The 144,179-nt window shown below is 46.3% G+C and overlaps 1 protein-coding gene and 1 long non-coding RNA gene across 4 annotated transcripts; one reads left to right on the top strand and one right to left on the bottom strand.

Annotated features, from left to right (window-relative positions):
* The first annotated feature begins 32,607 nt into the window (after nt 1-32,607).
* On the top strand, nt 32,608-110,169 carry LOC125516767 (putative protein transport Sec1a). 3 transcript variants are annotated; one of them, XM_087527796.1, is made up of 22 exons: nt 32,610-32,918; nt 34,531-35,306; nt 37,721-37,776; nt 38,636-38,717; nt 51,727-51,805; nt 55,105-55,155; nt 55,249-55,345; nt 55,450-55,482; nt 62,818-62,946; nt 64,803-64,994; nt 65,083-65,166; nt 65,261-65,359; nt 65,437-65,510; nt 66,013-66,109; nt 82,221-82,346; nt 82,431-82,526; nt 93,255-93,368; nt 93,453-93,530; nt 108,684-108,880; nt 109,512-109,602; nt 109,685-109,774; nt 109,854-110,169. In XM_087527796.1, exons 3-22 carry the CDS (start codon nt 37,735-37,737, stop codon nt 109,905-109,907), a joined length of 1,905 nt encoding a protein of 634 aa, XP_087383922.1. In that variant the 5' UTR covers nt 32,610-32,918; nt 34,531-35,306; nt 37,721-37,734; the 3' UTR covers nt 109,908-110,169. The 3 variants fall into 3 exon arrangements, with proteins under 3 accessions (XP_087383920.1, XP_087383921.1, XP_087383922.1); XM_087527794.1 differs by lacking the exon at nt 34,531-35,306 and having other exon boundaries at nt 32,608-32,918; XM_087527795.1 differs by lacking the exons at nt 34,531-35,306; nt 55,105-55,155 and having other exon boundaries at nt 32,608-32,918.
* A 9,554-nt stretch (nt 110,170-119,723) lies between these two features.
* Nucleotides 119,724-121,011, bottom strand: LOC125517437 (uncharacterized). The gene is made up of 2 exons (XR_007287602.2): nt 120,511-121,011; nt 119,724-120,164 (listed from the first exon to the last, which is right to left on the bottom strand). It is a non-coding gene; the product is annotated as an uncharacterized LOC125517437 (long non-coding RNA).
* Between the last annotated feature and the right edge of the window lie 23,168 nt (nt 121,012-144,179).

Genomic DNA, 144,179 nt, shown 5'->3' with positions numbered 1-144,179 from the left:
ATTTTGAAGGATGTTGAATCTTATTGTGATAATTATGAAAGTGGACTTGGAGAGGTCATGACTTTATTTAGTAATGATTCCACTATCTTGGAAGAGGTTTCAATTGATTATGATGAGAACAAAGTTGCTACCTATGATGATTATTGTGATGATACTTATGCTATAAAGAGTAGTGATGATTATATTTACAAAACTTGTCATGATTATGATTACCCTTTTCCTAACATTACTCTTTTAATGTGGAAACAATTTATAGTATTCGAGTCTCTTATGATACTCTGTAACGCCCCGAGACCGTTGTGCCAGGTGTCGTTCAGTTATTCGCTGTTGTTGCCTTGTCATTTGCTTGCGTGTTGCATCTTTCCACGTCATCATGTGCATTGCATCATCATATTTTCAAAACTTGCATTAGTTCGGGTCTCCCAGTTCCGTCCATTGTCCGTTCTCAGCCCAGACACACTTGCACGCGTCCGCGACATGTCCGTAATATTATTTTATAAGTGGCCGGAAAATGTTCTCGGTTTGGGTTGAAAGTTGGCGTGCGGTCTTATTATAGTGTGGATATACCGCCTGTCAAGTTTCATCGCATTCGGAGTTCGTTTGATAGCCCAACCGTTAAACTATAGCGGCATTATAGCCGGTCTAACGTCGGACATTTTTGGTCTCCGGAAACAGTCGTCGGGGCTCTCTCTCTTCTCTTCTCTCATCTCGAGACCGTCTATACAGTCCACTACTCACTGCCAGACCCTACCTAACCTCTCTCCTCAGCCCGCGACCCTCCTCACGCGCACGCCCGAAAGCTGTCCCGGACCCGACTCAGGCTGTCGCTACCATTGTGTGCGGATCATCCCCGAACATCTACAAAACGTCTCCGTTTTCCTATTTGAACTCCCTACCTTTTTTCGGAACATCCGATTACGATCGGAGGGACCTAACCGCCCTAAACTGGTATGTTTTGCTATATATAGCTCCCCCTAGTCCATTTCTAGACAAACCCTAATTTCTAGGCAGTTTGTCCCATCCCGCCACCGCTAGCATCTCCCACCTCGGGATCCTTCTCCACCCAATCCCACCACCGCCTCCATTTTCCGTGCCCGACCAACCTCCTTTGGTTGCAGCCCCGCGTCTCCACGCTCGTGCCCGAGCAGGAGCCCCTCAAGACGGAGCTCAATCGCAGCAGGACCCTTGCCTCCCTCGATCCACCTCGTCCCCGTGCGCGAGATCCACTCCTCCCGATCCATCCACCATGGTCGTCGCCCCGCTTCTTCGAGACCAGCCGCTGGTGATCTGCATCCATGCCGCCTCCCACCGCCGACTGCAAGCCAAGGAGCCTCCCCGTGCTACTCCACCTTGCCTCATCGTCCGGCAACCGGCGCTGCCGCCGGCGACCCCGAGATAAGCACCGCTGGCCTTCTCCTACTCCTGTTGTGTCCCTGCTTTCCTCGCCTCACCTCCCTGTCTCTCTGTATCTGTTCAAACAGGAGCACCATGGCTATCGGTCCCCATCAAGCTCCGCGCCCGGACCTCCTCGTTGAACCTCGCCGGAGTTCCTCCATGATGCCAGTAGGAGACCCCTATCTCGTCGTCTCTCTCTTCTTCCTTCCCCTATTCCCTCTCTGAATCTCTCTCTCCTTTATTCAGGCAACAGCAGCAGCCACTGCAGCCTCTCGCCGGCGAGCCGCCGCCTTCCTCCACGCCTCCTCGTCGGCCTCCTCCACCTTCCCATCGCGCCAGCAGCTCCAGCCGCTCAAGTCCCAACCTCGAGTTGCGCCCCTGCCTCGCCATGGTCGCCGGCCTCGTTGTTTCCTTACTGTGAGAAACTTCCATCTTAACCGAATCTTCTTTATTTTCCTAGATCCGTTCTGGCATGTATAGTTTATTTACAATTGCCACTCTGTTTCTCCACGAGCTCAGTAGTAGCCCGACTGGTAAAAGTTCCTTTGTCCCTCCAAGAGGTGTTCGGATCGAGTCCCAGGCGCCTTAGGTTTTTCTTCTATTTTGTTTTTGTCAACGCTGTCACACGCGCTTGGGCCTAATCCGCTGGTGGTCTGCTCTGACCTTCTCAATCCGGCCCAGTTTTGTTATTTTCTCTCCTCAAGGGTTTTTCCATTTGTCCAGGAAAACTATTTTACAGATTAGTCCCTAAAGTCATGCATCTAATAACTTTTCACCCATGCATCGGAATTAAACAAACTATATATGTAAAATGCTTAGAATTTCATCTAGTTTAATAATATGCAACTTTCATCCATGTTAAAAATGTTTAAACTGTTGTTTGTGCCTATGTCATGTTAAAATGCTTTATTTCATAACTAAATAATCGTAGCTCCAAACCTAACAAACTTTATATGTAAATGGGGTAGAAAAATGCCTAGTTTAACATGATGCACTCATCTAGCATGTTTAACAACTCTAAAATTATGTTTAGGGCAGAACAGTACCAAACCTAATATATGCATATGAGGAGTTTTCGGACTTGTTGTTTTGTTGTTCCGGCCTCATTTAAACTTGCCTATATTAGATAGTTTCATCATGCTTCACCTCTTGCCATTCTAACAACACTTAATATTGTTAGGTACATAAACAAGATCGACCTAAATAAGTCATGTGGTGTTTTGTCAATATGCAACGGAGTTGCATATTGAGCTCCACTTAATTTGTAGGGTTGTTTGTGCATTTTGCCATGCCATGCCTCATTAAACCGGACATGCATCATACTTGGTTGTGCATCATGCCATGTTTATGTGGTGGTTGTTTACTATGTTGTTTGCTTCTTTCCGGTGTTGCTTCTTCGGGTTGGTTCCGATAACGTCGTGTGTGTGAGGATCTGTTCGACTACGTTCATTTGTCTTCTTCATGGACTCGTTCTTCTTCCTTGCGGGATCTCAGGCAAGATGACCATACCCTCGAAATCACTTCTATCTTTGCTTGCTAGTTGCTCACTCTATTGCTATGCCTATGCTGCGATACCTACCACTTGCTTATCATGCCTCCCATATTGCCATGTCAAGCCTCTAACCCACCTTGTCCTAGCAAACCGTTGTCTGGCTATGTTACCGCTTTGCTCAGCCCCTCTTATAGCGTTGTTAGTTGCAGGTGAAGATTGGAGCTTGTTCCATGTTTGGAACATGGATATTTGTTGGGATATCATAATATCTCTTATTTAATTAATGCATCTATATACTTGGCAAAGGGTGGAAGGCTCGGCCTTATGCCTAGTGTTTTGTTCCACTCTTGCCGCCCTAGTTTCCATCATATCGGTGTTATGTTCCCGGATTTTGTGTTCCTTACATGGTTGGGTTATAATGGGAACCCCTTGACAGTTCGCTTTGAATAAAACTCCTCCAGCAAGGCCCAACCTTGGTTCTACCATTCGCCACCTAGCCTTTTTCCTTGGGAGTCGCGCATCCCGAGGGTCATCTTTATTTTAACCCCCCCCCCGGGCCAGTGCTTGTCTAAGTGTTGGTCCGAACTAGAGCCACTTGTGGCGCCACCTCGGGGAAACTTGAGGGCTGGTTTTAGCTGTACGTAGTGTTCATCCGGTGTTGCCCTGAGAACGAGATATGTGCAGCTCCTATCAGGATGTCGGCGCATCAGGCGGTCTTGCTGGATTTGTTTTACCATTGTCGAGGATGTCTTGTAACCGGGATGCCGAGTCTGATCGGATTGTCTTGGAAGAAGGAATATCCTTTGTTGACCGTGAGAGCTTGTGATGGGCTAAGTTGGGACACCCCTGCAGGGTTTTGAACTTTCGAAGCCGTGCCTGCGGTTATGGGCAGATGGGAATTTGTTAATGTCCGGTTGTAGAAAACCTGAAACTTAACTTAATTAAAATGCATCAACCACGTGTGTTACCATGACGGTCTCTTCTTGGCGGGGTCCGGGAAGTGAACACGGTGTTGGAGTTATGTTTGGACGTAGGTTGTTTTAGGATCACTTCTTGATCATAGTTTGACGACCGTGCTTTTGCCTTCTCTTCTCGCTCTCATTTGCGTATGTTAGCCACCATATAAGCTAGTCGCTTGCTGCAGCTCCACCTCATACCTTTTACCCTACCTATAAGCTTAAATAGTCTTGATCGCGAGGGTGTGAGATTGCTGAGTCCCCGTGACTCACATATACTTCCAAAACTAGTTTGCGGGTGCCGATGATATCGTGCAGGTGACGCAATCGAGCTCAAGGAGGAGCTCGATGAAGATCTCGTTCATTTTGTTGTTTCGTTTCAGTTGATCAGTAGTGGAGCCCAGTTGGGACGATCGGGGATCTGTGTAGCATTTGGGGTAGTCTTCTTTTATTTTGGTTCCGTAGTCGAACCTTGATTGTATCTGGATGATGTAATGCTTTATTCATGTTTTGTGTGAAGTGGCGAATGTAAGCCAACTATGTATCTCTTACCCTTTATGTATTACATGGGTTGTTTGCGAAGATTACCTCACTTGCGACATTGCTTTCAATGCGGTTATGCCTCTAAGTCGTGTTTCGACACGTGGGAGATATAGCCGCATGGAGGGCGTTACAAGTTGGTAATCAGAGCCTTCCCCGACTTTAGGAGCCCCCTGCTTGATCGAATCGCTGGCGTTGTTGAGTCCAGAAAAATGTTTTGAGTCATTTAGGAATTATATATATCGGAGAGTAGGACTTCTTTTTACTCCTCAGTCCCTTCGTCGCTCTGGTGAGGCATCCTGACGTAGAGTTTTGACTTTTCTCTTCTTGAATTTCACTAAAAAAATGTAGGATCACGCGGGTATCTTGGAATCGTTCCGATGGTTTTGTGACGAGAACATTGTTCTTGGTGCCTCCTGACATTTAGGGGTTGTGGCAGTGTCCCGGGGAGTTGAGCTCCGAGGTGTTGTCGTCACAATTTTATCGTTGTAGTTCTGGAATACCTGAGTTTCGCAGACATCGAAAATATCTTTTATGTAGTTGTTGGTGAGATAACCTCGACGCCACCCAGTACTGGGGCGGGAGTTCGGGAGTATTACCATAACTCGTATAACCGATGCTCTTCGAAGGTTGAGGTAAATGATTTCCGTAGGTTTCTTGGTTATGTGTTGAAGGATGGATACAGCTCCATGTAGGATTTGCTAGTTTTGGGTGAGATATTATGCTTCCCCTGTATCCCCAACACCTGATTGCATAACCGGAAAGTTTCGGGAGTTTATAAGTGGGAATTCAAGTAGCTCTTAGGATATCTTCCCGACAAATGTATGATATGAAATTGGGGTTCGACGTCTAGTGGTCCGCCTATTCATGGTTGGTTTTACAGTGGTCTCGTTGTGTCTTAAAGAGTCCTTGGCTATGCCGACTCGGGGACGCTTCAGATGTCATGTGCACTGCCTTGTACATGATGGTGTTGTACAATCGAGCCCGTGTAGGCCCCACCACAAAAACTTCGGAGAAATCTCTATCATATGTTTGTTCCGGCTTATTCTGCAAGCCAATCCTTTGTTTTGTTTTGAGTTGTGGTATTCGAGTTGCTTCGAAGTCAAATGTTGATTCCATATTTTCCCTAAGCGGTGTTCTCATACTCCGATGTGAACACTAATCCTTCATGATAATCAAGATTGCCATGTCAATCCTTTTTCAACCGACGTGTCTCTCTTCAAGTGGATCCGATCATTTCAACATTCACAAGATCCAATCTCAGTTTTTCATCAATGTTGTTCGTTTCATCCGTCTTCAAGTTGACTTTGTTTTCCCTCCCACCCTTTTTCTTCAAGGACTCATATATCTTAATAAAGTATCCATTTTATTCATGTGAAGACTCTTCATTCATGTCTTTGAATGTTCTTATTCGGTGATTCTCATGAAGATTCTAACAGAGCCTCAAGTTCATCTTTCTTCATTCTTTTCATCTCTGGTGGTTTCAAGTCAAGCTTTGTTGATCATATCCTTTTTCCTCGTTTCAAATACCTTCTCATGCTGGTGCACCTCTTAATCATCCACTTCTCACTATTCAATTGTTCCGGAGTGCTCAAGATATCTCAAGATTCGTGTTTCCACTCTACATTCGTTCAAGCTACTTCGAGATTGTTATCGCATTCAAGCCATTTAATTCAACCGGTGCAACCTCTATTTTAAATAATTGTAACGGTGTATCTTTTGAGTGGGCCCTAACCCACAGGTCTTTTCCCAGGATCTTACCTGACTCTTCTTATTTTCCCGGAGCTGTCCTCAAATTTCTTTTCGAAGTTTGACGTAAGAGCGATTTATCATCAGTCAAATGCCTTTCTCCAAGATCTTTCAATTCTTTTCATCGTTGGTTCAACTTTTCCATTCTTCTTTATTCCGGAGTGTCTCAACAATTTGGTGGTGTGTCTCATCGTCATTCTCGACATTTGAAGACCGAAGAAGAATTTTCCTCCATATCTTGCTCCATTCTCTTCAAAATTCGTGATTCTAGCTGGATGCCATCCTCTCATAGTTATTTTCGATTGTGGGAATTCTTTTCACCTATCCGGAGCAATTCAAGATTCTGTTCAGTTTGATTATCCGGAGCCCATCATCTAAGATTTATTCATTCTTAGCTTTCAGCTATGGTTCTCCAAATCTTACCGGTGCTTCGTTCAAGTGATCTCTAATCAGTTCGTGATCCCTTCGTTCTCGTGTATCTAGATTGTCTCAAGTATCTTCGTTCATTTCACAATTCTTACCTGGTGATTCATCCCTTTACTTCGTTCATTTTCAATTCTACCGGTGGTTCGTTCAAGATTTCTCTTCCTTTGTTATCGTATCAATTCATTCGTTGTTCACAAATCCTAAGGGTGGTTCGTTGAAGACCTTCCCAAGTTTGCGCTATATCTATCTAAATCATTTCTACGAGAATAAGTAGTGTGCCAAATCCATTGCTTGTCATCAATTTAATTGGTGAAGGATACGCATAACATAATTCTTATTCTTGTTCATCCAAGTAAATTCAATTCCTGCTTTCCGGAGTGGTTCATCATATCACATTCTCGGTTCGAGGTGCTTTATCTTTTCCTTCCCGGAGTTCCAAGATCACAAAATTATATAATCACGAAGATCCATCTAATCATTGCAAGTCTCCACCTTGTGTTTTCAACTTCTCTTTCTTTTCGTTATCCTTTTGTTTACCGGAGTTCTTCATGGAGGCTCTACATGATGGTTCATCAAGAATTTAATTCCTTCTCCAAGTTTTCATCGAGATTCTTTTCAGAGGGGATCAAATATTCTTCATCTTGCTATCCAGAGTGCAATTCTTTTTACCTTATATTTTGAGGTGGTGTTATGTCATGGTTGACAATTTCCCTTCATGTTTCATGATTCAAAAGTTGCCAGGAATGAGATATTTAAACCCATCAATCTCTTCTTTGGAATTATCTTGGGTTATTTTTCACCTAAAGCTTTCCCTAAGGATTGTTGCTAATTATGGTGCTTATTAACGACCCTAGTTCTTCATTTATCCTCCCGGTGAAATAAGTTTCTCGTCTTCTTGTTGATATCAATCCAATCTATTGTTTCCGTTAGTGGCAGAATTTCACCTCAAGTTCTTGAGATGTTTTCCATAAGCCCTCAACAAGCCTGTTCTTTTCGTTGTTGATTTCCCAACAACTCCGTTAAATCCTTCTTTTTAAGGATGCTCTCTCAAATTCATTTGAGGTAGAACATGTCGTTTTCTTCTCCGTTCTTTTCATTGCATTATTTCATTTGTTCCGGAGGCATTGTGATGCTGCTCTCTTCGACCCATCATCTTGTTTTGTCAAGATCATGTCCAATTCCTTCCATTTACAGGCGGAGTGTTGTCCAAATTATATCATTCTTATTCCTTCCCTATCTTGTTTTAACCGTAGTATTGTGCCCCTTTGCTCAAGTTCTTTTCGCCTTATCAAGCTTTGCATCTCTTTTCAACCGGAGTGTTGTCCGAATTTGTTTCTTCCTTATTACTCTTCCCTACCGGAGTGCTTTCAACTTTGTTCTTCCTCGTTCCTCTTTCCTAACGGAGTGCTTTCAACTTCGCTCATCTCCGTTGTATTTTTTTCTCAAAATGGCTTAACCTTTTCAAGGTTCTTTGGTTTCACTCATTTGTCAAAGAAGCAACTTAGTTTTACCTCTTCTCGTTCTCTTCCGTTTTTCCCTCCGGTGTCATTCTAGATCTCAGGACGAGATCCTCTCATAGTGGTGGAGTGTTGTAACGCCCCGAGACCGTTGCGCCAGGTGTCGTCCAGTTATTCGCTGTTGTTGCCTTGTCATTTGCTTGCGTGTTGCATCTTGCCACGTCATCATGTGCATTGCATCATCATATTTTCAAAACTTGCATTAGTCCGGGTCTCCCAGTTCCGTCCATTGTCCGTTCTCAGCTCAAACACACTTGCACGCGCCCGCGACATGTCCGTAATATTATTTTATAAGTGGCCGGAAAATGTTCTCGGTTTGGGTTGAAAGTTGGCGTGCGGTCTTATTATAGTGTAGATAGACCGCCTGTCAAGTTTCATCGTATTCGGGTTCGTTTGATAGCCCAACCGTTAAACTATAGCGGCATTATAGCCGGTCTAACGTCGGACGTTTTCGGTCTCCGGAAACAGTCGACGGGGCGCTCTCTCTTCTCTTCTCTCAGCTCAAGACCGTCTATACAGTCCACTACTCACTGCCAAACCCTACCTAACCTCTCTCGTCAGCCCGCGACCCTCCTCGCGCGCGCGCCCGGAAGCTGTCCCGGACCCGACTTGGGCTGTCACTACCGTTGTGTCCGGATCATCCCCGAACATCTACAAAACGTCTCCGTTTTCCTATTTGAACTCCCTACCTTTTTTCGGAACGTCCGATTATGATCGGAGGGACCTAACCGCCCTAAACTGGTATGTTTTGCTATATATAGCTCCCCTAGTCCATTTCTAGATAAACCCTAATTTCTAGGCAGTTTGTCCCATCCCGCTGCCGCCAGCATCTCCCACCTCGGGATCTGTCTCCACCCAATCCCACCGCCGCCTCCATTTTCCGTGCCCGACCAACCTCCTTTGGTCGCAGCCCCGCGTCTCCACGCTCGTGCCCGAGCAGGAGCCCCTCAAGACGGAACTCAATCGCAGCAGGACCCTTGCCTCCCTCGATCCACCTCGTCCCCGTGCGCGAGATCCACTCCTCCCGATCCATCCACCATGGTCGTCGCCCCGCTTCTTCGAGACCAGCCGCTGGTGATCTGCATCCATGCCGCCTCCCAACGTCGACTGCAAGCCAAGGATCCTCCCCGTGCTCCTCCACCTCGCCTCATCGTCCGGGAACCGGCACTGCCGCTGGCGACCCCAAGATAAGCACCGGTGGCCTTCTCCTGCTCCTGTTGTGTCCCTGCTTTCCTCGCCTCACCTCCATGTCTCTCTTTCTCTGTTCAAACAGGAGCACCATGGCTATCGGTCCCCATCAAGCTCCACGCCCGGACCTCCTCGTTGAACCTCGTCGGAGTTCCTCCATGATGCCAGAAGGAGACCCCTATCCCGTCGTCTCTCTCTTCTTCCTTCCCCTGTTCCCTCTCTGAATCTCTCTCTCCTTTCTTCAGGCAATAGTAGCAGCCGCTGCAGCCTCTCGCCGGCAAGCCGCTGCCTTCCTCCACGCCTCCTCGTCGGCCTCCTCCACCTTCCCATCGCGCCAGCAGCTCCAGCCGCTCAAGTCCCAACCTCGAGTTGCGCCCCTGCCTCGCCATGGTCGCCGGCCTCGTTGTTTCCTTGCTGTGAGAAACTTCCATCTTAACCGAATCTTCTTTATTTTCCTACTAGATCCGTTCTGGCGTGTATAGTTTGTTTACAATTGCCACTCTGTTTCTCCACGAGCTCAGTAGTAGCCCGACTGGTAAAAGTTCCTTTGTCCCTCCAAGAGGTGTTCGGATCGAGTCCCAAGCGCCTTAGGTTTTTCTTCTATTTTGTTTTTGTCAACGCTGTCACACGCACTTGGGCCTAATCCGCTGGTGGTCTGCTCTGACCTTCTCAATCCGGCCCAGTTTTGTTTTTTTCTCTGCTCAACGGTTTTTCCATTTGTCCAGGAAAACTGTTTTACAGATTAGTCCCTAAAGTCATGCATCTAATAACTTTTCACCCATGCATCGGAATTAAACAAACTATATATGTAAAATGCTTAGAATTTCATCTAGTTTAATAATATGCAACTTTCATCCATGTTAAAAATGTTTAAACTGATGTTTGTGCCTATGTCATGTTAAAATGCTTTATTTCATAACTAAATAACCGTAGCTCCAAACCTAACAAACTTTATATGTAAATGGGGTAGAAAAATGCCTAGTTTAACATGATGCACTCATCTAGCATGTTTAACAACTCTAAAATTATGTTTAGGGCAGAACAGTACCAAACCTAATATATGCATATGAGGAGTTTTCGAACTTGTTGTTTTGTTGTTCCGGTCTCATTTAAACTTGCCTATATTAGATAGTTTCATCATGCTTCACTTCTTGCCATGCTAACAACACTTAATATTGTTGGGTACATAAACAAGATCGACCTAAATAAGACATGTGGTGTTTCGTCAATATGCAACAGAGTTGCATATTGAGCTCCACTTAATTTGTAGGGTTGTTTGTGCATTTTGCCATGCCATGCCTCATTAAACCGGACATGCATCATACTTGGTTGTGCATCATGCCATGTTTATGTGGTGGTTGTTTACTATGTTGTTTGCTTCTTTCCAGTGTTGCTTCTTCGGGTTGGTTCTGATAACGTCGTGTGTGTGAGGATCTGTTCGACTACGTCTATTTGTCTTCTTCATGGACTCGTTCTTATTCCTTGCGGGATCTCAGGCAAGATGACCATACCCTCGAAATCACTTCTATCTTTGCTTGCTAGTTGCTCGCTCTATTGCTATGCCTATGCTGCGATACCTACCACTTGCTTATCATGCCTCCCATATTGCCATGTCAAGCCTCTAACCCACCTTGTCCTAGCAAACCGTTGTCTGGCTATGTTACCGCTTTGCTCAGCCCCTCTTATAGCGTTGTTAGTTGCAGGTGAAGATTGGAGCTTGTTCCATGTTTGGAACATGGATATTTGTTGGGATATCATAATATCTCTTATTTAATTAATGCATCTATATACTTGGCAAAGGGTGGAAGGCTCGGCCTTATGCCTAGTGTTTTGTTCCACTCTTGCCGCCCTAGTTTCCATCATATCGGTGTTATGTTCCCGGATTTTGCGTTCCTTACATGGTTGGGTTATAATGGGAACCCCTTGACAGTTCGCTTTGAATAAAACTCCTCCAGCAAGGCCCAACCTTGGTTCTACCATTCGCCACCTAGCCTTTTTCCTTGGGAGTCGCGCATCCCGAGGGTCATCTTTATTTTAACCCCCCCCCCGGGCCAGTGCTTGTCTAAGTGTTGGTCCGAACCAGAGCCACTTGCGACGCCACCTTGGGGAAACTTGAGGGCTGGTTTTAGCTGTACATAGTGTTCATCCGGTGTTGCCTTGAGAACGAGATATGTGCAGCTCCTATCAGGATGTCGGCGCATCGGGCGATCTTGCTGGATTTGTTTTACCATTGTCGAGGATGTCTTGTAACCGGGATGCCGAGTCTGATCGGATTGTCTTGGGAGAAGGAATATCCTTAGTTGACCGTGAGAGCTTGTGATGGGCTAAGTTGGGACACCCCTGCAGGGTTTTGAACTTTCGAAAGCCATGCCCGCAGTTATGGGCAGATGGGAATTTGTTAATGTCCGGTTGTAGAAAACCTGAAACTTAACTTAATTAAAATGCATCAACCGCGTGTGTTACCGTGACGGTCTCTTCTCGGCGGGGTCCGGGAAGTGAACATGGTGTTGGAGTTATGTTTGGACGTAGGTTGTTTTAGGATCACTTCTTGATCATAGTTTGACGATCGTGCTTTTGCCTTCTCTTCTCGCTCTCATTTGCTTATGTTAGCCACCATATAAGCTAGTCGCTTGCTGCAGCTCCACCTCATACCTTTTACCCTACCTATAAGCTTAAATAGTCTTGATCGCGAGGGTGTGAGATTGCTGAGTCCCCGTGACTCACATATACTTCCAAAACCAGTTTGCAGGTGCCGATGATATCGTGCAGGTGACGCAACCAAGCTCAAGGAGGAGCTCGATGAAGATCTCGTTCATTTTGTTGTTTCGTTTCAGTTGATCAGTAGTGGAGCCCAGTTGGGACCATCGGGGATCTGTGTAGCATTTGGGGTAGTCTTCTTTTATTTTGGTTCCGTAGTCGGACCTTGATTGTACCTGGATGATGTAATGCTTTATTCATGTTTTGTGTGAAGTGGCGAATGTAAGCCAACTATGTATCTCTTACCCTTTATGTATTACATGGGTTGTTTGCGAAGATTACCTCACTTGCGACATTGCTTTCAATGCGGTTATGCCTCTAAGTCGTGCTTCGACACGTGGGAGATATAGCCGCATCGAGGGCGTTACATACTCCCACTATTCTGAATGAGAAGAATTTTGCTTACGTGGAGAGTAATAAAATTTATATGCTTGTAGATCATGAAAAGAATGCTTTAGGTGCTGGCTATATTGTTGAATTCATTCATGATGCTACTGAAAATTATTATGAGGTAGGAACATATGCTTGTAGCAATTGCAATAATATCAAGTTTCCTCTCTATGTGCGTAAAATCTTGAAGTTGTGCTTGTTTTGCCCTCCTATGCTAGTTGATTATTGTTCCCATGTTGTTTGCTCACAAAATCCCTATGGATAGGAAGTGGGTTAGACTTAAATGTGCTAATCATATTCTTCATGATGCTTTCTTTATGTTTTAATTCTATTCTTTTATGTGAGCATCATTGAAATCATCATGCCTAGCTAGGGGCGTTAAACGTTAGTGCTTGTTGGGAGGCAACCCAATTTTATTTTTGTTCCTTGCTTTTTGTTCCTGTTTAGTAATAAATAATTCATCTAGCCTCTGGTTAGATGTGATTTTATGTTTTAATTACTGTTTGTGTCAAGTAGAACCTTTGGGAAGACTTGGGGAAAGTCTTTGCGATCATGCTGTAAAAAACAGAAACTTTAACGCTCACGACATTAGCCACAACTTTTTTCTGGAGAGTGCTATTTAGTTGATCGTTTTTGAAGATGATTAATAGATAAATTCCTCGCGTCCATCAATTTATTTTAGAATTTTTGGGGTTCCAGAAGTATACGTTTGATACAGATTACTACAGACTGTTCTGTTTTTGACATATTCTGTTTTCTATGTGTTGTTTCCTTATTTTGATGAATATATGAGTAGTATCGGAAGGTATGAACCATAGAGAAGTTGGAATACAGTAGATATTACATAAAGATAAATAAAGAATGAGTTCATTACAGTACCTTATGATGGTGATTTGCTTTCTTACACTAACAGAGCTTACGAGTTTTCTGTTAAGTTTTGTGTTGTGAAGTTTTCAAGTTTTGGGTAAAGATTCGATGGACTATGGAATAAGGAGTGGCAAGAGCCTAAGATTGGGGATGCCCATGGCACCCCCAAGGTAATATTCAAGGACAACCAAAAGCCTAAGCTTGGGGATGCCCCGGAAGGCATCCCCTCTTCCGTCTCCGTTCATCGGTAACTTTACTTGGAGCTATATTTTTATTCACCACATGACATGTGTTTTGCTTGGAGCGTCATTTTATTTTTTTTGTTTTGCTTGTTGTTTGAATATTATACCAAGATCTTAAATTCTTGAATGTTACAGAGTCTTCACATAGTTACACAATTATTTAGCTACTCATTGATCTTCACTTATATCTTTCGGAGTAGTTTGTTGTTTGCTCTAGTACTTCACTTATATCTTTTGAGAGCACGGCGGTGGTTTTATTTTGAAGAAATAGATGAACTCTCGTGCTTCACTTATATTATTTTGAGAGTCTTTAGAACAGCATGGTAGTTTGCTTTGGTCATGAAACTAGTCCTAATATGATGGGCATCCAAGATGGGTATAATAAAAACTTTCATATAAAGTGCATTGAATACTATGAGAAGTTTGATACTTGATGATTATTTTGAGATATGGAGATGGTGATATTAGAGTCATGCTAGTTGAGTAGTTGTGAATATGAGAGATACTTGTGTTGAAGTTTGTGATTCCCATAGCATGCACGTATGGTGAACCGTTATGTGATGAAGTCGGAGCATGATTTATTTATTGATTGCCTTCCTTATGAGTGGCGGTCGGGGATGAGCGATGGTCTTTTCCTACCAATCTATCCCCCTAGGAGCATGCGCGTAGTACTTTGTTTCGATAACTAATAGATTTTTGCAATAAGTATGTGAGTTCTTTATGACTAATGTTGAGTCCATGGATTATACACACTCTCATCCTTCCACCATTGCTAGCCTCTCTAGTACCGCGCAACTTTCGCCGGTACCATAAACACACCATATACTTTCCTCAAAACAGCCACCATACCTACCTATTATGGCATTTCCATAGCCATTCCGAGATATATTGCCATGCAACCTACCACCGTTCCATTTATTATGACATGCTTCATCATTGTCATATTGCTTTGCATGATCATGTAGTTGACATCGTATTTGTGGCAAAGCCACCTTCATAATTCTTTCATACATGTCACTCATGAGTCATTGCACATCCCGGTACACCGCCGGAGGCATTCACATAGAGTCATATTTTGTTCTAAGTATCGAGTTGTAATTCTTGAGTTGTAAGTAAATAAAAGTGTGATGATCATCATTATTAGAGCATTGTCCCGGTGAGGAAAGGATGATGGAGACTATGATTCCCCCACAAGTCGGGATGAGACTCCGGATGAAAAATAAAATAAAGAAAAGAAAAAAAGAGGCCAAAAAAAGGGACAAAAGGCCCAAATAAAAAATAAAATAATAAAAATAATAAAATGAGAGAAAAAGAGAGAAGGGACAATGCTACTATCCTTTTACCACACTTGTGCTTCAAAGTAGCACCATGATCTTCATGATAGAGATTCTCCTATGTTGTCACTTTCATATACCAGTGGGAATCTTTCATTATAGAACTTGGCTTGTATATTCCAATGATGGGCTTCCTCAAAATGCCCTAGGTCTTCATGAGCAAGCGAGTTGGATGCACACTCACTTAGTTTCTTTTGTTGAGCTTTCATACACTTATAGCTCTAGTGCATCCGTTGCATGGCAATTCCTACTCACTCACATTGATATCTATTGATGGGCATCTCCATAGCCGTTTGATACGCCTAGTTGATGTGAGACTATCTTCTCCTTTTTGTCTTCTCCACAACCACCATTCTATTCCACCTATAATGCTATATCCATGGCTCACACTCATGTATTGCGTGAAGATTGAAAAAGTTTGAGAACATCAAAAGTATGAAACAATTGCTTGGCTTGTCATCGGGGTTGTGCATGATTAAATACTTTGTGTGATGAAGATAGAGCATAGCCACACTGTATGATTTTGTAGGGATAGCTTTCTTTGGCCATGTTATTTTGAGAAGACATAATTGCTTAGTTAGTATGCTTGAAGTATTATTATTTTTATGTCAATATTAAACTTTTGTATTGAATCTTATGGATCTGAATATTCTTGCCACAATAAAGAAGATTACATTGATAAATATGTTAGGTAGCATTCCACATCAAAAATTCCGTTTTTATCATTTACCTACTCGAGGATGAGCAAGAATTAAGCTTGGGGATGCTGATACGTCTCCAACGTATCTATAATTTTTTATTGTTCCATGCTATTATATTATCTGTTTTGGATGTTTATGGGCTTTATTATACACTATTATATTATTTTTGGGACTAACCTATTAATCCAGAGCCCAGTGCCAGTTTCTGTTTTTTCCTTGTTTCAGTGTTTTGCAGAAAAGGAATATCAAATGGAGTCCAAACGGAATGAAACCTTTGGGGGCGTGATTTTTGGAACGAACATGATCGAGGAAACTTGGAGTTGAAGTCAAGGAAGCTTCAAGGTGGCCACAAGGCAGGAAGGCGCGCCTGCCCCCCTGGGCGCGCCCCCCACCCTCGTGGGCCCCTCATGGCTCCCCTGGTCGACTTCTTTCGCCTATATATGTCCATATACCCTAAAAACATCAGGGAGCAGAATAGATCGGGAGTTCCGCCGCCAGAAGCCTCCATAGCCACAGAAAACCAATTGGGACCCTATTCCGGCACCCTGCCGAAGCGGGGATCCCTCACCGGTGGCCATCTTCATCATCCCGGCGCTCTCCATGACGAGGAGGGAGTAGTCCACCCTCGGGGTTGAGGGTATGTACCAGTAGCTATGTGTTTGATCTCTCTCTCGTGTTCTTGAGGTGATACGATCTTGATGTATCGCGAGCTTTGCTATTATAGTTGGATCTTATGATGTTTCTCCCCCTCTACTCTCTTGTAATGGATTGAGTTTTCCCTTTGAAGTTATCTTATCGGATTGAGTCTTTAAGGATTTGAGAACACTTGATGTATGTCTTGTCGTGCTTATCTATGGTAACAATGGGATATTCATGTGATCCACTCCATGTATATTTTGGTGATCAACTTGCGGGTTCCGCCCATGAACCTATGCATAGGGGTTGGCATAGGTTTTCGTCTTGACTCTCCGGTAGAAACTTTGGGGCACTCTTTGAGGTTCTATGTGTTGGTTGAATAGATGAATATGAGATTCTGTGATGCATATCGTATAATCATACCCACAGATACTTGAGGTGACATTGGAGTATCTAGGTGACATTAGGGTTTTGGTTGATTTGTATCTTAAGGTGTTATTCTAGTACTAACTCTTGAATAGATCGATCCGAAAGAATAACTTTGAGGTGGTTTCATACCCTACCATAATCTCTTCGTTTGTTCTCCGCTATTAGTGACTTTGGAGTGAATCTTTGTTGCATGTTGAGGGATAGTTATATGATCCGATTATGTTATTATTGTTGAGAGAACTTGCACTAGTGAAAGTATGAACCCTAGGCCTTGTTTCCTAGCATTGCAATACCGTTTGTGCTCACTTTTATCATTAGTTACCTTTCTGTTTTTATATTTTCAGATTACAAATACCTTTATCTACCATCCATATTGCACATGTATCACCATCTCTTCGCCGAACTAGTGCACCTATACAATTTACCATTGTATTGGGTGTGTTGGGGACACAAGAGACTCTTTGCTATTTGGTTGCAGGGTTGTTTGAGAGAGACCATCTTCATCCTACGCCTCCCACGGATTGATAAAGCTTAGCTCATCCACTTGAGGGAAATTTGCTACTGTCCTACAAACCTCTGCACTTGGAGGCCCAACAACGTCTACAAGAAGAAGGTTGTGTAGTAGACATCAGGATTCATTCTGTTTGGATTCCATTTGATATTCCTTTTCTGCGAAACACTGAAATAGGCAAAAAAACAGCACTTTGCACTGGGCCTTTGGTTAGTAGGTTAGTCCCAAAAATAATATAAAAAGGTAAATTAAAGCCAATTAAACATCCAAAATAGATAATATAATAGCATGGAACAATCGAAAATTATAGATACGTTGGAGACGTATCAATCGGCCGTATAGGGTTCCATCCTACATCATCTTGGTATCATGAGCCACGTTGATCACGATTTCGGAGCCTCCCCTCTTTGTTTTCTAGCCTAATTTTGTTGATTTCGTCCTAAATCTGAAAATTCCCCACCAAAAATAGCCCCAATTTTTTTGTGATTTGTTGGTTTTGATGATATTTTGTTGATTTTGGTCCATGGATTCATTGTGTCTTGAGTAGATCTATCTTTTCCCAAGTTTGCCCACTTTCCATCCACAAAATCCGTTAAATTTTGCCCTTGGAATCATCAATTTCCGCCCCCAATTCGAAAATTTCCGCCCCAAACGAGATCTGGAATCGTCAGGCCGGACATCCGGGCCCCAAGCCGGACATCCGACTCTTGGAGCACCAAATCTGCACGGTTCTGGACACTGACCCTCGGATATCCGGCCCCTGGCATTTTAGCCTTTCCCATTTCACCGTTTTGACCATAACTAATTCATCCGGAGTCCAATTTTCGCGTTCTTTAGCTCGTTTTGCCTAGGGCTTCCACCACATCACCCGCTACACCACCACCAACTTCCGCAACCTAACCCATGTTGATCCCCATAGCATTTGAGGTTGTTTGAGTTGTGATTTGAGTCTCCTAAGGTGTTTAGGCTACTTAGGGACGATTGCTTCTTCATCAACCATCACCATAACTTCTGCATAGGCTTACCCACCATACACTTCCGCCACCCCAACTTAACCCAATTTGGTTTATGTTGTGAGTTGTGTCTCCTAAGGTGTTTCGGCTACTTAGGGATCGTGCTTCCAACTACGACACCGTGTATAGTCCACCACCTTACCCTCCACTTCCGCATTGCATCTCAAAACCCACCATTGCATTCCCCAATCCCATTTAGCTTCCGCAAAACCACCACCGCTTTCCCGCTACCACCATTTGACATTTGAGATTTTGAGTTCGCGGTTTTTCCATTTCCTAAGGTGTTTCGGCTACTTAGGGATGAGTCACCGTCATCCTGGTATCTCCATCAAGATCACCGCCACTCATCATCGCCTCGAGTTCGTCATCAACATTAACCACTTCACCACCATCCGTCCGTGGCTTACAAACGACAAAGCCTTGACGGTAACCTCCATATCATCTTGGTATCGTGGTATCCATCCATTGTATATTCTCCGTGCCATTACATTGTTAACCCCTAGCCCATTTTGCGTCACTTGCCTATCGAGACTAGCCATTTGAGTATTGCTGGCAACGTTACTTGTGCACATTAGTGATCTACACCTTCCATTGCATACATACCATATCATATTAGTATCATATCATCCCTTGTGTCACAAGATTGTTCCCATATATACACAATTGTTATCTTGGTTTGTGCATTTCGCTTTGTGGCCATACCAAAAAAAGGAATAAGCTTTTAAGCAAAGAAAAAGAGAGATCAAAGAAGCTTGTAAGCAATAGCCATAGCATCATACCACATTGCATATAAGATTCTCATATCCGATCATCTTGGATCATACCACCGAAAACATCATACACATAGCATACTTGGGATAGAAAGTTTATCTATTTTGCATCTTATAGGTTGTGCACAAGTGTCATATCCGCCTATTGAGCAATCGTGCTAGCATCTCTCTAGAGTTGTGCAACAAGAGCATTTTCTGTGGATTCCACATTTTGAGCTCATTCCTTGGTTGCGCGACCCAATTTATCTATCCGTGTGTGTGTGTGTGTTTACGTGTGCCACATATTGCTATTGGTCTACTTGTTTTACTTGCGAATTTCTGAATCTCTTTCAACATTATTGACTCTTGTTAACATTTTACATTAAATTTGTGTGCCACTATCCTCACCGAGCTACTCCATAAGCTTTAGTTTGTAGGTGTGAGTGAACAAGTCCGGTACCAATTCCACTATTCTTTCATCTCACATTGAGTGAAATGGGATACGTCCTCAACTTTGGGAAAAGGTAACTTGATATTGTTTATCTTATTTCCTACTCACCTCTACTTGAGTCTTGTGATGGATAGGCAAGGCATTTCACCTTCGGTCTACAACAAAAACGACGAGTTCGATGCCACGAATAACTCTACCGACACCAAGATGCAAGCTCAAATGGAGAGGACGCTCAAGTACACATGCTTCCAAGCTACCATCTCCGGCAAGGTCACATCGGCATCGACACCATCACCACCACGAATGTGAAGGTCAAGAGTTCAACACCAACAACCGCTCAACGACTTCACCATCTCCCTTGGCATCTTCGCCAAGTGACTTCAAGGCATCTTTTCCTTCGGATATACGGCATCTTCACAAACAAGCACCTCAAGACTACGCTCAAGAGAAGCTCCCCGAGCTCAAGTCCGCGACTTCCACAAGCTACCAAGACCTCGACATTGACCATGAGATTCCTTTCTATGGAACTCTGAACTCGAGGAGTATCTCGAGTGGGAACGTTTGATGGACGACTACCTCAAGCTACATCAAGTTCCTCCGAAGATCAAGTGAAGTGCGCCACAAGAAACTTCCACGGCTACACGTACACATGGTGGCTTCACACACCTTCAAAAAGCTACGACATGAGTTGGCCCAAGACGAAGAGAGCTTTGCATCGAGAGTTCGTGCCTCCAACCTACACGGAACAACTTCAAAGCCAATTGGAGAACACCATCCAAAGATCTAAGTCCATCGGCGAGTACTTCAAGGAGATGAAGATTGCCTTGCGACGAGCCGGCATGGAAGACCCCATTTCAATGAAGTTCCACTTAATGATGGGATTGCACAACGACATCTCCAAGATGATCTTCCTCAAGAAATACAAGTCCCTCGACGACAACTACATTGGTGCTCTCAAGGCGAACAAGAACTCATGAAGGCCAAAGCTTCTCCACCCCAAACTCACTTCGCGGCGACCAAGCTCCATGAGAATGAGCATGAGGCTAGTACCACCACGATGTCCAAGCCCGACAAGCTCCAAGACGATGCTCCCAAGTTCGACTTCACCGCCATCCCTCTTTGTGGCATTGATGATGCCGAGTCTACTTCGACTCTTTTTCAAGATGGTGCGGCGATGACTACAACTACGGAGACCATCAAGGACCAAGCTTTGGAGGCGAGCGACATGGTGACGAGCAAGGATGATGCTTCCATCTTAGAGGCGAGAGTGATGATGTGCCATCTTCGGCCTTCATCCATGGCGACGACGATGAGATGGTTGAGCATGAGATTTTCCCTTCGACCACGGCGACGTATGATGACTTGATTGACTTTTGCCACCATATTGAGAGTGAGAGTGACTTCACCACTAGCCCCATATATGATGTGTTGCCCCAATTCCCATGTGAGGAGAGCCACAACCCCCACCACTTGAGTGAGATGAGTGACTCCACCATACGTGAGATTGAGCGCATCTACCTTGAGGGAGTGAGTGAACCACCACATAGAGAGAGTGTGATAGTTGATAGGGCATGTGAGGTCATTTGCATTTCTAACGACTTGACCTCTACCTCTATTGTGTCTTCTCATTTGGTGCTAGGTCCCATATATGATGATGTGCCGATTCGCGGCGACTATGTCCTACCTTTGGACAAGACGATGGCCATGGTGGAATATGATGCACCCCCCACATGGTTCCATCACGATGAAGATGACCACCATTTGGTCTTTGCCACCTCACCTACACCACATGAGTGGAATGAAAATGGTAACATAGGTGGCGGTGATGCTCTAGTCCCACTAGTGGACATTCTTGACATTGATTGCTTGCATGATGTTGATCAACCTATTACCATGCTTCATGCTAGTGCGACTTCCCCATGCGATGATTTACCCATTTATGATGAGTATGATGATTGCCATGTGGAGTCTATTAGTTGTGATGCCACGTTACATAGGATTTCTTATGACAATTCTTTAGGTCACATCATGTTTGACAATCCGCTTGACTTGTCATATGCTATGCATGAGATTAATCATATGTCATATTTGCAATCTCATCGTAGTGACTATGCATATGTCATTAAAATAAACCCAATTTGCACTTATGGCATAGATGACAAGCCCATGTTATTGGCATTTGTCTTGTGATGATATTGATATGCTCCCTTTGCATCATTTATCTCATATGCCATGCCATGACCACCTAGCATCGGATATGCATTGTTTTGGATGTTGTCCATTTTCTCCATGTGATGTTTCCAATATTGCTCATGAGGAGACCCCCATAGTTTCCTCATACATTTTAGGAGATTTTGATTCATCCCATTCATTGCATGATCCCAATACTTGTGTGCACCATATGCTCCCCATGAATAAAAATGCTATTGTTGTGCCTTATACTTGTATGCTCAATTTGCATCCCCATCGTGTTATACACAATAACTATTATTTCATGATGGATGACATGTTCCTATACCATGCATCAAATTTCTTTGAGCGATGCTTATCTTGTGCTAACTCTCATGTGCACATACACATCATGATGGATGATGTGTACATTTACCACACACACAATTTCTTTCGCTTGTGTCTCTTTTGTGTAGGTACCCATGAATACTTGTCAACCTCACAATCCCATGAGTTGACAAAACGTGCTCTAAAGAGCAACAATGACCTGGGATTCCATGGATTGTCTTTCCCACCGCTCTCTTCGCGCAAAGACTTCGCGCATTCATTCTACATGGTCCTCACATGGTTATGGGTTATGGTCCATTACATATTATATGCCCATCTTGCCATGTTCACTTTGCATGATATGCTCATTACTATGCCTTTGCCATGCATTCGTAACCCATGCTTTGCATTACACATGATGATTGATTCTCATACTTGTATGTGTATTTGCAAGCTTGGTGGAGATATCACTTGTTATTGCCATATTTGCTTTGTGCCCCATGCCTATGATGATACTACGATCTTGCTTTGTGTCGTGCTTGCGATATGTCATGTGCATTGTCTATGCCTATTATTTGCTCACATGACATGATTGCCATGATTTCCTCTAGTATGTTGCATCTTCGCACTACTAGCTTGCATGACTTGATTACTATGATTGCTTGGCTTGTTGCATCACCGATGATTCATACTTGCTCCTTTCACGCGGTTGATGACAACCACCTACATGCTTTGCACATGATTGTTATTGCTTCTTGTCATATATCTCCATGTGTTGCCTCTCTCATGCTAGATGATTTGCCATGTATTGAGTGCAACTATGCCTTTAGTCTTGATAATGAGTTTGCCCCCATAACATTCTCGCATATATTTGGAGATTTTGACATATTTCTTGTGAAGCATGCTTGTCTTGCCTCTTTGCACCATATACCTAGTGCCATGAATATAGCCATTATTGCATCATATTCATGCACTTGTGCTACTAATGGTTATGTGCAAGAGCGGAGAACCATCATGATGGATGATGTGTTTATCTACCATGCACATACGTTCTTTGTTTTGTTGTGTGCATGTGTAGGATACTTGGACTTCGTCTCGACTTCCACTTCACGTGAGTTGACCGTTCGAGCTCTTGAGAGCGAACCACCTTCTACCACGACGATTCTACATTGCACTTGCTTGTGCTTCGGCATTGTGAAGAATGCACAAGGACATGCCTTCAAGGTGACATCTTTCTTGAGCATGGATATTGAGGATCATACTACTTGTGTTGCTTGCACCATGAGACTTATTGTTCATCTTGGACCACTTGATTGCACACATGTTAGAGATCTTGCTTCGACTTGTCACTTTAGCCATTCCATGCATCATGATATATATGCCTTGTGTGTTGCATCCAATTCTTGGATTACTTGCTCCTCTCATATGTTTGGTTGCAACAATGTCATCACTTAACATATGCCATGACCCATTGATTGCTACATGCTTGCCTTGATTGCCTCACACATGATGAACAATTTCTCTTTCCATTGTGTTGAGTGCCACACGATATTCACTACACCCCATGCACATTATGCTTGGATTTTCTTGCACTTGACCAATGTGTTTAGACACTTCATTTTATTTGGTGTTGTGAATGTTTCCTATGCCTACCATAGACCTTTCATTGAGCAATTTGTGAATGCTTGCTATGAACTTGAGGTAGATGCTTCTTCTCTTGTCACACATATTTGCATCACTGCCTCACATTCACATGCTTGTCCCCATGATTTCTTTGCTTGTGCTCGATTGATATGCTTACCTGCCATGTCACAATCCTTTGTCACACCATATGCTTTGCGTGATGACGACACTTGTTTGGTGAATAACCTCTTGAATGCTTGGTTTTGCACTAACTCTAACCACATTTGTTTTTCCAAGTGTTTGTTGTCCTTACTCCTTTTGAAGGAATCACAAGACGGTGCGACATTGGAGAGTGCCCATTTCGAGCTTCAAGATGACAAGTACTTGGTGAACATCCACTTCTACACGGTGAAGCCATCTCTTTCACATGGTGATTTGGTTTTCGATCCGAGGTCGGATCTTTCCCAAGGGAGGGGAGATGATGCGAAGCATCCTATGGACATCACCATGTCAAGAGTCCGTTTTGCAAGTGACACGTGCGACATCTACTTCACATACATAAAGGTGAATCATCTCCTTTACACGTGCTCACTTGACCCCTTCGAGGATGGTATACTACTTGACACTTCTCCCGTGTGCATGCATAGGTATTGTCAGAGCTTCACAGATGTTGAGGAGGAGTGCAAGCGCCAAGGAACAACTACACCATCCGCGAGGGAAGCCTGGAAGCGACGACGGAAGAAGACAGGGCTGCTGAAGCTACAGCGGCCGGACATCCAGGCCAGAGGCCGGACATCCGGCGCCTGTGCAGCTTCCAAGGAGCTGCACCAACAGACGGCCGAAGCATCAGCGGCCAGACATCCGGCCCGTGTGCCCGGGCATCCAGCATCCCTCCCGAAAACCCGGCATCCCCTATCCAGAGAAGGACTCGAACTGCCACTTTAGCCCGGACATACGGCCCATGCCCCGGACATCCGGCCTCCCGCGAACGGCCGAACATCCGGCCCCTAGCCCGGACATCCGGCACCTGCCTGCGGGCAGAGTTGGGCCAGAGGCTCATCTATCCCTTTCCCACTTACCCATTCGTGGCTTAGACTATATATACAACTCCCCCTCATCATAGTTAGGGTTAGCAAAGTTGTAGCTCATTTAGAGATAGAGCTTTGCTCATCCATTACAGATATACTCCACGAGAGAGACCGTGGCCCCTCTTCGGAGAAGATCCACCTTGGATTCAAGACCCCTCACGGGAAGATCCCTCGTGGATTCAAGACCTCCTCATCGAGATGAACCTTACCTTGTATCTTTCCCTTTGTTGTTCATGTACCTTGTGGATCTTGTGTGTTTGATTGTCTAGTGGATGTGTGATTGGACTTGTTCTTGAGTCTTTCCCCTTGTGATTTCTCTCCGTTCTTCCCCATGTTCTTCGTGTTCTTAGTTGGGATCCGCTCCTTTCGTGAAAGATCGGCCGTATAGGGTTCCACCCTACATCAAACTCGGTGTGATCGAAAAGTTCAAATCGGTTGCACCGAGATTGAAAACCAAGATCAACTCAGTGAACTCAGTGTGACCGAAATGGATGGATCGATCAGACCGAAATGCACAGAGAGGTTTTGGAAGTTTAAGTCTATGACGAATCGGGGACTCCGAGTGCTCCTCACACAGAGTGGTTCGAATCTGACTTGATCAAACTTTGTGATGTAGCATGAATATAGTTTGAGACGAGAAAAGCATAGATAGCTAGAGGAGGTTCTTAGGCATTCTTGTCCATCCACTTGGCAAAAGAGAAAGTGTCAAACAATCAAAACAACAAGTGGATGTCCTCTAATGAGTAAAATATGCAATCAACATGCTCACACAATAAAACGGCAAATGAAATATGTGGCAAAGCATGCACAAACACTCTAGCATCTATCAAGCAATTGGCGATGACTAGGTCATCTATATATGAGTATATTAACTTAGGAGTCAAATGTGAACATTTGATCATAGGTCATACTCATCATTTAAGCACAAGCGGGGTTACCACTTTTACATAAAGCATTGTTGTGTTCACACCATTAGAGTTGCTTTAGCTCAATTGATTAGAGTAAAGCTCCCCCTACATGTGATATCCCCCCTAAGAGGGATGAACTAACCTTGGGTTTTGTCGATGATGACTTCATGTAGGTGTTGAAGATGTGGATGCTCAATGTTGATGTAGATCATTTGGAGCAATCCATTGGAGTGAGTTGCACTTTCAATACCTACACGGGTTAGTCCCACAAGGAACAAACAAGGATATCCATAAACATAGAGTGATGTTCACACAAGATGATGTCCATGAAGGCAATAGGTTACCTTGTCCCTTGTCTTACCAACAAGAGGGTTTGTGACTCCTTGAAGTAGTGCAAGATGTGGAAGTTGTTTGCACTTGTCCTTGCCAAAATGATGAGTGAAGTATGTTGGCGGAGTCACCCTCAAGAACTCTCTAGTTCTTCTTCTTCGGGATCCACATCGTCTTGATGGGAATCCTTGGATTTGTAGTCGTACTTGATGAAGTAGAACTTGATGTAGTCTTAGGAACCCACTTGACCAAGGCCTTAGGAGCTTCTTCAAATGCATCAATCTCCTCTTGAAGCTTGTCCTTGCCTTTTTATTTGTGGTCTTGTGGTGGAAGATCATCTTGAGCTTGTGTCCCTTGGAAAGAAGTAGGATCATACTTCTCTTGTTGAGGAACAAACTTTGTCTTGGGGTATTGATCTTCTTCCCACTCAACTCCATTGGCATTGAACTTTCATTGAAAACCAATACCTTGATTCTTCCGGTGCCTTCCTTGCTTGCGTACAATTTCCTCAAATTGCTTACTCCCGGCAAGGCTCTTGTAAACACCTTTCTCTATAATTCCCTTCAATAAGCTATTTTCTTGCTCAAGTGTAACTTGGCTAAGAGAATCATTAGTGGAATCAAGAGAACTACTAGAAGCAACAACATTGGATTTAACATGATTATTGTTACTACTAGAAGAAGAATCTTTCTTACTCTTGTTGCTAGATTTAACTTGTGGCATGTAAGTAGACAAGAGTAAACGCTTGGCAATGTAAGAAGAACTTTTCTTGCGAAGATCACCATTGATTACTTTTAAGAACCCATGCTCTTGCTCAAGGTTGAGCTTTTCAAAGCGTAACTTCTCATGAGTCTTTAAAAGCTCTCGATGATTTTCCAAGGTAGTTTCATGAGCTAACTTAAGAGTGTTTAGCTCTTTAGTTAGACGCTCAATCTCCTTCTTATCATCATCATTCGTTTTATCTTGATTAGCATGTTTAATAGCAAGTCCATCATAGTTTTCATCACTAGAGTTGTCAACAAGTAAATCATCGTCACCTAGCAAATCATCTTCATCACTATTGAAATCAACATACTCGGAGTGTGATACCTTTGGGCCTTTAGCCATGAAGCATCTTCCATTTTCTTCATTTGGTGAGTCAAATATGTCGTAGGAGTTGGTTGGCACAAGTGCTAGACTGACAACACCATCATCTTGAGTATATTCGGAGTCGGAGTGATAACTTCTCCCGGAGTGATTGTCAGAGTCGGAGCCGGATACCCATTCACCAACATGAGCTTGATGTCTTCGTTTTGTGTAGCTCCTTGATGACTTGTCCTTCCTTTATGAATCCTTACTTCTCCGTGATGTTCTTCGTTCATAATGATCATCTCTACTCCTTCTCTCTCTTGGTGGTGATTCTTCTCTTCTACTTCTCCTCTTGGGTGAATCTTCTCTTCTTTTGTAGGGGGTCGTACACTCATTGGAGTAGTGTCCGGGTCTTCCACAATTGTAGCAATTTTGTTCACGACTCGAAGATCTTTTGTCATTATAGGACCTTGATTTGGAACTTCTTTCATTGCTTCTACTCTTGTAGAACTTGTTGAAGTTCTTCACCGTTAGGCTCAATTCTTCATTGAAGGCTTGTTTATCACTTGATGATGTAGGAGCATCACATGAGGCTTTGTAAGCACCACTTGACTTGTTGTGAAGCTCTTCCTTATCCTTGAGTGACATCTCATGAGCAACAGTTATTCCAATGACTTCCGTTGGCTTGAGATCTTTGTAGTTGGGCATCATTTGAATCAATGTGCACACTATATCATATTTTCCATCCAAGGCTCTCAGGATCTTCTTGATGATGAATCTGTCAGTCATCTCTTCACTGTTGGGAACATAGTAATTTCAAAAAAAATCCTACGCACACGCAAGATCATGGTGATGCATAGCAACGAGATGGAAGAGTATCGTCCACGTACCCTCGTATACCGTAAGCGGAAGCGTTATGAGAACGCGGTTGATGTAGTCAAACATCTTCACGGTCCGACCGATCCAAGTACCGAACGCACGACACCTCCGAGTTTAGCACATGTTCAGCTCGATGACGTCCCACGAACTCCGATCTAGCAGAGCTTCATGGGAGAGTTCCGTCAGCACGACGGCGTGTTGACAGTGATGATGTTGCTACCGACGCAGGGCTTCGCCTAAGCACCGCTACGATATGATCGAGGTGGATTATGGTGGAGGGGGGCACCGCACACGACTAAGGGATCAATGATCAACTTGTGTGTCTAGAGGTGCCCCCTGCCCTCGTATATAAAGGAGCAAGGGGGAGGCCGGCCGGCCCTCTATGGCGCGCCAGGAGGAGGAGGAGTCCTCCTAGTAGGAGTAGGACTCCCCTCTTTCCTACTCCTACTAGGAGGGGGAAAGGAAGGGGGGAGGGAGAAGGAAAGGGGGCGCCGCCCCCCCTCTCCTAGTCCAATTCGGACCAGAGGGGGAGGGCACGCGGCCTGCCCTAGGCCAGCCCTCTCTCTCTCTCCACTAAGGCCCATAAGGCCCATTATTTCGCCCGGGGAGGGGGGGGGTCCGGTAACCCTCCAGCACTCCGGTTTTCTCCGAAATCACCCGAAACACTTCCGGTGTCCGAATATAGTCGTCCAATATATCAATCTTTACGTCTCGACCATTTGGAGGTTACCACCCTTGGAGGCTACCACCCTTGGAGATTCTTGCCAGGATGGTCTGCGAAGCCCCAGCAAGGCTACCACCCTTGGAGGTTGAGAGCTCTGACACCATCGACAATGTCAAGACCAAGATCCAAGGGTGTCTGTGTGGTGGCATGCAGATCTTTGTGAAGACTAGAAGGCAAAGTTCCCAGCAAGGTTCTTGCCAGGGACGTTTGCGAGGCCGCGGCAAGGCTCGCACACGACAAGGTTCCGCCGCCCTGCCACCGCTCCAGCACAACGACTAGCCTGCCAGCCTGGCAAGCACCTGCATGGTGGCATGCAGATCTTCGTGAAGATCCCGCCATCGCTCCAGTGCAACGGCTAGCTAGTCAGCTTGGCATTGCATGCCTTGTCATCTTGGGTGCGTGTCAAGACGGGGTGATGCGGCGACGGACGGGACGGGCTCTATTTCCACCCCGATAAAGTTAGGGGCACGCAAATATCGCATTTAATGTGTTTGTCCTAAGACGTCAGTGATAAGCATGTACAGTGTAGCTACTTTACACCTCATGTATGCCTGTACGCCACTATGGTAGCCCCTTTGGTATAAAAGGAGGCCCAAGGCAATGCAGGAGGGGACTTTTGGACTTTCCGGCCCAGTTTGCATGTGTAGCAGCTAGCCGAAGCTCAAGAACACTCAATACACTAAAAGCAGGACTAGGGTTTTACGCTTCTCAGTGGCTCGAACATGGGTAAAAATCCCTCTTGTTGATCGTTAGGTCTACTCTTTGCGCACTCCTCTTCCCTGCCAAACCGTAGAAGGGATCCACGTGATCCCATATGTGTCATTTCCCCGACATGAACTGTTTCTGATAAAGTATGCATCGTAAACGCTGCATCACAGAATACCGTGTGCGGTAGTTGTCGTGTACGACGATGTTATGATGGTCCGATGTTTCGTAATCCTATCCAACACTCATACGACGATTAGCTAATCTTCTTAATTAGTTATCGCATACGGTTTAGGAAAAGCGAATGTGTGTGATTGTCTGCTTATCATACACGTTCTATAATAGTGAACCGTTTGTGATGGACTGCGCATCGTAAACGTAGCACCACAGAATACCGACTGCGATGGCAATGCGAGCACAAACAAGTAGGAGTACTATATCTGCATCTTGGCTCCCTATCCTCGACGGTTTCTGGGTCGTGTGGGACCCCCCTATCGCCCACACTCACTTGACGACAGTTTCAAATGTCGTCGCGGAAAGGGGTTAAAAACCGTTTGTATAGCACTAACGCGTACCAGTGGTGTCTCCTTCACCACCATCGCAGTTGCCGGTAGCCCCTCTAGCGATCAACCATATCTTTCTCACCCTCAACAAAGAGATCGCAGCTGATGCCGTCATGCGTCCAGGTCATGGAGCACCTTGCTTAATGGATAGAACGCAACGCCGACCTAAGAAAATTGTTAGCCGCTTATCAGGTGTTAATGCTAAATCGAAAGGTACAAATTTCTTTTATCTATGGGTTATCAACTGCCATTATTTTGTGCCTTTTCTTCCTCTTTTTTATGCAAATAGTGTTGTAGATCAACTACTATGTGACTTTCAATCCCGGTCTTCCAACTGCTAGCTTGGACCGTAGTTGAACTTAAGATCCTTAAAAAGGTAACATCTGAACCTCTTCTCAGCTAAACCATGCCTTCTCCTATTTTAAAACTTCTAATTAGGGTTACAAAAATTCAGCTAAATGAATATGGTTATATGCTATTGTCACAAGAGCACTGCTATATGCACGACACTGTGTGCACGATTTAGAGACGACAAGCTAATCAGTCCGTTGATGCATGGGGACAGACAGCAGCACATCCACAGATGGGCGATCGTGCAATGGTCGTGCGTAGTCTTTATCGTGTGTAGAGCACTTCCGTTGTCACAAATAGATGAAAATGAAGCCTTTGAGGATATACTGCAAGTAGTATACGGGATTGGTGATTCTCACTTCTTGACGCGGATTATAAACCTCTGTTCTTACCATTTCCATTGGTGTGAAATTAAGCTATGCTAATAAAGAATTTTGGGTGACCCCTATATGCGAAACAAGGTTAATATGATTTTGAGTAAAAATGATATCGTGCACAGTATTGTTGAAGCAGGTTTCTTCAACTTCTACTTTAGAAGTACATAATTAGAATTAAAGTCTTGGATCCAGTCATAGTTAAGATTGTTCCCTTCAACTTGAATGAGCCTTTATGTCTATGGTCGTTCAATATAGTTTTCAGTTAAATTTACAGGTTCCATGAACTTCTACCTTATAGTATATTTATAAAATCCCTAAAAAAGAAGTATATTTATAATTGAAGTCTTGGAATCAGTCATAGCTAAGTGTGTTTTCGCCGACTTCGAATCATTTCCGTTGTAGCATGCTTAGATATTAGTACAAGCTTAATGGGTGTTCTATTGTGTACATCATGCATTTAGTTTTATAGTTATCCGAATGGCCATTATGCTTGAAGGGTCAGTAACCCATATTTGCTTGTTTCGTGTTTGGTTGTATGGTTTTGATAAGATCTTTGTTGTGTGATTATCAGTAACCTAACATGTTTATCAATTTTGAAATAAGAAGCATTCCAAGTTTTGAGAAGGAATCTTTTTATCTAACTAATCAGTTTTTATTATTGACCACTATATGGATGAGTTATGCAGATTTGATTCCATTTTATTGCGTATGTATATTTACAAACATCCTGTTATTCCATCAAATAAATGGATGGGGGTGATAGTACACTCATCATAGAAATCTTGGACAAATAATCCAAGTAAAGAAACTACGAAAAATATTCTTATATAAACTTATTTTTCAATTCTTATTCTATTTGGTGTATCTTTGTTTTAGAAACCAATACAACGTCAATAGAGATAGAAGTATATCGCTTAAATTACAAAATGATGTGAGAAAATGCATTATACTAAACAAATTGGAACATGTTTCTTTTCATTCTTAAATAACAATTAAACTATTGAGACAAAATGGGCGCAGCAACGCGCGCCAACAATGATCTAGTACCGTATATAATTTGGACTCAACGACCAATCACGCGGATGAACTAACGAACGAACCGAGGCAGGATGACGTAACGAGGACAGGAGGATTGCTCAATTGAATCTCGGTCGTCATGGCATCCATCTTTTATTATTAGGTAAAAATGATATGAATGAGACAAATATTACTGTGCAAGATTTTTGCATGGTTGACAATCAAATACCACCTCTGGACTTCGGACCGTCGTGCGAGGCACGGGCTTCAGGACGAACCCTTGCCCTGTTTCCTTTGCTTGCAGGAAGAGGACAACGCGGACCACATTCTTGGACACTGTGTCTACGCAAGGGAGGGTTGGCATGGGTGTTGGGACAGGCTACAGGTCAATGCTGACATCCCTAACACCATGGGCAGGTTCCAAGATTGGTGTTTCGCCAAAGAACCAAATTCTCACACAAGGCTCGACGAGGTTTCGTCTCCTTCGTGATTGGTACCGCTTGGCTGACATGAAAACAACAGAATGCTAGGGTCTTCAATAGGCAACAGCAACAGCAGACGGCGAGGCAATTGGTAGACTTAGCCTTAGACGAGATCAAAGAGTGGAGCGAAGCAGGACTTGGTGTTGGTGGTTTAGACCCCTTTGTGAGAGAATGACTTTTTTTTTGGTGTAAGGTGGCTTCGAGCCTTTGTAGATGTTCGCATCTTCAATAGACCGCTCTTATAATTAACATTCTATTTTTTATGAAAATATGGTACGCCAGTGGGGTATTGTAGAAAAAGAACAAAGTCTAAGGACATCTCCGACAGCTGTAAGATAGGTGTTGGTAAATTTGCCATTTAGGACATAACGATGATATGTCATGTAATAAATGTAAAGAGAGAGCAAAATTGTATGTAGAATAACCAACAACCTTTGCACAAACTCCAAGGTGCAATAGAGAGAAATCACATTTATTTTCTCATCATCTATTGAATAGCTTAGATACAACCTATTGAAATAGTTGTATGATAGATTGTTGGTCGATGATATGAACATTTTATCAACAAAATTAACATACAATCCATCGAAGATGCCTATGAGACTCCAAATCTATATGGCGACTGTTCTGGTAACGCTGGGGCAGTCTGGTAAATTCCTGCGCCGGTGGCGGCCGATGACGGTTTTGGTCTTGGTGGTCTTGGGAGCCTCGTACTCCCGTTTCTTCTTCCTCTCGCACGCGGTCGCTGCATATTCTCCCACACCCCAATTTCTGCATCTTCGTGTCCTCCGATCGCACCCAACTTCAGCAAGTTAAAGCCGTGCGTTGTCTCTACCCTACGGCCACAAACAGAGGCCTCGTCACCGGAGGGAGGCGGTGAGATCTCCCGGCGGCATGTCGTTGGATTCGGACTCCTCTTCGCAGGGCGGCGACCGCCGGAGCTTCCGGCAGATCACACGAGACCGTAACCACTCCTTTTGCTCCCCCCCCCCCCCTCCCCCCCGCCTCTTCTGATTTTGATTTGCTTGCCTAATGTTGTCACTGGAACTGGGCCGCTGGATCTAGCTGCTTGTGGAGTTGAGAAATTGGCATGGTCGTGTAAACTTGTTGTTTAGGGCTCATAGCGGAGTAGGTTATTGTACACGTTTGTTGCCTTTAACTTTAGGTCTTCAAAATGCTTCATTACCGTTGAACTGTGAGTTGTAGTCGTATCAGCCAGTCGGGTAGCCATTTGTTTCGTTATATTTGTTGCTCGAGCATGTGCTTCTCAATATACGGAGATCATGTCTAATGGATTATGGGGCAAGCTAACACACTGGACAATCGGGACATCACATCTCTTTTTTCCCCAAGGAAACACAAAAGCTTCGCGTCTAGATGCATTGATAGAAGAAAAAGTTGACAATCCCGAGATAGGGCAATACCCTGATTATTTATAAGGTGTCCTGCTTTAGACGCGACAAGGCGCTCTGTCAGTGCCTTAGAAATATGCTCGCTTTAGGTGCCTAAGTGCCCGCTTTAGGCACGTAGGCATCAGAGCGGGTGGTGCTCGCCTTAGGTTGCTTTACCGCCTTATAAACGACGCTGATTACAATGCCACGCCCCTGCTCCTAAGTGCGAGGTGTCGATGGAAGAAGCGTCGCGAGCCACCGCCCTTGCCAACGCACCGAGACTCAGCTCGGGTAGCATTGGGCAGGCCGGTGATGTTGGGCTGCTCGCTATCAAAGATGCCCGCGTTTCTCTGCTTGAGGAGGTCTTTTTGAGTAGTAGGCAAACCATATTTCCAAATTAGAGTATTTACTTCATGTGTAATGAGGATATTATTTATGAAGAAATAGTGAGAAAATGTTTGAGCTAATATAGGTATCGAAACCCACACATTATGGGGTATGGGGAAGGAATTTCTAGGCAGCCCTTCCTAGGCAGCGCCAATACAGGTGCCGAAATCCACACATTATGGTGCACTTGGTACATATGACAGTATGGAGGAGGATCCTTCATCTGATGGTGATGAGAACAAAGCACAGATGCAGACATGGATGATAAAGACCCTAACAGGAAACGAGGTGCAGTGTCCGAGAAGCCTACCACCCCGGACGGTGTGCAGGGTGGGGCAGCATATGAAGTGGGTAATTTAGTGCATCAAGTTCAGTCCTTGGGGAATGCAGCTGCTGTTGTGCCGCCGAGCCCATCTGCAAAAAGAGATCCAAAGCATACCAACTCATCATCATCTGGAGAAACAAAGGATGACAACACATCAACCAACTCATCATCGGTGGGGCACCGCCGAGAGCAATGAGATTCTTCAGTTGGAACTGTCACGGCCCGGGCTTGCCCGCGACAGCCCCAACCGTGCTGTGTATTTTGTAAACTCAGGTGCACAAGACGCGGGTCGAAAGTTGATCTCGTGCTTTAGGTTTTGGTAATTGTTTTGTAGCCAGTAGTTCTTGTAGAAGTGGTGGATTAGGTGTGTTCTGGAACCATGATATTTAATTTAGTTTCAGTTTTTGAAGTATCACATTGACTCTTATGTTACTCTGCTGGGAATGAATACTTGGCACATGACTTGTGTGTAGGAGAGACTCAACTCGGGAGAGATATAAAACAGGGGATACTCTTCGTGACATTCAGGCGGAAAGTGACCTCCCTTTGTCATGTTGGGGAGACTTTAATGAAGTTCTCAGGCAAGATGAGCATGTTGAAGTAGGGCAAAGAACTCAGGCTCAAATAAGGGGTTTTAGGGAGGCTGTAGATGAGTGCAGCTCGTGTGATCTTGGGTATGTTGGCAGAAGCTGGACTTTTGAGAAAAAAGTTGCAGGAGGTGGCTATACGCGAGTCAGGCTGGACAGGTCCCTAGCTACTGTTGACTGCAGAAACATCTGTCGGCTGCTTCAGACCATGGTCCTATTCTGCTGTCTTTGGACCATCCCCAACACAATCAGGGACGAGCTACTCGGTAGTTCAGATTTGAGTTTATGTGGGAATCAATTGAGAATTTTAAACAGCCGTAGATAGAGCGCGGAAGGACCAGGCTACATGTTCTTCGGTTCGTGAGGGAAAAGCTTAATGGCATGGCTATGGCACTTCATTTGTGGGGCAGCACCACCTTTGGGAGTGTTAAGACAGAGATTTGGAATCTGAAAAAAATGCTTGGAAGAACTCAGAAACATTCCAATTCGCGTTGGCCGTCAAGGGAGGAGACGAAGGCCCTGAACAGGTTGATGTAATTTTATCATCGCGAGGAGACTATGTGGCGACAAGGGTCTAGAATTCAATGGTCAGCTGAAGGTGTTGTTCATGGCCAAGAGAGTCGGAGGAAATTAATAAAACGGTTTTAGTCCTGACCTCGAAGGTACATAACCAAAAGCTTCTCTCTCGGTTCCGCCCCATTAGTTAGTATAACATGTTATACTCCCTTTGGATGGGAATATAATCTCACACATGAATTTAGGTCGTCAATTTAACCAGCAAAACATGTGGCTGACTTATATTTTATGACATACAATACATTTTTGCTAATCAAATTGAAGACCTAAAAACCCGTGGCTGACTTATATCCCCATCCGGAGGGAGTAGCTAATCACATTAGGTTAATTCCACTGATTATTTCCGAGGAACAACGAGCATTTGTGCCTGGCCGGTTAATAACTGACAACATCATCACGACACGAGTGCTTACATTTTATGAAGGGTAACAAATCAGCAAAACAGCATTGTGCTTTCAAATTGGACATGATGAAAGACTGATAGAGTTGAACGACAATATGTGGAAGCTATGATAATTAAATTGGGTTTCTCTCAACAATTGGTAGGTACTGTTATGAACATGGTTTCTTCCGTATCTTTTTCAATGCTCTTTGATGGCAATAAGCTTGATGAATTTAAACCGATTCGTGGCATTTGCCAGGGGGATCCGATCTCCACACTTGTTTTTGTTAGCAGCAGAGGGCCTCACGTGCTCGTTATGAAGTCAGAATCAGTCATCACACCATGGTATTAAAGTGGCCCCTTCGGCACTTCCGGTGAATCACTTGCTCTTTGCGATGACAGCCTAGTGTTTTTCAAAGCTAGCGGTGGAGCAGCTACTTTGGTTTCCTAAGCTCTAGACAGGTATTGTCAAGCATCGGGACAAATAATAAACTTGGATAAATCCTCGATTTTGTTCAGTAAAGGGTGCCCTCAACCTATACAGGAAGAAATTAAACAAATCTGGGAAGCAAGTAATGAGTCCCTTCCTGACAAATATCTAGGAATGCCTACCAGTGTTGGTCATTCAAAGAATGGTGCCTTATCTGAAGGAAAGAGTGTGGAATAAGGTTCATGGTTGAATGGAAAAAAAATCCTTTCTTTTGGTGGCAAAGAGATTTTGATTAATTCCGTGGCACAAGCTGTCCCAATGTTTTCTATGCCATGCTGTAAGCTCCACCATGGTTTATGCCTACACATCTGAGTCTCCTGTCATATGAGGACAAGGCCAAAACACTTGGGGGTTCTCGGATTTAGAGACATTGAACTTTTTCATTTGTCTTTTTTCCCCTTGCCAAGCTGGAGACTCGTTCAAGATCCAACTGCATTAAGTGCTCACATTCTAAAGCAGTCTACTACCCTGATCATGACATTATGCCTGCAGAGGTAATCATCTGTCTCAAATTTGGCGTGCTATTATTGAGGGAAGGGCTGCATACAAAGACCCAAAGTGGTCGGACCCTTCCCCGGACCCTGCGCAAGCAGGAGCTATGTGCACCGGGCTGCCCCTTTATTATTATTGAGGGAAAGAATGTCCTTGCACAAGGGCTTATTCGAAGAACGGGAATGGTGAAAGTTCATTGGTATGGCTGCATAATTGACTTGGGATATAAGAAAGGAAATATAGCCTAACACAGACAGACTCCTAGACCAATACTAATACTCGTTAACAACGTCGATATATTTTACATTAATTGTATGTTTATTTCAGGGGTTTCCACCTTCACCGTTTATTATATTTGTGTTGCTATGGAAAAAAGGAGAATGCATTCATGATTTGTCAGAATGACAAATTATGATTCTTTCTGCTTTATCATGAATTTCCTCATGGGGGCGAGCATTCTGCATAGGAGCATTGGTAGTATGTGCAGGAAAGGATCAGCAGGGAAGGAAACACCCAATATTGGGGTGGGGGTGGGGATTACCATTCTTGCTCAGTTGCCATGGATACGGTGTTGCAACCCCTAGAATATATCTGTCAGGTGATGGTGCCCACTTTGTGCCTAGGTGGGCTACATGGCCAGCCTATTATCTCTATCCTAACCCCTGATTCCATGTCCACCTCCACCTCTGTTTGTAAGCTGCTCACATCTGCTTCTTGCCGCTCGCCTCTTCTTGTCGCTTGATTCTGCTTCCTTTTCTATTCTCTTCTTGCTGTTCTCTGCTTCAGTCGAGCGTCTAACAGAGATGATTATGGCTTCAAATGCCTAACCGGCTGCCTAGGTTGATGTTTAATACACAGATCTTGTCATTTTCCTGTGGGTGTCACGACAATAAAGGAATCATCCTCTCACGCTGTTAATAGTTGTGGGAGCCTGCAATTTTCCTGTGGATGATCACCGCTTAAATTTTTGCTATATCTTACTTTTTCTTAACTCTGATTGCTATTGCCCACAGCACACTGTATTATTTATTATTTTATCCTGATTTTGCAATTGCTGGTGCAATTTTAGAACCTGGTGCTGTGGTTCAGTTTATTTTTGTATTTATTCAAACGGTTCAAATTTCTTGATCATGCAGGATTATTATTTGAAATGCTCAGGTCGACTAGGAAGGATTCAAAATCAGCATGGAAGGTATCCTTTTCCATTGGACATGTTAACCGATCTCTGCTATGGTTTTCCTGCTATATCAAGAACTCATCCTTAGATATTTTTTCCTGATATTACAGTAGCTATACCTTACTATTTTTACTGATCATTGTAATTTGTGTACGGCTATTGTGTTAATTATGAGAAATGATTATCAGGTTTCTGATATTAGCTTGTTATGTCAAACTTTGGCCATTACTTCTTTAAATGGACGACTTCGATATAAATAATCCATTGGCAAGTTATTCTCTTATTGTGATTTAAATAGGAAAACAATAGTTAGCGCTGTCAGTTTATTAATGTCTTTGTCTGCATCAACCTCACTAGGTCTAGCCAGCTTTGCTTTAAATCCAAGGAACAGACTCTGATGAGTACGGGAAACTACACATACAAATTTTCTATGTTGCATATCTAATGTTATATACACCTAAATGTCAAATATTGCATCGTGCAGTATTCATATGCAGTGCATGTACTGCTTATCATTTGACATTGATAATTTGCAGGTAGACAGGTGCCACATCTATGATTCCATCATATAGTCTTAGGAAACTACACATCATGCAATTTTCATAAACAGGGCATGGGCGCCATTGGCACCAAAATCATATTCCGTTGCAATTATTGATTGGCTATATACTAATTATCTTATATATATTGGTGCATATATATGAACCTTTCTAATAAGATTAAAGACACTACAAATACACTTTTAACACTTGGTTATGATCTTGAGAACATCTAATTGCTGTACCATATTTTTAATATTCACTCTAGCAAATAACCTTATAAAATTTGTATACTTTCTTTTACATAAATAATAAATATTTATGACCTCTTATAGGTTCTTATCATGGATAAGTTTACGGTCAAGATAATGTCCTACTCATGTAAGATGGCAGACATCACAGAAGAAGGGGTTTCATGTAAGTAGCCATATCTCTTTTTGGCCGTGAATTTATTTTGTGTGCAAAGACAAACATTTCTTGTACAAGTATTTCATTTTTGTGTGGAAGGTCGTCATGGCTAGCTTTATTAAAATCGAGACACTGATACATCGTGTACGAGCTTACTGACGATACAGTTAGGAGGCTCATCCAACCAACTAAAAGTACGCTTATTAGAATAACTGAAATTTGCTAGCAAATGAGCTGCTTGATTATAGGAACGAAAATAATGCTTTAAAATGACCTTCTGATGTAGGTTGGAATCCTAATTGATGATCTTTTCACACTTGGAGGGGGAAAAGGAAGAAACAACAAGAATAAGAGGAATCACTCAAACAAAACCCAAGTCACACATCCACTAGAATAGTAGACATGAGATCCACAAGCATAACATGAACAATCAAGGGAAAATAGCACAAGGGTAAAGTTCTTTCCACTCCAAAGGAGATGAGGTCTTGATGATCTAGAGAGATCCTTCCCCCTTAGGAGGTCTTGATGATCCTATGATGGGGATCCTTCTCCCTTAGGAGGTCTTGATTCCCCAAGGAGGTACAAGGAGCAAAGCTCTCTCTAATGTCTCAATATACTTTGCTAGGAGGAGGGGAGGCCCTATTTATAGTCTTGGGCGAATACGAGAGGAGAGGGGCCCATGGGCCTCATGCCCGACTGTTCACGACGCGCCGGATGTCCGGGGCAAGGGCCGGATGTCCGGCCTGGATCTGCCCAACTTCTGTTGCTCTCGGACCGGATTTTTGCGTGGCGTCCGGATGTTCGGGCTGGTTGGGCCGGATGTCCGGGGCGGGGCCGGATGTCTAGCTCCTGGAGCTCTTCCAGCGCAACCTTGTTGCTGGACTTGGGCGTAGGATATCCAGGCCAGGGGCTGGATGTCTGTCCGCTGTAGCATTTCAGCGGTCTCCTTCGTCGTGCTTCTTCAACCGTGTACTTGGGGATTTGGTCTTCATTCTGAGCGTCTCCGAGGTGGCCTTCTTCATACCTAAGCACACATAGCATTTTTGATTGAGGTAGTAGCCATGTCTCACGTGGTTCGTACGGAAGCTCGTTAAGGAGAGAAGTCACCTTTGTTTCGATAGCTCTTGCACGTGCTCGTGTCATTGGTCCAGTTGGCACTTGGAGAGACGAAGGTAGGTCGATGGGGATGACCGTAGGGTGCTCCGCATCATCTGCCCCCTTGGGAAAGATCCGTCCTCGGATCATAACTTCATCACCATGGAAGGGAGATAGATCCTTGACGTTGAAGATGTCGCTCATGTTGTACTTGTCTCGCGGGAAGTCGATCTTGTATGCATTGTTGTTGTAGCGTGCTAGCACCTTGAATGGTCCATTGGCTCGAGGTAGGAGTTTGGACTTGCGCTCGTTGGGGAAGCGTTCTTTGCGTAGGTGTAGCCACACAAGATCTCCGGGGTTGAACACCATGGGGTACTTATTGATGTTGCGCTTGGTAGCGAGGCGGTGCACTTGGTACTCAATCATGCAACATGTATCTTCATGCATCTTCTTGAGGTAACTTGCTCGTGCACTCGCGTCCATGTTGAGGCGCTCTTGTAGTGGTAGCGGTACAATGTCCAATGGGGACAACGGGTTGAAGCCATAGACGACCTCGAAGGGAGACTTCTTAGAATGTCTTGCGTGATTGTAGGCGTAATCGGCGATGGGCAAGCATTCCTCCCACTCCTTGATATTCTTCTTGATCAACACTCGGAGAAGTATAGAGAGGTTCGGTTGGTGATCTCCGTTTGGCCGTCGGTTTGTGGATGGTACGATCAGAAGAGTAACTTGATGCCGAGCTTGGTGCATAACGTCTTCCAAAATTAGTTAAGGAACTTGACGTCGTGGTCCGACACAATCATCTTGGGCACTCCCTACAAAAGAGATTTGCAAGATGTGAAACATCGTCTATCTTGTTGCATAGAATAAAATGTGCCATCTTAGAGAAACGGTCCACAACGACAAATACCGAATCTTTTTCAGTTTGAGTTCTAGGCAAACCAAGAACAAAGTCCATACTAATATCTTCCCATGGTTGATACAAAATAGGAAGTGGCATATATATGCCATGGGATTGAGCGGTAGACTTAGCTTTGCGGCATATGGAGCACTGGTTGGTGTAGCGTGAGACATCGCGAAACATCTTTGGCCAAAAGTAGTTTTTGGAGAGCGTGGCGAAGGTCTTGTCGTGGTCGAAGTGTCCTGTAAGTCCTCCACCATGAGCTTCTTGCAAAAGAAACAAACGAAGAGAAGACTCGGGTATCGCAAAGTTTGTTAGTCTGCATAAGATAGCCATTCTTGAGATAATATCGCTCCCAAAAATTGTTAGCTTGACATTTGTCATAAGGAATCGCAAACGAAGTATCATGCGCATACAAGTTTTTAATGTGCTCAAATCTAATAAGATTCAATTCAAGTTGCGTAACTAACATGCACTTGCAGGAAAGAGCATCCGCTACTACATTTTCTTTACCTGAATGTACTTGATAACATAAGGAAAAGACTCAATGAATTCACTCCATTTGGCATGACGTTTATTCAACTTGGTTTGACCTTTTAAGGTACTTGTAAGCGTTTCATGATCCGTATGTAGGACAAATTCATGGGGTCGAAGATAATGTTCCCAACTATGCAAAACTCTCACCAAAGCATACAACTCTTTGTCATATATGGTATAATTAAGTTGTGCGCCGGAAATTTTTTCACTAAAATAAGCAATGAGTCGCTTCTCTTGCATTAAGACACCACCTATGCCATTACCACTAGCGTCGCAATGCACTTCAAAAGTTTTAGGTAAGGCAAATAATGAAGCATTCGTAAGCAAATTCTTAAGCTCATCACATGCGGTAGCTTGGGAGGGTCCCCATATGAAGGATGCATTCTTCTTACTCAAAGCATGTAATGGTGATGCAATAGTGCTAAAATCTTTAACAAATCGATGATAGAAACTGGCTAGGCCAAGGAAACTATGCACTTGTTGCAAATTGGTTGGTTGTGGCCAAGTTTTAATAGCATCAATCAACTCATGAACTTGAACACCCTTAGAAGAGACAACAAAGCCCAAGAAAACAAGCTTATCAATACCAAAAGTGCATTTTTTCCATGTTAGCGTAAAGTCGCTTGTTTCTAAGAACTTGCAAGACATCTCTAAGATGTTTGACATGATCTTCAAGAGATTGACTAAACACAAGTATATCATCAAAGTATACCACAACGTAAATGCCAATATATTTGCAAAGAACATAGTGCATCACACACATAAAAGTGCTAGGTGCTTGAGATAAGCCCATAGACATGACTAACCATTCATATAGAACAAATTTGGTTTTAAAAGCCGTTTCCATTCGTCACCCTCTTGCATGCGAATTTGATAGTAGCCACTTTTAAGGTTAATTTTTGAGAAAATGGTGGCACCACTAAGTTCATCTAGCATGTCATCAAGGCGTGGAATGGGGTGTCTATACCGAACGGTGATAGCATTCATGGGACGACAATCGGAACACATGCGAAAACTGCCGTCTTTCTTAGGCACAAGAATAACCGGAACAACACATGGACTTAAGCTCTCGTGTACATACCCGTTTTCCATGAGATGTTGGACTTGCCTTTGGATCTCTTTTGTCTCGTCGGGGTTGACGCGGTATGGTGCCTTAGTAGAGGTGTGTCGGAAACGAGGTCGATGCGGTGTTCGATTTCGCGAAGTGGGGGAAGTCCTGGAGGTAGCTCATCGGGGAACACATCCGCGAACTCCTGCAACAAATGAGACAAACACCGAAGGTAGATGTTGTGAAGTATTAGTTCTCACCGCTTCATATTTGCACGCAATTACAAAGTGAAGAACACTCGACGGGCTCTCACTCGCATCCCTCATGTCTCTTTTCGTGGCTAAAAGCACTAAGTTTTTCTTGTTGCTCATTGTGGAGTCACTCAGTTTTTTGCTTGTGGCGCTCACTCTCTTTTTGTGGTTCATCACTCACTATTCTCTCCATGACGGGTTGAAGCTTGCTTGTCGGTGATGACTTGACTTGGCGACATGGGTCGAAGCACGTACTCCTTGCCCTTCATCTTGAAGCTATAGTGATTGGTTCGTCTATTGTGGATGATGCCGCAGTCGAATTGCCAAGGTCTTCCAAGGAGGAGATGGCATACAGACATGGGAACCACATCACACTCCAATGTGTCTTCATATACGCCAATCTTGAAGGAGACTTGAATGGTGCCGGAGTCACTTAGCCATTGGACCTTGTAGGGGCGAGGGTGCTTCTTGACCAACTGTAGCTTGGAGCATAACTCGTCGCTTGCCAAATTGTGGCAACTTCCGCCGTCGATGATGACCTTGACGGAACGTCCATTGATGCCCGCTTTGGTGTGGAAGATATGGCAACGTTGGTCTTCATCTTGTTGGTGTTGAAGTGTCAAGACCTTGGAGACAACGAGAGCGGGGCTCGAATCATTGTCACAAAAGACTTGAGCGCCTTCATCTTCATTCACTTGACGGTGATGGCCACATGCTCAAGTGCTTCCATTTCTTCTTTGCTCATGGAGTTGTAGGTGCCGTCATCATTGGCGATCATGGTGCGCCGTGTGGGACATTGTTATGTCTTGTGGCCACGGTCTTGGCAAGTGAAACATGTTGGCACAGCCCTAGCAAGTTCTAGACTACAGTGGAGAAAGAACGGAGGCAGAAGAAGCAGTAGAGAGACAGACTTTTTCCCTTGGCGACGAACGCCACCGGCTGCTCGTACAGCCCCTGGTTTTACTCAGCTCCAACTGCCTCACTACAAACATGATTACAGCCGGCTTAATAGCCCTCGGCGGCGACGCAGCGCCCACGCACGCACCCTCGCTAACGGCCCCCACGTTCGGCCATGCAAACTAACTCCACCATGCACTAACAACCACGCATGGCTAGCCGAAAGCACTGGCTCTTACGCCTGCCCAGCGACACGCACGTATGCCACAGCCTAGCTATTGCCATGAGCCCACACACCCACGCCACACACGCCACGTTCCCATTGCGCCCCGCACGTCCCGCGCGCATCCGTCACGCCCGACGAGCCCGACTGCACCAGTGCGTCCCGCACGTCCCGCGCGAATCCGTCGGGCGCGCCACAGCCTAGCTATTGCCATGAGCCCACACACCCACGCCACACACGCCACGTTCCCATTGCGCCCCGCACGTCCCGCACGCATCCGTCACGCCCGACGAGCCCGACTGCACCAGTGCGTCCCGCACGTCCCGCGCGAATCCGTCGCGCCCGACGATCCCGACCACATACGCCGTGGCTTATTCCAACACCCCCCCCCCTAAGCCACGGCCTAGAGGAGTCCGTCGTCGTCGACGTTGGCGCCGGCCAAGAGAGCTTGCTCCGCCGCCGGTCCCTTTCCGCACCGAAGCTCTGTATACCAATTGTTGGCACAGCCCTAGCAAGTTCTAGACTATAGTGGAGAAAGAACAGAGGTAGAAGAAGCAGTACAGGGACAAACTTTTTCCCTTGGCGATGAACGCCACCGGCTGCTCGTACAGCCCCTGGTTTTACTCAGCTCCAACTGCCTCACTACAAACATGATTACAGCCGGCTTAATAGCCCTTGGCGGCGACGCAGCGCCCATGCTTCTAACGCCCACGTACGCACCCTCGCTAACGGCCTCCACGTTCGGCCATGCTAACTAACTCCACCATGCACTAACAACCACGCATGGCTAGCCGAAAGCACTGGCTCTTACGCCTGCCCAGTGACACACACATACGCCACAACCTAGCTATTGCCACGAGCCCACACACCCACGCCACACACGCCACGTTTCCATTGCGCCCCGCACGTCCCGCGCGCATCCGTCACGCCTGACGAGCCCGACTGCACCAGTGCGTCCTGCACGTCCCGCGCGAATCCGTCGCGCCCGACGAGCCCGACCACATACGCCGTGGCTTATTCCAACAAAACATTGAATGAAACTTGTCTTGGCAGTAGTATCTGTTGGAGTAGTTGATGATGAAGCTCTTGGCTTGTAGTTGCTTGTGGTAGGACGACTCGAAGAAGTCATTGGTTGCTTGGAACTTGACTTGTCGCATTGCTTGGTGAAGCTCGAGTATTAGTTGTTGGAGGTGCCGGGGTTGTGGAAGCTTGAGTATATGAACCATAGGTCTTGGAAGAGTACTTGAAGTTCTTGAAGTAATCTTGCACTTGTTGCTCCGCCTTGGTCGCTTGGTGCACTAGCTCGAGGAGGTTGGAGTATGGTTGGAAATCTGCAATTTTCATGATTGGATGGTTGGGTCCATTCAAGAAACGCACCATAGTGTGCTCGTCATCTTCCTTGACATTGTCTCAAATCATGGCAATCTGACTTTGTGCCTTGCTTGAGGAGTTGTAGCTTCTTGAAGAGATCACAGCTATAATGGGTAGGCACAAAACGGGCTCTCATGACATCCTTCATTTGTGTCCAAGTTGTGACGGGTTGCTCGCCTTTCTCTTGGCATCGCTCGATGACTTGCTCCCACCAAATGAGAATATAATCTTGGAATTCAAGTGATGCCATGGCTACCTTCTCTTCCTCGTCGTAGTTATGAAGACGGAATATCTTGTCCATTTTTAATGCCCAAGAGAGGTAGTCTTCGGGATCGGTGCCTCCGGAGAAGTTAGGCATGTTGAACTTGCGCTTGGCATAGCATTGCTCGTCATCATGTCGATGGTGTCGTCGCTCGTGTCTTGGAGGTGGGTCTTCAGCCTCTTGCTCTTCTTGATTAGCGTGATGCTAAGAGCAAGGGATTCGTGCTCGGTTCCTCCTTTCTTGGCGTTCCTCAACGCGAGCGGCTTCATCTTGTTGCTCTTGCCGGAGCGCTTCCTCTTGCTCACACACTTGACGGTTGTTCTCTTCGACGACGCGGTTGGCTTCTCGGAGAGCAGTTGTGCCTCAAGTGCTCGTTCCTCATGGCATTGTTGCTCTTGCTGCAGTGCGTTGCTGTCTTGGTTTTCTTGGCGTTGGCGTTGTTGAGCTTCCTCTTGGTCCATGGCATCTTGTTCTTGGCGACGATGTCGTTCGCGCTCTCGAAGGCAGTCGTGCAAACCATTGCCATGAAAGGGATTTTGTGGAGCTTGATGAGCTTGATGGTCATCGCGACGATGAGAACGAACTCATGGAAGATTTGTGTCGGAAGATGAGTTCGAAGAGTGTCGACTTGAGTGGCGCCTCTTGAAGACGAAGATGTTGAAGACGCGCAATTGACCATCATGTGTCGAAATTCTTCCATTTGGGTGGATAGCTTGGCGTCAAGATAGTCCCGATTCCTTGCTTCTGATTGGCGTAAGTCGGTGGCGAGTTGCTCGATGCGGTCGCCTAAAGCTTCACTCTCTTGATGTAGAGCTCATTGAACACCGAAAAGTCGTCCTTTAGTGACGTAGTCGTGCGCTTCGTCTTGCTCCTTGAAGAGCGGCTTCGATGTGCTTGGCCTATCCATGATGATCAAGTGGAGGTAAGTAAGACATGAGAGAACAATACCAATGTTATCTTTCCTCAAGATTGTAGATGTGTCGAGTATCACTCAATATAATGCTATAACAGGAGAATTGGTACCTGGTTTGTTTCTCACACCTACAAAAGTAAAGCTTATGAAGTAGCTTGGTGAGGATAAGTGGCACAAAATTTATGTAATTGTTAGCAAGATTCAATAATTGTGAGGCGCCGGATGTCCGGGGTATCGGGCCGGATGTCCGGGGACGGCAATCTGTGGATGAATTTTGAAGATGAACTTGGGGAAAGAGAAATTTTGTGGATGTAAATGGGGAGAAATATGTGCAGAAGCTAGATCCACCCGCAACACTTCAAATTCATGGATCAAAATCAACAAAACATCATCAAACCAACAAATCACAATTTTTTTTGGTATGATTATTTTTGTGGGGATTTTTGAAATTGGGCAAAAACAAACAAAATTAGGCTAGAAAGTGGGGGGTAGGGACACCAAGATGTCAATGAACCTCTGCTCTGATTCAAGATGATGTAGGGTGGAACCCTAATTAATGATCTTTTCACACTTGTTGGGGGGGGGGGGAAGAAACAACAAGAACAAGAAGAGGAATCACTCAAACAAAACCCAAGTCACACATCCATTAGAAGCACATATGAGATCCACAAGCATAACATGAACAATCAAGGGAAATAGCACAAGGGTAAAGTTCTTCGCACTCCAAAGGAGGTGAGGTCTTGATGATCTAGAGAGATCCTTCTTCCTTAGCAGGTCTTGATGATCCTATGATGGGGATCCTTCTCCCTTAGGAGGCCTTGATTCCCCAAGGAGGTACAAGGAGCAAAGCTCTCTCTAATGTCTCAATATACTTTGCTAACCCTAGCTAGGAGGGGAGGCCTATTTATAGTCTTGGGCGAATAAGAGAGGAGAGGGGTACATGGGCCTCATGCCCGGCTGTTCACGCATAGGTGCCGGATGTCCGGGCTGGGGCCTAGACGTCTTGTGGTTCACGACGCGCCGTATATCCGGTCTGGATCTGCCCAACTTTTGTTGCTCTCGGGTGTCCTTGGGCCGGATTTCCGAGCGGGGTCCGGATGTCCGATTTGGTATGGTCAATTTCGTCCATTCTTGCGTCGTTCTCTTGCTTGTGATTGTCGAGCTTGTGGTTGAAGTAGTCTCGTGTACGTTGCTCGGATAGTCGCAAGTCGGTGGCGAGATTGTCGATGTGTTCACCCATTGCTTGTTGCTCTTGATGCAAAGCACGTTGTGCATCAAAGAGGTGGCTGGCTCTGTGACGTAGGAGTTCATGTCGTCATCTTGCCCGATGAAGAGTGGGTTGGTAGAAATACTTGGCCTATCCATCATTCCAAGAGAAAATATGTGAGTGGAAGAAAGAGAAGAACGTATACCAAATGTACCTTGACCGAAGTTGAAGGTGGATCAATGATCACTCCAGTGTGGAACAAGGAAATAGCACAATTGGTACCAATTCTTGTCGGTTTCTCACACCTACACAAGTAAAAGCTTATGGTGGAGCTTGGTTAGGATGGTGGCACAAAATTTGATGTGAAAGTAAGCAAGACTCAATAATGTTGAAAAAGATTCACAAATTCGCAAATGTAACAAGTAGACCAATAGCAATATGTGGCACACGGGAACACAACACACGGAGAGATAAATGGGGTCGTGCAATCAAGGAATGAGCCAAAATGTGGAATCCACGAAAATGCTCTTGTTGCACAACTCTAGAGAGACGCTAGCACGATTGCACAAAAGGCGGATACGGACTTGTGCACAACCTACTAAGCAAAAATGCAACGACTTCTATCCCAAGTATGATCTATGTATGATGTGCCGATGATATGATCCAAGATGATCGAGTATGACAATCTTAATGTTGTATGATGCTATGGTTCTTGCTTATAAGCTCTTTGCTTATCCTTCCTCTTTTTGCTTAAAAGCTTGTTTGGCTCTTTTCCTTTCTGAGCTCTTTTCTCATGCAATGCTTCACGAACCAAGATAGCAATTGTGTATGCGCTGACAACTTTGGGACACAAGAGATGATACCAAGATATGCACCAATAATATGTATGTATGCTATGGGAAGTATGATCACTAATGTGCACAAGTCACGTTGCCGACAATACTCACAGGCTAGTCTCGAGGGGTAAGCTACGCAAAAAGATAAGGCTATGGAGGTTGTCAATGTAATGGCAAGGGGTGGACAAAGATGTCGTCGAAGTTACCGTCCTTGCTTACGGTTGAGTGTGTCACGAAACTAAGATGAGGTTGCCGTGAAGGTCGTTGTTGACGACGCGTCCGTGGCGAAGATGAGCAGCGGTGATGTCGAAGTCGAACCGTTCCTAGTTAGCCGAAACACCCTAGGAAACGATGAACCACAACTCAAACTCTCAAAACCAAATGCGGCAAAATGTGTCGGAGTTGGTAGCGGTCAAGTGGTGGTAGTGTTGGATGTATCGAAAGGGTTGGCGGAAGTTAGGTGGTGGTGGTCGAGGGGGGTATGCGGAGGCGTAGGCGGCGGTGTATAAAACTGCAGGAATTGCAGTTTCGGCAGAGGAAGCCGGATGATCCGGGCCAGGAGCCGGATGATCCGGGCGGATCCGGATGATCCGGGTCAGGTTCCGGATGATCCAGGCGGGTCAACTCGCTCGGGGAAAGCTCGGGATGAACTTGAAAATGGGGGCAAATTCGATGATTTCGCGGATTTTTGGATGGACCGCGAGGTGGAGATGATGGGGAAAGGTAAGATCCACTTGCAACACAACAAATTCACGGATCAAAACCAACAAAACATCATCAAAACTCACAAATCACAAGAAAAATTTTTGGGGCTATTTTTGTGGGGATTTTCGAGTTAGGACGAAAAACAACAAAATCAAGCTAGAAACACAACGGGGAGGCTCCGAAATCGTGATCAACGTGGCTCTAGATACCAAGATGATGTAGGGTAGGAATCCTAGGGGCCGATCTTTCACGGAAGGAGCAGATCCCGCGATGAACACGAAGAACACAAGGGGAAACACAAGGGGAAACACGAGAGAATCACTAAACCAACAAGAAATAGTCACACATATGCTAGATCCTTGAGTACACAAGAGATCACATGATCCATGGTCAACTAAGGACGATACAAGTAGCACGATCTTCTCCGTGAGGAGGTCTTGAGGTTCTTCCCGTGAAGGGGTCTTGAATCCGCTTGGGGGATCTTCTCCGAGGAGGCGCTATCTCCGAGGAGAAGGTAACCAAGTGGATGAGCAAAGCTCACACACGAAATATGAGCTAATCCTTTGCTAACCCTAGAAAGAGGTGGTGGAGTCGTATATATAGGAGTTGGGGGGCGAAGGGTTACATGGACCTCGGCCCAACATCATGCACGCAGGCACTGTCCGGATGATCCGGATGTTGGTCCGGATTATCCGGGCTTCGGGGGTCCGGATGATCTGGGTCGGCGTCCGGATGGTCCGGCTGTGTCGTGGGCGCCGCGGGGAGGTCCGGATGTCCGGGTCCTGGTCCGGACGTCCGGGTGTGGCCGGATGATCCGGGACCGGGGCCGGATGATCCGGCTTCGTGGTGAAGCTTCGGGTGTCCTCGGGCGGGATAGCCGGATCGTCCGGGCCGTGGTCCGGATCGTCCGGGCTGGGGCCGGATTGTCCGGACGGCGGTCCGGATCGTCCGGGCTTCTGCTGACTTTGCCCTTCTTCTTCTCCGTCTTCACGTCCATCTTCCTCTTCGGATCCTCCTTGTTCCTTAGCGTCTCCATGGCTAACTCCTTGATACCTGAGTATGCACAACGTCACCATGTCTCATGTGCATCAACGTGGAATTGTGAGAGGAGAGATGTCACCTCGGTTTCGAGAGCTCTTGCACGTGCTCGTGTCATGGGTCTTCTAGGCACTTGGTGAGGCGATGATAGGTCCATGGGGATGACCTTGGGATGCTCCGCATCACCTTCCCAATCAAAGCACCTAAGTCCACACATTCTGCAAAAATTGCTGCTGTCCCACCGTCACACTCACCCCTGCATCCACATTCAGTTTTGTGAATCTAGGGTCCGGCCTACTCCATTTATTTTCAGATATAACAGGCGTTGGGAATGAAGACTCCTGAAAATTGCTTGCAATCGATAAAACTGAAAGTGGCCACCTCCATGCTGGTGGAACAACTCCATTATGAGTAATTTGCCGCGAATCCACCACAAGAACCAGCTGCCAACTTAAAAAAGTTGCTTGAAGTTCAAAGTCGGATGCAACCTTAGCTGATTATCTGGCATAGTTAAATATGTTCCAAGTATAACCGAACCTGATCTCGGTCCTGGTCAACCATCTATATCATGACGAGACGTGTCCAGAGGTCCCTCGCATGCATGCATTGGAACAATAAATGCCGTATGTCCTCTGCTCCTGGTGGCAAACTGGACAAGCTCCATTGGACCCGACATGCCTGTTAGTTAGGATTTCTAAATGACATACGGATGTTGGACATGTAGGTACATTTTCGAACGTTCTGGGTCAAACTTAATCATGTGACCCAGACAACAATGGGTTTGATATATATTTGTCAAAAGTGGGATTAATATATATGTTATCCTGAACCTTCCAAATGACGGAACATATATGACATTTGGATGATACATTTTATATAACTTTTACCATCCTGGAAGTTGTTTTTTCAAATTTTGTGACATTCCAGATGCCACAACCGGCAGATAGCACTCTCATTGTAGATTATCCGCTTTACATGCGATATGCCTACTGTTTTCTTTCTAGAAGTTTTTCTTACCTCATACATGTCTTGCATTGAAAAGCCCTTTTGACGTTATTGTCATCATTTGCAAATCTATTTTGATGGAGCGTATCTTTGAGTGAAGATCCTATGATTTGATTCAAGGAATTTCATCATGTCATCACATAAAATTATGGGTGTTGGTTTTCGGTGGCAACTGTTGGATTATGATATCTCTTGCGAGGGCTATATAACTACCTTATATGCACTTGAGGGTGACGAATCTTCAATAGATCCAATGGTAGCTTGAAAAATTCCTGCCTCTGTAGGTGTGCCCTCAAAATTTATTAAAATGCCATCTATGTTATCTAAAAGAACTGCCTTTGGTCTATAATTGTGCGACAACCGTGCCTGACTGGAAGTTGCGTCGATGCACCATAACAGGTTTCTATAGTAGTTTTGCCTTAACTGCCCTTATCTATTGCTAACCTTCTATGGTACTTAGCATCTTGCTGCCGTGCCTATCGATCCTGAACTGTTACATTCCCGTTGTTATTAAATATTTTTATTGAATTACATGCACCTAACCAGTTCACCCAAAAGTTTAAGCTAATGGGGGAAGGATGGCTAATATATTTCAACAATTCTGAGCTTGCATCTTGAACCTTTTGATTCCATCAAAACGTGATTTCTTGTAACATTGTACATGATTCTTCCATTAGATGCAGCTTTTGTCACCTATATTAAGTCTAAGCAATTATAGTCATTTTCCAGTGGTTGAAGATCTATACAAACGGAGACAGCCATTGCCTTCACTGGATGCTATATATTTCATCCAACCAACTAAAGAAAAGTAAGTTCTTGTTTGTATGACTATTTGTTTAGCTTGAAGTAATTTTTGTTGGATACAATCTCTATATATATTCAAACTCTGCACCATATTGCTGTTATATTCAGAAATGCTGACAAGTTAGTATTAGGGTCTAATAAGGTGAGTTTATCATCTAGTTCAGTCCGAGCATGTACTCTTTTATGGGTCTATGTTGGACATCGGTTGGAATCTTTATTTTCTGAAAGTTGACTTGTAATAGGGTATTCACATATTTGTTTTCTTGCGGGTGACATATTTGTTGCATCACCTACAGTATCAATGTTAGAGTTGTACTCCCTAACTGTATAAACTACGTATGTAGTCCATATTGAAATCTCTAAAAGACTTATATTTAGGAACGGAGGGAGTATATATTAGCCGTGTAACATCCTAACTGTATAAGTTTTTTTTTTTGCATACTTATCACTCCTGCGTACATCGCATCTATCGGCCTATGGCCTCATAGAAATACAAGTCAGCATATTTTCTCACATGTTGTTAGGGCCTAGTTCCTCCCCTCCCCCATACTAATCGATTTGCCATGAATCCCCCCCCCCCCCCCCCCCCCCCACACCCCTCTCGATCTGTCAACAATTGGTTCCCTACACAGTCGAGATCGATTTCCCCATGCAACAACTCAACCCCGACCTGATCGATCCCACAGCAGCACCTCCACGTCTGCAGCCTCTATCGAGGTCAGCACTGCAGGCTGCCTTGCCGCCCGCCGCTTTTGCCGCCCTCTTGACACCTTCGCCAGGGGCTGCTCTTCCAATTCTGTGCAGGCTGCTGCCGGCCGTCCCTGTCTGGAGCCGCAGCTCTCTAACGGCTCCTCTCCTGGCCGCTAGCGCCCCCGGCTCTCCCCCGTGGCTCGGTGCCTTGTCTGACCCTCGTCTGCAGCCGGTTCGTTGGCTGCTGCTGCCTCTGCTCCCACTTTGGTTCAGTACGGTTACTTCCTTCTCGCTTTACGATATCTTTGTTGGACTCTCTCATTGTCTTTTCTTCCCCAAGTCAGTTTGTTATAGCTTCAGGCCTGTTCTGATGCTACTTGGGCTAGCGATCCTTCGGACCGCTGGCCCCTTTCTGCTTACTGTGATTTTCTTGGTGGTTCTCTCATTGCCTGGAAGATGAAGAAACATCCAACAATATCCTGCTTGAGTGCAGAGGCTGAGCTTAGAGCTATGGCTCTTTTGACAATAGAGGTGACTTGGCTACGATGGATGCTTGAGGATTTTTGGTATTTCTGTCATCACACCCACTCCCTTCTTCTCTGACAATACATGTGCTATGAGTATTGTGTGAGACCCCGTGAAGCATGAGCTCACCAAGCATATTGGTGTCGATACTTTCTTTGTGCGCTCCCATGTGCAGGATCAGGTGATTGCTCTTCAGTATGTGCCTTCAGAGTTGCAGTTGGTGGATTTCTTCACAGAGGCCCATATTATAGCATATTCTGGCTTGTACCTCTCCAAACTCAGTGTTGTTAATCCACCATGAGTCTGAGGGGTTCGGGGTTGTTTTTGGTGGTTGTTAGAGTTGTATATATTAGCCGTGCAGTATCCCAATTCTACAAGGGGTTTTCAGCATATTTACCACACCAGTACATATATATATTTCGGCCTATGGCCTCATGAAAATACAAGTTGCATATTTCCTCAGTCACAACCATAAGATGAATGTCAAATAAAAGGCAAACTATCAGATTTACAATCCATTCAGAGGGTTCTATATTCTTGATTAAACGTACATATGGTTTATTGAAGTCATCTTCATAGCTCCATGGGGCTTCTTGTTAGACCCGAGCTACTGAAATTACTATCACTCCTCACATTCAGACAATCATCAGAACAGCGAGGAAATTGGGGGAATTTTACTTAGGATTTTGACACCAACAGAGGTGCGAGATAGAGCCAGTCGGGTCATGGCGGCTAGGGTTTAACCCTTTACAAAATGAGATACCTCCACTACCTACAGATCCTTGGCTTTATAGCCATTACAGCAGCTGTAAAGTAAAACAGAAAGGAGGGGAGCAGGTGAAGTTGTCGGATGGTAAACAGCGGCAAGAAGAGAGCTGGTCGCCATCCGATCGAATTTTAACGTCGAATCTGAGCTCACTCTGGTGCGAAGCGGTAAGTGAGGTCTTGGACCGTTGGATGCAGATTGGGCGGATGAATTTGAACTTTAGGCGAAGCGGTAAGTTATGTGTTAACTGAAGAATCGTTCTGGTATTGATTTCTCCAGTTAGGGCCTGACACTTCTGTCCTCCTATTGGCGCACCTGCTAGCATAAAAAGAAACAAAATAGTACCTCCATTACCTGCTATGACAGTGTGGCACTCCCGAAGAGGGGCTTGGCAGTGTGATTTGGTGCTCCTGCTCTCCTGCCCCAGCAGCCACAGTGGATATAACTTGAGAAACTCCAAGCTATTCCTTCATCTCACCGGAAAAGCTCCCAAGGAAAAAAACTCTTTCATCTCCATCCCATTCTCGATTTCATCCAGAAAATGTCAAACCCGTTTACTCTTACAAATTTTGAACTCCTTCATATCTGTACAAAGGCTGTACCTTTTTATGCCACTGCAAAATGATTTTGAACCCTTGTATACCTCTTGTCCATTAGACAGACCATTAGAGCTGTAAAAAGACAATTTTGCTCTTGGCCACTTAGACATTGCAAGTATCTCTCTGTTAGTTCTTCGTCATTCCTTCTCTGATTCTCCGCCTAGGGTTCTTATAGCAGATTGCCCCAAACATAAAATCATCTCTCCTTATCCTTGACGCACCTTAGATCTTCTCCACTTTTCCTTTTAAGATACGCAGATCAATAACACAATGAACCAATATAATATAGAAGTAAAAGAGAAAAATCTTTGCCTGATAGACACCCTCATCACGTAGGCCCCAGAACCGCAACGCCTATGGCCAAACTCCTTCCCGGAACCCTCGTTTGTTGCTCCCCACCACCCCCACCCCACCCCCTCACCGGCTCTTCTGCATGAAGGCTGCTGTTGTGCACCCTGCTCGGGACCATGCAAAGGGCCAAACCTCCGCATGGTGGCATGTGGAGTCGAATGCTGGACCTGGTTCCTCTTCAATACACGCCTTCCGAGTCAAAGTTGGCTGATTTCTTCATGAAGGCCCAGACTACGACGTATCACAGCTTTTATACTGGCCCATGGCCTCATGGGAATACAAGTTGCATATTCCTAACAAATTTCACTCTGATATTTTTTCATGCATCATTGTCGATTTTGTTCATTAACCATCATATGGTGGTGATTGCAGTGTTGTTATGTTCCTCTCTGACATGTCAGGAAGAAGCCCGTTATACAAGAAGTACGCCTGAATAAACATGAACTACCACCCACATCTTTTATGCACAGTTGCTTTTGTGGTTAATTTATTGACACACTGTTGCTCGTGTTGTAGGGCGTATGTGTTTTTCAGTTCTCCCATACAGAAAGACTTAGTTGCTCAAATAAAAAGGGATTCAAGTATATTACCTCGTATTGGTGCACTTAGTGAGGTTACCTTAGCTTTTTCGTTCCTTTCTATTTTATACTTGAGTATTGTTAAAATGAAAAAGTGTTCTGTTGGCTATTCACTATTTGTTCTCCATGTCATTTCCAGATGAATTTGGAGTACTTCCCTATTGATTCCCAGGTATCCTAGTTCTTTGAAAGATTATTTGTTCAGATACAGTATGTTGCTTCATACATGTTCCGCAATTGTTATTTTTGACACATATTTCCCAATAAAAGGGGGAAGATATTGCTGTTTAGATTACAGTGAAATTCAACTAGCAGTATAGGATTCTTCGTGCCTTTTCCTTTTGATTTTTTGGTCCTGCTTTGTCAGATTCTCACAAATAAAAGGGGGAAGATATTGCTGTTTAGATTACAGTGAAATTCAATTAGCAGTATAGGATTCTTCGTGCCTTTTCCTTTTGATTTTTTGGTCCTGCTTTGTCATTGTATAGAGCATGTAACTGATGCTCCATTGTGAAAAGATCCATAAGCATATCTCTAGACGGGTTTATGTGTTTTCTGTATTTGTCCTAGCACTAGATGTTGCTACGGTAAGGTTATCACTCGTCAGTTTTGATATTTTCAATTAAATTGGAGATGCTCCGATAGAATCACTAGCATCAAACCACAGAATCTAGTTGTCCTACTTGATTCTACCAACGATAAACTTTCTATAGTTTTCCATGTACTTAGAAAATGATACAATTTAATGTGTACTCCTAAAGCCTTGATTTGAAAACTATAATCCAATGAAATTGTTGTTTATGCAAATTTATGAATAAGTTTAGACTTAATCTAAATAGATGGAAGGTGATTTTGAACATAAAAAGGCATATGCATTAATTATTTATATTTTAAAAACTAAGATCATAGCAAATTACATAAGTAATCTTACAATTTTTTGCTAGAATTGTAAGTGTTGCCGCCAGGTATTGGAGGCAGCACTGTAACCGCAAGCCCAAACATGCAGCGCAGTCCGTAACCACAATACCAACAGTTGGGCCTTAGGTAGGCACATGGCTAATCCTTGGCGGCCAATAAGTCCAAGTTTAACCCTAGGGAAATATATCTCTATTAGGAAGTTATCTTTACTTTCCAAACTGTTAAGATTTGGTTTGCTTTCCAAGTTATGTGATCTCTCTAATCTATATAAAAAAAGTAAAAAAAAAGGTACGATGCTTTTGTCGGGTACGCATCTCCCTTGTTGCCTGCTGACTCTTGACGGTGCTCCCTACATTGATCCCGTCTTGCACATGCGCCGTCTCTCGATGCTTGGTGCTCGTCCGCCTGTGATGTCGTCACCTCCGGCGTCTTTTGCATGCTGTGTTGTACCCTCTCTAGTGACTTTTCTCATGAGTTCCGCCGGTGGTGATGCTCGCTAACACCGACTTTTACAGATGGTCGCTCTTCTGCGACTTCTTGCATGGCCTCTCACATGGCTGTAGTGGTCGCTCTTCAGCCACTCCTCTCGTGATCTCCGCCCATGGTGATTCTACACCGACTCGTGTCGTGACTTTCACTGGCCATGCCGGTGCATCTGACTCCATTGACTGCGCTTTGCACACACATCTTCCCTTGGCGCTTGGTGCTTGTCTGCATGCGGCTTCGTCTCCCCCATTGGCCTCTGCAGATGATACTGGTCATGGTACACTGCCTCCCCTAGCGGCATCCACAGGCGGTGGTGGCCGCTCCTCTTTCGGTGTTACTACATTGACTACTTAAGCCGTGTCCTTCACCGAGCAGGAGATTGTGCGACTTCGTGACCTGCTTATTGCCTTCGATTCTTCCTTGCCGGGCGCACCTATGTCGACCTCTTCAATTGACTGAGTAGGAGATTAAGCACTTCGGCCTGCTAGCTGCGTCCTCTAGTTCTCCACTGACAGATTCTGTTGCTTCTGCTACTGCCTCTTTTGGCATTTTGAGACCGCCTTCTACACAAGCAGGTATATCTCCGTGGATTCTTGATGCTGGAGCATCTTTTCATATTACTCATGATTCATCCACTCTGTCTTCTTTTTGACCTCTCAATTGTTCTGTTCATATTCTTACGGTTGATGGTAACTCCCCCTGGTTAATGTCCGAGGCATACTTAGCACCTCATCTTTTCATGGATGTTGCTCATGTTCCTTGACTTACCATGCAACTCATGTTCTGTCTGAACCATCACATCGGTGCTCTCCTTGGTGCTAGCCGCCAGCGCCGTGACTCTGAGGGTCTCTCGGAGCTTGACTAGCTTCATGTTCCCACCGGTGCCAGTACCTCCAGTTTCTCCACCTCTGTTGCCTTGTCTACTAGCTCTTTTTAGTAGTGGTATCATCGCCTTGGTCACTTGTGTGGCCATGGGCGGAGCCAGGATTTGACCATAGGGGGGCCAAGAGACGACGCTCGCTATAATGCTACATGTTTATATTTTGTCTTGCACATATAAGCACACAAATATATATGTGCTTTGCGACAATGCGGCACCTGATCCTAGAATGCCTGTTTGCGCGGCAAACCTGGCACGATGTCCTGGGCTGGGCGAGGATACCTTCACAGCCGTCGAACAACGAGCCCACCCTTACGGACTGGTGGCAGCGAACGAAAGGGCAGACCCCACATGCGCTACGGAAAGGCCTGCAATCTATCGCCATGCTAGTTCCTTGGATGATCTGGAAGCAGCGGAATGAGTGCGTCTTCGAGAACGCTCGACCCTCGGTTAACACACTCGTAAATAGGATTAAGGCCGAAGCCAAATGTTGGGCACAAGCTGGCGCTATGGGCCTCAGGGTAGTCCTTCCCACTGACTGGGATGTTCACTGATAGGGTGCTAGCCCATGTAACCCCCACCTCCTAGGAGGACTGTACCTTCTCTTCTTTTCAATGAAATGAAACGCAAAGACTATTTTGCGTTTTCTTGAAAATTATTGATTTAAATTTAGCTAACTACAAGAAGAGTAGGATTTAGCAATCTCATCAAAGTTGAATCCAAATTTTCAACGCCGTGGTTAAGGATTATATTGAAACAAGTGGTTTAGTAAGAAATTTATTCTATCCTTCTCTTCATTTTTTCAATAGGAAAATATAGCTAATATAAAAATATATAATATATGTTTTTCTCATCTGCTCACAGTTACTAAGGCATGAACACATCAAAAGAAGTAGATTACCAGAATAGAATATACCTTGAAAAATTGTTTGGTGGCAAGTTCACTGGATTATGAACGTGATTGCCCTAGTTGATCAACAATGTGAGTGCCCAAGTTGATCAGCAGCTTGAGTGCTTGATTAGCCACCAACCACAATCAGCAGTGGCTGTCCAAGCATCTCTGTGAGCCCTAGTTGAAACGAGTAGCAAAGGAACCACCGACTTCTTCGATCTAGATCTAGGAGAAATGAAGGCTGGAGGCAGGAGGACGGCCGTCTGAATCTTTTAGGGTAAGATGGAAGCGGCAAGTTTTTTTTGCATCACTATAATCATGGAGATGACAATTAACGCCAAAAGCTGGGAGCGAATGAGGCCTTGGCTGGGCTTTCCTATGGGCTTTCTTTATTTTGGCAGAGTTTACGCATCACTCAGGGAGCCTAAAACAACACATGAGTCAGGGGGCAATCACGTAAGTGCCACCGCTAATACGGAGTATTTATCGTTGTCAACAAGATCGATTGGGGGGGAGGGGGGGGGGGGGGACCCCTGCTCGCCCCCCTTGTCTACCCCACTGTGTGGCTCTCGTTTCTCATCCTTAGTTTGACGTGGTCTTCTTGAATCCATCTCCGGTGGTGTGTTTTTATACTGTTAAGGTTGTCAGCTTGGTAAACAGGTCCGGTTGCCTTATCCTCAAAGCAGTGGAGGCCATCACTACTATATTATCTTTATAGATGATTTCTCTCAACACACATGGATATATTTTATGTCTTCTCGTAGTGAGGTCTTATCTATCTATAAGCGTTTTGCTGCCATGGTTGACACTCAGTTCTCTACGCCTATTCATGTGTTCTGTGTTGACTCCGCCAGAGAGTATATCTCCAACATGTTGCATGGAGTCCTTGCTGAGCAGGGTAACCTTGCTCATTTCTCTTGTCCTGGTGCTCATGCTCAGAATGGCGTGGCTGAGCGCAAGCATCGTCACCTTGAGACAACTCGTGCATTGACGATCGCCACCTCTCTTCTGCCTCACTTTTGGGCTGAAGCTGTCTCCACTTCCACCATCTCATCAACCTTCAGCCATCCACTGCTTTGCAGGTTGGCGTTCCTTTTGACATCTCTTTGATCTTCCTCCTGATTATTCGGCGATTCATTTGTTTGGTTGTGTTTGCTATGTCCTTTCAGCCCCCCGTGAATGCACCAAACCGATCGCCCAATCTGTTGATTGTGTCTTCTTAGGATAGAGTGACGAGCATAAGGGATATTGTTGTTGGGATCCTGTCGGTCATCGAATGCGTATTTCTTGGGATGTAACTTTTGACGAGTCTTGTTTATTCTACCCTTGTCCATCTTCCTTGACCTTTTTCCTGGAGGATATCCCTTTTCATTTTCCCCAACACTCCTATCACTGCTGTCGAGCCCTTGTCCATCTGTCCTACTGCTCCTGTTTTTCTGACTATTGCAGATCCGCTGCTGCTATCTCCTATGGTTTCCTTACCTCGTTTACCATGGAATTCTACACCTTCATCCCCGGTGGCTTTCCCGGCTCCATCACCCGAATCTATCCCGGTGATTCCTCGTATTCTCACTTTTATACTCGTCGTTCACGTGTTGTGGATGCGTCTACTGATGCGCCATCTACTTCTGATGTGTCATCTTCCTCGTCTCAGCCTAGTTATGGCTTATGTCCTCGTCCACTTCCGCTTGTTCATTGCCTTGGTTTTCCATGCGTTGGTGCTACTGTTTCTTGAGCTGACCTCTTATTGTGATGCTGTTGTTCATCCCGAGTGGCAGCTTGCGATGGAAGAGGAGATTGTTGCTCTTGAGCACATTGACACGTGGGATCTTCTTTATCTTCCTCCTGTGTTCGTCCCAACACTTGTAAGTGGGTCTACAAGGTTAAGACTTGCTCCGATGGTTCTCTTGAGCACTACAAAGCTCGTCTTGTGGCTCGTGTCTTTCAGCAAGAGCATGGTCATGATTATTATGGAACTTTTCTCACGTGGCCCTATGACCATTGTTCGCACACTTGTTGTGGCCTCTGTCCGCCATTGGTTTGTATCTCAGCTTGATGGTAAGAACACCTTTCTTAATGGTGAGTTGCGTGAGGAGGTTTACATGCATCTACCACCTGGGTATTCTATTTCAGATGGCATGGTCTGTCATCTTCATCACTCTATCTATGGCCTTAAGAAAGCTCCTCGTGCCCGGTTTGAGTGTGTTGCCTCTGTGGTGACTGCCATTGGTTTTCCGGCGAGCACTCATGATCCTGCATTGTTTGTTCACCTTTCACCTTGTGGTCAGACTCTTCTTCTCTATGTTGATGACATGATCATCATTGGCAACGACCCTGAGTACATTGCCTTTGGTAAGGCACGTCTTAGGGAGCAGTTTAGTTTCTAGCCGTGTACTCCTTTGTATTTTGCATATTGTACCATACCAGCACATGTATATATACTGGCCTATGACCACCTGGGAAACAAGTTGCATATTTCCTAATATATGGTAGCTTGGCGATGGCTGGCGTGGTGGCAGTGGCCTGTGGGCCTCATGTGGCCTGTGGCAGTTGTTGGCGGCGGCAATGGCATGTGGCGCAGCGTGCGCCTTTGATGGTGACGGTGCGGGTGTGCTAGAACCTCGGGTGGAAACACAACTCACCTGGTTGCCACTGCTGATGCGGCGCCCGTGGGCCTCATTCCCCTCATTGGAGGCGTCACTGTGGGTGCTCCAACCCATTTCCCGCAGTCAAGGGTGTTTGCTACTCTCCATGATGCGCGAGCTCCCTGTCACTTGCTCCTTCGAGGCATCATCTTAGGAGTCCATGGCCTACCCATATGAGCTTCTGTCGCGTGGAGAGTTGCCATGTCAGCGCCGGTCGTGTGGGTGACTGAGCCATCGACTTAGGTGGTGCGTGCCTTGGAGCAGGTGTGGAAGTCAGATCGATGGCTTCGGATATCGTCATCTTGTTTAGAGTGTCGGCTCTGGTCGCTTGGGTGGCAGAGCTATCGGCTGGCTTGGTTTGTGGCCTCGGGGCCGTTGTGGAAGTTGTACTGGCGGCACTGGATATGGTTGTAGGGTGTCTACTCTAGCCACACCGCAAGTGACTCACTTGGGGCGCTACCTTGGGGCTACTGTGGATGCAGGCGCGGCGGCTCCGAAATCCACCGGTACATTGTAGGGTGTCGTCTCCTCCGAAATCCACCGTTGCATTGTAGGGTGTTGTCTCTGGCCACTTGGGTGGTGGAGTCGCCCGCTTGGCTGGTACGCAACCTTGGGGTTGGTGTGTGCGCATCACAACTGTATCGTTTTTAGCCAAATTTTCTCATTAATTGGTCAATTCTCTTAATGAAAAGGCAGAGCTCCGGTCAATTGCTCGACTTTTTGAGTATATACTAGTGTAAAGCCTGCGATTTGATTGCATGGGTGTCCCGGCCCGGCAGGATTGTCCCAAAGCCCAGCATCCAGGCCGGGCTCGGGCCTCTCTCACCCATGGCCCGGCCTGAAGCCTGGGAAAACATGATTTTTGGGATATTACAGGAAAAACAGGTATAATCCCAGAAAACGTGAATTTTGATATATTACATTATCTAATCCCGAAAATAGGTTTTTTGTTGTTTTTTTAATCCGAAAATAGATATTTTTTTGGGCCTCGGGCCGTGCCGAGTTGGGTCCATTCTTGGGATTTAGAGGCCAGGCTTTGTGAAGCCCAGCCCGAAACCCGGCCCGGCCTGGTCAATGCCCAGGTTTAGCTGTGGGTATTATTAGATGTTTTCACCGAGTTTATTTTTGAAATGTTTATATATAAAATTTAAGCATAAAGTTGCAAAGTTGAATGTTGTTGAAGTGCATAAACAAATAGACATGTTAAATTTTGGTACATTTATTTTTCTCACACGGTTAAGGCAATTCAATGGTTGCATCTTTTGGGATGTTACAAACTGAATTTTGCATCGTGTTAGTCTAACAATTATTGTGCTTCTTGTCTAATGTCTTTCCACGAAGAGACATCATTTCACCAAGGGCATGTCTTTTCACGAAGCAATATCATTGACCAAGGGACCTATCTTTCCATGAAGAGACATCATTTCACGAAAGGATGTGTATTTTAACCAAAGGACATGACTGTTCTTAGGCCCCAAGTGCCAAGACCTAACGGACTTGATTTATCCTTGATGTAACACTTTTTTTATGGCGATGTGGTTTAACGTGAATGCTGCATTAGGAATCAGTTTAAAAATAAAGAGGACTTATATTCTTACTGGGAGAGCATGGATGTACCTAAGCTGGCAGCAATTTTATAGTAATTCCTTTTGTCTGGCATAGTGTACTCATGGTGATTGTGTGCAGGGTTTCATAACTGACCATGAAAGGGCATTGGAAGAGCTTTTCTGTGAGAGTGCAGAGGGCTTCAACAAATACAATGCTTGTTTAAATGCAATGGCTACTCGTATATCTACAGTATTTGCATCAATGAGGGTATGTATGTTCATTCCCCTTCAAGTCCTACCCGAATTAGGATTGTTGGTACAGCAGCAAAAAAGTGCCTTATCTCTGTTAGGAAGTATTAGTACTGGTCTAGGAGTCCTTATTGGTCTATGTTTACTTTCCTTGCATCTCAAGTATTGTGTAATATATATATGCCCATTCAACTTTGCATGCCTATTTGTTTATGCACACAACTCGCCCTCCCGATCCAATCTCTCACGTCGCTGATGCTTTTTTCCTGCTAAACATCGCTGCCGCCCCGGTCAACGTTGCCCCGCCCGATCCGCTTGTGCAGGTCTCCTGAGCCCACCTATGCTTCCTGCTGGCTTCTTTCCAAGTGTGTACGCAGCCATGCAGGCTTGCTGCTCTCCTACTACTGCCCCCCCCCCCCCCCCCTCCCTCACGCGCATGTGCTGGTTCTCGCTGCTGCTTCTGCCTACCAGCGTGGCTTTGTCTGCTGCCCTCCATCCAGATCGAGCATCTCTTCCTTCAATTCGCAACGCACACATCTGCCTACTGCGTGCGCCCGCCGCTGCCTCTGCTCCGCACATGCTACTTACTGCTTGCTGATGTGTGTTACCTTGGCTGCAGCTTGTGCTGCTCTGCTTCCGATTGCATGCTCTGCTCCTGCATGTCCATCTGCGTGCTACTCCCGCGTCTTCCGCAGGCTCTGTTGGTCGCCCTACTGTGGCTCTTCTTGTGACCTTCACACATGATGATTGCCGTTCTACACCGACTCCTGTCATTGTCCGGTGATTTTCGACGGTGGTCGTTTCGTCGACTCGGTCTCGCACATGCACCTTCCTTCGGTGTTGCGTGCTCTTTCACTGTCATTGCATTTTGTATAATATGTGATTTTTAGTTTTCTATATTTTCTGCCGCGTCCACCAAATCCGTTGATATTTTGTGTTTCTCATGCCATGCGAGTCCACCATACCTTTGTCTGTCAGCCTTTCTTTCGTCCTGATCCTTTCTATACAACTTTTCTGGCCTAATTACCCTTGTTATTTCTATAGGATTTTCATGGACTGTTTGTGCATTGTCGATCTGCGCCCATTGTGCCTTAACTGTCGAGCTTCTTTCGATGTCGGTTCTCGTGGGTTATGATTTTCTACACAATGTTGTATTCTCTTGATGTGCCATCTTCTTTTGACAACTCATCTTCTACTGATACTTCTCTTGTATCTTCTATTGATGCGGTGTCTTCCTCTCATGTGTCATCTCTTCGTTATCCCCTTTGGCGACTCGACAGGTTTTGAAGACTCTTCATGCTACGACGACACTCTCAAGACGTGGATTTGGATTATCATTTCTTCTTCTTCTAGTATTACACTCCAAATGCAATGCTATCACATATGCTTTTGCATTTGAGGGGGCGGGGGGGGGGGGGGGGGTGTTAGGAAGTATTAGTATTGGTCCAGGAGTCCTTATTAGTCTATGTTTACTTTCCTCGCACCTCAAGTCTTGTGTAATATATATATGCCCCTTGGGCCTTCAATGAAGATAAGTTGCTTCCTTAACAATCTCATCTAAGTTGGTGGCGTAAAATTAGGAATGCTATGTGCCAGGGAGCTCAATGAAGACCCTGCCTTGCCCACATGGCCCCCCTCTCACGTGTGGCTCGATAAGGCCTAAATGTGGATCGAAAGAGGACAAGAAATGCTTCTTATTTAAAGGGCGAAAGCCAACACTTGATTTTATTTTGAAAGAACAAGAACCCAAAATTCACACCTGTGAGGACTGGAACCTGGGTGGCTGGGTTGTGAATCCTCTCAACTAACCAAGTGAGCTAAGGTCACTTCTTACTATTAGCTTATTGTTGACATGTATTGTTCTATAAACTATAGGAATTTCCCCGTGTGCACTACCGCATTGCCAAGACCATTGATGCTTCTACAATGACAACACTAAGGGACATGGTGCCCACAAAGATTGCTGCTGGTGTATGGAATTACCTTTCCAAATATAAAACGTCAATTCCTGAATTCCCGCAGACAGAAACTTGTGAACTTCTCATAGTAGACCGTTCAGTAGATCAGGTACGTGGTGAACATACCTGTATATCTGGGTTCAACTTCTATACTGGTGCTATTTATTCTGCTGGTTCACTTTTCTAGTATACTTCAGATCGCACCAATAATTCATGAATGGACTTATGATGCCATGTGCCATGATCTGCTATGCATGGATGGTAACAAGTACATACATGAGGTGAGCATGCCATTGGTCTTTTTTCTTAATGGTGGAATTATGGTCTGTTGTTTCCCTGGATGGTTACGGATCCTTATATGTGATTGAATAAAAGGTTTCAAGTAAAAACGGTTCAGCCTCAGAAAAAAAGGAGGTCCTGTTAGAGGACCATGATCCAGTTTGGCTTGAACTTCGACATTCCCATATAGCAGATGTGAGAGCACTTCTCAGTCCATCTTTCTTATGTGGTTCCACTTTCAGCAGCTATACAATTAACCATTATAATTTCAGGCAAGTGAAAGACTTCATGATAAGATGACACATTTTGTCTCGAAGAACAAAGCTGCCCAACTACAGCAAGCAAGGTTCGTTCACTTTTTCAAACCAAGTACATAGTTAGGTGTGGTGGCTCATTGTTACATTAAATATGTTCATATTCGTGTTGTTCTTCGCATGTCTTTTTGTGACTATTTCATTTCTGTCTCGTGAACAAAATAGCAATTTAAATGAAATGCACCTGTATTGCATTCTGAGAAAGCGTGACTTCGACTAAATTCGGTTGAATAGCAGCAACTCATAACTACATGTACTGTTCTCATAACTGAAAAATAAGCAAGCACAATAGTTGCAATATGATGTGCCTAGCTACATAGTGGAGGACTCAGAGTTATTTTTTTAGTTAATTTAACTACCTAAGTCCAAGTGAAAACTCAACTTCCAAAACAAACTTAAATCTGTCCTTGTCAACCTAATTCTAATTATCTATTCACTTCTATTTTCTTATGCTTAGTTGAATGAATCATTATTTGTTTGTTATGTTTTGGGCTTCTTTTACTAGTGCTCTTTGCCTCTTGTTTAATTTTTTAGAACTGGAGGAGAGCTATCAACTAGAGACCTACAAAAAATGGTTCAAGCTCTTCCACAGTACACTGATCAAATTGACAAGCTTTCGCTGCATGTCGAGGTTGGTTGTTATGTTGTCCGTGATGGTTCAAAGTTTTAAGATCGGTACTTGCCCTGTTGCATTTCTTTTCTATACACAGAACTATACATGTGGACGTATTAGCTCTAGATTTTCCAACGTAATTGGTATTTTGTGGACCTACTTGAAAATGGTGTAAGGTGGAACTTGCTCCTAATTTTATAAATTCCATCTAAATATGGTATCTTTAAACCCAACATTCTCAACTCCCTTATTCACTAACTGGTTAGCACAAAAGAAGGATGCTACTTGGCGAGGCACATTATTCTGTGTGGGCCTGTGGGGGGTCATTGGAGCACTACTTTTCATAAATCCCTTGAATAAGATAAGTTAACAAGGCCACTAAAAAACCCACGAAGGCTGAATTGAGCAGATCTATGTCACAAGACTACAAGAGGGTAAATGCTCTTATGCCTATTCGAGGTAACCTAAAAAAGGCCTGGACACATGAGGCGTCATGATATGTGGCAAACCCGTAGGGGTGGCCCAATCACGAACTGGAGGTGGATTTAAGGAAGAGCATGAAGAACATGGGGGGAAAACACGAAGAACAAAGGGAGATATACAAGCCAACATACACATCTCGTATCCAAGAGTCAATACACAAGGTGCAATTGGATCCAACAACATCCAAAGGAAAAGAAGTAACAAAGAAAGAATGTTCATCCCCAATCCTAAGATATGGAGGTCTTGATATTCCAAGAGGAATCATCTCCACTAGGAAGTTCTTGTAGTCCTCAAGAGTCTTCACCTCCCAAAGTGGCCTTCTCCACAAGGGACATCCCACAAGGGGAGAGGTGGTGAGGAAGCTCTATGGTTTTAGTTCTACTTTGCTAACCCTAGAGTGGAAGAGAGGGGGGGGGGGAGTATAGGTAAGTGGGGGAAGGGAGGATACGTGGGCTCTGCCCAACTCTGCACGCAGACAACACGTCTAGATAGTCCGTGAGTTGGCGCCAGGTGATGTTGACATAGCTCCCATGTATAGTCAGGTAGGCTGAATCTGATCCAATAGCCGCAGGGTGGGCCTGGCTAGTGACTAGGAGTCGTCCTGCAATTCGGGGCGCACCATCACCTTGGAATACAAGACATGTATAGTAGGTAGATCAAATTGTAAATCAATGGGATCTCTACCGTGTAAACCTACTTCGGCCCGTGTAACCATACTGCTCACCCAACTCTATGCTTACGCATACACACCATACGTGCAAACACACAAACCCTAGCTCTCATACAAGGCGGCCATCAATACAATTCACAAAGGTAGAAAGTAGGGTGTTGCCTCTCTCTGAGGGCCTAAAATGGGGAAAATCATGTCTCATGTGCACCCTCTAGATTCTCAATACATACACCGCCCTATGTATATTATTTTTGGCTCTTTACACTGATGTTTGGCGCGCCATGTAGGGGATGTGCGCATAGATTTGTCAGATTGGATCCAGATGGGTTCCTTCATCGGTTCCGGCGTCTTCACTTTGGGCTAAGGCACCCACCTTGGCTCCCTAGACTTCGCCGCCGATCTGGTGGGGCGTCTGACCCCAACTACTGCCTTCACTGTAGGAAAGACTCTTCGCTTCAGCAGTCTGGACTTCATCGCCGACAAGATCGATAAGCTTCACTTCCGTGTTTGGGCGCCCAACCAGTCGGCGGAAACTTTAGTCAGGCGATCCCTCGAGTCTATATCTACCATGGGTATTGACTACGACGAGTCGCCCTTTTACCCATCCTACTCGACTCACAGTTTGATCTCCTACGCTCCTAATTTTTGGCCTAATTCTTCTTTTGATGATCGATTCAACCTCTGATCAAAAAGATAGACCTTGGTTCTATTTCATCTCTTCAACAAGTTTAGTAATAACATAACGGCCCTATTGTACCGATGGAGAAAAGAAAAATTGTGCCCAAGGGATGGAAAGGAAGGTAGATCAACTAGTTCTGCAAGAGATTCATGGATCAAAACCTACCAAATCCCATGAAATCAAACAATTCACTTGAAACTGACTTTGGGCTATTTGTTTTGGAAATTTTCGAGTTAGGCAAGAAAACCATAAAAAGAGGCTAGAAACGGAGGGGGTAGGGGACCCAATTTGTGACAACGCCATGGATGCATCGTCACGGGTGTCGACCTGCTGGCTCTGCCGTACTTGCCGAGGAGGGGAATGCACCATTGGCGCAACACCCGCGGTTCGCTCCCCAGCCCCTTGTACTGGCGCCGTTGGCTGCCACTGAGAGGGCCACGCCGGCCGCGCCGCATCGTTGTTGGCGTAGCCCATGAGGCTCTGGATGGCGGCACCCCACTCATCTATCTTCTCCGGAGCCGGAGGAAAGTTCAGCAACAGCTCCACCTGCGCTAGCACTTCTGCTGGTGACTTGGGCATGACTGGGCGCAAGCACTGAGATGTGGCTCGACTTCTGTGCGAGCCAGAAGGAGCTCCATCTCTGTCCTGCTGCCGCGGTCGATGCTCGCCAACAATTTGACGTGGTGGCAGGCCCTGCGCACCATGAGAACGGTGCACATGCTCCTTGCCTGGTCGTTGGCCAGGGTCGATGCCGTTGCGGGGAAGCATCTCGTGCCCATCTTGCGATGGCCTCGGCACGCGCCCCGCAGCTCCGTTGGTCTTGGATCCTATGGTGTCGTCCTTGGACGTAGCCGCGCGACCCCATGGGCCGTAGCGCCGCCTCTTGACGTAGCGATGCACGGGTGTAGGATCGAAAGTATGTCTAGAGGGGGGTGATTAGACTAAGACCAAATGAAACCTAACCTTTTCCCAATTTTAGTTGTAGGCAGATTTTAGCAATTCTAGCAAGTCAAGTATCACCCTACATATGCAAATCTAAGAATGTAGCAGCGGAAAGTAAAACATCATGTAAGTAAAGGAAGGGTTTGGAGATTTCAAACGCAATGAAGACACGATGATTTTGGCGTGGTTCCGATAGGTGGTGCTATCATACGTCCATGTTGATGGAGACTTCAATCCACAGAGGGTAACGGTTGCGCGAGTCCATGGAGGGCTCCACCCACGAAGGGTCCACGAAGAAGCAACCTTGTCTACTCCACCATGGCTTTCGTCCACGAAGGACTAGCCTCACTCGGGTAGATCTTCACGAAGTAGGCGATCTCCTTGCCCTTACAAATTCCTTGATTCAACTCCAGATGATCTTGGAGGCTCCTGACACATAACCAATCTAGGAGACGCCACTCTCCAAAAGGTAATAGATGTTGTGTTGGTAATGAACTCCTTGCTTTTGTGCTTCAAATGATAGTCTCCTCAACACTCAACCTCTCTCACACAGTTTGGCTTGGGTAGGAGAAGGATTGGAGTGGAAAGCAACTTGAAGAGGCTAGAAATCAAGGTTCAAATGGTAGGAATGGAATGTTGACCCAACTCGGTGGCACCGATATGAAAATCTCGGTAAGACCGAATAGTGCAAAAGACATGACCGTTAGTGTTTTTGCTAAGACCGATTATACCATCTCGGTGAGACTAAAGTGCAATGGCTAGGGCAGAGCTGCGTTTTGGTAATTCCGATCGTTTTGTCTCACTGATTCCGAAACGAAGCGATTCCATCACAAAAACTTGGCAAGGCCTTCTCGGTGGGACCGAGAACCAATTCGGTCAGACCAAAATGTTAAGGTTTTGGCTGTGGCAATAGAATGATCTTCTTGGTGGGTCAGGGGTAGATAGTATCGGTGGGACCGAAATGATGATTTAGGGTTTGGACAAATGTGATTGTGGGAAATTGATTGAGGATTTTTGGAGCAATATCACTGAGCACTTTGAGCAAACAACCTCATCAACAATACCTCATCCCCTTTTAATAGTATTGGCTTTTCTAAGGGACTCAATGTGATCTTGAATCACTAAACAAAAAATGTAGTCTTAGGGTAGCCAAATTTGTTCTTCACATTTTGAGGGGTCCACACTCCATTAGTCCATGCCATGCCAATCGTTGATCTTTTTTGAAATCTATCATCAATGTTCATTAGATCAATGACATATATGTTGTTATTAATTACCAAAACCACTCGGGGATTAGTTGCACTTTCAGCGGGTCTTGGCTTCCGGCAGAGTGAGTACGACTCTTGTCGCTGGAAGGGTGTGGAGAGCGCTCGCCACCGGCCCCTCCCGCCGGAGTCGTCTGGGTCGGCAGCTTAGAGGCAGACGGTGCACCCACTGCCGTGCTCTTCTTGGGCGCCATGGATGAAGAAGATGGCGAAACTTGCATGAGAACTGCTGGAGTAGATCCGCACAAGCGACCCCCCTACCCGGCGTGCCAAAGATGTCGGTGTACGACAATCTATGGGGCCAGCGTGGTCCCTTTGCAGTTCGGTTTGGGAGATCGATGAGCATGGAGAGCAAATCCAAGAGTTCACACACGAGGTTTTCTCAGGTCGGGCCGCCGCGGAGGCGTAAAACCCTACTCCTGCTTGTTTGGTGGATTGACTTGGGGCTCAAGTTACAAGCGCAGCTTGCCGGAAAAGCGTGAGCAAGGTGCAGCTACTGTGTAAGCATGAGCAAAGTGTCGACCCGTGCCCAGGTAGCCATGGGCCTCCTTTTATAGACAAAAAGGGGTAACCACAGTGGCAACATGGTCATTACATCTTGTGAATAGTGGCCTCGATGCTATCCAACCTAATCCTGCCGGACTAGGACAAGGGCATTTAATGCACCGTGAACTGATAGCAATCCTTTGTCAAAAGGCGTCTCTCCTTTTGTGCCTTCGGCCTGGATAAGCCTATCTTGTTGACACGTCCATAAGAGGGTGTCAATAAAGTTGATCTGCACGCGACGTGCTGACGCGCGTCCTGATGATCCTCCCCAAGTCGCTCGCCCGCTCGACACCTAATCTTGACAAGCCATTAGCTGGTCGATGTGGTGGAGTGATCGAGAAGCAGGAAGGGAGAAACTTCCCGACAAGGAGCTTGCCGGGTCTTGGCTTGCCGCTATGGAGCTTGCCGGCAATTGGAATCTTGACCTTCAGTACTAACTTGGTACTTCTCGATGACCTGCTGGGAATTCTTCTTCACGGTCTTGTATGTTGAATCTTGAGTCTTGGGTTGAGTTGTCCTCCGGCAAGCCCTTGTCGTCTGAAGGGCTGCAACTGCCTGTGCACAAGTCTGGGGTACTAAGGGACCCCTAATTTAGTACACCGACAGGAGATGTCGGCGGTGTGGCACCAATTGAACTCTCCGGGAGGTGATCTTTGTCGCACATGTCAGTGTTGTGTGCAGCGACAAGCTAACTGGAGGTTCATTGCCTCTACGACTTGCTCACTTGCCTCCAATTGGAGTTTGAGCATAGTCGTGCTCAGCTGTTGGCACGCCATCCTCGGCTCTCTACTCTGGAGGCCCATGCTGAGGTGCACTATGAGGAGTTGCGTCTACGCATCACGGCCTTGTTGTCGTCCTCTTCAGCAGTTCGGGCTGCCCGCACTTCACCACCACTACAAGGTGTGCCTTCTCCTACACCGGTGGTAGTAGCCTCCACTAGAGCTTTCTGCACCTACTTCTCGAAATAGGCTTTCACCCCGCTTTATAAATAAAGCAATGATCCGTACAACCAACATCCAAATCCGCGACAGAACAACGGCTGGGGCAACAACACAATCATGCCCAAAAACATAAGAGAAATAAAAAAAGCCACCTAGTGGCCGCCGACAAGCGGCCCTATGATGACGATAATCGGCGTGCTGTAGCCAGGAGCGCATCCAACATGAGGCCAAGACGATCGCGGTCGCGCTGCCTAGAAAGCGTTGCCTAGAAAGCGGGTGCCAGTGCTGTAGAAAAGCAAGGAGTTTGAAGGAGTCAGACGGTCGAGTCGGAAACACCCGCTCAATCACCATTTTATCACGCGTTGTCCAAAGAGTCCACGACATGGCCGCAAAATAAGCCAAAATAAGCGGCGATGCCGCCCAGGTTGGGTAGCCCTTGTTTGGAGGAACTCCGTGAGGTCCAGGGCCACCCAGTCGGGCCCTAGTGCCTCACAGATGAACGTCCACAAGACTCAAGCCGTGGTACATGAGAATAGGATGCGAGTCCCATTCTTAGGCATCATGCATAAGGTGCACAAGCCATCACCCGGGTCTTGCTGCTTAAGCACCTCGGTCCCCGAAGGGAGACGATCTCTAAGGAGTTGCCAAACAAAGATCTTGATCTTCAAGGGCAAAGGGGCCTTCCACAAGGGAGAAAGCCAAGGAATGGTAGGGGACCGACATAATGCCTGGTATGCGCAGTTGACGGAGAACTCTCCCACGGTGAGAGCCACCAGGACACGGTGTCCGGATAATCCGACAATACCGGCGGTAGGGCTGCCCGCAACCTAGACCACTCGATATTCTCCGCCTGCCCAAACAACCGGCGAAACCGTATATCCCAGTGCCCAGAGCGTGCAGCCGCGGAGATGAGGAGTAACGCCTCCGCGCAGATAGAAAACAGGACAGGGAATCCTACCCTGAGGGGCTTGATACCCATCTATGGGTCCAGCCAAAATTGGGTCCCATCCCCATTACCTATAGAGAAGGAGATTCCTAGACGAATGCCCTCCTTGATCCTTTGGATGGATCGCCAAAACTGGGATCCTCCTGAGCGGGAACATGCCAACAGGGGTTCACCCCTTAGGTATTTTGCTTGGATGATCTGGAACCAAAGCCCCCATCGCCTTGCATGATCCACCATACCCATCGTAACATGAGCTCAACGTTCATGCGACGGGAGGCCATAATACCTAGGCCTCCCCGGTCCTTGGGCATGCAAGTGTCCGCCCACTTGACCATGTGATACTTCTGGTGGCCATTGGCTGCCTGCCAGAAGAACTAGCGAGCTCCTTATCGAACGAGCAGTGTACGCCCTTCGGTAAGATATACATCCCCATCATATACATGGGGAGGCTCGCAAGGTTAGAGCTAATAAGGACAGATTTACTCCCCTTAGAGGTAAACCGTCCGCGCCACGGCTCAGCCCGTCACGCCACACGCCCTACCATCGGGTCAAATGCACTCATCAAAATCTTCGTATCAGCTATTGGCATCCCCATGTATGTGATGGGGAACGTGGCCAGTCTACAGTTTAGGTTATTCGCAATGCGTTGTTGCTCTTCGCGGAGAATCCTAGGACTACGATTCCGCTCTTATCAAAATTGATCTTCAATCCCGACATAGCCTCGAAATAAAGGAGGAGGAACTTGAGATCCACGATGTCAAGGTCCGTCCCTTCCACCATGATCATGGTGTCATCCGCATATTGGAGGTGGGTGACCCCTCCCCACGGGATCAGGTGGCCAACTACCCCCAACAGGTGGCCAGACACCCTAGCTTTATCTAGGTTGCCAGCAAAGCATCAACGACGAGGTTGAAGAGGAGGGGGGAGATCAGGTCCCTTTGCTTCACTCCTGCAGGGGACGTAAAGAATGGTCCCACATCGCCATTAATATTAATCGCCGTCCTTACGGACCGAAAGAACTGCATGATCCATGAACACCATCTGTCATCAAAGCCCCTTCGCTGAAGCGCCAACCGCAAGAATGACCAATCTAGGTGGTCGTATGCCTTCTGGAAGTCCAACTTGAGGAAGACGCCCTTATGGCCACGCGTCTTTACCTCATGGACAATCTCGTGAAGGGCTAGGATCCCATCAGGCCCCGAAGCCGACCCCGCCTTCATAGAGGCGATAGCCCTACCCACCTCTTTTGGCGAGAATGGGAGAGTCATTTCCGCATTCTCAAGGTCAGAGACTCTGTCCTTGGCTGGCCAGAAGTCCTCCGCCAAGGACACCCCGCCATGGGGTTCCGCCGTAAAGAGCTCCTTGAAGGAGTAAATGTGGGACCTAATCTCTTCCGGGTGTTCCAGGAGGGTGTCCCCCTCCCAGAGGCACGTGATAGAGCATTTCCGGCGGCGCCCGTTAGCAATCGCCTGAAAGTATGCGGTATTGGCATCCCCTTCGAGGGGCCACTTCTGGCCCCCGCGGCATTGCCAGAATAGTTCTTCACCCTTGAATATCTCCATCAACGAGGATTCAAGGGCGTACTGTTGGAGCCAATCGTCGGCCGACAGACCGGCCGCATCGGCCTCCTCATCGAGGGCCTTAATCTGGTCCAACAGGGCCCCTTTACGGGCCCGGAGGTCCGCGCCAAGGTTAGCTCCCCACCCCCGCATGAATTGGCGGGCGACCTTAGTGCAGTGGTGCCATATGTCCGTGTCGCAAAAATACCATGGTGGGGAGGCTGCGGCTTCGACCCAACGATCTCGCACCATCTCGAAGAACCTCGGCTGCAACAACCAGGGTGGTTCGAAGTGGAAGCGTCTCGCTGGCGGTGGTGACCCTTCCCCTGAGGAGAACAACAGGAGCCTCCTGAACCCCTTCGCTGCACCTACTTCAAGCAGGATGGGCACATTATCATGAGAGTGCATCAAGAGGAAGAGACAGAGTCGCCATGGTAGCCATTCTCATAAGGACTCAGGAGGCTCCTTTGATTCTCGTGAGGGCTCCATTGAGAAGGTTCACCAGGAGATGTTCACCTTGCTGCTTCTGCCCCATCCTTAGGTTCTGCTGGTTAAACGTCTGGTCCACCACCACACTCTTTGTCATGTACATCTTTACCCTGGATTCTTGATTCTGGGCCTCCTTTCACATGACACCACACATACATCACCTTCGTGCTGTCAACTCATGTTACTAAACTAACTATGCAACTTCTGTTTGCTAACTCATTGGTTTGGATTGTCGTGTTATTCTGGATTCCAACCCGGTTGGGATTGGTCCCCGGCGCCATGACTCTCAGCGCCTTTGGGAGCTCAACTGGTTGTGCCTTCCTTCCCGTGGGTCCTCTAGCCAGTCAGACATCACCACCCCTTTTGCTTCAACTGCCACCTCCACCACCTCCTTCGCTCAGTGACATAATCGACTGGGTCACATATGTGGCTTTTGCTTGTCTTCTTTGGTTAGGAGTGGTGTTCTAGGGTCTATCTCCGGTGATAGTTTACTAAGTTGTAGAGCTGTAAGCTTGGCAAGCACATACAACTTCCCTATCGCTCTAGTAATTCTGTTTCTCAATGACCTTTTGGACTTCTTCACTATGATATATGGGGTCCTATCCTCTTCGTATCAAAAGGAGGTCACAAATAATATATAATTTTCATTGATGATTTTTCTCACCACACTTGGATCTACTTTATGTCATCTCATAGTTAAGTGCTTCAGATTTACAAGTCTTTCGCTACCATGGTTCACACTTAGTATGATTCCTCTGTTTGAGTTTTTCGTGCTGATTCAGCTGGTGAGTACCTATCTTGTGTGCTTCGTGGTTTTCCTTCTAAACATGGCACCTTTCCTCAGTATTCCTGTCCTGGCGCCCATGCTCAAAATGGGTGTCTGCACGCAAACATCGCCTACGAAGCTCGTCTTGTTGCGCGTGGCTTCTAGCAGGAGTATGGTCATGAATATGATGAGACTTTTGCTCATGTTGCTCATATGACCACTATTCACACTCTTTTGGCTGTTGCTGTTGTTCCGCAGTGGTCCATCTCTCAATTGTTAGGAATAAGCAACTTGTATTCCCATGAGGCCATAGGCCGATATATATATACATGTACAGGTGTGGAACATATGCAGGAAACCCCTTATACAACGGGATAAATACAAAGGGGTACATGACTTATATTATAACGCTAACACCCCCCCTCAAACTCATGGTGGATGAACAACACTGAGTTTGGAGAGATAAAAGCCATGTTGTGCTCTAGTCTGAGCCTTCGTCAGGAAATCCGCCAACTGTAACTCGGAAGGCACATACTGAAGAGCAATAACCTGATCCTGCACAGCAGCGCGCACATAGAACGCATCAACACCAATATGCTTGGTGAGCTCATGCTTCACAGGATCGCGTGCAATGCTGATAGCACCTGTACTGTCAGATAAAAGCAGAGTCGGTGTAGTGACAGAAACACCAAAATCCTGAAGTAACCACCGTAACCAAGTCACCTCTGCCGTCAAAAGAGCCATTGCTCGCAACTCAGCCTCGGCACTCGAACGGGAAACTGCAAGCTGTTTCTTCGTCTTCCAGGCAATGAGAGAACCACCAAGAAAAACACAGTAAGCAGAAAGTGAACGGCGATCGGAAGGATCACTAGCCCACGTAGCATCCGAATAGGCCTGGAGCTGTAAAGAACTGGAGCGAGGAAAGAATAGACGGTGAGAGATCGTGCCTCGAAGATATCGAAGAACACGAAGGAGATGACTATAGTGAACCGAGGTGGGGGCAGAGACAAACTGACTCAGAATATGAACCGGATAAGAGATGTCCGGACGAGTGACAGCTAGATAGACAAGACTGCCAACAAGATGACGATAACGCGTCGGATCAGGGGGAGGATCACCATCAGTAGCACGGAGGTGAACATTGAGCTCCATAGGAGTCTCAACAACGCGCTCGTCAGTAAGAGCAGCACGAGCAAGAAGATCCTAGATATACTTTTCCTGGGAGATAAAAAAGCCATCAGAGGTAGAAGAGACTTCAATCCCAAGAAAGTAGCGAAGAGGTCCAAGATCAGACATAAGAAACTGCTCACTAAGACAGGCCTTTACAAAGGCAATATACTCGGGGTCATCCCCCGTGATGATCATGTCATCAACATAAAGAAGAAGAGTCCGTCCACGAGGAGAAAGGTGAATAAACAATGCTGGATCATGAGCACTGGCTAAAAAACCAGCAGCAGTGATCACAGAAGCAAAGCGCTCAAACCAGGCACGGGGGGCTTGCTTAAGGCCATAGAGAGAGTGACGAAGACGACATACCATGCCATCAGGAACAGAATACCCAGATGGTGGCTGCATGTACACTTCCTCACCCAGCTCACCATTAAGAAAGGCATTCTTAACATCAAGCTGAGATATAGACAAGTGGCGTGCAGAGGCAACGGCAAGAAGTGTACGAACAGTGGTCATATGAGCCACAGGAGCAAAAGTCTCGTCATAATCACGACCATGCTCCTGCTGAAAACCACGAGCCACAAGACGAGCTTTGTGACGCTCAAGAGAACCATCGGAGCGAGTCTTAACCTTGTAGACCCACTTACAAGTGATCGGACGGACTCCGGGAGGAAGAGAAACAAGATCCCAGGTACCAGTGCGTTCAAGAGCAGCAATCTCCTCTGCCATCGCAAACTGCCATTCAGGATGAACAACAGCCTGTCGGTAAGAAGTCGGCTCAAGAACAGCAGCACCAGCGGTGGGAAATCCAAAGCGATCAACAGGCGGACGAGGACGAGAACGCAAGCCATAAGTAGGCTGAGAGGAAGATGACGACCCATCCACAGAGGCATCAACTGGTCGTGGACGACGAGTGTAATGCTGAGGAAAAGATGGAATAATAGAAGGAGGAATCGGCAAGGTAGAATCAGGGGGTGGGGACGAAGAAGTCACCGGAGATGAAGGTGTAGAATCCGGTGACAGGCTGGGAGAGGAGACCGGGGAGGAAGTCACCGGAGATGAAGGTGGAGAACCCGGTGACATGCGAGGTGAGGAGACCGGGGATGATGGTGGCTGCAAATCAACTAGATGTGGAGAAGGAGAGGAAGTGGAACGGAGAGGTACAGTCTCGGCGGGAGTGATAGGTGAGTCAGGAAAAGTGAGGAAAGAGATATCCTGCACTGAAAAAGTCGAGGAAGATGGGCGTGGGTAGAAGGGACGAGACTCTTCAAAAGTCACATCTCGAGAGATACGCATCCGACGACCAATAGGATCCCAACAACGATAGCCCTTATGCTCATCACTGTAGCCTAAGAAGACACACTCAACAGACTGAGCGGTCAGTTTGGTGCGTTCGCGAGGGGCAAGAAGAACATAGCAAACACAGCCAAACGAGCGAAGCATCGAATAATCGGGAGAACGATCAAAAAGTCGCTCGAAAGGAACACCACCCTGTAGAGCAGCGGAAGGCTGTATATTGATAAGATAGGTGGATGTGGAGACGGCCTCAGCCCAAAAATGAGGCGAGAGAGAGGCAGCAATCATCAATGCACGAGCCGTCTCAAGAAGATGTCGATGCTTTCGCTCAGCCACACCATTCTGAGCATGAGCACCAGGACAAGAGAATTGAGAGAGAGTCCTGTACTCAGCAAGAACACCACGCAACATCTTAGAGATATACTCGCCAGCGGAGTCAGCACGAAAAACACGAATGGGTGAAGAGAACTGAGTATGAACCATGGCAGCAAAACGCTTATAAATAGACAACACCTCAGAACGAGAAGTCATGAAATAAAGCCATGTGTAACGAGAGAAATCATCTATGAAAATAATATAGTATTTATGACCACCTTTCGAAGCGAAAGGGGCCGGACCCCATACATCAGAATGGACTAAATCGAAAGGACGCTTAGACACTGACTCACTATGTGAATATGGTAACTGAATCTGCTTGCCAAGATGACAACCCTGACACTCTAAAGAGACATCTCCTGAGACAGACCCCAGAAGGCCTCGACGAACTAAAGAAGACAACCGAGAACCACACAGATGACCAAGTCGATGATGCCACTGCTGGAAGGAACCAGTGACGGAGGCGACAGAAGCGGAAGAACTGGCGATGGTGGTGGCAGCAGAAGGAACATGAAGCCAGTCCAACTCCCAAAGACCCTGAGAATCACGGCGGCGAGGGCCAGCCCCAACCAGAGTGTGCGTGTGACGGTCCTGGACAGAACAAGAATCAACGTCGAGGATGACGCGACAACCAGAATCCGTAAGTTGACCAGCAGAAAACAAATTCATGGTAAGTCGAGGAACATGAGCAACATCAGGAACAGAATAAGTAGTAAGATTGTCTCTACTAGCAACAGAAAGTGGAGTACCATCAGCAGTGAAGACATGAATAGGAGAATCCAGTGATCGAAGAGAGGACAAAGTGGAAGAATGAGAAGACATATGAAAAGAAGCTCCAGAGTCCAGAACCCATGGGGATGTACCTGACTGTGTAGAGGGTGAGTGCTCAGTGCGGGAAGCATCAGTCACAGAACCGGCAGTACCCGTCGAGGAAGAACCTGAAGCCGCGAGCAGACGCTTAAGTCTCAGAATATCCTGCTCAGTCAAAGCAATGGCTGAAGCTGTCGAGGTAGATGACGAAGTCCCTGAAGATGATGATCGAGCCTTGCGCAGGTGTTTCTTCTTCGTGTAGCACTGAGACTCAAGATGACCATCATTGTTGCAATAGGCGCAATGTGGACGGGGGCGACTTGAGCCTCCAGAAGGAGTGGGCAAGAGCGGCGGAGCACTCGAGCGAGAAGGGGTCGATGGAGCAGGTGGCGTAGGAGCACGAGTAGCGAGCACAGAGGGAACCTCCAGCAAACCAGCACCACGTAAGTGAGTCTCCTCAGCACGAATCTCAGAAAGCGCCTCCATGAGAGAAATACGGCCACGAGCAAACAACTGAGCACGCCGGGGCTCAAACTCCTTACGGAGCCGAGACAGGAACTCATAGACGCGATGAAACTTCAAATTGGCCTGGACAGCCTGGCAACAGGGGCAGGTACGGCACCCAGCACTACGGAGAGAATCAAGCTGGCACCAGAAAGCGGAACTCTGTGCATAGAAGTCATCAACAGTAGTCACCCTGCTGAAGAGCATGCTCCTGACGGATCACAGAGAGGTATAAGGCATCACCAGAGGGCTGATAGCGCTCACGAAGACGGGTCCACATCTCAAAGACAGTAGAAAGACCCAGAAATTCAGAAGCAAACTGAGGCAGAACACTAGCAGTGAGAACAACTGCAGCACGAGCATCATCATCAAGCCACTGGGTGTAAACAGACAGAGCACCATGATACGTCTGAAGAGCCTCCTCATAAGCCAAAACCCTCTCATCATAAGCACGATCAGCAGCCTCATCAGCAACCTTAGCCGCATCCTTGGCGGCCTGATTAGCATCCGTAGGAAGAACCGATGGAGTTGGCGGAGTAGGGGCCACCGGAGGAACTGGACGTGGCGGACAGCAGACCTCGCCAGAAAGAACACCCCAAAGACGGATGCCACGCATGTGAATGCGCATGAAGCCAGTAAACTCGGTGTAGTTAGTACCATCAAAGATCACCGGACAGCGAGGAACAGCAACATAGCCCGATGCAGCAGACATTTTTTTTTTTGGATCCGACGAGAGCGACCAGATCGGGAGCAGGCGCTGGCTGGGGACGGGAGCAGCGTCGAGCGGAAGATCGGGGCGCTGGCTGAGGACGGGAGCCCTGCGAGCGGCCGGCTGGATGCGGACGTTACGCACGTCCTTCCCAGGACAAGCAGCGATGTAGTGCAGCGGCTTGATCTCAGCGATGGGGGACGGACGGAGAAGTCCTGCGATCGCTCGGGCTCGATCTGTAGTCAGCACGAAGAAGTCCGCCGGCTCGATCTGAGGGCTCGAGGCAGGCGAAGCAAGATAGGAGGGAGAGAAAACGCAGCGGCGACGGAAACAGCGACGCCGGCAAGAAGAACACAGCGGCGCGGGGAGAGGATCAAGCACGAGTTGCGCGTGCTAAAAAAAACCTAAGCTCTAATACCATGTTAGGAATAAGCAACTTGTATTCCCATGAGGCCATAGGCCGATATATATATATACATGTACAGGTGTGGAACATATGCAGGAAACCCCTTATACAACGGGATAAATACAAAGGGGTACATGACTTATATTATAACGCTAACATCAATTAGATGTCAAGATGCCTTCCTGAATGGTGAACTGTGGGAAGTGGCCTATATGCAACCACCTCCTAGATGTACCGTCTCTGATGGCACTGTTTGTCTCCTCTGCCCCTCACTTTATGGGCTGAATCAAGATCCTCGTGCCTGGTTTGAGCGTTTCTCCGCCGCCATCACAGATTTCTCTTCTAGTACTCATGATCCTACTCTGTTTATTCACACTCATGGTCGCACCCTTTTGCTCCTTTATGTTAATGACATGGTTATCACAGGGGATGACCACCAATTCATTGATTTTGTCAAGAAACGTCTTCATGAGCAATTCTTGATGAGCAATTTGGGTTCTCTTTGCTACTTTCTTGGACTTAAGATCATTTCTTCCCTTGAGGGCACTTATCTCTCTCAAGAGAAGTACATCCAAGGTGTTCTCACTCGTGCTTGCCTTTGATCAGCGCACGGTTGACACTCCTATCGATTTTGTTCTTCATCTTTGTCCTGGTGAGGGTGAACCACTTGCGGATCCCACTTGCTACTATCATCTTGTTGGGAGCCTTGTCTATCTAGGCATCACTCGTTTTGACATTTCTTATGTTGTGCAGATTCTGAGTCAGTCTGTCCCTGCTCCCACTCAACCTCACTAGTCATGTTCTCCGTGTTCTTCGTTATCTTTGTGGGACTGTGACCCGTCACCTATTCTTCTCTAGCTCTAGCTCTCCAGTTTCAGGCCTACTGTGATGTGATTTGGGCAAGCGATCACACTGATCGCCGCACTCTTTCCACCTATTATGTTTTATTGGCTCCTCTCTAATTGCCTGGAAGACCAAGAAGTAGACTGTTGTATCTCGCTCCAGTGCTGAGGCTGAGCTACGCACTATAGCCTCCGTGATTGCAAAGATTACTTGGACGGTGGCTTTTTCAGGATTTTTGTGTTCCCACTGCTGCACTGACCCCTTTGCTCTCCGACAGCACGTGGCACTCAACATTGCCCATGATCCTGTGAAGCATGAGCTTACCAAGAACATCGGTATGTGCCCTCGCAGCCTCAACTTGCTTATTTTCTGACCCCTACATGCGTTCTCAGGTGCAAGAGAGGACTGTGGCCCTTCAGTATGTGCCCTTGGAGCTTCAGCTTGCTTATTTTCTGACGAAAGCTTAGACACGGCCACAACACAGCCTTCTCCTGTCCAAACTCAGTCCAAGATCCCCCATGAGTTTGAAGGGGGGTGGGGGTTAGAACATGGTTGAGCTGTGTGTGTAGTTACCACATTGTGTAGGGTCTTCTTTGCTTATTTCCCATGTATATGTAATTGCTGTTGGCTCGTTCAATACAACTGGGTTCATTTCGTAACAATTACATCTCACAAGATAACGTTCGGTCATGTATCACATCCATTAATAATTAATTACTGCTTCATGCAGATTGCAGGAAAACTCAATGTCATAATAAGGGAGCAATGTCTTAGAGATGTTGGACAACTAGAGCAAGATCTTGTATTTGGTGATGCTGGGACAAAAGAATTAATCAATTTTTTCCGGACACAATTGGTATTTTTTTTTTAATTTTAACTACATAGAATGACACATTGGATTTCTTTGGACATTATATTTGGATATTTACTGACTCTGTAGGGTGTAAGTCGTGAAAATAAGTTGCGTCTGCTCATGATTTACGCAGCAATCAATCCAGAGAAGTTTGAAAGCGATAAGGGTACAAAAATGATGCAGGTAATCTTTCCTTTTGTATTTATTTGTCAACTTCAAGATATCTTGTGCTTAATTTGTGTAAGTTCTCGATTAAATTCTTTGTTATATTTTCGGCTGCTGCCATATTTGTTTTGGTTCCGATGTAAATGTTATTTTGCCTGTACATATATGCAACACATGTTAACATCTTGAAACATTATTTCAAGACATGCTTTGTAGTGATAGCTGCAACTTGCAAGGCCTTAGTGTCATCGTGGGTGTTCTTGATTTGTCTTTTCCGTGAAGGATATAGCCCACTTTGTTTTATGCACTAGACACGTAGTGTTAAACGATATATGGGTTAGTGTGTTGAACATATCAAAGCATTAATGTTTCACCAAGGGAACGACCATGCATTTGTTTAAGTTTATTTTTTTTTCTCGCGATGCTGCAACTATTCTCCGTCCCAATTGATATATTTTTGGTCTCGGTCCCTTCCAATCTTCATTGTCTTGATTGCCTTCCGTACACTATTGGTGCAATGCTTTGTACCCTTTTGCGGCCACCATCACCGGTCTTTCCGTCCTCGTGAACTCATCTACCAACTCTTTTCAGTAGTGACTGTTAGGAATATGCAACTTGTATTCCCATGAGGCCATAGGCCGATATATATATATACATGTACAGGTGTGGAACATATGCAGGAAACCCCTCATACAACGGGATAAATACAAAGGGGTACATGACTTATATTATAACTCTAACACCCCCCCTCAAACTCATGGGGGATGAACAACACTGAGTTTGGAGAGATAAAAGCAATGTTGTGCTCTAATCTGAGCCTTCGTCAGGAAATCCGCCAACTGTAACTCGGAAGGCACATACTGAAGAGCAATAACCTGATCCTGCACAGCAGCGCGCACATAGAAAGCATCAACACCAATATGCTGGGTGAGCTCATGCTTCACAGGATCGCGTGCAATGCTGATAGCACCTGTACTGTCAGATAAAAGCAGAGTCGGTGTAGTGACAGAAACACCAAAATCCTGAAGTAACCACCGTAACCAAGTCACCTCTGCCGTCAAAAGAGCTATTGCTCGCAACTCAGCCTCGGCACTCGAACGGGAAACTGCAAGCTGTTTCTTCGTCTTCCAGGAAATGAGAGAACCACCAAGAAAAACACAGTAAGCAGAAAGTGAACGGCGATCGGAAGGATCACTAGCCCACGTAGCATCTGAATAGGCCTGGAGCTGTAAAGAACTGGAGCGAGGAAAGAATAGACGGTGAGAGATCGTGCCTCGAAGATATCGAAGAACACGAAGGAGATGGCTATAGTGAACCGAGGTGGGGGCAGAGACAAACTGACTCAGAATATGAACCGGATAAGAGATGTCCGGACGAGTGACAGCTAGATAGACAAGACTGCCAACAAGATGACGATAACGCGTCGGGTCAGGGAGAGGATCACCATCAGTAGCACGGAGGTGAACATTGAGCTCCATAGGAGTCTCAACAACGCGCTCGTCAGTAAGAGCAGCACGAGCAAGAAGATCCTGGATATACTTTTCCTGGGATATAAAAAAGCCATCAGAGGTAGAAGAGACTTCAATCCCAAGAAAGTAGCGAAGAGGTCCAAGATCAGACATAAGAAACTGCTCACTAAGACGGGCCTTTACAAAGGCAATATACTCGGGGTCATCCCCCGTGATGATCATGTCATCAACATAAAGAAGAAGAGTCCGTCCACGAGGAGAAAGGTGAATAAACAATGCTGGATCATGAGCACTGGCTAAAAAACCAGCAGCAGTGATCACAGAAGCAAAGCGCTCAAACCAGGCACGGGGGGCTTGCTTAAGGCCATAGAGAGAGTGACGAAGACGACATACCATGCCATCAGGAACAGAATACCCAGATGGTGGCTGCATGTACACTTCCTCACCCAGCTCACCATTAAGAAAGGCATTCTTAACATCAAGCTGAGATATAGACAAGTGGCGTGCAGAGGCAACGGCAAGAAGTGTACGAACAGTGGTCATATGAGCCACAGGAGCAAAAGTCTCGTCATAATCACGACCATGCTCCTGCTGAAAACCACGAGCCACAAGACGAGCTTTGTGACGCTCAAGAGAACCATCGGAGCGAGTCTTAACCTTGTAGACCCACTTACAAGTGATCGGACGGACTCCGGGAGGAAGAGAAACAAGATCCCAGGTACCAGTGCGTTCAAGAGCAGCAATCTCCTCTGCCATCGCAAACTGCCATTCAGGATGAACAACAGCCTGTCGGTAAGAAGTCGGCTCAAGAACAGCAGCACCAGCGGTGGGAAATCCAAAGCGATCAACAGGCGGACGAGGACGAGAACGCAAGCCATAAGTAGGCTGAGAGGAAGATGACGACCCATCCACAGAGGCATCAACTGGTCGTGGACGACGAGTGTAATGCTGAGGAAAAGATGGAATAATAGAAGGAGGAATCGGCAAGGTAGAATCAGGGGGTGGGGACGAAGAAGTCACCGGAGATGAAGGTGTAGAATCCGGTGACAGGCTGGGAGAGGAGACCGGGGAGGAAGTCACCGGAGATGAAGGTGGAGAACCCGGTGACATGCGAGGTGAGGAGACCGGGGATGATGGTGGCTGCAAATCAACTAGATGTGGAGAAGGAGAGGAAGTGGAACGGAGAGGTACAGTCTCGGCGGGAGTGATAGGTGAGTCAGGAAAAGTGAGGAAAGAGATATCCTGCACTGAAAAAGTCGAGGAAGATGGGCGTGGGTAGAAGGGACGAGACTCTTCAAAAGTCACATCTCGAGAGATACGCATCCGACGACCAATAGGATCCCAACAACGATAGCCCTTATGCTCATCACTGTAGCCTAAGAAGACACACTCAACAGACTGAGCGGTCAGTTTGGTGCGTTCGCGAGGGGCAAGAAGAACATAGCAAACACAGCCAAACGAGCGAAGCATCGAATAATCGGGAGAACGATCAAAAAGTCGCTCGAAAGGAACACCACCCTGTAGAGCAGCGGAAGGCTGTATATTGATAAGATAGGTGGATGTGGAGACGGCCTCAGCCCAAAAATGAGGCGAGAGAGAGGCAGCAATCATCAATGCACGAGCCGTCTCAAGAAGATGTCGATGCTTTCGCTCAGCCACACCATTCTGAGCATGAGCACCAGGACAAGAGAATTGAGAGAGAGTCCTGTACTCAGCAAGAACACCACGCAACATCTTAGAGATATACTCGCCAGCGGAGTCAGCACGAAAAACACGAATGGGTGAAGAGAACTGAGTATGAACCATGGCAGCAAAACGCTTATAAATAGACAACACCTCAGAACGAGAAGTCATGAAATAAAGCCATGTGTAACGAGAGAAATCATCTATGAAAATAATATAGTATTTATGACCACCTTTCGAAGCGAAAGGGGCCGGACCCCATACATCAGAATGGACTAAATCGAAAGGACGCTTAGACACTGACTCACTATGTGAATATGGTAACTGAATCTGCTTGCCAAGATGACAACCCTGACACTCTAAAGAGACATCTCCTGAGACAGACCCCAGAAGGCCTCGACGAACTAAAGAAGACAACCGAGAACCACACAGATGACCAAGTCGATGATGCCACTGCTGGAAGGAACCAGTGACGGAGGCGACAGAAGCGGAAGAACTGGCGATGGTGGTGGCAGCAGAAGGAACATGAAGCCAGTCCAACTCCCAAAGACCCTGAGAATCACGGCGGCGAGGGCCAGCCCCAACCAGAGTGTGCGTGTGACGGTCCTGGACAGAACAAGAATCAACGTCGAGGATGACGCGACAACCAGAATCCGTAAGTTGACCAGCAGAAAACAAATTCATGGTAAGTCGAGGAACATGAGCAACATCAGGAACAGAATAAGTAGTAAGATTGTCTCTACTAGCAACAGAAAGTGGAGTACCATCAGCAGTGAAGACATGAATAGGAGAATCCAGTGATCGAAGAGAGGACAAAGTGGAAGAATGAGAAGACATATGAAAAGAAGCTCCAGAGTCCAGAACCCATGGGGATGTACCTGACTGTGTAGAGGGTGAGTGCTCAGTGCGGGAAGCATCAGTCACAGAACCGGCAGTACCCGTCGAGGAAGAACCTGAAGCCGCGAGCAGACGCTTAAGTCTCAGAATATCCTGCTCAGTCAAAGCAATGGCTGAAGCTGTCGAGGTAGATGACGAAGTCCCTGAAGATGATGATCGAGCCTTGCGCAGGTGTTTCTTCTTCGTGTAGCACTGAGACTCAAGATGACCATCATTGTTGCAATAGGCGCAATGTGGACGGGGGCGACTTGAGCCTCCAGAAGGAGTGGGCAAGAGCGGCGGAGCACTCGAGCGAGAAGGGGTCGATGGAGCAGGTGGCGTAGGAGCACGAGTAGCGAGCACAGAGGGAACCTCCAGCAAACCAGCACCACGTAAGTGAGTCTCCTCAGCACGAATCTCAGAAAGCGCCTCCATGAGAGAAATACGGCCACGAGCAAACAACTGAGCACGCCGGGGCTCAAACTCCTTACGGAGCCGAGACAGGAACTCATAGACGCGATGAAACTTCAAATTGGCCTGGACAGCCTGGCAACAGGGGCAGGTACGGCACCCAGCACTACGGAGAGAATCAAGCTGGCACCAGAAAGCGGAACTCTGTGCATAGAAGTCATCAACAGTAGTCACCCTGCTGAAGAGCATGCTCCTGACGGATCACAGAGAGGTATAAGGCATCACCAGAGGGCTGATAGCGCTCACGAAGACGGGTCCACATCTCAAAGACAGTAGAAAGACCCAGAAATTCAGAAGCAAACTGAGGCAGAACACTAGCAGTGAGAACAGCTGCAGCACGAGCATCATCATCAAGCCACTGGGCGTAAACAGACAGAGCACCATGATATGTCTGAAGAGCCTCCTCATAAGCCAAAACCCTCTCATCATAAGCACGATCAGCAGCCTCATCAGCAACCTTAGCCGCATCCTTGGCGGCCTGATTAGCATCCGTAGGAAGAACCAATGGAGTTGGCGGAGTAGGGGCCACCGGAGGAACTGGACGTGGCGGACAGCAGACCTCGCCAGAAAGAACACCCCAAAGACGGATGCCACGCATGTGAATGCGCATGAAGCCAGTGAACTCGGTGTAGTTAGTACCATCAAAGATCACCGGACAGCGAGGAACAGCAACATAGCCCGATGCAGCAGACATTTTTTTTTTGGATCCGACGAGAGCGACCAGATCGGGATCAGGCGCTGGCTGGGGACGGAAGCAGCGTCGAGCGGAAGATCGGGGCGATCGGATCGGGACGGGCCGGCAGCGGGAGGCGCTGGCGACTGGAGCAGCGGAAGCCAAGCACACACGCAGACTCAGGTGATTCGAGGCGAGGATCTAAGAGAGCTTGAGATCGGCGATGGCAGCGGCGATTCGGCAGGCAGCGAGGAGGTTGGCTGGAGAGGAGATCGGGGGCGCCTGCTGAACGAGCCCCCTGCTTCGATCGAGCAGACGGATCAAACGCACGAGTTGCAGCGTGCAAAAAATTGACCTAGCTCTAATACCATGTTAGGAATATGCAACTTGTATTCCCATGAGGCCATAGGCCGATATATATATATACATGTACAGGTGTGGAACATATGCAGGAAACCCCCCATACAACGGGATAAATACAAAGGGGTACATGACTTATATTATAACTCTAACACATCATCATCTTCACCATTTGTCGGTGTAAATCCGATGTAAAATTCGGCAGATCCCTCGATGGGGTACCGCAACTAGTGCGATGACCCAGAGAGAAATAATCATGGGGTGGCATGCATAGAGGATCAGATTGGGTGTACACGAGATGAATGATTTACCAAGTTCAAGTTTAGGCCCGTGAGGTGAGGTAATACCCTACTCTTGCATGTCTAGAGAGAGAGAGAGGGGAGGGAGGGAGGGAGAGAGAGAGCTTATATAGGTGGACGAGGGGTAGGGTTAAGAGTCCAAGTCGGTTTACAAGGGTTGCAGCACAAGTAGAATACATGTCTTGCTTTATAAGTTGATGATGCTCCCTATGGGCTATGGGGCCAACTCCCGACCTCTTGGTCTGACTTCATGCGGCTCACGGTACCCCTGGTAAGGGACACCATCAGTGGCCCTTGATCCTTCGGCTTGCTCACGAAGTCTGATGGAGGGTCTTCATTAACTTCTGAGAGATAGAGCAAACCACACGCCGAGTCGACTGCAGGGCGGGAAACAATGTGATATGCCGGGTTTGGATGCCTAAAGGGGAAGGCGGAGCAGGCTACGCGAGGCGCGTGCGGCATCCGACCTCCTGGTCTTGGATTGTTGCTGAAGATGACCAGCTTCCAAAGAGCTAGCTTCGGTGACGCCTGCAAAGCTTCATGATTTCTTCGTCTTCTGCAGAGACTAGGGGCACGATTAGTGCACCCGGTGGGTGTGTAGCCTTCGAGGGACTAGGAGAGTTGGAGGGTCTTGTGATGGCAGTGGTTGAAGAAGAATACCATAACCGACATCACCGACGTCGAGGCCATCACAACTTTCAAGAACGGCTAGAATGAAGAGTGGCTCACCCTCGAGATGGGCCGGACTCCCATCTGGACCATGACCGAGAGTCCCCAGCGAGTTCGCTTCCGGCGACGAGGCTTGGCAAGCCAAGCAGACAACACGGAAGTCCTCAAACTCTCGGGGCGACCCCGGCACGCACGGAGTGAAAGATGGGTGGAGCCGACCTTGCCACAACAACAACCGAAACTGCAAGCGCAAGGAGCCCAAGCTCGAATACCACGTGAACACTGAGTTCGGGGCCCAACGCAACAGCGGCAGCAAGGGCGCGAAGAAGCGCCAATGGCAGCAAAAGGAAAAGGGCAGAGGCCCGACCTACGACAAAATTATGAACATGCCCTGCCACTACCACTCCTTGAAGGATGGCCCGACGACCACGCACACCAATAGGCAGAAAGCAGGCCAATGGATAGCCAACGGTGGAGAGGACGACATCCACGACGAAAGGCCGAATCTGCTCAACGACGGCAGACACGGGGGCGACGCAGGTGGCGCCGCCCTAGCAGCCCAGAGCAACACCCTTGCCGGCCGACATACATATCAGATGATCTTCTCTAGCGCATAGTCAAAGAGGACCCAGAAGGTGTCAACCCGGGAAGTTTACGCAGAGATGCACACGATAACACAGTTCCCGGGCTGGTTCGAGTCGCAGATCTCTTTTGATCAGTCCGACCATTCGGAACATATTCCTCACCCTGGGAAGGCCGCCCTGGTGCTCGACCCCATAATTGAGGGTTGCTACCTCAACATGGTTCTGATGGACGACGACAACAGTATCGACCTGCCATACTTGGACACGATGAAGAAGATGGCAATCCCGCCCTCCCGCCTCTAGCTAATCAAAACCAGGTTGCACGGGCATCATTCGCGGCAAGGAGGCCAGCGGGCTTGGCCAGATCACCCTTGATGTGGTCTTTGGCACGCTGCAGAACTACCGCCTCGAGACACTGTTGTTCGACGTGTCCCCTTCAGGAGCGGTTACCACGCCCTCCGAGGCCGGTTGGCTTTTGCCAATTCATGGCAATGCCGAATTACGTTTATCTCAAGCTAAACATGTCGTGGCCTATCAGAGTTATCACGGTGTCGGGTGACCATTCAGATCCATCCAGTGACACGTCGAAGGCGGCGCAGATCGGGGCCAACATGGACCCCAAATAGGAAAGTGCACTCTGCGAGTTCCTTCGTGAGAACTGGGACATTTTCGTGTGGCAGCCTTCTAATACGCGCGGTTAACATCAAGGACGGGACCCGGCGAGATCCGGCGACAGCGGGAAGCCGGGGTCGGCAGTAGCCGAAACAGCAGCGGTGGGGAAGAGGCAGGATGGGAGGTGTGGGAGAGCAGTGATGACAGGAGGTCAGCATAGCTGGCAAGGAGAAAGATGGTGGCGCAAGATTAGATTGGGAAGGCGAGTTGCGACGCCCAAAAAATCCCTAAACCTGGGCACATGATACCATGTTATGGATGCAACCTATCTCTATTGCATAGCCCATGGGGCGTTTATATATTACATCAGACTTGAGGTACAAGGAAATGAAACATAGTCTAATAGGACTCCTAGACCAATACTAACACACCTTAACATCTTTATCCTTGGCTTCCCGAGTTCATTTCAGTCTTGCAATAAATCTAACCTACTAGAATTAAGATACTGAGCTCATGCCTTAACTTGCGAAACTTAGCTTCATCTAGTCGCTTGGTAAAGATATAGCTAATTGTTGATCCGTTCCAACATGAGATAAGACTATATCACCTTGATAACATGATCCCTAAGAGGAAGATGGTTGATGTCCTATTACGGTGGTTACTTGATTTGCCACAGGGCTTTCTGCATATTTCCCAGACCTGTATGTTTATATATATTGACCATTGGCCTCATGGAAATACAAGTTGCATATTTCCTCACAGCATAGATAGTTGAACATTCTTCGTTTTTGTAATGAGATGAAGACTTTGGAGAAATAGGCACAGCCACCTGGTAGATTTGACGTCCGACGGCAGGTAAATAGTGAGATGGTGTGGCAGTCTCTCGAGGCCTCCTTAGTAGGCACTTCATACGAGTTAACGATAACTTGTCATGCACTTGCTGTAACAGGTAGCACTTACATTTTGTAGCAATGCATATTTTCGGGAAAACGCAAAGGACTTGCATTTCATTGCATTGGAAAGATAGAAGGTTATTTACAATCCTCCTGAGAGGCGAAGTTCATGCCGGATCAGTAAAAAACTAGTGTACATCCCAGGTGGTGGGTAAGATGACCCGCGAGCCACGAGCACCAGCTCGTGCCCATTGCTCGGCTTCGTCCTTGATCCTAGAGACCAGGACTGGGACAAGAGGTTGGGCGCTGTCGAATATGCATTCGTTGCGCTGCTTCCAAATCATCCACGGCGTCAGGAGGGCAATGGAGGCGAGACCCTTGCGCATCGGTGTAGGCGTGTTTTGCTTGGCATGGAGCCACCAGTCCATGAGAGTATCCTCCTGGTTTGGCCCTGCGATTGTCATCCTTAGCCAAGCTAGGATCTCATGCCAGGTTTGCTTGGCGAAAGCGCACTCCAGGAGCAGGTGTCGCATCGTCTCTGGCGCCTGGTCGCATAGCGGGCACCGGGGCTGCTGCTGGAGGCCACGACGAGCAACGCGGTTAGCAGTCCAGCACCTATCAAGGTTGGCTAGCCAGTGGAAAAATTTGACACGTGGCGGCACCCAGCTTTTCCAGATGAGCTTCCAGGAGAAACAAGTTGTGGATCCTTGGAAAGTGGCAAGGTAGCAGGAGCGTGCTGTATAGGTGCCAGAGGTAGTCCACTTCCAGACAAGCTGGTCGGGGGCATCCAAGAGTAAGAAGTGCTCGATCGCCTGCCAGACTTGCACATATTGGCCAATCTCGTTGATCCCTACAGTCCCATGTATGTCGCTCGCCCAGCTGTTGCCCTGTATACCTTGAGCGACGGTTCGAGTCTTGCGGCGGAGCTTGGGGATGCAGTTGTACAGGGCTGGGGCTATTTCACTGATGGACTGTCCATTTATCCAGCGGTCCTCCCAGAAAAGTGCAGTCTGGCCATCTCCAATGGTCATAGTGGTGGAGGCAAAGAAGAGTGCCCTCTCCTCGGCAGAGAACTGCAGGTCCAGGCCATGCCATGGGCTCTCATGATCAGTGCGAGAGTACCAAAGCCATCGTAGTCTCAGGGCGAGGCCAGCGCGCTCGAGGTCCTGGACTCCGAGACCACCAAGCGAGATGGGCCGGCAGATGCGTCGCCAGTTGACATGACAGTGACCGCCGTTAGCCGTAGCACGGCCGGCCCATAGGAAGCCACGCTGGATCTTCTCAATTTGGCGCAGAGTCTTTTTTGGCGGTGCAAAGGCGAGGAGCTGGTGCACTGGAATGGCTCCCAGGACAGATTTCACTAGTGCGAGGCGCCCAGGTTTGGACATCAGACCAGCCTTCCAGGCAGGGAGCCGGCCAGCGATCCCATCAACTAGTGGCTGCAGCTGGGCAGCAGTAGGCCGTCGTATCGTGAGGGGGATCCCGAGATAGGTGATCGGTAGCTCAACAATGGGCAGCCGAGGTGTGCGAGCACGTCCGTTGCCTCATCCATGTCACAGTGCAGCAGCGAGGCAGACCTCTTAGTGTAGTTCACACGTAGGCCAGAGGCGTGGCCGAAGAGCTCCAAGATCTCCCGCACAGCCACGATGTCGCTCGACGTACAGTGGCAGAAGAGCACCACGTCGCCCGCATATAGGGATATTGCAATGCATATTACCACTGCCTCCCATAATACCACTAAATTGATAACACTTGAATATATGACACTAGCATGCACATACACATACAGTTTTCATACTGGAACGCATGACTATCCTGGTACCATGTATTTGTGGATTACGGATAAATAGTAAGGAACTGTGAATGAGCATGTTCCAATGTTATTTTATTGCACATGATTGAAAAAGGTTTTGTTATCATTGTTGTATTCCTTGGGTGCCCCTTTAAATCTTACTGTCAAGCAAAACTATTTCAGAACCACATTGCTGGTAGCACCTATAAGTGACAATGAAGTGGTATCAAGTATCAACTTGCTGCATGAGAGGTCTATAACTTGCATTTATTCTTCTGTACAAGCCTGTAGTCCTCAAGTGATCCCATGCTGATTCTATCTGTGATCATTGGCACGAAACTTTAAGATATTATGTTTGTTGACAGTTGGCAGGATTATCTGCTGATGACATGATCGCTGTGAATAATATGCGCTGCTTATGCACTGACACAAAAAAGTCCTCAGGAGGAGGTTTTACACTGAAATTTGATGTTCAGAAGGTAAAAGTTATAGGTTCCAGCTTAGCTTGTATGTATACAAAATTTGAATGTCAGAGTTTGCTCATTTGTTCGTATTGAAAACAGAAAAAACATGCACATAGAAAAGAGCGAACAACGGAACAATCAGCATGGGCACTGTCCCGATTTTATCCGGTTCTGGAGGTATCTACTTGAAACTACATCTATGTATCTGCCCAACCATGTCAATTATGATTCTTTGCATGGTCTTTTATGTATTTTTCCCTTCATGTAGAAGTTCTTGTTTATGCACTTCCTTACCTCTAGTGCTGGTTTCATGTAGTGTGGGTATTACGCCGAAGCCTTGGACCCCTGCGGTGTGACTCCAGCCAGGGAGGGGTTGTCGCACAGCATAGGCAAGGGAAGAATTATCAGATGGGAGATAATTTGATTCTTTGTTGCTAGCCTGATCTGACTAGGAGGTGGGCACTATAAAGTGCATAAGGAAGACTTGAGGCCTAAGGCTAGGATCCTAGCAAACGTGGAAAGGACTATACAAACTAGGAAACAATTTCTAGAGATAAGACCCTACCAAACTTCAAGATGCAGATTTGTTTCCTAATGTGAACTGCTACCAGTTGCACCAGCTAAGCCCACATGTGACAGCTGGTTTCACCCCAATCTGCTAAGCTATCTCTGACAACTGCAGCAACAGCAACAACAATTTTAGTCGCAAACAAGTTGGGGTAGACTAGAGCTGAAACTCATAAGATCTCGAAACTGACTCATGGTTCTGGCACGTGGATAACTAACTTCCATGCACCCCTGTCCATGGCTAGTTCTTTAGTGATATTCCAGACCTTCAGATCTTTCTTTATGGACTCCTCCCATGTCAAGTTTGGTCTACCTTGCCCTCTCTTGACATTATCAGCATGCATTAGCCATTAGCTATGCACTGGAGCTTCTGGAGGCCTGCGCTGAATATGGCCGAACCATCTCAGGCGATGTTGGACAAGTTTCTCTTCAATCGGTGCTACCCCAACTCTATCACATATATCATCATTTAGGACCCGATTCTTTCTTTTGTGGCCGCACATCCATCTCAACATGCGCATCTCCGCTACACCTAATCGGTGAATATGTCGCCTTTTCATCAGCCAACGCAAAGCCATACAATATTGCGGGTCAAATCGTCGTCCGGTAGAACCTACCTTTTAGCTTTTGTGGCACTCTCTTGTCACGGAGAACGCCAGAAGCTTGAGGCCACTTCATCCATCTGGTTTTGATACGATGGCTCACATCCTCATCGATATCACCATCCTTCTGCAACATTGACCTCAAATGTCGAAAGGTGTCCTGTTGAGGTATCACCTGCCCATCAAGGCTAACCTCCTCATGCTTAGTAGTACTGAAACCGCACCTCATGTACTCCGTTTTAGTTTTACCAAGTCTAAAACCTTTTGATTCCATGGTTTGTCTCCATAGCTCTTAACTTTCTATTAACCCCCACCCAACTATCATCGACTAGCACCACATCATCCGCAAAGAGCATACACCACGGGATATCTCCTTGTATATCCCTTGGGACCTCATCCCTCACCAAAGCAAAAGGTTAAGGGCTCAAAGCGGACCCTTGGTGCAGTCCTATTTTAATCGGGAAGTCATCAGTGTCGCCATCATTTGTTCGAACACTTGTCACAACATTATCGTACATGTCCTTGATGAGGGTAATGTACTTTGTTGGGACTTTGTGTTTCTTCAAGGCCCACCACATGCCATTCCGCGATATTTTATAGTAGGGACTTTGTTGGGACTTTGTTTTGGCAGGCAGGTCAAGTGCCAGCATTGCGTGCACCGGCATTGCTGTCAAGGTGTTTTTTGCCAACACCAATCTGCCACTCCGGTGTAGTAGAGAGGCTCGCCAACTTGGTAACTTGTCGGTCACCCTATCCACCGAATGCTGCAGTTGAGCTGGGGACGGTTTGCGTAGCCCAAGCGGTAGGCCAAGGTATGTGCATGGGAATGGGAGGGTTTGGCATTTGAGCTCCTCCGGAACTATATCCACCTGCTTCGGACTGCATCTGATGAGATGTGCAGAGCACTTGGCCAGGTTTGTGCAAAAGCCGGATGCCTTCCCAAAGTCGTCTATCATTCTGACACAGGCTCTCAGCCCCTCTGTGTCTGGCGCCACAATGTCATGACGTCGTCCGCATATATGGACATACGGTGGTGAAGTCCCACAGTGGCTAGGGGAGGCAGAATACCCTGCTCAGCAGCAGGTGGTGAAGTCCCACAGTGGCTAGGGGAGGCAGAATACTGTAACGCCCTCGATGCGGCTATATCTCCCACGTGTCGAAGCACGACTTGGAGGCATAACCGCATTGAAAGCAATGTCGCAAGTGAGGTAATCTTCACACAACCCATGTAATACATAAGGGAAAAAGATACATAGTTGGCTTACAATCGCCACTTCACACAATTACATGAATAAAGCATTACATCATCCAAATACACACAAGGTCCGACTACGGAACCAAAATAAAAGAAGACTACCCCAAATGCTACATAGATCCCCGATCGACCCCAACTGGGCTCCACTACTGATCAACTAGAACGAAACAACATAAAAGACAAGATCTTCTTCGAGCTCCTCCTTGAGCTCGGTTGCGTCATCTGCACGGTATCCTCGGCACCTGCAAGCTGGTTTTGGAAGTATCTGTGAGTCACAGGGACTCAGCAATCTCACACCCTCGCGATCAAGACTATTTAAGCTTATAGGTAAGGTGAAAGGTATGAGGTGGAGCTGCAGCAAGCGACTGGCATATATGGTGGCTAGCATACGCAAATGAGAGCGAGAAGAGAAGGCAAAAGCACGGTCGAACAACTATGATCAAGAAGTGATCCTAGAACAACCTACGTCAAACATAACTCCAACACCGTGTTCACTTCCCAGACTCCGCCGAGAAGAGACCATCACGGTTACACACACGGTTGATGCATTTTAAATTAAGGTCAACTTCAGGTTTTCTACAACCGGATATTAACAAATTCCCCATCTGCCCATAACCGCGGGCACGGCTTTCGAAAGTTCAAATCCCTGCAGGGGTGTCCCAACTTAGCCCATCACAAGCTCTCACGGTCAACGAAGGATATTCCTTCTAGCGGGAAGACCCGATCAGGCTCGGAATCCCGGTTACAAGACATTTCGACAATGGTAAAACAAGACCAGCAAAGCCACCCAGATGTGCCGACAAATCCCGATAGGAGCTGCACATATCTCGTTCTCAGGGCACACCGGATGAGCAAGACGTCGGGTAAGCCAGCCCAGAGTTGCCCCTGGTAGCCTCGGACATCGCTCAGTTGGACCAACACTTAGAGAAGCACTGGCCGGGGGGGGGGGGGGTTAAAATAAGATGACCCTTGAGCCGGCTGACTCAAGGGAAAGAAAAAGGCTAGGTGGCAAATGGTAAAACCAATGTTGGGCCTTGCTGGAGGAGTTTTATTCAAGGCGAACTGTCAAGGGGTTCTCATTATAACCCAACCGCGTAAGGAACGCAAAATCCGGGAACATAACACCGATATGACGGAAACTAGGGTGGCAAGAGTGGAACAAAACACCAGGCATAAGGCCGAGCCTTCCACCGTTTACCAAGTATATAGATGCATTAATTAAATAAGAGGAATTGTGATATCCCAACAAGTAAACATGTTCCAACAAGGAATAACATCTCCATGTTCCAACAAGGATCAAACTTCAATCTTCACCTGCAACTAACAACGCTATAAGAGGGGCTAAGCAAAGCGGTAACATAGCCAAACAACGGTTTGCTAGGACAGGGTGGGTTAGCGGCTTGGTTCAATAATATGGGAGGCATGATAAGCAAGTGGTAGGTATCGCAGCATAGGCATAGCAAAAGAGCGAGCAACTAGCAAGCAAAGATAGAAGTGATTTCGAGGGTATGGTCATCTTGCCTGAAATCCCGCAAGGAAGAAGAACGAGTCCATGAAGAAGACAAACGGACGTAGTCGAACGAATCCTCACAACACGACGTTAACGGAACCAACCCGAAGAAGCAACACCGGAAAGAAAGCAAACAACATAGTAAACAAACAACACATGGACATGGCATGATGCACAACCAAGTATGATGCATGTCCGGTTTAAAGATACATGGCTTGGCAAAGTGCACAAACAACCCTACAAATTAAGTGGAGCTCAATATGCAACGGAGTTGCATATTGACGAAACACCACGTGACTTATTTAGTTCGATCTTGTTTATGTACCCAACAATATTAAATGTTGTTAAACATAGCAAGAGGGTGAAGCAAAGTAAAACTACCTATCTAGTCAAGTTTAAATGAGGCCGGAAACAACAACAACAATTCCGGTAAATCCCCACATGTATATAGCAATTTAAAGCAAACAACAATTTTAAACATTTTAATTGTTGTTATCATGATGCGGATGACATGAACAAGTTTATGCAATTTTTATTAAAAGTTGACAAGAGCATTAAGAAGCATTTGTCATCGTGGCGGAAATGAAAGGGGTGCCACGGCGACGATAACGAAACGGTGCCACGGCAATGTTCCGGTTCCGACAACTCATTGAGACGTCGGTGCAAAAGAAAATGTGACGGGAGCGTGCAAAAGATGGTGGGGTGATCCCGGTAACCGGGTTCCCACGGGTTAGGGGCATGGAAACGAGTGGCAAAACGGACACGGTGGAGACAAAGGGTGCGTCTCATACAACACAAGTATTCGTTCTCGGACGCCGATCTCGGTGGTTATACCTTTGTAGCGTGCAAAGGGGACGGTTCTTGTTCGTAGAGGGAAGTAGGCGTTCTCGCGACGGCGGTAGTGGAAGTAGTCGATCTCGCATGCTCTAGAGTCGACGGTAGAGGTTCACGTTTCGTAGTCGTTCAGGGTCGCCGATAGTTGTACCCATTCGTGGTTGGACTTGACGGATCCGATACCTCCGGACGTAGTGGTACATGTTCGTTTTTCGGAGAGGTACTTGGCGTACAACGGTCGCCGTGGTACTCGTCGGTCCACGAAGTCGTTCTCGTCGGTCTTTGCGAATCGTTCGGTACTCGTTCGGGCATCCGTGTGGTCTTGCCGGTGGGGTACTTGGCGCTTGCGGTCCAACTCCGAGGTCTTAGCCGTGTAGTCGAACTTGACGAAAACGGGTCTCGCTGGGGATTTGGCGCATCCATCAGGAACTTGTGGTACTTGGCGAGTTCCACGCTCGGTGATCGTTGGACTTGGCGTCCACTGCAACAGGGCGTGATGCAGGGACTTGGCGCGATGCAGGAGCAACGGCCGCGGAACTTGCAGCAGCAGCGGCAGCGGCGGGAACTTGGCACGTTGGTCTCGCGAGGCATGGGGAGGCTCGAGGCGACAACGTCAAGGAGGAAGACCGGCGATGCAGTTGCGGGCACCGGGAGGCGTGGCTCCGACGGGCAGGGCCGGAGACGAGGTGCAGAAGGGCAGAGAGGGACTCGGCGATGGGGACGGCTTGAAACTGCTGCTGGTGGCGCTCGTGGCCATGGGACGCGAAATCTGAGGTCGAAGGCGAGGCGCGGTGGAGGAGCTTGGCGGCGCGGCGGCCGGACGAAGTAGGGAGGCGCACGAGGAGACTCCGGCGCGGCAGGGCAGCGGGTGCCAACGGCAGCGGTGGCTCGTCGGCCGACGGGGCGCCATGGTCGCCTGAAGAGACCGCGACAGGGGGGTCGGGCGAGGCCTGGGCAGCGCTCGTGAGAACTGGACGAGGGGAGAGAGGAAGATGGGATCGGGCACGGGAGAATGAGAGTGAGAGGAGTGGGATCGAGGGAGATGAGATCGGGAGCGCTCTCCCTGGCGGTGCTGGGTGGAAGGGGTACGAGAGGGAGAGGTGCGCGAGGGATCGAAGGAGATGGTGGTCTCGGTCGGGCCTAGTGGCTGCTAGGGTTAGGTCCGGTGCGGGTTGGGCCTGACCGGCTAGAGTGGGGAGGCCCAAGTGGGCTGCGGCTGGGCCTGTGGAAAGGGAAAAGGCCTGGCTGCTGGGCTCTCTCTCCCCTCTCCAACTCTTTTTTAACTATATAAAAGAAAAGAAACTTGGAAGAAAAGCCGAGAGGGATTTGCAGTGGAGTTTGGACATGAAGTAAATTTTCTCAGAGTCACAAAAATGAGCTTGGTCCACGAAAAATGGAAATGATCACGTGGGTGAAGTTTGAAACGAACTCATTTGAATTTAATTCAAATGGTTTTGCATAGGAAGTAGGTGATAGGGAGGTCCAAAAATGTTGAGGTTTTTTGGTGGAGCTCCGGAATATGATGAAAGAATATATGGCAAGATTGAAGACCAAGAATTAAGATAACAAAGGCATTGGGATAATTTGCAAGTGTGTTATGGTGAATTCCAAAAGAATGGAATATTTATTATAGCTCCCTAATATTGAAAGGATATGTTATAAAGAGAAGTCACTCTTCCCTCGATTTAAATGGATCGAAGATCCACAAAATTTATTTAGTTGAGATGCAAAAGAATTATGAGATGATGGCATGATGCAATGCACATGATGCAAAGATGACTGCAACAAGCAGAAACAAATCACACAACGAAAACCCGGAAACCCTGGAAGGCATCTGAAGCTCCGGCCTTGGGGCGTTACAAATACCCTGCGCAGCAGCAGCTCGCAGCATGAAGTGTAACCCGTCCATCAGTAGGACAAATAGCGGCGGGGATAGGGGATCCCCCTGCCGCAACCCCTTCCGGTTGTAGATCACCTCGCCGGGTATGCCATTCACCAGCGCGCGAGTAGATGAGGTGGATAGCAGCCCAGGATCCAAGCTCGCCAACGATGACCAAAACCAAGCTTGTGCAGAACCTCAAGTAAGAAGGCCCAATCCACAATATCGAAAGCCATCATAATGTCCAGCTTTAGCATCACTGCCGCTTTCTTGGAGCTGTGAAGTTTTTGGGCCATCCCTTGCACCATCATGTAATTATCATGTAAGCATCTGCCACAATGAATGCACTTTGATGCGATCCAACAAGTGTGGTCATCTTGGAGCCATCCTAGTGGCAAGCACCTTGGCCACTAGCTCCGGGAAACTATGTATGAGACTTATCGGCCGGTAGTCTCTGATCTCCACGGCCTCTCCACGCCTATCCGGACAGGAACCAACAAGTTGAAGAACTCGTCCATCGCATCTGCCTTATCCTCATGATCCGAGACCAGAGTGCCTTCCACATTTAACGATGTGATGGACCTTCTCCTCCTATGACTCGCTTGGGCATGGAAAAACTGTGTGCATGCGTCACCTTCCTTGAGCCACGTGATCCTTGATCTTTGCCTCACAATCGTCCTCTCAAGTGAGGCCAACCAGAGTAGTTTCTTCTTGAGCAGCCGCCTAAGCGCTTGTTCCTCTACCGATAGCTCTCTGGATTCCATAGCCACGTCCAATCTCTTGATAACCTCATTGGCAATGAGGATTTGTAGCTTAATGTTGCCGACAAAACGATCACTCCAGCTTGCCAGCTTGCAACCGTAGCCTTGAGCTTAGCCGCCAGCCTCTTGAAAGGGTTTTGCTCCGGAGTGACTGAGTTCCATGCTTGCTGGACCACCTCATGGAAGCCATCAATTCTTGTCCAGAAACTCTCAATATGAAACCGTGTCCGCCTTCTGTGATCTGGGTCCAAGCTGAGGAGCAGAGGGCAATGGTCAGAGACACTAGTGCTCAACGCCGTGGGGAAAGATGATAGGTATAATGGCTCCCACTCCCCAGAGGCGAGGCATCGATCCAGCTTCTCCAAGGTTGGCTGGCGACATTCGTTAGACCATGTATATCTGCGACCATTAAGATAAAAGTCGCGCAACTCCAAGTCTGAGATCGGGACGCTTCACTAAAATCTAGATCAGGCCGCCCCGTTGACTTCTGCTGGCTGCTGTTCCTGGGCGCGATGCTTCGCACGTCCGCCCCTACCCAGCTCGCCTGCCGGCCCTGCAGGTCCACGGCTGCTGGATTCCGCTGGACTGCTGCCTCTTGTCTGCCTGCGGGTCTTGCGCTGCCCACCTACCCAGCTTCCCGCTGTCGTCTACCCCACCAGGCAGACCAAATCGAGGTTGCCTCGTTCAGCTCAGGGCCAATGCTACCTCCACCTCCCTGGCCAGGACGTAGGCCGCTGCTCCGTTCGCGTGTGCTCCTGGCCGTTATGATAGTCTTCAGAGTCAAGCCAAAGGGGGTTGCTCCGTTCGCGTGTGCTGCTGGCCGTTATGATAGTCTTCAGAGTCAAGCCAAAGGGGGTAACGAGATGGTACATCAGAGAAACACACCACATCAGTAGAAGATACAAGATAAGTATTAAGAGAAGATGGATTGTCAAAGGAAGATGGCACATCAAGAGAATTAAACATTGTGCAGAAAATCATAGCCCACGACAACCGATGGGAAAAAAAGCTGAACGGCTAAGACAATGGGCATAGATCGACAATGCAAAAAGAGTCCACGAAAATCGTATAGAAAACAACAAGGACTAGTAGGCAACAAAAGTTGTATATAAAGGATCAAGACCAGAGAAAGGATGACAGACAAAGGTATGGTGGACTTGCATGGCATGAGAAACACGAAAAAAAGAGCAATGGACTTGGTGAACACAGCGGAAAACATAGAACTAGAAGCTAGGAAGCACACACTAGACTAGTAGACTAGACTAGCGGCGGTGGCAGCAGAGGAAACATGAAGCTTTTTTTTTCATGGATTGGTATTACAAAATATAGTACTAGGTAGTAGCAGCCGATCAGGAACTGTACACGTGAATAGACTCAGAGGTATGGCTCAAGAAGCTTAACATGGTATCAAGGCCTAAGCTCTCGAGTTCAAGTTCTGGCTTTCGCTATTTATGAAAAAATTGCTGCGCCCCCCTCAGTGTCCATGTATAGGCCTCTTGAGCCATACCTCTGAGTATTCACGTGTTGACTTCCCGCGTCACACGTGAGATGGGGTGTTGAAGTGATGTGGATTGCCTAGCCCTTTCCATCAGTTTGGACTTTTGGTTGCGTTGGCTAGTGCATTAAGTTTAACAACTATAAGGCCTCAAATCCTTTTGGAAGAGGGCATCTCTACATAATCGTGTTGAAACCCTAACTGTCATGCTCCAGCTGGCCCAAATACAAGTATCTGCTTGCTGTGCAAACCGAAGCTTTTCTCTCTCAAACTCTGCTACTTTTGTCATTTCTGAAGAAATAGCACTCTTCTTAATTTCAGTTAGTCAGGGGCTAACAATTGGTATCTAGAGCTAGCAATTCTTCGAGGCGTTGGAGATCTGGAGAGGTCAAGGTTGGCTTCCTATAAATCCCCTTCCCTCCTGATCTACGGTGGTGGTGTGGCTCATCGGTGAAGCATAGCGGCGGTAGATAGTTCGGCTTCAGGAAGTGGGTTGGATTGTGGTTTCTGAAGAATACTTCTTTGATCTCCCACCCACCCTCCCTTCTGGTGCATTTGGCGGCGGGGCGCAGGCGGTGGTGTGGCGGTGGAAGGACCTGCTCTCTCAAGCCCAGTTTGCAAGTTCATCGCTAGTTCATCTTGCTGTGACAAGATTTCTCCCTAGTTCATCTTGTTAGATAGGTTGCAAGTTCTACCTGCATTGGTTCCACTGCTACTGCTGATCTTGAAATGGAGTCCCTGCTGTTAGAGGAGCAACTTTGTTGTATTGCATAGGCCATGGGGCATTTATATATTACAAATGACTTGGGGTATAGGTAAGAACGTCTAGACTAATTTGGACAAATACTAATACTCCTTAACCCCCGGCCCTCTCTCCCCTGAAATGCAAAGCATATGCAATAGCATTGCATTTGAAGAAGTATAACACTGAAAGAAAGGGATAATCCAAACTCCACATCTTGGGAGTGTCGTCTTGGCATGGAGTCTTTAAAACTTGTTGAGTCAACCCAAAAGGGTAAAACGGGAAGATGGCACATCAGAGGAAGACAACTTTAGGAGAAGATACAAGATTAGTGTCAAGAGAAGATGGCACATCAAGAGAATGAAGCATAGCGCAAAAATCGTAGCCCATTGAAACCGGTGGCGAAAGAACCCCGGTGGCAAGAGAATGGGCGTCGATCAATGATACTGCAAAAGAAGGCGATAAAAATCCTATAGAAACCAACAAGGACCAAAAAGGCCCAGAAGTTGTATAGAAAGGACCAGGACCAGAAAAGAAGGCTGGCAGATAAATGGTTTGGTGGACTCGCATGGCATGATAAACACAAAAGAGCAACGGACTTGCTGGACGCAACAGAACATAGAAAGCTAGAAGCTTGGAAGCAGAAACCAGACAATGATGCAGGATCCATCATGTCTGCAGTGAATGTTGTGGAGGAGGTCGAGCATGTGAGATGCCGACGAGGAGCAGCCCCCGGCAGAGAATAGTAATTGGCGGATGAGACAGAGCTGAAGTGGTTGACGTAGCACCACAAGGAGAAAAGCAGGCACGGCCATCAAGATTAAGGAATACAGCCAGAAGAGGTGATGCCACAGGCTGATGAGCACCAACACCAATGAAAAGCTGCGTATACGAGACAGAGTCCGATGCCACACCAGCAAAAAGCACGAGACAGCCAGGGAGGGAAACCATGCCCGATGACATTGTACCTGCTCTTTTTTTCTTCCAAACCGGTTGTTCACGTGAACGAGAAAACGCCCCAAAACAGAGGGTTCCCAGAGTGCACATGGAGCCGTGGACACATGAAAGTTTGCAAAATGTCATATGAAAGGCAAGTTCAAGGTATGCAGGCACAGATCCTTGCCAATGCTGAGCAAAATGTCATATGAAAGGCAAGTTCAAGGTATGCAGGCACAGATCCCTGCCAATGCTGAAATAATATATTTCATTGAGAATGACAATGACAGTGATGATCAAGAAAGGACCACTGAGCAGTAGCTCCAAATATCCATGCATCGTCTCATGAGCCTCAGCAACAAGAAGCACAAATTCACTGCCACAGTTTCTTTTAATATCTCTGCTACTGAACTAATTGATAGTGTTTAGCACATCAAGCTCAGTGTGTACTTACACCAACAAATAGTACAAAAGTTCTAGTAGCAAAAAATGGGAGGCAACATTGGGCTGAGTTCATCTCTAAGAATTGCAAGTACACCATCCAAAATCAAGTCCTCCGTTCTCATTTCAGGGTGCTCAAACCACAAGGATATAACATAACACACCAGCCACTCCCGCACTGGACCTCTATGCTCTAGACTGGCCCACAAACAAACACTAGTCTTTCCAACACACTTTGTACTTGTGTGCAGCAAGGGAAACCTCCCGATCAACCACCCATCCCCGAATTGCTCCAAGCCAAGCACACTTAACCGAGAGTATAGGCGATGAGCTTCCAGCAAAGAAGATGCATCTTATTGATATGAGTAGCACTATCAACCCTTTTAAGCTAGGATGCCACATATAACATTATCCTTGGGGCTGACAGTCTCTGTTTCAATGCAATCCGGTCCAAATGGCCTATGGACTTATGGGAATTCATGATGAAACACTTCCGTCTTCAGAAACTATACATCAGGATACCAATTTGCAGAAACTTCTACACATGAGCACTTCTTACCACTCCCAGACAGACGGCCAAACAGATGACACCTTTCAAGGCAGTCTATGGTAGAGCACCAACTAAGATTGCTGAATCTGCTCACCTGAAGAGATGGCTATTCAGATAAAGCATAACCTTTAGAAGGTCCAGCAAAGTATGAAAACTTATGGTGACAAAAACTGATCAGAGAGGACCTTCCAAGTTGGATACATGGTCTATTTAAAGCTCCAACCCTACAGCCCCCCCCCCCCCCCTCAGTATTTCATCACAGCCTGAAGTTACACTCGAAATTCTATGGGATGCAAGATTCACTCCGCTTTCCATGTCAGTCAACTGAAAAAGCACCTTGGTCCTAAAGCAGTACCTAATGCTACTCTTCCACTGCTAAACCCTGACGGCACAATGCTCACTGAACCTGAAGAATTGCTGGACAGAAAATTAATTCCTAGATTACATGGGGAGCATCAGCATTCATGTGGTGCTGTCTCTAATCAAGTGAAAGAATATGTCAGCAGACATGGCTGCCTGGGAGGACTCTACCTTCACACAGAAAATTTTCCCTGCATTTCATCCTTTGGACAAGTCTGATCTCGCCACTAGGGCCTTATCGGGCCCTAACCTGAAGAATGAGACACTCGTTCACATTCAGTTAACTGTTGTGCTGTACTGCTTCGCTAGAGATTCAGAGACAGCTGTGCATCGCCAATCCAACGGACCTCGGTACTTACCGCTTTGCGCCAAGAAGAGCTCGTAACCGACTTGTTCTGCGATTGGACGGTCCTTATTCACTCAAGGGTTGTGGTTCACTTTCCGGCAAAGCCCACCTGCTTCCTTTCTAGTTTTCTGCTTTCCTCTCTCAAGTTGTAATGGCTATAAAGCCTCGGATCCTTATGGAAGAGGGCATCTGCGATTGGGCGGTCCTTATTCACTCAAAGGTCGCTGTTCACTTTCTGGTAGTGCTCACCTGCTCCCTTTCTACTTTTCTGCTTTTCTCTCCCTATGGAAGAGGGCATCTCTATGTAAATTGGTTGAAACCCTAGCCTCCGTTTTCTGGCTGGGCCTAATACGAGTATCTGTTGGCGGTGCAAACCCTAGCTTCTCTCCCTCGAACTCTGCTACTTTTCATTTCATTTATGAGAAATAGCGCTGTTCTTAGTTTCAATTAGTTGGGGCCTAACAACCTGGTTGTGCTGTACCTCCGGCCGCCCACATCTGCAGGCCTGCTCACCTGTTGCCCCATGCTTGGCTCTCTGTACCGCTGCAAATGCCTTGCTTGCTTGGCTTCCTGTTGCCCCACGTGTTGCTCTCCACCTTCTAGCTTGCATTGCTTGCTTTGCTACCTGCTGCCCTGCATCTTGCTTTCCTCAACAGCTGCTCACATTGCTAGGTACTCTGTGCGGGTGCTTGTCCCAGGGTAGATTTGTTTACTCAATTAAAAAAAATATGTTGCCGTCATCGGGCATAGTATCTCTCTTGCTGTCCGGTGGCGTTCTCCATGTGTGGCCTTCCATCGCTCGCTCTCGTCGCCGGTGCCACTCTCCGCGTGTGGCCATCCGTTGCACACGCTCCTCGCCTGTTGCGCTGTCTGCACATGCTCTCCTTCGAGAGCCAGTTACTCGCCAGTCGCTGCCTTCGTCCGATCATTCCCGCCTCCGCAGCTGGCTTCCCGTCGCCCGCTGCTGGTCTTAATATGCCAGGCCAGTCTAATGGCTTTTTGAGCGGTGGTCGTTTCACCGGCACCGTCTCACACATACACCTTCCGCCGGTGTTGGGTGCTCATCTGCTAGTTGCAATTCTCCACTGCTCTCCCTCCTCCACAGCCTCCTGCAGACATGATGGCTCCTGTATCATTGTCTCGTGTCTGCTTCATAGCTTCTAGCTTTCTATTTTCCACTGCGTCCAGCAAGTCAATTGCTCTTCTATGTTTCTCATGTCATGCGAGTCCACCAAACCCTTATCTGCCGGCCTTTTTTTCTGGCCCTTTCTATACAACTTTTGTGGCCTTTCTGGTCGTTGTTGTTTTCTATAGAATTTTCGTGGCCTCCTGATATAGGGCCAAGCCCTTTCTAGTGATCTTTCATGAATTGGAGGGGAAAACTTTGAAGAACACGAAGAACACGGGGAAGAACATGGAGAAATCACAAGAGGAACACTCAAGAACAAGTCCAATCACACGTCCACTAGACTCACATCCACATAAGATCCACAAGGTACATGAACAACAAAGGGAAACAAGGATACATGGTAAGGTTCATCCCAAATCCCGTGGGGAGATGAGATCTTGAATCCAAGATGGATCTTCCCTAGATAGGGGTCTTGATACCTACTAGGGGTCTTCTCACATGGAGGCCTTGATCTCCATGGGAGAGGTGGTAGATATAAGCAAAGCTCTCTAGATCCGAGTACTTTGCTAACCCTAACAAGAGGAAGGCGAAGGTCTATTTATAGTCTAGGCGAAGTGGGGGGGGGGGGGGGGGGAGTGAGAGAGGGAGGTTACATGGCCCTTTGGCCGCGGCTGCGCAAGCGCCGTATGTCCGGGGACATGCCGGATGTCCGGCCCGACTTGGGGCGCGGGATGTCCGAGGCTGGGCTGGATGTTTGGCCGGGTGGTGGCTCACATCTTCGCAGCTTCTGGACTCCTCTGGCCGGATTACAGGGGCGGTGCTGGATGCTCGGCGGTTCGGTGGACGTCGGATGTCCAGGGTGTCGGCCGAATCCGGCCACTGTAGAGTCGGTTGGCGCCCGTTTGTTCTGGTCTTCCACTGTTCGGTGGCGCCGGATATCCGGGCTTCGGCCGTATGTCCGGCCGATGTAGCTTCGTGGCGACTCCACTTGAGGCACTTCTTGTTACATATCCGTGGTGGCTTGTCATATGCTCCGAGCTCCTCCATGGTCGTGTCCTTGGTTCCTATGCACACATAGTGTCTTTGTCTTAGGTAGCAACCATGTTTCGCTTGAATGGAAAGGGGAAGCACTTAGGAGTGAGTTCACCTTATCTCCAATGGCACATGCTCGAGCTCTCGTTGTAGATCCACTTGGGGCTTGGGGAGTAGTTGAAGTGTACATGGGATGACCGTAGGATGCTTCGCATCACCTCCTTTTGCATTGCTTGTGCAATGATCTTTGCAACATTCTTCTTCTATCTCTCTTTTGCTTGACTCAACAGGTTTTTCAAGACTCCATGCTACCATGACACTCTCAAGACGTGGATTTTGGATCTCCATTTTCTGTAGTGTTACACTTATTCAAATGCAATGCTATTGGACACGGTTTGCATTTGAGTTAAGGGGTATTAATATTGGTCTAGGTGTCCGTTATGTAGTTGCATTAGTTTAGATTTCCTTCCTTGTACTCCAAGTTCATTGTAATATATATTTGCCCCTTGGGCTATGCAATACATCCAAGTTGCTCCTCTAACACTCTGCAACAGCATTGACATGTGATGGCCATTTTAGCACAGTGTGAAGGATCAACTCAATAAGCCAAACAATCTGAAACCCGATTTACTGAGAAATCACTGCAAATTAAGATTCTTTTCAGTTGTGTTTGATGGAATTCCAAAAAAGTGTTTGCCCCATTAAGTTCAGAATATTTAATATAAAGCCACACCCCCAGTTTGTTCTTATGGGACTTATTTTACAAATCTCAGCTATTTTATAAGTTTTGTGGGGTTCATCTCGATAGCCCTTGGCGCACACATTGTATGTCTACTTTATGCAGTTTTGTTTCCATTTTTTGGCATGTAAAATAACATTCCTTTTGTTCAGGAATTGATTGAGCAGCTCAGCAAGGGTGAATTACCAAAAGATGAATATAACTGCATGAACGACCCTAGTCCCAGTTTCCATGTAGGACCTACCACTACCAGTACCTCAGCCCGCACAAGCCCAGCTCACTCGATGAGATCTAGGAGGACTGGTGGATCATGGGCTAGGCCTCGTGGTTCTGATGATGGTTATTCAAGGTCAGTGGTGGATACTGTCCAGTACAGTATTTCTAGAATTATCTAGAACAATGATACCTGTGGTTTTCTCCATGTATGGGCCACTGTTTATGTTGCCATGAATAGCCAGGAGTTCTCTTTATCTATCTGCACCGGCTGTAGAGTTTAAAGATGCCTCTTGGACATTGATATCGCTAAATAATGTCTGCCATTGTGAAAAATTCACATGCAACTAGTAAGGTGTCTAAAATAGTCAAAACTGCACATCCGATCCCTGTACCTCCATAAAAGGGAGAACTGGGCAGCAGTCAGTTGGTTAGAGCACGTGCCCTTGTTCTAGGGGTAGCCTCCGTAGGGTGCCTCATTTCTACCTAAACAACATACAGTTACGGGACGAAACTTCCCCTGTAACCATATTTTTTTACCTCCATAAAGGGAGTATCGAGGTGACTAGGTCCCTTTACTTCCAAAAGTCGGACTTAAATCCTTGTGCCAGTAAATATATGGCCCTTAGGTTCTTCTAGCTAGTGAACATATACATTTTGATTTTATATGCTTTTCAGTTTTTAACAATTAAAATCCTGTTTGAAAGTAGCAGGTAATGTTGTATGTAATTATCAGCATGCATTGAGGACTTGACATTTCTTTGCAGTGATTCTGTATTGAAGCATGCATCGAGTGATTTCCAAAAGCATGGCCAGCGTATATTTGTTTTTGTCATTGGTGGTGCTACTCGATCAGAGGTTTGTTCAGTATGTTGAACACCCACAGTTCACTAAGGCCATACTAATATGCATGCTGTAACCAATAATATGCGTTTTCCAGTTACGTGCTGCACACAAGCTTTCATCGAAGCTGAAGCGTGAGGTCATCCTTGGTTCGTCCAGCCTTGATGATCCACCCCAGTTCATCACAGTAAGTAGTTTCTATTTTTGTTCATCTCGTGTTGAATATGCAATGGCCTAGCAGGTTTGATCAAGTATATTGTTTGCAGAAACTGAAGATGATGTCCGCCGAAGAGCTAACACTGGACGATCTTCACATATAAAAAACATTATGCACATGTACTTCAGGGCTCCATCGGGAATTCTCCTTTATTTTGGTATTTTCTTTGTGATCGTTTGGTTTGTTACACACTAGTTGCATCAAAACCACAGGCTATCAATACGTTAAGCTGCATAATATTCATTCTGTAAGGAGCGACTTCCCAAAACCCGCTACTCATAATTGAATGAATGTACATAACAGTCGCCAGAAACTGTAACTATGTGAGTTTTATTTATTTGGCTGACGGTTCATTTTTCTCTCTAGTGGATGAGAAAATATTCTCTGTTTGAGTATCGAGTAATGTGCAATGCGTACCTGATCTATCTATTTCTTTGGGTAAATTTGGGTTTATTCGATAAATGCCACTGCAATTTTTGCCAAATCGAGAAATGTCACTGGAACTTTCACATGCTTCTTTTTTGTTGATATAGCCATTTGAACCCATGTTTTGTCAAATAGATCGCCCATATGCATCCTTTATTTTTATGTGGACAGGGAGTGCTCCTGCCCCATTTGGTACCAGCCATGGTCAGCTCAGCCCGGTCACCTTCTTCCTCGCTTCATCTTGACAGGGTGCCGCAGCAGCGTGTCGCTTGATAGAGGCGAAGATGTCATGATGTTTTGATGAGATAGTTATCGTTTTGTGTGAGAGTCGACTTTGATGATCTGACTACGAACGTGCGAAGACGTCGTGCATTAGCAATCGCTAAGCCAACTTCCGAGGGTTATTGACCATGCCGGAGCACGATTAACCTGACCACGAAGGTCTATTTCCTGCGAGCAAACGAAGAATAAGCAAGAAACTGAGATTGCAATCTGGATATTGTGAATAAAAGAGGAAAGCTTTATTAATGAAGGCGGGGTTTTCTGACGTCTTTGTCTGGTCGTTGAACACAAACGAACTACGTGAAGTTGCAACTATGACGAATTTTTAATCTAAACAAAATTCAAAGTCTAAACGACGTCCTAAGGGCTATATATATGGAGGAAGGGAGGAGGGGGAATTTCATGGTCTTTGGAGGAGGGGTCCGAAACCAACTTGAACTCTTGTTTCCACGTTCTTTCTTCTTTACAATTCTGCATTACATTTTTAAAATCAACATCATGCATATATTGATCTTTGATGGTCTCCAAACCAAATATTTTGAAGTCAAGTTGTGAAAGCGTAGTATAGCGACGAGACAATGCATCAGCAATAACATTTTCTTTACCCTTCTTGTGTTTAATGACATAAGGAAAAGTCTCAATGAATTCAACCCATTTAGCATGTCTACGGTTCAGTTTTGCTTGACTTTTAATGTGTTTCAAAGATTCATGATCATAATGTATAACAAATTCCTTGGGCCATAAATAATGTTGTCATGTTTCTAAGGTCCGAACAAGAGCATATAATTCTTTATCATAAGTAGAATAGTTCAGACTAGGCCCACTCAATTTTTCAGAAAAGTATGCAACAAGTTTGCCATCTTGTAATAACACACCTCCTAATCCAATGCCACTAGCATCACATTCAAGCTCAAAAGTCCTATTAAAATCAGGAAATTGGAGTAAAGGAGCATGTGTCAACTTATCTTTCAATACCGTGAAGACTTCTTCCTGTGCGGTACCCCAAACAAAAGGCACATCCTTTTTTGTAAGCTCATTGAGACGTGCATCAATGGTGCTGAAATCTCTCACAAAATGCCTATAGAATCCAGCGAGGCCAAGAAAACTCCTCACTTGTTTGACCGTTTTGGCTGCGGCCAACTCTCAATAGCTTCAATCTTGGCTTTATCAACTTCAATTCCCTGTGAAGTAACAACATAGCCAAGAAAAGATACTCGGTCGGTGCAAAAGGTGCATTTCCCAAGGTTACCAAACAAACGTGCATCACGTAGAGCAATAAAAACAACACGTAAATGTTCTAAATGTTTCTCCAAAGATCTGCTATAAATCAGTATATCATCAAAATAGACTACCACAAATCGTCCAATGAAAGCACGTAAAATTTCGTTCATTAATCTCATGAAAGTACTAGGTGCATTAGTTAACCCAAAAGGCATGACTAACCACTCATATAAACCGAACTTAGTTTTAAATGCTGTTTTGCATTCATCTCCCAATTTCATACGAATTTGATGGTATCCACTACGCAAATCAACTTTGGAGAAAATTGTAGAGCCACTCAATTCATCAAGCATATCATCTAGCCTAGGAATAGGATGACGATAACGAATAGTAATATTATTAATGCCTCTACAATCAACACACATACGCGATGTATCATCCTTTTTAGGCACTAGTATAATAGGAACAACACAAGGACTAAGAGATTCGCGTATGTAACCTTTGTCGAGCAGCTCCTATACTTGACGCATAATCTCCTTCGTCTCCTCTGGATTGGTACGGTATGGTGCATGGTTGGGTAGCGATGCACCGGGAATTAAGTCAATCTGATGCTCAATCCCTCGAATAGGTGGTAATCCCGGTGGCACGTCTTGTGGGAAGACGTCGGCGAACTCCTGCAAAATGTTAGTGACAGCAGGGGCAAAGAGGAAGGAATGTCCTCGAATGAAAATAATGCCTCTTTGCACACAAAAGTATAGCAAATAGATTTGCTGAAATCTAGCTCATCAATATCAGATTTTGTGGCAAGTAAACATGCACTTTTGAATTTAATTTCAGAAGCAACATTAGATGGTTCATTATTAGGTTTCATTTGTTGCTCAAATTCTTTTGCCACAATCTGATTTTCACTCTTATTTTTCTCCTGTTTTGCTTTATTAACTCTATTAATATCATCTTTCAAAATGGATTCAGGAGTCATAGGAAGCAAAGTAATATGGCTATCCTTATGAACAAGAGTATACTGATTGTTTCTACCATGGTGTAAAGAATTTTTATCAAATTGCCATGGTGTACCAAGTAATAAGGAACATGCTTGCATGGGTACCACATCACAATCAACATAATCAACATATGTAGAGATACTAAAATGCACACGAACAGTATGTGTTACCTTAACCTTGCCGCTGTTGTTGAACCATTGGATGTAGTAAGGATGTGGATGCAGTCTTGTGGTGAGAAATAGCTTCTCCACCATCTCCATGCTAGCCAAGTTGTTGCAACTCCCTCCATCTATGATGACGCGAACAGAACGTTCCTTCACAACTCCCTTTGTATGGAACAAATTATGCCTCTGATTTTCATCAGCTTGTGTAACCTGCACACTCAAAACACGTTGAGTAACTAAACATTCATACCTTTCAGCATCTTCAGCATCCATGTATTGCGTCTCATGATCAGAATCCTCTCCACCGTGTTCTTCATGTGTAATAAGAGCCAAAGTCTCCTCATCATAGTCACTAGCGGACTCATATCCACCATCCTCAGTAGCAATCATCACACGCTGAGATTTGCATTCTCTCGCAAAATGTCCTTTTCCCTTACAACGACGACAAATAATATCACTTGTGTGCCCTGTTGATGCCATGAAAGAAGAAGAGCTCTGCGCAGGCCCGGCAGGTATGCTCTTGGCAGATAGTGGTGGCTGTGCCTGCTTTCTTGTATCACGGCTGGAGGTGGCACCTGATGGAGTTGCTGGTGTAGTGGAAGCAGAGGATGCACGTGGTGTCCATGATGAAGATCGACCTGCAGAAAAGTTAGTTCGCGCCAATGCCCGTCGATCCTGTGCTTCACGTTCAGCTTTACAAGCAAGATGGAATAAACGAGTGATATTATTATACTCCTTATACTCTAGAATGGTCTGAATCTCGCTATTTAATCCACCCATAAAACGTGCAAGTATAGCTTCATTCTTCTCAATAATACCACATATAATCATGCCAGTTTGTAATTCGTGATAATATTCTTCTACATAATTTTTTCCTTGTCTTAAACGCTGCAATTTTTGAATTAATTCACCTTGATAATATGGTGGAACTCAACGAGTACGCATAGCAGTTTTCAAAGCAGCCCAAGTAGCTAGAATAGGATATAATCTACAATGTTCAGACCACCAAACACATGCGAAGCTAGTGAAAGCACAAACAGCAACAGGAACACGTCTCTCCTCAGGATATTGTAAACACGTAAAACGTTGTTTAGTTTCTAACTCCCAAGTAAGATATATATCAGGAACATATCTACCCTCAAATGGTGGAATATTCAATTTCAGTTTATTAAGATGGTCATGATCTTGTACCTCATGTGGTGGTGCAGCCCTACCGTTGCGATGATATACCTGAGGACGACCTGGTGGTGGTGGTGCTGGTGGTTGCACGTAGTTCTGATTTTAACCAACCTCATCCCCATAATGTTCCTCCACCTCTGCAGTAGCAACAGGAGCTATGGAAGCATCAACAACGGCACTGGAATTTTGCCCAGGGTCAATGGGAACGTGCTGTGCTCGTCCCACTCAATGGGAACGCGTTGTAGGTGCAGCCGGTGGTGGTGGTGGAAGACGCGGGAGCAATTCATTAAACTTGTTATCGAGCTTTGTTTCGAACGTCTTCTCCATGCCATCTATCTTCTCCATGGCCTCTTCAAATTTGTTTAGCACATCTTGCACCTGTCCACTCATCATTTGCTGAAATTTATCATGCAACTCCTTATTTGTCATGTTCTCCCAGTCAGTGTCATCGGCTTGTGATCCTGCCATGGTTAGCAGCAATAGAAACACACAAGAATATGATCCTACAGACTACTAACAAGAGGTGGTGGTGGGTGTCACAAATCCGTCAAGCAAATCTCAAATTCTTACCAGTTCTTACCCAACAGCAAGCGGTGATCGGCAACCATCGTAGTCAAAACTCTCAAAGCTTGGATAGAGCGATTACCAGGGAGAGTCAAACGCACGACGTAGATGTATGTGGAGCTGGGAAGGCTTATAATATGGTAGCAAAAGAATCAGCAATAATCAATTCAGAGATGCAAAGTTGAATAAACGCTCAACGACGGTACTGTGCTGGTCCTAGGCTAGACCGTGCTAGAGACGCGAGCCTAGAACACTAACAAAATCACGACGCTGCATGTAAACAAGGGAGGAGCACACTCATATTTTTTTTCATTTTTTCACTTTGTTTGCACTTTTTTTCCTCTTTTTTTTGCTCCGTAACATTTTTTTTTCAAAATAGTCTACAAATGGTCTAAAAACTGCCTAGCCAGAATTTTCCAGACTTAGTTTCTTTTGAAAATGGAACTATTTTTCTTGTACGGGTGGCACTGATGTTGGGAAGTCCTACTCTGTCACGACTCGGAGTATGGCGTGATCTGGAAATACTGGATTCAGACTAGGACTAGTGGCAGAGATGTATGTAGGGCGGTTGAACACGGACTGGTGGCGAATCTGTGATGGAGGTGGACTCGGGTTATCGTGATGGTGGTGGATATGTGGTATATGGCAGCGGCGACGACGATGGTGGTATATGGCAGCGGTGAGGACGATGGTGGTATATGACAGCAGTGATGATGATGGTGGTATATGGCAGCAGTGACGATGATGATGGTATATGGCAGCGGTGATGATGATGATGCGGCGGCGGCGTGACTACTTGTGAACAGAACTCGAAAATCTAGAGGACTAGACACTAAGACCAGCAACTAGACACGACGATGCAACCGCAAATTCAACAATGCAAAACCCTAAAAAGATTATGCAAAGGCTTAGATTGGTTCGGATATGATGAACTAACCCTAATATTTTTTTTGGCTTTTTCGTGGACCGTAGGTATGAAGAACAGACTCGATCTAAACTACGAAAAACTATAAAATCGCACCGAGCAACCTGGACATCTGATACCACTTGATAGAGGCGAAGGTGTCCCGATGTTTCGATGAGATAGTTATCGTTTTCTGTGGGAGTTGACTTTGACGATCCGACTACGAAAGTGCGAAGACGTCGCGCCTTAGCAATCGCTAAACCAACTTCCGAGTGTTATTGACCACGTCGGAGCACGATCAACCTGACCACGAGGGTCTATTTCCTGCGAGCAAATGAAGAACAAGGAAGAAACTAAGATTGCAATCTGGATATTGCGAATAAAAGAGGAAAGCTTTATTAATGAAGGTGGGGTTCTGTGACGCCTTTGTTTGGTTGTTGAACACAAACGAAGTACATGAAGTTGCAACTATGGCGAACTTTTAATCTAAATAAAACCCAAACTCTAAACGACGCCCTAAGGGCTGTATATATGGAGGAAGAGGGGGGGATTTCATGGCCCTCGGAGGGGTCCGAAACCAACCCTAACTCTTGTTTCCCCACACATACGGACTCTAAAAACAGCCTATACTTAAGTATTTCGAAAATACATGGGCCTGGCCCAATAATAAGGTGACGCATCACCTAGAATAGCCTCTGGACGAAATTTATGTAGTGGCATCTTATATATTTCGTCCAAGGCTTCATGCACTCCTTATGGTGGCTTCAAAGTCCTGAAATCATCACTTGTAACTCCGTTCTTGATCCCCTTGTGCATGCCATCATCTCCATGCTTGGTCTTACTCCAGTGTTCATCCCTCTTATCCATGCCAGGCCCTTCATTTGTAAGCAAAACAAATGTATCCAATTTAGGCAGTATCATATTCTCATGAACATTAGAATCATTATCAAGAAACGAAAGTACCTGATAATTTAATTGGCGGGCGCGAGCTCTAGTAATTGGTTCAGTATGTATAGCAGCAGGGGCTATGGGTGTAACAATGGTATTGGTGTCCTCATCAGCGCTGCTCCCGTTGCTTCATACTTACTGGACAAGGAAGGGCAATGATGATCAGTATGGGAGAGAGTGATTTAAGAAGGGAAATTTTATTTGATTCCGGCAAGTATTTCTGGAGGGAGGGAGTACAATCAAGGCAATTATTTAGTGAAAACACTGAGGCTAATGCGCGCTCGCTTTCCGACATGAAGGAGTAGGGGTGGGGGGCGATTAGGTGTAATATTGGATGGGCTGGGCTGTACTCTAGATGAGGGAAGGAGCGCTTCTACCGTTGGAAGAGTCTTTTCTAAAAAATAGATTCATTTATTAACCCAATAAAAATAAATAATTAGTGTCATTTCTTTGAAGAAAAACTTAGAATAGCGAGAGGTTTTAATAAAGGGTTCATAAACAATCAAGGCCTTGCACAACTTTTGCCGGTGCCACGTCCTCCTAGGCAAGCTCTTCGACACAAGAAGACCACTAGCCCCTGTCAAGCCAACCGGCGAAAGACGGCAAGGGTCCCAAACCCTGGCCACCCTGCCGGAGACCGACACAGGGCTACGCCAACCCATCGCCCCGCAGCCCAAAGTTTGGATGGACAGTCCGAGCCTCTGTTGGGGGGTGGGGGTGAGGGGGATTAGGTGTATATTACCCCATGCATGTATGGATGGGATGTATTCTAGATGATTGGGGACAGAAGGAGCGCTTCTACCATTGGAACGAGTGATCGCCGGCAAGGGTCCCAAACCCTGGCCACCATGTCAGAGCCCAACATAGGGCTATGCCATCGCCCTGCAGCCCAAAGTCCGGACGGACGGTTTGAGCCTCTCTTGGGGGGGGGGGGGAGCAACGCGCCACTGCCCTACAACCCGAAGTCCAGGCGGACGGTTCGAGCATCTCTTGGGGGGGGCATGCATGGATGGATGGGTTGTATTCCAGATGATTGGGGACGGAAGGAGCGCTTCTACCGTTGGAACGAGCGATCGTGAAAGTGTCTTTTCTAGAAAATAGATTCATTTATCTATACCTACTATTAAAGGGAATAGATATTCTTGGTTCGGTTTAGTCATTTTCGTTTGGTTCACACGCTAAGTGATTTGGGCCAGATACTTGTACGTTGAGGGGCCTTTTATGGGCTTTATAAAAACCATGAAAAATAATTGGGTCAAAATAAATCAACATTGAGGAAATTAAACACATGATCTCATGTCTAGCTCTTCGATATAACAACCAACGACCTATGCGCCTTTCACATTTACTAATCCCAACTCGCTCTAAATATACGAGTGGCAGTCATCATATTTAGGGCGAGCTAATTAAGCAAATGAGCTAATAAAGGAAGAATTGTGGGCTTGAATAGAATATTCAAACGGATGTGGCTAATTAAAGAAAGAATTATGGGTAAACCCGTGGAATCACTAAAAGAAAGATTGTGATCTTAATAAATTTTACATGAAGGATTTGAGGCAAAAAGGTAGGATAATTAAAAGAAAGATTTATAGGCTTCAATGTGTTGGGCTACTAAATTAGAAAAGGAAGGATCTGATTCCCGACTAAAACAGATGAGGACGTCATGGTAATTAATAAAAGGATTATACTTAAATACTATTAAAAAGGATTATACTTAAATGAAATCAGTTGGAGATTATGCCCTACAAAGAAAATATGAACACAACTAAATTGCAACATATTTTTTATGTTCATTTTGTAGAAAGATGTTGCATTGCAGCATGTTCTTCATAGTGAATCCGATGTTTTGGGACATTATGCTTGCACAAAATATCAATTTTTCCGTTTGCAACGCACGGGCATATGTGCTAGTTAACCCAATAAATTTAATGTCATTTCTTTGAAAAAAAACTTAGAATAGCGAGACATTTTAATAAAGGGTCCATAGGCCAGCAACGATCAAGGCCTTGCACAGCTTTTGTCGGTGCACGTCGTAGAGGAAGAGCACAAGCTCTTCGTCGCAAGAAGACCACCAGCCCCTATCAAGCCAACAGGCGAAAGCTGGCAAGGGTCCCGGACCCTGGCCACCCTGTCGGAGCCCGACATAGGGCTATGCCAACCCACCGCCTTGCAACCCGAACTCCGGACGGACGGTCCGCGCCTCTCTTAGTATGGTGCTGGCCCGCTATGTGCTCTCCTATCCCAGCTTTTTTACATGCAGTTATTGTTTGTCCCATCTTATTGCACTTCGGTCTAATGTGTGTGCGTACAAAGCATGTTTGATTCGTTGCATATTTACACATAATGAATTGATTGCACTTATGCAATTTGAGATAAATTTGATGGGTTGTTGCTTAAAATATCATAAACAGTTCTTGTTAGTTGAGCACCCTTTTCAAGGAGGTAGAGAATAGCTGGAACATTTATAAACAAGCTTGATTCTTTATCAGATCATAAAAATCTAGCATCACTAGGGATCAGACTACTGATCCCTAGCCTCGCATCAGACCAGCCCAATGCCGTAGGATGAGATTGCTTCAACCGTTGGATTAGTAGGAGAGTGGGTCTTTTTCTTGGTAGTTTCCTTGTAATCAGCTGCTTCATAGAATTAATTGCTTCCAAAAATCACGCTTGGTCAGAATTTGAACATGGGTCCACACTTGTTTCCATATAATTTTGTTCCTCGAGTTAATCACACCCAAAAACCAAGCAAAGATGTTAACCCGTGCACCTGCAAAAGTTTGTTCCCATAATAGAAAATATGCTTCCATAATATTCGTAAACATTCTATAATACGCTGCTTCCATATATGCTTCCGATATTCGCTTCATGTCCATATAATCATAGGTGCTTCCACATATGCATGATGCTTCCTTGTATTTCATACTTTTTTCAGATGTTTATGCTAAATATATGCTTTCAACAGTACAAGGCATGCTTCATACTTTATGGTCACATTTTCTCCAACCATTATCATTATTTCTTTTATGCTATGACTGTGAAGCACGCATGGTTGTGTTGCGAAGCACAATTTTGTTAGGTTGAAGCACGAGAAATGTAGTACCAAGTTCCACATACTATCGTAACTAATGAAGCACACATTATTTTCCAGGAAACATATCATGTCAAATGTATACAGATGCATTTTATGTCGCAGTGAACCATCGAAAACATGGTTTGACAAATGCTGAAGCATGAACAAAATAGTTACGAAGCATTAATAATTTACCATGGTTGTGTAAACAACAAACCAAACATGTACATACTTGGAAACCATGCCACATATGATACAGAAGCAAATATCTGATACTAAATTGATAGAAGCATATACATAGGTAGTATGAAACTTAATACAAAAATCTGAAGCATTGTGTCTATGACAATGAAGCACATCATTCCAACTATGTAGAGCCAGCAACGTCGAGGAACCAGAGGCATCGAGGGTAGGAAGCATGAGAGACGATGCCGGCCTGAACAAAGGAACCCATCGACTGGGAGCACCATTTGATGCAACGACGCCGAAGAAGATGCCAACACGGTGGCATGATAATAGTGCCACCCCAGCGACCTTACCGTCGTCGTCTCGCTATGGTAAGTGGATTCTCCAACCTGTAATGGCAGCCTAACATGCGCTGGTGGTATTTGGAAGAAGCGTCAATTTCATGCTATCTCAAGATAACACAAATAGTATAGAAAAATAGAAGCATGTCTAGTTGGCGCAAACTCTATGCAACAAAGAAGCACGCGAATGATGCATAAGAAGCATGGATATTTGGAAGCATCATATTTGTGTCGTGTTGATACAAAATTCACAGATATTTGTCTCTGATTTGGTGATAAACTACACACAGGACATAACAAAATCGAACCAAGTGTATGGACACAGTAACACACGGATGTTAAAACAATACTTGCAACATAAAAAAATAGGAATTAACTAGCACTGTTTTCAGATGAGATCGTGAGAGGACTCAATACCTATCCAGATTGATTCATTCCCCTCACTCCCCAATTGAGACGGCCCTTCGGCATGGTGTGCTACAGGTTGCGAGACCAGAACCTGGTGGGAGCACCGGACGCCGAGGGGGTTTGCGAGCTTGCTCATGCGCCGTCACGTATAATGGTGGGCGCAGCCACCGCACGACGCCATGGAACGGTGGATCGCACGGCCACCTTGGAGAAGGCCTTGTTCCCGGCGGAGGAAGCTGGGGAGGGGAGGGCATCGAGAGATTGGCGGCATGCGGGAGATGGGAACGGGTTCAGCTGCGTCAGGAAGGTGTGATTAATTCAGGAAAGAGAAACTGATGAGGAGTTATTAGGGGAGAGAAAATAGGCTTTTTTCGTGGGTGTTAGGCGACTAATTTTGGAGGAATCTGAACCGTGAGATGAAAACGTATCGACGTCGCACGACCGGTCTAACAAAAGCATCCTGCCAGACTACTGATGAGAAGCGTTTCTAAAAATCTACTCCCTCCGCCCCGTAGTGTAACACTGGTGTTAAAAACGTTTCATTATGAAACAGAGAGAGTACTTTACTAGATCCTTAGCAATTCATGCGAGAATTGATCACTTGTGGGGATCCATAGAGTCCGCTTTATGAAATATATGTGAGAAAGCAAAACAAAAGAGGAACAGGTAACAGCTACCCAATATTCAGGGTACCCCTTTCTCCAGCCCATATGTGTTTTCATGGGTCTTAGTGTAATCAGTTTGTCAGAAAATATATGTGCCCATATTTTTCCACCACGACGTGCATATCATGTTAAAATTAAATTTGGTTAAAATTTGTTAACCTGATAAAAAAGAAATAATAAAGGCAATTTCTTCCAAAAAATAGAATAGAGATCGACGCAAGGAGGTGGTAATCGACAAAACCACCTGGACAGATGGTAGACCGGAGTAGTTTGATAGATAGCACGACGACGGAAACTGTCGGAGCTCGCCGGAACAGACCGCCGAGGTCGTCGGGGAGAAAGGGGGTTGTTGGGGACATAACTATTGGGTATGACCCGCCTAGGAGGGGCCGGGTCATACCACTGGTGACTTAAAGATGAAGATGGCGAATCATGAAGCAAGCCTATTGACGGCCCAAGACCGAGAGGTGACTTGAGGCCCAAGAGGATGAACCGTCATATGTCTGACTTGTATTGTAAAGCAAGCTTAATTAGATACCAAGCCGGACACGTTTTGTATGAGCCGCCTGGGACTTTGTAAGCCGCCGGGCATCAACTGGTGTATATAAAGGGGTGACCCGACGGCGGGTTAGGACAAGAAACAACTGATCAAAAACTAGGTCAAGCGTATTCGCTCCCTGGTAATCGGAACCCAAGTAATACAACCAAAAGCAGGAGTAGACTTTTACCTCGTTGAGAGGGGCCGAATCTGGGTAAACTCTCTGTGTCCTTTGTCCCGTTTTAACCTCTTCAAGCTAACCTAGATGTGATGGCTCCACACCTAAGTCCTTTCGCTAGGGCATCTGCCGTGTTAAGTCCACGACGGTTGGCGCCCACCGTGGGGCCAGCGCACGGTGGTTTCGAGTTCTTGAAGGGTGACTTCGCAGGGATCAAGGGATACGCCATGGGCCGGATGACCAAGAGTCATCGCGGCAAGCTCTACATCGACGACGCTGGCTGGGGCCCCGAGGCCAGCTCAATTGAGTACGGGTACCGGGTCCCCTTTGACGGAATCCATGTCTTCATCGGCAAGATCGGCGAGTCGGAGCCTGAGCTGGACACCTGCACCGACATCGTCGAGACGGCTCAGCGCGCACGACCCGCCAAGGTTCAAGCTATCGTGAAGCATGCCTTTGTTGGTTTCATCCATGGGGCGGATCTTGAGGAAGGATCTGAGTCCAGGGAAGAGACGGTAATCTGCTCTGATGGTGAGTCTTCAACTGGTGAGACCAATTCAATGTATCAACTTCAGGATGGTAGGCTTGGGGGCTGTTTCGATGGTGACAGTATTCCGGATCCCTATGAGCCGCCGAACAGGGTTGTGATCTTCATGGCCGGTACAGAACCGGTGCTCGGTTCGACGACCGCTGTGGCTATGACCTCCAGCTCAACGGCTGCAGCGACGGCTGGTGCTAGCGGCTCTACGCGCCCGCTGGCTCAGGTTTTGACCGAGCTGTTGGATGCTTTGGCGACTTTAATGGGGACATGGGTAACACCAGAGACTCAAGAACAACATAAGGTGGATGTCGCGAAGCTATGAGGTGAGATAGCGCAAGCCAAGGAAGAACTTGCTGCTGAGAACGCTATTATGACAACGGAGCGAGCCGCCTTGGACGCACAATCACAGCGGATTCAGGCAGAGTTGTTCCGGCTCACTTTGGATCAGAACGCTTCAAACGCTATTATGAGGAGGAGGCACCAGACCCGTCTACCTACAGAGTTTGAGGCTAGGAACCTTTTCAACATGCCCGGGGCAGGGACCAGTGATCCACCCGTGGTGAACCGGGCCGTTGAGACACCCGTGACCGGAGCACCGGTTCAGTCACGTGCTGATGACCCGCCTCGTTTGAATTTGACTCTGCCTTAGCATGTTCCGACACCGCCGGGTCATTATTGCTAACCCTCTAAACAACATGATTGCGGCGGCTACATGATTGGCGGCTCTCCCTGTTGAAGGCGAGTCACCAGCCGCGATGGAGATACGGAGGGCTGGACAGCTTCTTCAGACAACAGTGGCTCAACAGGCGGCTTATTCATATAGCCATGAACGGATTCATTCTACCCATCGTCCAAGCCGGAGTTACAGCAGGCATATTGACTCGCCAGCAGTTTCAAGCAGTGAGCGACACCATAACCAGCCTCGCAGGCATGACCCGCCGCGTGTCGGTAACGATGCTCAGGCTTTGGTGGATTAGGGCAGGGCGCGTCGGGAGGCAGAGCTGGTGGCTCATCAACAATCCCCAGTTTACCCGTCGGCGTCTGTGGAGGCAGGAGTGACCTCTACAACCCTTGGTGTGCCATGTTTAGTGTTGGCTCTTCGTAACGAGCGCTTACCCAAGGATTTTAAGGGCCCCCGCAAGGTGCCTAATTACACAGCGGATCAGCCCCCAGAGGCCTGGATTGAGAGCTATGAGATGGCCATGGAGATGTTGGATGTCAGCAATGCTGCATGTGCTAAATACTTCACCATGATGTTGGATGGGCCAGCACGTACTTGGCTGAAGGGATTGCCCGCTAACTCCATCAGATCATGGGCTGAATTGAAGGCGCGTTTTATTCAAAATTTTAAAGACACATGCAAGCAGCCTATGCCCATTCTTGAAGGTGAGAGCGAGTCAATGACCAATTGAGTGCGCCGGATCTCGGCAGTTATCCACTCATCAGACAATATCAATGCCGGTTCAGTCGTCCTGATGTTGGAGAAGAATTGCCGGTTCCTTCCCTTAAACAGAAGCTGGGGCGGCTTAAGCGCAACTGCAATGGGGGAGCTCATGGTGGCTCTTGTTAAGTACGTCGACTCTGATAGTACTAAAGACCCCGAGTCTGATGAAGAGAAGGCTGGCAAGGGGAAGAAGAGTAGTAATACAAAAGGGCAACAACATAATACGGCGGGTCAAGGTGGCAACGGTAAGCGCAAAGCCAACGGCGGTTTAGACTTTGTGGCTAACACCAATGCACAGAATAACAATTAGCATCATAAGGGCAAGTCGTCAGTATCCCGGTTTGGCGGGCCAAAGTTCAACCTTGAGGCAATGATGAATCAGCCTTGCCCGAAACACGGAACGAAAGAGAAGCCGGCCAGCCATCTATGGAAGGATTGCTTCATCATGAGGGAGTACAGGAATTACAATTTTTTTCAGAATAATCATGGCCCGAATGGCGGTTCAGGATCCGGCTCTCACGGACCTGGCTTCGGGGGTGGCGGCTCAAACTCCAGTTTTCAGGGCCAACGCAATCAAGGTGGTTTTAGTCAACAATCTAATCAAGGAAATCAACAGGAGCAGTCACGAAAAGCCACAAAAAATTAGGTTTAGTTCATCATATTTGAACCAATCTGAGCCTTTGCATAATCTTTTTAGGGTTTTTGCTTTGTTAAATTTGCGGTTGCATCGTCATGTCTAGTTGCTGGTCTCAGCGTCTAGTCTTTTAGAGTTTCTAGTTCTGGTCATAAGTTGTCACGCCGCCGCCGCACCATCATCATCGCCCCTGCCATCTACCACCACCGCTTATCCGCCACCAATCCGTATCCATATACCACCACCACTGCTGCCATATCTTACCATCATATATCCACCACCAATCCGGATTCTTTTCATATTAGGTTAGTTTTCGGGATCCATCTATTTTCCAATTCGTGTTTCCTTGCCTGAGTAGGTCTTGGAAAAAAACGAGTCTGGAGACCCTCGGGCAGTTTTTATGCCAAAATTTCGGCAGCCGAAAATATTTTTTCCCTATCCTGTTTTAGGCTTTTCTGAGTCTTTTGAGACACTCGCTACCATAGTGATTTTTTTTCGCACTTTTTCGGCGTCGCTGCCCTAATTTCCAAAAAAAGATTGTCAAAAAAATTTCGTGCCTATCCTGTTAGTTTGACTTGGGAAGAGTTTTGAGACACTCGCCATTATAGTGATTTTTCGCAAAAAAGAGGAGCGCAAAAAAAGAGCAATTTTTTTTCAGAGTGTGCTTTCCCCTTGTTTACGTGTCGCGCCGTGATTTTGTTCGTGTTCTAGGCTCGTGTCTCTAGTACGGTCTAGCCTAGGACCAGCACAGTACCGTCGTTGAGCGTTTATTCAACTTTGCATCTCTGAATTGATTATTGCTGACCCTTTTTGCTACCATATTATAAGCCTTCCTAGCTCCACATACATCTACGTCACGCGTTTGACTCTCCCTGGTAATCGCTCTATCCAAGCTTTGAGAGTTTTGACTACAATGGTTGCCAATCGCCGCCTGTTGCTGGGTAAGAACTGGTAAGAATTTTAAATTTGCTTGACGGATTTGTGACACCCACCACCACCACTTGTTAGTAGTCTGTAGGATCATATTCTTGTGTGTTTCTATTGTTGCTGACTATGGCAGGATCAGAAGCCGACGAGATTGATTGGGAGAACTTGACGAACAAGGAGCTTTATGATAAGTTTCAGCAAATGATGAGTGGATAGGTGCAAGATGTGTTCAACAGATTTGAAGAGACCATGGAGAAGACGTTCAAAACAAAGCTCGACAACAAGTTTAAGGAATTGCTCACGTGTCTTTCACAAGCACCACCGGCTGCACCTGTGGCACCTCTACAACAAAAACAACAACAACAACGTCACCTTCCAAATCATGTGGGACAAGCACTATGCGTTCCCCTTGAGCCTAGTCAAAATTCTGGTGCCGCTGTACCTACTGTTGATGCTTCTGTAGCTCCTGCTGCTACTGAAAAGGTGGAGGACCATTACGAGGATGAGGTTGATCAAAATCAGAACTACGTGCAACCACCAGCACCACCACCACCACCACCAGGTCGTCCTCATGCATATCATCACAACGGTAGGGCTGCACCACCACCTAAGGTACGAGATTATGACCATCTTCCTAAATTAAAATTCAATATTCCATCATTTGAGGGTAGATATGTTCCTGATATATATCTTACTTGGGAGTTAGAAACTGAACAACGTTTTACATGTTTACAATATCCTGAGGAGAGAAGTGTTCCTGCTGCTGTTTGTGCTTTCACTAGTTTTGCATGTGTTTGGTGGTCTGAACATTGTATATCATATCATATTCCAGCTACTTGGGCTGCTTTAAAAACTGCTATGCGTACTCGTTGGGTTCCACCATATTATCAACGTGAATTCCTTCAAAAATTGCAGCATTTAAGACAAGGAAAAAATTCTGTAGAAGAATATTATCAGAAATTACAAACTGGCATGATTAGATGTGGTATTGTTGAGGATAATGAAGCTATGCTTGCATGTTTTATGGGTGGATTAAATAAAGAGATTCAGACCATTCTAGAGTATAAGGAATATAATAATATCACTCGCTTATTCCATCTTGCTTGCAAAGATGAACGTGAAGTGCAGGATCGACAGGCATTGACGCGAACTAACTTTTCTGCAGGCCGACCTTCATCATGGACACCGCGTGCATCCTCTACTTCTACACGTTCTGCTGCACCGACACCTCCGTCAGCTGCCACCTCCAACTGTGATACAAGAAAGCTATGCTCTTCTTCATCCATGTCATCAACAGGGCAAACACATGATATTATTTGTCGTCGTTGCAAGGGTGGAGGTCATTATGCGAGAGAATGCCCATCTAAGCGTGTGAGGATTGTTACTAAGGATGGTGGGTATGAGTCCGCTAGTGACTATGATGATAAGACTTTGGCTCTTATTACAAGTGAAGAACATGGTGGAGATGATTCTGATCATGATACGCAATACATGGCTGCTGAAGATGCTGACAGGTATTAATGTTTAGTTGCTCAACGTGTTTTGAGTGTGCAGGTTACACAAGCCGAGAAAAATCAGAGGCATAATTTGTTCCATACAAATGGAGTTGTGAAGTAACGTTCTGTTCGCATCATCATAGATGGAGGGAGCTGTAACAAGTTTGCTAGCATGGAGATGGTGGAGAAGCTATCTCTCACCACAAGACCACATCCACATCCTTACTACATCCAATGGTTCAACAACAGCGGCATGGTTAAGGTAACACGTACTGTTCGTGTGCATTTTAGTATCTCTACATATGCTGATTATGTTGATTGTGATGTGGTACCCATGCAAGCGTGTTCCTTATTACTTGGTAGGCCATGGCAATTTAACAAAAATTCTGTACACCATGGTAGAAACAATCAGTATACTCTTGATCATAAGGATAAACATATTACTTTGCTTCCTATGTCTCCTGATTCCATTTTGAAAGATGATATTAATAGAGCTAATAAAGCAAAACAGGAGAAAAATAAGAGTGAAAATCAGATTGTGGCAAAAGAATTTGAGCAACACATGAAGCCTAATAATAAACCATCTAGTGTTGCTTCTGAAATTAAATTGAAAAGTGCATGTTTACTTGCCACCAAATCTGATATTGATGAGCTCAATTTTAGCAAATCTGTTTGCTATACTTTTGTGTGCAAAGAGGCATTATTTTCATTCGAGGATGTGCCTTCGTCTTTGCCTCCTGTTGTTACTAACATTTTGCAGGAGTTCACTGACGTCTTTCCACAAGACGTGCCACTGGGATTACCACCTATTCAAGGGATTGAGCAACAGATTGACTTAATTCCCGGTGCATCGCTACCCAACCGTGCACCATACCATACCAATCCAGAGGAGATGAAGGAGATTATGCGCCAAGTCCAGGAGCTGCTCGACAAAGGTTATATACGCAAATCCCTTAGTCCTTGTGTTGTTCCTATTATTCTAGTGCCAAAAAAGGATGGTACATCGCGTATGTGTGTTGATTGTAGAGGCATTAATAATATTACTATTCGTTATCATCACCTATTCCTAGGCTAGATGATATGCTTGATGAATTGAGTGGCTCTACAATATTCTCCAAAGTTGATTTGCGTAGTGGATACCATCAAATTCGTATGAAATTGGGGGATGAATGGAAAAAAGCATTTAAAACTAAGTTTGGATTATATGAGTGGTTAGTCATGCCTTTTGGGTTAACTAATGCACCTAGTACTTTCATGAGATTAATGAACGAAATTTTACGTGCTTTCATTGCACGATTTGTGGTAGTCTATTTTGATGATATACTGATTTATAGCAGATCTTTGGAGGAACATATGGAACATTTACGTGTTGTTTTTATTGCTTTACGTGATGCACGTTTGTTTGGTAACCTTGGGAAGTGCACCTTTTGCACCGGCTGAGTATCTTTTCTTGGCTGTGTTGTTACTCCACAGGGAATTGAAGTTGATAAAGCCAAGATTGAAGCTATTGAGAGTTGGTCGCAGCCCAAAACGGTCACACAAATGAGGAGTTTTCTTGGCCTCGCTGGTTTCTATAGGCGTTTTGTGAGAGATTTCAGCACCATTGTTGCACCTCTCAATGAGCTTACAAAGAAGAATGTGCCTTTTGTTTCGGGTACCGCACAGAAAGAAGCCTTCACGGTATTGAAAGATAAGTTGACACATGCTCCTTTACTCCAACTTCCTGATTTTAATAAGACTTTTGAGCCTGAATGTGATGCTAGTGGAATTGGATTAGGAGGTGTGTTATTACAAGATGACAAACCTGTTGCATACTTTTCTGAAAAATTGAGTGGGCCTAGTTTGAACTATTCTACTTATGATAAAGAATTATATGCTCTTGTTCGGACCTTAGGAACATGGCAAAATTATTTATGGCCCAAAGAATTTTTTATACATTTTGATAATGAATCTTTGAAACACATTAAAAGACAAGCAAAACTGAACCATAGACATGCTAAATGGGTTGAATTCATTGAGACTTTCCCTTATGTCATTTAACACAAGAAGGGTAAAGAAAATGTTATTGCTGATGCATTGTCTCGACGTTATACTATGCTTTCACAACTTGAATTTAACATATTTTGTTTAGAGACCATCAAAGATCAATATGTGCATGATGTTGAATTTAAAGATGCATTGCAGAATTATAAGGAAGGGAGAACATGGAACAAGTTCATCGTTAATGATGGATTTGTGTTTCGTGCTAACAAGCTATGCATTCCAACTAGCTCCATTCGTATTTTGTTGTCGCGGGAGGCGCATGGAGGAGGATTAATGGGACACTTTGGCATGAAGAAGACGGAGGATATACTTGCTACACATTTCTTTTGGCCAAAGATGAGACGGGATGTTGAGCGTTTTGTTGCTCGCTGCACTACATGTCGAAAAGCTAAGTCACCACTCAATCCTCATGGTTTATATATGCCTTTTCCTGTACCTAGTGTTCCTTGGGAGGATATATTTATGGACTTTGTTTTAGGTTTACCTCGAATAAAGAAGGGAAGGGATAGCATATTTGTTGTTGTGGATATGTTCTCGAAAATGGCACACTTTATACCATGTCATAAAAGCGATGCTGCTGCTAATGTTGCTGGTTTGTTCTTTCATGAAATTATTCGCTTGCATGGTGTGCCAAATACAATTGTTTCAGATCACGATACTAAATTTCTTAGCCACTTCTGGAGATGTTTATGGGCTAAGTTGGGGACTAAACTGCTTTTTAGTACTACATGTCACCCCCAAACTGATGGACAAACTGAAGTAGTCAATAGAACATTGTCTACTATGCTTAGAGCTGTTTTGAAGAATAACAAGAAAATGTGGGAAGAATGCTTGCCACATATTGAATTTGCTTATAATCGTTCATTGCATTCTACTACTAAGATGTGCCCTTTTGAAATTGTGTATGGCTTCCTTCCTCGTGCACCTATTGATTTGTTGCCTCTTCCATCTTCGGAGAAGGTTAATTTTGATCCTAAACAACGTGCTGAATTGATATTAAAAACACATGAGCTAACTAAGGTGAACACTGAGCATATGCATGCTAAATATAAACTTGCGGGAGATAAGGGTAGAAAACATGTTGTCTTTGCACCTGGAGATCTTGCTTGGTTACATTTTGCGTAAGAATAGATTTCCTGATTTGCGCAAATCAAAGCTATTGCCACGTGCTGATGGTCCATTGAAGGTGTTAGAGAAAAAAATGATAATGCATATAAACTTGAGCTGCCTGCAGATTTTGGGGTTAGTCCCACTTTTAACATTGCAGATTTGAAGCCTTATTTGGGTGAGGAAGATGAGCTTCCGTCGAGGATGACTTCATTTCAAGAAGGGGAGGATGATGAGGGCATCAATCCATTGTTACACCCACATCCCCTACTGCTACATATACTGGACCAATTACTAGAGCTCGCGCACGCCAATTAAATTATCAGGTACTTTCGTTTCTTGGTAATGATTCTAATATTCATGAGAATATGATGTTGCCTAAATTGGATACATTTGTTTTGCTTACAAATGAAGGACCTGGCATGGATAAGCGGGATGGACACTGGAGAAAGACCAAGCATGGAGATGATGGCATGTGCAAGGGGAACAAGAATAGAGTTACAAGTGATGATTTTAGGACTTTGAAGCCACCATAAGGAGTGCATGAAGCCTTGGACGAAATATACAAGATGCCACTTTATAAATTTCATCCAAAGGCTATTCTAGGTGCTGCATCACCTTATTATTGTGCCAGGCCCATGTAATTTCGAAATACTTAAGTATAGGTTGTTTTTAGAGTCCGTATGTGTGGGGAAACAAGAGTTAGGGTTGGTTTCGGACCCCTCCTCCAAGGGCCAAGAAATCTCCCCTCCTCCTCCATATATACAACCCTTAGGGCGTCGTTTAGACTTTGGGTTTTGTTTAGATTAAAAGTTTGCCATAGCTGCAACTTCGCGTACTTTGTTTGTGTTCAACGACTAGACCAAGACGTCACATAACCCCACCTTCATTAATAAAGATTTCCTCTTATATTCTCAATATCCAGATTGCAATTTCAGTTTCTTGCTTGTTCTTTGTTTGCTTGCAGGAAATAGACCTTCATGGTCAGGTTGATCGTGCTCCGGCATGGTCAATAACCCCTCGGAGTTGGTTTAGCAATTGCTAAGGTGCGACGTCCTCGCACGTTCATAGTCGGATCGTCAAAGTCTACTCCACCAAAAGCGATAGCCACCATCTCACCGAAAGATCGGGCCCCTCGCCTCTATCAATGTTAGTAGCAAGAACATATGTTTTTCTATATCTTTGCTTTTGGAGCTACATATTTGTATATGATCTGTGAATCATTGAGATGCATTAACATGTTGATCTTATGTATGGGAATTGTACTAGTTGGTTGTGAATTTGGGCTACTAACATGAACATATTACAATGCTAGGCCTGTGAGTCTCGTGTGAACATTTTGAACGGATCGACTCTTACTACTGTGCACAGCATGATCCTTATTTCTGTGTGCTCAGTGTTTACAAGTTACTAGCAGTTCCTTATTTCTGTTCGCTCGGTGTTTACAAGTTATTGATCGATCACTAGCTAGCCTATTCCCTTTATGTTCGGCATTAAGCTTGCTGGCCTATTTAAAGACCCAACAATTTCTTTTGGTATGATTGGCAGGCTTATCAAGGGTGTCGTGAATCTGGCAAGGCCGGTCGAGTATTCTGTCCAAACTAGATGGACCATCTCTGTTTCCTTTGAATGGCTTGTTCCGTTGACCAGATTTAGAGCCGCTGAATCCAGCGTTGATGTCTTCGGTACTTTTGTTGTTGATTCAACGCTTGTGCTTCTTGCATCGTGGTTTGCCATTGCCGTCCCTGGCTTCAGAGGTGCCGGGGTCGCTGGTGCTATTGGTCCTGCGGGCTAGCCAGCTGTCTTCTCCCGCACAAAAGCGGGTCATTAGTGCGTTAAATACGCTCCTGGTAGTTTTAGTTGCGACGCAAGATCCGAAGGTGGCAGTTTTTTGAATAAAAATGACTACCTCTGAAGAAACTGACATGCTGTTTTGAAGAAAATACCATGCGAATCTGAAGAAGCTGCCAGCAAAAACGTTCGTAAATGCCTTATCTCCCAGCAAATGTTCATCAGCTATTGCGACCCTACACGTACACTATCCAACCGACTCAATCCTACGCGATTAACCAGCAGATCACGCACGTGCCTCATATGGATGAATCGAGTGCACTCGTTTGACCGTCATGCCGACGTGCGACCCAACACGGACGGGACGGGACGAGACGACACATTCATAATTTCAGTTTTCTAGTTTTCTATAGCAAACTAGCGCGCTAAGCCATGCCTGCTTATACATTGTATTCTGATGACTGCAATGATCGTCGTGTTTCCCGTGACACGCTGGTTCACCTACCTTCTGCCTACAATTACTGGTTTCCGGCGTTCTTCGGTGGCACCGTCACCCAACTCTCCCTATCCTCATAAGCCCTCACCGGCCTGACGTCGCTCGCCACTTGCCCTTGCTCTCGCCACATCCGTCATGCCCCCGCCCATCCGCAATAGGCGACGCCAGAGGCGGTCACCACCGGAACTAGTGTTCGGTTTTTCACCGGAAGGCAGACGGAGGGAGGAGGCATTCTATCGGTCTTTAGATGGCAATGTGGAGTATGAGGAGTTGTTGGAGCACGACCGCCTGGCGAAGGAGCAGCGTATCGCCGGTTTGCGCCGCCAGCGGGGCACGGAGCAGTAGTGCAACGACGCTCTGAGTTGCGAGCAGAGTGCCTGCAATTGGGCCGACTACATGGAGGCCGATGTCCGGCAAATAGCCCTGGAGGCTGTTGGGCACGCACGCATTCGCGACGCCGAATTTTACTACCAGCTCATCAAGTGGGTTTCCCGCTTACAAGCTGAAGCTTCGGTGGACCACGCCGGCATGGAAAGGGCCAACGCGTGTGAGCAACGCGCCCTATCGCACCTCTGGCAAGTCTGATGCGAGTAGGAGGACATTGGTGCCGGTGTTTAGCGTGTACCACAGATGGCTGTCGGCATCGTCTAATTAGCTAAGAATAAGTTAGTACTTGTACACTACTAGAGTATTTGTGGGAGTAGATAGTTAACTTGGCTATGATGGTTGTCAACGTGGAAGTTCAGTACTCTATATCTGGATCAGACCTGTTACTTTGCTCTGAATGTCGAACTTTCTGTTTGAACGTATGGAATGGCTGTTAGTTTTTTAAATAGGCAGTATTTGTCTACCATGGGTTTAGAGGCTGACTTGCGGGCCTACTAGGTTGAGGCGTACACAATCAGGAGATGATTGTACGTGGAGAGGATGATAGCAGGGACCCACCAGGTCAGCAGTACGCAAGCAAGTGCCTCCTCAAGCCAAAAAAATGGTTCCTCCTAATGGATTTCTGACATCTGGGTTCCATGCCATTGTCAACGTAGTCAATAAACAAGAGAATTGCACAACGAGTGCCTGACACTAGGGACCCAACAGCTCACCTAGTTCTTTTTGTTTTTGAGACAGAAGCAGGGTGTCAATTGGGCTGTGCGGGGCACTCTGGCCTGTCTAACCAGCCTTTTATTTTATGTTTACCACAAGACCAACCTAGTAGAGTTTTTTTTTTCTAAAAATGGCTAGCCCAGTTTTTTTGTTCTTTTGCAGAATAACCAACCGAAGCCTATTTGCTTTGTCAGCCCTCCTGGGCTGCAAATCTTTCAAGACAAGGAGAGTTTCATTCAGCTTGCAGAAAATATGCTATCAGTAATGAGAAATGGGTTGTACATTTTTAAAACACATCAAACCGGCAATTAGTTTCAAATTTCTTTTTTTTTTCATTTCGAGATTTTAAATTTCATCGATTTTTATGCGTGGACAATTATTTGTATTTTATATTGATATAAATTTATTTTTCAAATTAGTTTGAATGTGACTCAAAATTTCGGGATTAAAAACAATTGGGACCACACCGAAATATGCAAAATTTCGTATAATTTTTTAACCGTGGCCACAATATGGACTGTAATGCTAACAAAAATAATATGGGCTCCAAAATAATCCTTAAGAATTGGCAAATGGGCTGTAAATTGTTAGAAATAATGGAAGATGGGTTGTATGCAGTTTTCCATAGATTTGAGGCTGACTTGTGCGCCTGGTATAAGTTGACGCGTAAGCTTTTCTAAAAAAAGGTTGACGCGCACGCAACGCTGTGTCAACTTAGTCAACACACGAGAGCAGTGACTGTCGTGCTTCTTCGATCTCTGCTCTTCCTGCTCCAACCGCTCAAACAAGCGCCCGCGGGACTGCCTGCTCCCTCCTCCCGTGTCCGGCTGTGCTGCCGCGCAGGCCTCACCGCCCCACCGTACTCCCATCGCTGGCCTAGCCATCCCTCAACTCACCCAGACCTCCTATTATTCTCCGGCAACGGCAGCCTCACACTACAGCCGAAGCAGTAAACCCTCGTACTCCCCTCCGCGTGGGAAACAACTGCCGAGTCGTCCCCGGCTCCTGGTCATTTCCTTCCTAGGCCTCGCCGTCGTCCCCGCCTTGGTGCTCTTGATGCGGCATGGTGAACATGGTCAAGGAACGACTTCCATCAGAAGAGGACTGCACATGGAGAGGATAACAGCTGGGTCCATAGTCGCGGGAAGGAAGTGTCTCCTTATTAAGCGCAAAATAATGATTCCTCCACCTGACATCGGGGACTCACCGGAAGGGCCTCTGTATTTCGTGAAAAAAACATTCTCCCTGCTGACAGCTCGGAGCCACCAGCTATGTCTTTGCAGCAATGAAGTGCCTCCTTATTATGCACAAAAAATGAATACCCACGCTGCTAGGTGGGACCCACCATATTTGAAGTCTGACTTGTGGGCCTACTAAGCTGACGCAGACACAGGGCTTTGTCAACTTAGTCAATATAAAGAATTCTAGCTACGGTGACCGTACGATGTCCATCCAATGGTTTTCGTGCTTCTTCAACCTCTGGTCTTCTTGCTATAGCCGCCCAAACCATCACGGGCCGTGCCGCCTGCTCCTGCCTCCAGTGGTCGGCTATGCTGCCGCGCAGGCCTCACCGCCCCCTCCTACTCCAACCTCTGGCTAGGTCATCCCTCTACTCACCCACAACCCCCGTTATTCTACGGTGACGGCAGCCTCACACCGCAGCCGAACCCGTCAACCCTCGTACTCCTCTCCGCGTGGGCATCCACTGTCGCGTCTTCCCTGGCTCTGCATCGTCCCCTTCCTAGGCCTCACCATCGTCCACCGCCCTGGTGCTCTCGGCGCGGCGTGGTCAATGTGGTCAAGGAACGTCTATCATCGGAAGAGGACTGTACGTGGAGAGGCTCACAGTTGGGTCCACAGCTGCAGCAAGGAAGTGCCTCCTATTATGCATAAAATAATTATTTCTCCACTTGACAGCAGGGACCCACCGGAAGGGACTCTGTATTTGTGAAAAAATGTTTCCCCCCTAACAGCTGGGACCCACCAGCTACATCTTCGCACGCAAGGAAGTGCGCCCATACTATGGGCAAAAAAATGATTCTTCCCCCTGACAGCTAGGACCCACCAGCTATATCTTCACACGCAAGGAACAGATGGGACCCACCCAGTTGAAGCGTACATAGCGTTGTCTATCTGGTCGCGAACGTGTACGCACATACTGGTCGATCGGTCTCTCTGCAACGATGAACTGTGGTCGAGTAAGGAGCGGCACGTGTCGTAGTAGAGGCGCGGACGTAGCATGTCATCGAGTCCCGTCTATATCGTGTACGCGTACGTACAACCACACTGCAAGAAAGTAAATACGGCTATGTATGTACATACGGGCGGGGTCTCGAACGCGTACATCGAAGTCGTCCTGTTCATCGGCAGCCAACCGACTGGATCGCAATGGAGAAAACAATGTCGTGTTCATTGGGGGGCAACGGAATACGTCATGTTCATTGGGAGCCAACAGACTTGGATGGAACAGCTGAAACGAGGTCTGGCATATCGTAGAACGGAGGAAACAGGCCTTTTGTTCGACCGTGCACGGTCGAAACGGGGTCCTGTTCATCGAGAAGCGTCTAGCGTACTACAAAACAGAGGAAACATACTTCTGTTAGAGTGCCTACGATCGAAACGGGGTCCTATTGATTGGGAGGGGTGTAGCGTACAGCAAAACAGAGGAAACGGACTTCTGTTGGAGCACCTACGGTCGAAACGAGGTCCTGTTCATCCACCGTCCACTGCCTCGCTCGAGCCTCCACGGGCTACTGTTCATTCACCGTTGACCTCATCCAGCATCCACCGGCTACTGTTCATCCACGGGCCACCGTTCATCCAGCCTCCACCAACTACTGTTCATAGAGCCTCCACGAGGTCCTATTCATCCAGCCCCAACCACCTGGGGTGCGGTGCCCTCCTCGGAGTCCTGTTCATCCAGCAGCAACGGCTACTACCACGGGGTCCTGTTCATCCAACCCCCACCGGGAACTATTCATCCACAACCAACCAACCGACTCGACTCACCACGTCTGGACTCGTTCTACATACCGCGCGCACGGTAGCAACAGTCACTATTCATTGAGAGGCAACCAACACCGGCTGGTTACATCTCGCACGGGGGCTCGATCGGCTTCAGTAAGCAGTAGCAGCGAAGGAATCGCTCGGGTTCAATCAGCAGCGAATGGATCGCTCGGGTTCAGTTAACAGCCAAGGGATCGATCGCTCGGGTTCAGTAACGTAGCTAGCAGTGCGATCGCTCGGGTTCAGTTAGAGCCTAACGCCTCGCACACGCGCACATACGTGTACGAGAGAAATGCGCAAACCTCCATTCATCGCTCGTCCCCGACCACCCACCGTAACCGGAAACTCCCCAAAATTTTCCTCGCCCTCGCTTCTACCATGATATTTTCCGTCATGGATGGCCCAAAGAATGTCATGCAGGTGCGTCCCCGGCCCGCCCAGGATGAAAAGCCCATTTTCTGTCATGATTTTTTTTTCATAGAAGTAGGAGCCCACCACATCTATGATGATACGTGCTTTTGTCACAATTATCGTCATAGAAGTGTCATAAGCATGACAGAAAAAATTTGTTCAGCCCAAAATGTCACAGATGTGTCTTTTTTTGTAGTGAATGCCTTTGGTAAATTGTATCCTCTCCTTTTGTCGACTATGCTATGCTTTCGAGCTTGTGTTAATTACTCCTGAAGTCTGTGGTATATGTTCCTAAGATGCCCCTATGGGTTGAACCTATGCCTTCCCTAATCCGTGTGAACCCAAGAGTTTTCATGAGTCTTACTCTTCTGGTGTTTTGCCAGATAAAATTCCAACATTACAACTTCTTCAAAAATGATAAGTGAATGAAAGGTTATGCATTGGAGAAGTGGGAGTCGACCTTGAACTTTGTGTTCATGCCCATGGACACGATGCATATCTTATCATGGAAGCTTCTCGTAAAAATAACTACCCCTTGTTATAAGTTCATCTTGTATCTGTGGTTTGGTCCTTTGCAACCATTGTTTCGACCATGTTATTCTTCTTCAATCCCATTTCCCAGACAAGTTAAAGTACTTGTCTTCCACAGAACAATACTGTAACACCCTCGATGCGGCTATATCTCCCACGTGTCGAAGCACGACTTAGAGGCATAACCGCATTGAAAGCAATGTCGCAAGTGATGTAATCTTCACACAACCCATGTAATACATAAGGGAAAAAGATACATAGTTGGCTTACAATCGCCACGTCACACAATTACATGAATAAAGCATTACATCATCCAGATACAATCAAGGTCTGACTACGGAACCAAAATAAAAGAAGACTACCCCAAATGCTACACAGATCCCTGATCGACCCCAACTGGGCTCCACTACCGATCAACTAACACGAAATAACACAATGGACAAGATCTTCATCGAGCTCCTCCTTGAGCTCGGTTGCGTCACCTGCACGGTTTCATCGGCACCTGCAAATTGGTTTTGGAAGTATTTGTGAGTCACGGGGACTCATCAATCTCACACCCTCGCGATCAAGACTATTTAAGCTTATAGGAAGGGTAAAAGGTATGCGGTGGAGCTGCAGCAAGCGACTAGCGTATATGGTGGCTAACATACACAAATGAGAGCGAGCAGAGAAGGCAAAGCACGTTCGAGAAACTATGATCAAGAAGTGATCCTAGAACAACCTACGTCAAGCATAACTCCAACACCGTGTTCACTTCCAGGACTCCACCGAGAAGAGACCATCACGGCTACACACGCGGTTGATGCATTTTAATTAAGTTAAGTTTTAGGTTTTCTACAACCGGACATTAACAAATTACCATCTGCCCATAACCGCGGGCACAGCTTTCGAAAGTTCAAAACTGTAACGCCCCAGATATGATTTACCCAATATGTACTCCAACTCTTGCCGTTTCCGGCGTTAAGTTATTTTATTTTCTCGGGTTCGGGTTTTTGTCTTCGTGTGTTGTTGTCGTTGTCATGCATCTCATATCATGTCATCATGTGCATTGCATTTGCATACGTGTTCATCTCATGCATTGATAGAGGCTAAGGTGTCCCGATGTTTCGATGAGATGGTGGCTATCGTTTTCTGTGGGAGTCGACCTTGACGATCCGACTACGAACGTGCGAGACGTCGCGCCTTAGCAATCGCTAAACCAACTTCCGAGGGTTATTGACCACGCCGGAGCACGATCAACCTGACCACGAGGGTCTGTTTCCTGCGAGCAAACGAAGAACAAGCAAGAAACTGAGATTGCAATCGGGATATTGCGAATATAAGATGAAAGCATTATTGATCAAGGTGGGGTTCTGTGACGTCTTGGTCTGGTCGTTGGACACAAACGAAGTACGCGAAGTTGCAGCTATGGCGAACTTTTAATCTAAACAAAACCCAAAGTCTAAACGACGCCCTAAGGGCTGTATATATGGAGGAAGAGGGGGGAATTTCGTGGCCCTTGGGGGTGGGGTCCGAAACCAACCCTAACTCTTGTTTCCCCACACATACGGACTCTAAAAATAGCCTATACTTAAGTATTTCGAAATTACATGGGCCTGGCCCATTAATAAGGTGACACAGCACCTAGAATAGCCTATGGACGAATATTATGAAGTGGCATCTTGTATATTTCGTCCCAGGCTTCATGCACTCCTTATGGCGGCTTCCAAAGTCCTGAAATCATCACTTGTAACTCCGTTCTTGATCCCCTTGCGCATGCCATCAACTCCATGCGTGTTCTTGCTCCAATGTTCATCCTTCTCCAAGCTAGGCCCTTCATTTGTAAGCAAAACAAATGTATCCAATTTAGGCAGCATCATAATCTCATGAACATTAGAATCATTACCAAGAAACGAAAGTACCTGGTAATTTAATTGGTGTGCGCGAGCTCTAGTAATTGGTCCAGTATATGTAACAGTAGGGGCTGTGGGTGTAACAATGGTATTGATGTCCTCATCATGCATTCGAGCATTTTCCCCGTTGTCCGTTTTGCATTCCGGCGCTCCGTTCTCCTCCGGTGGTCATTTCTACCTTTCTTTCGTGTGTGGGGATTAAACATTTCCGGATTGGACCAAGACTTGCTAAGCGGCCTTGGTTTACTACCGGTAGACCGCCTGTCAAGTTTCGTACCATTTGGACTTCGTTTGATGCTCCAACGGTTAACCGAGGGACCGAAAAGGCCTCGTGTGTGTTGCAGCCCAACACCCCTCCATTTTGGCCCAAAACCCACCAAAACCTTCTCCATCATCTAGAGCGTCCGATCATGATCGCGTGGCCGAAAACCGCACCTCATTTGGACTCTCCTAGCTCCCTCTATGCCTATTTAAAGACCCCCCTCCGAAAATCCCGGGTCTCCTCTTTCCCCTAACCCTAAATCTACTCGCGCCGCGCCGGACACGTCCGATGCCGGCCGGACGCATCGCCGCCGCCCTCTCCCGTCGCGCCATGTGGCAGGCGCCGCCGCCCCCGCGACACCGGCCCGGCGAGCCCGCGGGAGGCCCTCCCGGGCCCGGCCGCCGCCTCCCTGCGCCTTCTCCGCCCTGCCGCCCGACGCCGCTGCCCCGCCGCCTTCGCCTCGCCGGCCGGCGCCGCAACGCCGCCGCGGCTCGCCTCGCCGCCCAAGCGCCGCCCCGCTCCGCCGACACCGCGCCGGCGCTGCCTCGTCCGCCTCGACGCCGACGACCGCCGCCTCCTCGCCTCCCCGCCCGGATCCGGCCGCCCCAACGTCTCCGGCGAGTTCTTCCTCAGCGCCGGCGAGAAATCCGGCCATCCTCGTAAAACGCGCCAGATCTGGATCTGAGATCCACCTCGGTTGACTTTTGCCCCGAAACCCTAACTTTTTATCTATGTTCATCGCATCGTAACTCCTCATCCGTAACTCCGTTTTGGGCATATAGAATATCAAATTGTTCATCTCAGAGAGCACATCATTTTATCTCAATGCATCGTTTTCATTTGAGTTCATGTTGATGCCCGAAATGCTGTTAGAAGAGTGCTATTTGAGATAATTGTCAGATCTGCTGCTCCAATTAGATATTTGTCATTTTTGCCATGATTATTGTGTGCATGATATGCCCCTGAGCTGTACATGAGTTTTGTTACATGTTTTGCCATCTATCCATAGGTGCAACCCATGTATTTTTGTGATGTGTGTGGTGACTAGCACAAGCTTGCAAAGTGGTGCATTCGTTAATGCTGATTTCAGGGACTTAGCAATTCCACTAAGTCCTTGAGCTGTTTATCTCAATATGCCATATGTTCATGTTGTTTCCTAGTGATCCGTGCCTCTTTTGAGGATGATCAATAAGGATGTTTTGTTGATCTTGTAGTGCTCTATCCATCCATGTCTTTGTTTGAAATTATGGAGCACCCTAGCTTGAGTTAATCGAGCTCTACTTTTGTCATTTCGTGAATCTGGGCAGATTGTCTACTTGTTAGCAATTTTGCCGAGGATGTTGTAGTTGATCCGTGCATGATATGTTATTGTTCTTGCCATGTCTAGATTATATTTTGTGTATTCTTGATGGGTGCATGCTTAGATTGTCATGACTTGCTCTGTAGTGAGTGCATCGAGGTCGTTTACACGCCTACTTGATATCTGTTTTGCATGCTCCAGTTTTTCACAAAGTCTGTGATCTGATTATGTTTTTGCCATGTTCACATGCTTGCAAATGTATATTCTGATCCCTTTTGGCTCAAGGTCACTAAGGGACTTTTGTTAAGATCTTTGAGTAGCTCCATGCCATGCTTTACTTTGCCATGTTCAGGTCCTGTAGAATATAGTTTTCTTGCTCCAAAGTGGGCTACCTGATCTGAAATTACAGACAAGTGTTAATTTCACCAAGTCTGAAATCTGTTTACCAAATGCATTTTTGCCATGCTTGTTTGAACCTATTAATGGATGAATTGGCCGTAGCTCAGTGCTAGTTTTTTGTTAAGCATCATGAGTGGATCCCTGCCATGTATTTTGATGCCATGTTTGGGTGCTGTAGCATGTTCATCTTGTTGCATTTAGATGGCTACTTGCTGTAAATCGCAGAACGTGGTCATATTTGAATTCCTTGCCATTTCCAAACCGTAACTCCGATTCCGGCGTTCTTTATATCGTTTTCAAGTGATTTCATCCCATCTTTCCAGTGGCACACTTGGATTTCCAAGTTGAGGCCAGGTTCATGCATTACTTGCCAAATCTTGCATATGCATCACATTTTGCATCCCGCATAGCATACCATGTTTGCATCATATTGTTTGAGTTTGCACGTGGTTGATTGTGTCCTTGTTGCTTGTTTGTCTTGTTTGGGTAGATCCGGGAGACGAGTTCGCTAACGAGGAGCCCGTTGAGTTTGCTTTCGAGGATCCAGTCAACTCTGACAACTTTGCAGGCAAGATGATCATACCCTCGAAATCACTACTATCTTTGCTTCGCTAGATGCTCGCTCTTTTGCTATGCCTATGCTACGATGCCTACCACTTGCTTATCATGCCTCCCAAATTGCCATGTCAAATCTCTAACCCACGTTGTCCTAGCAAACCGTTGATTGGCTATGTTACCGCTTTGCTCAGCCCCTCTTATAGCGTTGCTAGTTGGAGGTGAAGATTGGAGACCGTTCCTTGTTGGAACATTATTTACTTGTTGGGATATCATTATATTGCCTTGTTATCTTAATTCATCTATATACTTGGTAAAGGGTGGAAGGCTCGGCCTCTTGCCTAGTGTTTTGTTCCACTCTTGCCGCCCTAGTTTCCGTCATATCGGTGTTATGTTCCCGGATTTTTGCGTTCCTTACGCGGTTGGGTGATAATGGGAACCCCTTGATAGTTCGCCTTGATTAAAGCTTTTCCAGCAATGCCCAACCTTGGTTTTACCATTTGCCACCTAGCCTCTTTTTCCCTTGGGTTTCCGGAGCCCGAGGGTCATCTTATTTAACCCCCCCGGGCCAGTGCTCCTCTGTGTGTTGGTCCAACCGAGCGATGTCCGGGGCTACCAGGGGCAACTCTGGGCTGGCCTACCCGACGTCTGGCTCATCTGAGTGTGCCCTGAGAACGAGATATGTGCAGCTCCTATCGGGATTTGTCGGCACATTCGGGCGGTGTTGCTGGATTTGTTTTAACTTGTCGAAGTGTCTTGAAGAACCGGGATACCGAGTCTGATCGGAACGTCTCGGGAGGAGGTCTATTCCTTCGTTGACCGTGAGAGCTTGTCATGGGCTAAGTTGGGACTCCCCTGCAGGGATTTGAACTTTCGAAAGCCGTGCCCGCAGTTATGGGCAGATGGGAATTTGTTAATGTCCGGTTGTAGATAACTTGAACCTTAACTTAATTAAAATGAAGCAACAGTGTGAGTTACCGTGATGGTCTCTTCTCGGCGTAGTCCGGGAAGTGAACACGGTGTTGGAGTAATGCTGGCGCAGGTTGCTCTCTAGTTTCTCGTTCGCGCTTTGCCTCCTCTTCCCGCTCTCTTTTGCGATCAGGTTAGCCACCATATATGCTAGTCGCTTGCTGCAGCTCCACATATTTACCTTGCCTTACCCATAAGCTTAAATAGTCTTGATCGCGAGGGTGCGAGATTGCTGAGTCCCTGTGGCTCACAGATTACTTCCAAACCAGATGCAGGGCCTGATGATTCCGTTCCAGATGACGCGCTTGAGCTCAAGTGGGAGTTCGATGAGGACTCACGCCGATACTATGTGTCTTTCCCTGATGATCAGTAGTGGTGCCCAGTTGGGGTGATCGGGACCGTGTCGCATGTTGGGTTATCTTTTATTTTGGCGCCGTAGTCGGGCTATGAGTGTCTGTTTGATGTAATGCTATTTATGTACTTTGATTGACGTGGCGAGTGTAAGCCAACTATGTATCTCCCCTTTTATTATCTATATTACATGGGATGTTGTGAAGATTGCCTAACTTGCGACATTGCTTTGAATGCGGTTATGTCTCTAAGTCGTGCCTCGACACGTAGGAGCTATAGCCGCATCGAGGGCGTTACAAGTTGGTAATCAGAGCCTTCCCCGACCTTAGGAGCCCCATTGCTTGATCGTTTTTAGCAGCCGTTGTTGAGTCTAGAAAAATGTTTTGAGTCATTTAGGAATTATATATCGGAGAGTTTAGGAATTCTTTTTACTTCCCAGTCTCCTCATCGCTCTGGTAAGGCATCCTGACGTAGAGTTTTGACTCTTCTCTTCTCAAATTTCACTAAATTTTTTTTAGGATCACGCGGGTATCTTGGAATCGTTCCGATGGTTTTGTGACGAGAACATTGTTCTTGGTGCCTCCTGTCTTTAGGGGTTGTGGCAGTGTCCCGGGGAGTTGAGCTCCGAGGTGTTGTCGTCACAATTTTATCGTTGCAGTTCTGGAATAGCTGAGTTTAGTACGCCAACATCGAAAATCTCTTTTATGCAGTTCGTTGGTGAGATAACCTCGACGCCACCCAGTACTAGGGCGGGAGTTCGGGAGTATCGCCATAACTTGTATAACGTATGCTTTTCGAAGGTTGAGGTAGATGGTTTCCGAAATTTTTCTCGGTTATGTGTTGAAGGATGGATACAGCTGGATGTAGGATTTGCTAGATTTTGGTGAGATATTATGCTTCCCCTGTATCCCCAACACCTGATTGCATAACCGGAAAGGTTCGGGAGTTTCATAGGTGGGAATTCTTGTAGCTCTAGTTCTTCTTCCACGGATATTTGGTTTGAGATTGGGATTTCTTACCGAGTATTCGTTCTTGATCCGT

The sequence above is a fragment of the Triticum urartu genome, chromosome 6A (assembly GCF_056163025.1).
Source record: "Triticum urartu cultivar PI428250 chromosome 6A, HENAU_Tu73, whole genome shotgun sequence".
Taxonomy (NCBI): domain Eukaryota; kingdom Viridiplantae; phylum Streptophyta; class Magnoliopsida; order Poales; family Poaceae; genus Triticum; species Triticum urartu.
The sequence above is the reverse complement of the archived record's forward strand: the minus strand, read 5'-3'. Positions and strand labels throughout refer to the sequence as shown.

Coding starts and splice junctions, on each gene's coding strand:
- LOC125516767 (XM_087527794.1), top strand. CDS start 32,849: ATGTCGTTGGATTCGGACTCCTCTTCGCAGGGCGGCGACCGCCGGAGC. Junction 55,156..55,248: donor AGAAGCCCGTTATACAAGAA/GTACGCCTGAAT, acceptor CTCGTGTTGTAG/GGCGTATGTGTTTTTCAGTT. Junction 109,775..109,853: donor ATCCACCCCAGTTCATCACA/GTAAGTAGTTTC, acceptor TATTGTTTGCAG/AAACTGAAGATGATGTCCGC.